The sequence below is a fragment of the Eleutherodactylus coqui genome, chromosome 13, assembly GCF_035609145.1.
Source record: "Eleutherodactylus coqui strain aEleCoq1 chromosome 13, aEleCoq1.hap1, whole genome shotgun sequence".
Lineage (NCBI taxonomy): Eukaryota > Metazoa > Chordata > Amphibia > Anura > Eleutherodactylidae > Eleutherodactylus > Eleutherodactylus coqui.
This window is the reverse complement of record NC_089849.1, coordinates 13,017,274-13,161,452: the sequence shown is the minus strand read 5'-3', so window position 1 is coordinate 13,161,452 and position 144,179 is coordinate 13,017,274. Positions and strand designations below refer to the sequence as shown.

At 46.5% G+C, this 144,179-nt stretch overlaps 2 protein-coding genes across 5 annotated transcripts; both read left to right on the top strand.

Annotated features, from left to right (window-relative positions):
- The first annotated feature begins 44,453 nt into the window (after positions 1 to 44,453).
- On the top strand, positions 44,454 to 69,978 carry LKAAEAR1 (LKAAEAR motif containing 1). Its single transcript, XM_066586862.1, has 4 exons — positions 44,454 to 44,517; positions 47,411 to 47,758; positions 64,212 to 64,334; positions 68,100 to 69,978. The coding sequence occupies exons 2-4, from the start codon at positions 47,456 to 47,458 to the stop codon at positions 68,160 to 68,162; spliced, it is 489 nt and encodes a 162-aa protein (XP_066442959.1). The 5' UTR covers positions 44,454 to 44,517; positions 47,411 to 47,455; the 3' UTR covers positions 68,163 to 69,978.
- A 5,279-nt stretch (positions 69,979 to 75,257) lies between these two features.
- On the top strand, positions 75,258 to 130,762 carry RGS19 (regulator of G protein signaling 19). Of its 4 annotated transcripts, none has more exons than XM_066586463.1 (5): positions 75,258 to 75,388; positions 126,093 to 126,211; positions 126,331 to 126,405; positions 126,819 to 127,053; positions 129,599 to 130,762. In XM_066586463.1, the coding sequence occupies exons 2-5, from the start codon at positions 126,123 to 126,125 to the stop codon at positions 129,785 to 129,787; spliced, it is 588 nt and encodes a 195-aa protein (XP_066442560.1). In that variant the 5' UTR covers positions 75,258 to 75,388; positions 126,093 to 126,122; the 3' UTR covers positions 129,788 to 130,762. The 4 variants fall into 4 exon arrangements, with proteins under 4 accessions (XP_066442560.1, XP_066442557.1, XP_066442559.1 ...); XM_066586460.1 differs by lacking the exon at positions 75,258 to 75,388 and adding an exon at positions 106,530 to 106,683; XM_066586462.1 differs by lacking the exon at positions 75,258 to 75,388 and adding an exon at positions 120,145 to 120,240.
- Positions 130,763 to 144,179: the final 13,417 nt, after the last annotated feature.

Sequence of the window (144,179 nt, the reverse complement as noted above, 5' to 3'; positions counted from 1 at the left end):
GTCCCCTCCATAAAGGTCATACATGTTTTGTCCTATGTAGATGCACTGTGCAAAGCTTGTCTAGTCACATCCAGTGTGAGAGTTGCACAGCTGTGGAGCTCGAGAGGTTAAAGGGGTTGTCCCGCGAAAGCAAGTGGGTCTATACACTTCTGTATGGCCATATTAATGCACTTTGTAATATACATCGTGCATTAAATATGAGCCATACAGAAGTTATTCACTTACCTGCTCCGTTGCTGGCGTCCCCGTCTCCATGGTGCCGTCTAATCTTTAGCGTCTAATGGCCCGATTAGACGCGCTTGCGCAGTCCGGTCTTCTCCCTTCTGAATGGGGCCGCTCGTGCCGGAGAGCTGGTCCTCGTAGCTCCGCCCCATCACGTGTGCCGATTCCAGCCAATCAGGAGGCTGGAATCGGCAATGGAACGCACAGAGCCCACGATGCACCATGGGAGAAGACCTGCGGTCCACCGTGGGTGAAGATCCCGGCGGCCATCTTCGCAAGGTAAGTAAGAAGTCACCGGAGCGCGGGGATTCGGATAAGTACTATGCGGGTTTTTTTTTAAACCCCTGCATCGGGTTTGTCTCGCGCCGAACGGGGGCGGCTATTGAAAAAAAAAAAAAACGTTTCGGCGCGGGACAACCCCTTTAACAGTCATAAAATCCCTGCTTGCATGTAAATGTATCGGTTTGTCTGGTCATGTGGTACAAGTGAGGTTATAAATGTGAGAGTTTGAGAGCGGGAAGAGGTCTTCCATCTTGCCTGCTACAGAGTGCTAACACAGAGCCACTTGGAAGCACCTTCAGCTTTGATGTAGGTGAAGATGGACGAAGAGGAGCGACATCCCGTAGCGCACAGGTGTCAAACACAAGGCCCGCCGCCTCATTTTCTGTGGCCCGCCGTGCTGCTGTCAGTAGGCGATCTTCTATCGGCTTGTTCTGTCTAGTGCAGACAGTAATAGAGGAGTGCCGATAGCAGACTGACAACGGCTGCGGAGGAGGGAAGAAGAGTGCAGAGAACATGATCTCTACAGCGAGGAGAGCGATGCTGAGGAGGAGCAGCTGCAGAGTGAGAGCCTGGTCAGCGCTGAACTCCTCTCACCGGCCCTCCCTCTGCATGGCTGCAGGCCTGGGGAGACATCAGGGGCCCAAGTATGCAGGAGGGCCCGAAGAAGAGAGCAGCTGGTATACCTGCCAGTGGGACCACATTGGATGCAGGCAAGTATAAATATGTGTATAAAAATGCGGAAGTGTCCTTGTGTGCGTATGTATGCATGTATGTGTGTGTATATATGTGTGTCTGTACGTATATATGTCTAAGAGTGTACGTATATTTTTAGAATGCTGTGCGTCTGTATGCTCAGAATGGTGTGCGTCTGTGCGTGTGTATGCGCAGAATGGTGTGAGTCTGCGCGCGCACAATGGTGTGCGTCACTGCTCCCTATGGGGGACCTTATTTAATCGGGCCACTATGGGGTTCACTTTTACTTTACTGTCTTACAATTAGAATCGGCCCTTTGAAGGCACCCATATGGCTGATGTGGCCCTCGGTGAAAATGAGTTTGACACCCCTGCCGTAGCATTTGGAGGATGGATGTGAGTGAAGTGAATCCTGTAATTAGAGAGAGAGCCCTACCAAATTCTAGACAGGTACCAGTTCACACTACAGGCTTTTCCTCTGCGGCCATCCACAGTTAGGATCACCACACAGAGGTACTTTATTGTGACACCCATGCGTCTTCCTTGTGGGGTGTTTATGGGCTAAGCCTTCTTTAGTAATGGTCTGCCAGAGGGTCTGCAGAATGACCCCTACCCCCTTCCTTCTCTGGAGTGCTCCTAATCCAGGATCGGTGACATACACAATGTGGACGGTAGCACCGGCTTCATCCTGTGTATCCTCCCTACCTCTGAGCTGTAGCCTGTTAACGTTCTAAAGTGAATTGTACCTGAATTACCAGTTGTAAGAAGTTTATTGTCAAGTAAAAGTTATACCGGGCCCTAACCATTCCTGGGGACCCGAGGTATGATACACAAGTCTCTGTGGTCATTTTTCCACCGCGTAGCATACTGTTGTGTGGGAACAGTGGCGTCACGAGTGATAAGTATTACTACTCCCCCCATCCTGTTTATTGGCATTCCTATCATAGGGGTGACGAAGCTGGCCAACGATACTACTATGGCCTTGGCTGTGTGGCATCCCTCGGGACCAGAGCCTGGTAAGTGCCACCATGACAAATCAGCACTTATCCCTCCCAGCTCTTCACGTTAGCCAGGTGCCCAGGGTCACCCCTCTGGGGTGTTGCACACTCATTGTCAGTAACCTCCCTCCCCTAGAAGTTGTCGGATGGATGAAACTTTCTCTGTGGGATTAGAACATTGACATAAGTCATTACAATATCAGAGCACAAAAACACGGGCAGGAAAAACAGTCCTTGTGAGTGGACCGTCACTCTTCATTCGCACTGTAGAGAAGAGTAGCACCCGCCCTGCTTGGTTCTAGATTGCTGCCCAGGCAGAGGCGGTCACGTATCATACCCAATGACTCGCTGGGAGATCTGGTTTCAGCTCTGGTCGTATCTGAAGATTTCTGCCTTCTATATCTGTTACAGATGGATTAATCCCCTCCTGTCGTCCACGGATACCTCCGACTTCTCCGTACGCGGCGTTCCTATAGAGATGTGACGCCCTGTTTAGTCCCCGCAGCGCGCTCACAGCCGTACAAAAATCCATTCTGTGCGCTCGCTGTGAATATCAGTCACCGTCACACTGCGGCTCGCGTCCTCCGAGACGTGGATTGTTAGTTAAGAATCTACAGCAAGATGCCGTCACTAATCAGCTCTGAACACCTCTAGATGGCGCCGTTCTGGTCTTAACTCCAAGATGCAGAACACGGTATTGTGATACTATGGAACAAGTGCTCAGTTTTGTTATAGCAGGAGCAGAAATGCGGATCCTTGTGTGGGATGCTGAGCAGCGACTGGACTGGAGAAAGACCAAGAAAGATGTTAATCATTGCAGAATAAAGGCAGGAAGTCCAAGGGGTACTACAAGTACCAGGAAGGAGTGGAGTATCAGAGCTGACTTGGCTTAGCAAAATGTGGAATAGCAGCGCTGATGTGCTTTAGTAACACATGGAGTAGCAGAGCTGGCTTGGCTTGGCAAGAAGTGGAGCATGAAAATTGACTTGGCAACATGTCGAGTAGCAGAAATGGCTTGGTTTGGCAAGACGTGAAGTAGCAGAGCTAATGGTCTTTGGTAAAACATGGAGTAGCAGAGCTGACTTGGCTTTGCAAGACAGGGAGTAGCAGAGCTGATTTGCTTTGGCGAGATGTAGTAGCAGAGCGGGCTTGGCTTGGTAAGATGTGGAGCAGATGATGACTTGGACAAGAAGGCGCGAGCCAGACTACATTGCTCCTGGGCAATATACTGATGAACAAGCGATGACTGAGGGAATAGTAAGGAGTTAGGATGCGAGTACAGTCTTCGTCAAAAGCCATCCGGCCCCCAGAAGAAGTTGTCGCTTTGCTGCAAAACCCAGCATGCAGAGATATACAAATGCTAAAAGTTGTGGTGATTAGATGGATGGTCTTGTCACCGGGGGCCTAAAAGTGATGCCCCCCCCCCCCTCCCTTGGCCTATAAGAGGCTCTCGGAGCCTCCTTGTGTGCAGTGACCTCTTCTTCCACTTGTAGAGCTTGTTGGCCACTAGACGCCTCTACGACGTAGAGAAGAGATTTCACCCCGTTACCAGAGGGGGGCGCATTATTGGGATGTGAGAAGCTGGATGGTCGTATCGATGAATTGTCCCCCACCGGGCCGTTCTGATCAGAATGTTAGGAGGTGTTGGGACCAGTGGATGGGGGCACACAAGGTGACCGGGCTCAGGACGCCCCCTGCAGACCACCAGTAGAGAGGAGCGTCTGACCAGACTGTTAGGAGGTGTTGGGACCAGTGGATGTGTGAGGGCACACAAGGTGACCGGGCTCAGGACGCCCCCTGCAGACCACCACTAGAGAGGAGCATCTGAACAGACTGTTAGGAGGTGTTGGGATCAGTGGAGGGGTGAGGGTGTAGCATTCCGTAGGGTGACCCCGGACACATGGCATGCATTGAGGAGCTGGGAAGGCAAGATGCTGGCTTGTCACAGCAGCACTTACCACGCTCCCTCCCAGAGGGACGCACCTAGCCAAGGCCAGTTCAGCACTGGGCCTTTTCTGGATATCCCCGGCATGGGGATGCCCAATAAACATTAGGACAGGTGAAAGGGTTGTTACGGGTGACACTACCATTCCAGCACCCACCGGTATGAACTTTGGTGAGGAAATAAACGGGCCACAGGAGGTTGTGTAGTACCTCAGGTCCCCGGTAACGGTCAGGTCCTGGAATAACTTACCTGAAATTTCAATAGTACAAGGCACACAGGACAAGTTTGGAACGTGCAGGAATGAGATGAAACCAAGCACCTCCACACGGCAGACCTAGACTTTAGGCCGCCTGTGTGTGATTAAATAAAGACGTGTTCCTCCACTCAGCAGAACTCCGACTTTTGGATGCTTGAGTGTGAATAATGCAACTGAAGTACCCCCACCTGGCGATCCCAGACTGTAGGATGCGTATTGATTAGATTCGAGTACCTCTGCACTAGGCCTTGCCACAAGAACACGCACGTTTAACTCATGCGCTCTCTCCCTTTTGAATAAAGCTCACTCCTCTAGTAGCATTGCTGGTGGTGTGCGGGGAATCTCTCTTCCTCCTCCAATCTTCACTACATGAGGGCTGAAGGTGCCACCATGTAGCTGGAACTCTTTGACAGGAACCCAGAAGACATGGACCTTTTCTCGCTCTCATGCACTTCCATTTATACCTTCTCTCACCCCACGCGACAGGACAGAATTGTTACATTTACCAGACAGTCTTGATGCTTGCAGACACTTAACCCATTACACGCTGCAGCTGTGCAATACACAAAACAGAATGACAAGGCAATTTTGCATAGAGCATCAACACAAGACAGACATGTATGACATTTATGGAGGGGGCCAGGAAAGCATGTACTGGGACACTGCAAGGGCACATAAGGTGACCGGGCTCAGAACACCCCCTATAGACCACCAGCAGACTATTAAGAGGTGTTGGGAGCAGTGGATGGGGGCACACAATGCGACCGGGCTCAAGACAACCCCAATAGAGGACCGTCTGACCGGACTGTTAGGAGGTGTTGGGACCAGTGGATGTGTGAGGGCACACAAGGTGACCGGGCTCAGGACCCCCCGAGAGACCACCAGTAGAGAGTAGCGTCTGAGCGTCCGACAAGCACCAGCAACTCCAACGGTTTCATTGTTCACCATCCAGAGACAGGTGGTGCCATCCTTACACCCCTGTGTCTCTCAGAACCATTTCCAGGCGCTTGACTGAGGGACATTTGGTCTCAAGGCCCCCATTACATCTACGGTCTCTGACACCCACCATCACCTCCATTTGTAGTGATGTTGTGAATGATGACACTGTACGCTACAGAGTAACCGGGTTGTCTACAGCGACGAATCAAGTTTAGTTTGGGCGCTGATGATGGCAGTGTTCGTCTCTGGAGACCTCTGGGTGAGCAGCTCAATCTTGCCTTTGCTGTGGAGCGGCACACTGCCCCCTGCTGGTGTAATGGTCTGGGGGCCATCCCATATGACAGTCGATCAGCCCTAGTAGTTGGACGAGGAACAATTACAGCTCAGTGATATGTTCAGGACGTCCTGCAGCCACAGGTGTTCCTCTCATGGCGGCTTCCAGCATTATAATACGCGGCCGCACACCCAAGGTGGGGAGGCCACAGGAAGCCCCCACAAAATTATCACACTCCTGTGACTGCCCAGGCGCCATATTTATTATTAATAGAACATGTATGGGACTATCTGGGATGCCAACCTCCACAGTCTACAAGTCTGCATGATCTACAGGTTCACTTACAGCAAATGTGGAGGATACCATACAGAACCTGTATGCCTCCATGCCCGCCTGTATCTCATCTTGTATCAAGTAGTACAACAGGGTACTAGAGCCTTCATGCTATATCACATCTTGTATCCAAGCTAGAGCTGGTACAACAGGGCACTAGAGCTTCCATGCCCATCCATATCACAACTTGTATCCAAGCTAGAGCTGGTACAACAGGGCACTAGAGCTTCCATGCCCATCCATATCACAACTTGTATCCAAGCTAGAGGCAGTGCAACAGGGTACTAGAGCCTCCATGCCTACCCATATCACATCTTGTATCCAAGCTAGAGGCGGTACAACAGGGTACTAGAGTCTCCGTGCCCCACCACCACCACCACCCCCGCCCTCATATCTTCACAAAACCATTGAGTCTAACACACAAGACACAGGAGCATAAGAAATAGAATTTTATTGGAACTCAAGATTGCTAAAAAAAAGTAAAAAAAAGCATAGTATGCTGTGTTCATATGAGCAGGTTCACACAATCAGTATTATTGTATCTTGACGCCGCCGGAAGCTCGGGGTGTGTCAGGACATGGATGCAGGAACGCCCCTGTCAGACCCCTAGCTTCCGATTGGGTCAATGTAGTACGGTCCTAGCAGCATAGTGTGGATGGATTATTGCCTGTCCTGGAGGGTTAAAACACGAACCCTACAGGTCAGGCAAAAATCAGTACACACAATGCAGCTGTCCCTGCGATCTGTCATGGCTCCGTGCGGCCAGTTTTAGCAGCTGCTCTGGCGGCTGTGAGCTGTGTCCCGGCCGCCAATTCTCCCAGTAACTCACTGTTTGGCTGCGGTGTCCCTGTGCCTCAGCTGCGTCTCACTGTGAGCCGCTGCTGGCACACTTCCTGCGGTCCTCCTCCCATGTCAGGACAGCACTTGGAGGATAGAATTTTCCAGCACTCCCTGCCTCGCCAATGTCCTCCACACTGGGTTCTGTGGGCCGTCTCCTCTGGCGCCTCAGCCTGGGGCTCTACCTGGGTCGGCGCTCACTGTCCTCGGCGTTGTCTTGAGTGGCCCGTGTCCTCCGGCTGTTTCGACGCCTCTGCCTGGGCTCTGTCGGCACCGCTCCCTGAGCTCTCCACTGTAGTCCTGCACTTTTTAGTGCCCCGTGTCCTCCGGCTCCTCTGCCTGGGACTGGGGCTCTGGCTGCGCCAACGCTCCCCACGGTCGCCGCTGTCCTCCGGCGCCTCTGCCTGGGGCTGGGCTCCCTGCACACGCCGCTGTGCTTCTGCAGTGTGTGCACTTTGTAACGCCCCCCCCAGCCAATCAGAAGCTGGCGTGTTAAAACATTTTTTGACAGCTGGTACCTTGTCACCACCCATTACTTTCGGTGGCGTCAAGGTACAAGAATACCCACAGAATTTGGTAATATTACCTTTAAACAAGCCAATACATTGGCATAAAACATATAGAAGTAGCTAGTCCTTATATATATATATAATTCATATGCATAAATAAAATCAGGAGGACTACAAATATAGCAGTAGTGCATTCCTGCACCCCGACATGTGTTTCACCACCTGCCTTCTCAAGGAACCCTTTGATAAAGCAGGTATAGGGGAGAAGGGACAGCCCTGCCTAGAAGCGGGGCTGGTGTCCTGGTAAGAACGACCCCACTGTCTTCCTCATAGGACAAAACAATGCAAAAACCAAAAGACAGACAGAGGACAGAAAAAGAGCAGAAACAAGGGATGGGGACAAGTGACTTAGAACCAGACAGAGAAACAAGCGAAGAGTTACCTGATAGGTAGAGTGCAGAGGCAAGAGCGCAATAAACACTGGACAAAGCAGGATACACGCAGAAGCAGGATCCGAGCTTCATGTCAGAGAGAACAACAACACTGAGGCAAAAGGAAGGTTTCCCAGCTCAGCTAAATAGGGCAATGATTAGCCATGCCCCACAGATGAGCTGGAATACCTGAGAAGGTAACCATTGACGTGCTGGAAGAAAGTATGTAGAAGCTCAGGTTGCAGGAAAAGCAGGGCGGTGCCTGATCTGCCAGAACAGAGAGAAGAGCAAGTCTAAACAGCGGACCTAACAGGACCATGACAGCAAGGGTCATAAATGTTCATATAAAAGCGCAAAGTGCTGGTCTGTACCTGTACTTGGAGGTTCAGCCCGGCAATTGTCAGGAATACGCGAATGCTAGTTTCTGCACAAGCGCACATCTAATATTTGGCACCATTTTCTTTCACCTTGCTGCGTAGCCTAGTTTTACGCTGTGTTCACAGTGCCTTCAGAAGTAGTACAGGCAGATATATCGGGAAGACCATCGCTTCATCAACATGACAAAAACTATGATGAATCCCACCACTGATGGAATCTGTCATGCAATGGGTCTGGAGAAAAGCGGATGTCAGGAATCATTCTGACCAGTAGGCACTGCATAGTCACCCGAATACAATGCTGGGGCTCCAACTTATGTGTCCGAACGCACAACTCGCCGTTCTTCAGCACAGATGGGCTATAACAGCAGACGGCCAGAAAGGTGAGATTAAACAGAAAGGTGAGATTAAAATGATGTTGGTTTGCTATTTCTGCGAGCTCTGAACCTCTCGGAGCAGCGGACAAAGCTGCATTAAATGTATAACCGGCTCAGTGGGTATAATTGGATCTTGGTTGAGCTGAGATAATGATTTCAATAGAGCAGACAGATGATGATCCTACGGGAGGGGAGGCAGCCGGACGCCCGCGCCACCCAACACAGCCAGGATCACAAGTAATCTCCACCTAATAAAACTTTTAATGCTCCAATGGGATAACCGACAATAGACTTACCCCAAATCTCCCCGGCACTTAAGTGGTTGAGAACTAACGGAACAAGTGAAACGCAAAGAGATACATTATTCATCATAGAAAGTGCGCTAAAGAACTGGGCTAAGGAAATAGAGCTTTATAGTAGAAGCCTAAATAATGGACATCAGCATTGAGCGCGGCGAAACTTAATTTGAAGAAGAAAAAAAATTAATTTAAAGAATATAAACTTTTTTTTTCTGACAAAACCCCATTTTAAATGGATAAAATACAAATATTGTTTTTTTAAAAAAGCAATGGCTGATGGGTGTTACCGCGTTTGTAACGACGCAGACAGTGATAGCATTTTGTTATTTGTCTCTCATGGTGAACGCCATTAAAATGATTTTAACCTTTTCCAATCCACTGTCTGATGTCTAAAGACATTCTAATTGAAGGCTGTACAGCTCTGATGTCGAAAGACATCTGGCAGGGTATTCTTACTGTATATTACTGGCCGCTCTGTTGTCGGGGGCCTCTCCAGCATGTCCCATACCGCAGTACTGGCTCTAGCCAGCAGATGGTGCCATTGTATAATGACAGAAAGAGAAAGCCCCCTAGGAAACCCTGAATCCAAAATTGGATTGCAAAGGGTTAAAATGTAACGCCAGTGTAGTGACTGTGCCGGCGCTGGTGGACCGTTAGCCCTTCACGTAAATTTGGAGCCTTAGCTCTCCTGATTGTGAGGGGGGCACTGCTGAAGGGGCCTCCTGACATAAACAGCCTCCTGATAATGGATGGTGTATGGCAAGGGGGTTTTGGTGGTACAAAGTGGTTAACCCAGGGGCGTAACTATAGAGGATGCAGGGGATGCGGTTGCACTCGGGCCCAGGAGCCTTGGGGGGCCCATAAGGCCTCTCTTCTCCATATAGGAAGCCCAGTCCTATGAATAAAGCATAATAGTTGGGGCCCCATTCCAGGTTTTGCATTGGGGCCCAGGAGCTTCAAGTTACGCCTCTGGTTTAACCCCTGTTTGCCCTGCTGAAATTAAATGCCAACAAATAATGGCAAAGATGCTTTTGTAGGACCCATTTATGGGCCACTTCAGATGGAGTGGGCTCAGCTTCCTAGCCCGCACCATCCATATGATGGAGCGGGCTAGGAAGCATAAAGCTTTTCCCACCCAGGACTTATATATATATATATTTCTCCCGTACACCAAGTGTATAATAATCCTACTTCTACAACTCCATGAGAACCTTCTACCAAACCTACTGTCTCCTTCTCTTGTAGACTGTAACTCTCGCGGCCGCGCTCTCTCTCTCTGTACCAGTCCGTCACTCACTTAATTCATGTTTAGTGTACTTGCTTCTTCTATTACCTACTTAAAGCCCCTCTTTCATATACACAGTGTCCTGGAATTAATGGCTCCTTAAGAGGATGACATGTTCTGCAGCATTGCAGCCCATTTGTGGTAATGGATCCACGGACTTAAGATACACACAGCACTTATGTCTGACTCACCAAACTCTGAACCATGCAATAAATGGTTCTTTTCGTTCGTTCTTTATGCTACCGTTAATAGCTAGGATCCGGTCTCTACAGCAACTGGTCCCAGGATGCAGTGAGTGGGTTGAAGGCCATATGTAGAACAAGTAGAAAGGTTTTTAATATCATAGTATGGTAACCACAAGAGGTACGGCTGCAGAAAGACTGAAATACTAATTATAAGGGGAAATGGCATGAAAGGCAGTGAAATGGAAGAGGCTGATATCCTGCATGGCCGGTCCGTGATCGTGTAGGAACCAAAAACATGTGCGCCATAGAGGCAGAGCCTGGAGACACGAGCCTGCATCGGGCTCAGCCATTGCAACAATCCATGTGACTCTTAAAAATAAGCTGCAGAGCCAAAATCTATAGAACTACAAGCCTCCGCTTGTTTAGTGATTTTTTTTTTTTTAGATTCGACCCCTACAATTGCCTGACCCCTCCGGAATTCTACTTTCTTTGCTCATGTCTAGAAGAAAGCAGGTTTCATCACCAACACAGAAGGGGGTTCTTCACTGTAAGAGCAGTGAGACTGTGGAACTCTCTGCCTGAGGATGTGGTGATGGCAAAATCCATGGAGGAGTTTAAGAGGGGACTAGATGTCTTTCTAGAGTGCTACGATATTACAGGATATAGACATTAGGTGACCAGCGAGATTGATGATCTCAAACGTTGATCCAGGGATTACTCTAGCTGCCATTATGGAGTCAGGAAGGAATTTTTTCCTCCAAATGAGCTAAATTGGCTTGCTGGGGGGGGGGGGGGGGGGGGGAGTGCCTTCCTCTGGATGAACAAGGGGGGCGTTGAAACGGGTTGAACTAGATGGACATTGTCTGCCTTCAGCCTAACATACTATGTTACTGTGTAAGAACCATAACATTTGAGGCCTTGTCTTGGATGGGTTGTATCTATTGCTGCCACTTTGAAGTTTATATAATGTTTTGTTTAACTTTTATAAATTTGTTTTTAACAGAGGATGGGGAAAAAAGAAATTCCTCCATTGTTTTTTAGATTTTTTTTTTATGGGGTTCATCATAACTTTATTCTTTTGGTCAATACAATTATGTAGATAGCAAACATATATATATTTTTTTTATTTTATTAAAAATTGATTGCAGCATGTAAGGGGTTAAATGATCGGGAACAGAGGTTCTTCCACATCCCTGCACAGGATTCCCTTAGTGACCACATTTTTTCACAGAAAAGCCTGTCGGTTTCTTAGTGTGGGGGGGCGGTGGGGGGGGGGGGGACAGCTCCACCGTTCCCTTCTCCCTGCTTCTCTGGGTTATACTAGTGACATTTAGTAGAGCGCTGACTGCATTTACTTTCATTTTCTCGATTGAATACACTAAAGGAAAAACTATTTACCAGCTTTTCTTTCTCCTCATCGCCCTCTACAATTGTTCCCTCATTACTTTTTAAAGGGCCAACACTTTCTGTTTAATCTTTTTGCTCTTTGTATAGTTGAAGAACAGTTTAGAGTTAGTTTTACTCTCTTTGGCAATACGTCTCTCTGTTTCCATCTTTGCTGCTTTTATCTGATTTTTACATAATTTATTATTTGCCTTATAGGTTTTTAGCGCTGCTTCGCTGCCCTCTTGTTTTAGTACGTTAAATGCTTTATTTTCCCCGTTTATTCACCCCTTTACATCTTTATGGAGCCACGTTGGTTTTCTCCTATTCCTAACACTTTTATTCCTGTAAGTTATAAACCGCTCACAGCAAGGATTTAAAGGGGTTGTCTCGTGCCGAAACTTTTTTTTTTTTTCCATAGGCCCCCCGTTCGGCGCAGGACAACCCCAAAGGATGTGTTAAAAAAAAAAAATGTATTACTTACCCGAATCCCCGCTCTGCGACGTCTTCCTTCTTCCTTCTTCTTCCTTCACCAAGATGGCCGCTGGGATCTTCACCCACGATGCACCGCGGGTCTTCTCCCATGGTGCACCGTGGGCTCTGTGCGGTCCATTGCCGATTCCAGCCTCCTGATTGGCTGGAATCGGCAACGTGATGGGGCGGAGCTACGTGATGCCGCGTAGAAGGGGGCGGAGCCAGAACGCCGCTCGTGCCTGGACCTAGGAGAAGGGGAGAAGACCGCACAGCGCAAGCGTGTCTAAAAAGGCAAGAAGACATCAGAATTAGACGGATCCATGGCGACGGGGACGCTAGCAACGGAGCAGGTAAGTGAATAACTTCTGTATGGCTCATATTTAATGCACGATGTATATTACAAAGTGCATTAATATGGCCATACAGAAGTGTATAACCCCACTTGCTGCCGCGAGACAACCCCTTTAAGATGTTTTTCGAGGACATTGTCCCAGGCAGTAAGGTTTAGGGCATCTCTGAGCTGATCATACTTGGCCTTCCTAAAGTTTAGTATTTTTGTAGCTCCTCGATAAAAATCCCTTTCGAAAGCCAAGTGGAAATGCATTATATTATAGTCACTATTTCCCTGCACCCCCATTATTCTGTCAGGTCTGTTTGTTAATATTAAGTACAAAATGGCCCCATAGTTGGGTCCTGTACAAGTTGGGTGGGGTAATTATCTTTAGTCATTTTCAGAAACTTGCTACCTTTATGAGATCCGCAGGTTTCGGATTCCCAGTTTATATCCGGATCGTTAAAGTCCCCTATAAGAATTACCGCATTGTGAACCGCTGCTTCATCTGTTTGCCTCAGTAATAGCTCTTCAGTCATTTTTGTTATATTTGGTGGTTTATGAAAATGACAGTAAATAGATATAGTCGCCCAACCTTAAAATCACCCGATTTTAGGTCTCACACTCATAAAACAAGCACACTTGCAATCAGGCACACACCGCCCCGTTCCCACAGTCACTCTATTTGCTGTAAGTAGCTCTCAGCAGCAGTCACTCCTGCAATTAATGCTCTGTTTGTAAAGGACCCAGAAAGTTCAGCAGGTGCAATTAATCAAACCTTAATTAGGTAACCTGCTCTTAATTAATCACCTGTGCCAGGGCACTGGAGATTGAACACACTACCAAACTCTATGTACAAATATAGCTACAATGTATCAGCTATTAGAACGCTGTGACTTTATATAAACACAAATAAATACATGCAAACAAAAACAAGCAGAGATTCCACGTGATCTTAAGCCACGCACACTTAAAACAACCACAACTGAAATCGACGGAGTCAATGAAAACAAAAGGAGACCCACACAAAGTATCCTAGATCAAAAGTTGTGCCAAGAAGGACAGCAGGTGGGCTGCTTGTTTCAAAAGCAATGTCATAAATTTGACAAGGAGAAATTCTACCTGCTGAACACAACACTCAAGCACGGGCCTGCTCCAAGGAACAGCTGCAGAGCTACCAAACATCGTGCTACACAAGATGACAGGTGTGCTGCTTGTTTAAAAAAGCAATGTCATAAAATTGCAAAGGACACATTCAGTATTATTGTATCTTTAAACACCAGGAAGTCCTGGTAGAGACAAGAGTGACAGTTCAGTGATGCTCCCTGTACTTGATTGACTGCAGAGAAGACTCCCCTGCAGGTCCTGGCAGGCCACTATCATTCTCATGTCCTGGCTCGAAGCTCTTCGCTGCTGGCGTCAGTCTTCCAGGCTACCCAGCCATTCAGTTTGGTTGCTGATGCTGCAGTTTGTTGGCCGGGCGTTTGTTGCAGCTGCTCGTGATCCCCGCTGGCAGCCGAGTATGGATCTGCAGTCCCGGCTCCCCGTCCCTCTCCTGGGCTCTCCGGCCTTCCCTCATTCTTACCCAGCGGCTGTACCGTCCCACCTCTGCTCCTTGTAACTGCCCCGCTGTCGGCAGTACGGCTTATCATGCAAGGCAGCACAGACAGAGAGCGGTCGGCACATGTCTGTGCTCCTAGCATCCATGTGGCTCCTGAAGCAATATGGGAGAAGGCAGCCGAGAGACCAGCCGATCCCCACATCTGACTGCCGGTGGGGGGTGTACACTGCTCAGACCTGCAGCATGGGTAAGGACGGTATTGTGAGCAGAGGCGGGATGTATGGCTGGCTATTATTGTATCTTGACACGCAGCTTTCAGGACCTTGTGGAAACGACCCAACCCGGAGCTAGTGGTGTGACAGGGGCGTTCCTAAATCGAAGCTCTGTCAAACCCCTAGCTTCCGGTGGCGTCAAGATACAATAATACCGACACATTCTACCAGGTGAACCGAACAGCCGAGCATGAGCCTTCTCCAAGGAAAAGCTGTTTCTTGTGCTTTAGAAAATGTTCACTTTGGGAGAAAGAGTAAGAAGAGAAAACATGGTGGAAGCAGGAGAAGGAGAGCAGCACCACCACCACCAGCACCTTGAAGCCAGAGTGCACTCCTCGTGAAAGCATGAGAGCTCAGCTCTGTATTTCCATGTTGACATATTTTTCATTTGGGGGAAGTAGGAGGTGGAAACATGGTGGAGAGCAGCAGCACCACCACCAACAGCAGCAGCAGCACCACCACCACCAACAGCAGCAGCACCACCACAACCAACAGCAGCACCACCACCAACAGCAGCACCAGCACCAACAGCATCACCTTGAGGGCACAGTTTGCTCTTTAATAAAAATCTATGTTCATTTATATATGAGTAAAAATTGCCAGCATACTAACTAATCAGTGAAATCTGCCATGAAGGTGCAGAAGTTGGGTGAAATACAACCATGCCTGGTTCATTTTTATAAATGTCAGGCGATCCACATTTTCTGTAGACAGGCAGATGCGTCTGTCAATTATCACACCACCATTTGTGCTGATCACCCTTTCTGATAGCACACTGGCAGGGGAGCAGACAGCACCTCTAAAGCATGTTGTGCAAGGTCCGACCATTGTCCTGCTTAGACACCCAAAAGTCAAAGGGGCCTTTTGTCTGAGTACATCCATGCAGGGAAGTAGGAGGTGGAAACATGGTGGAGAGCAGCAGCACCACCACCAACAGCAGCAGCAGCACCACCACCACCAACAGCAGCAGCACCACCACAACCAACAGCAGCACCACCACCAACAGCAGCACCAGCACCAACAGCATCACCTTGAGGGCACAGTTTGCTCTTTAATAAAAATCTATGTTCATTTATATATGAGTAAAAATTGCCAGCATACTAACTAATCAGTGAAATCTGCCATGGAGGTGCAGAAGTTGGGTGAAATACAACCATGCCTGGTTCATTTTTATAAATGTCAGGCGATCCACATTTTCTGTAGACAGGCAGATGCGTCTGTCAATTATCACACCACCAGTTGTGCTGATCACCCTTTCTGATAGCACACTGGCAGGGGAGCAGACAGCACCTCTAAAGCATGTTGTGCAAGGTCCGACCATTGTCCTGCTTAGACACCCAAAAGTCAAAGGGGCCTTTTGTCTGAGTACATCCATGCAGTAGCTGACATACTCTTGAACCATCATAGTTAAGTGTTGTCTATGGCTGTCAGTGCTAGCCTGTACTGTTGCTGCAGGCTGCGACAGGCTGAGAAAACTATGCTACACCATTGTTAGATGTCCCCTGCCACTGATAGTGGCGCTGCTGCGGCAGCTCACTGCATATCTGCTATCAGCTACAGAGCTGCACTCCATTATGGATGCATCCCCGTGGTCATCGGGAAATGCTCTGCTCAAGCTGGGAAATGATCTGCTCAAACTGATTAACAGTCTGTCTTGATACTGCTGCATTTTGAGCTCCTTCTCCACTGCTAGAATTAGATTTGTCATTTTGGCCTTGTAGCGGGGATCAAGGAGGGTGACAACCCAGTAATAATCTGGTGTTTTGATGTGGGCTATGTGATGGTCCTTCTGCAAATACTGCAGCATAGCCCCTTCCCATTGCCTCTGGTCGTATATCATCTTCCTACTCTTTTTCCTTTTCTTCTTCTATTCTCCTCCTCTCTCATGAGTGGAGAACTATATTGGAGAAGAAACCCTCCCTATGGTGTTGAATAATGGCGGACTGGCGAGACCATTGGGAGATTGGTATCCCTTCCTCCTCCTGTGATGACAATACGTTATTGTCCCTGAGGTTCTGTGGCATCTGTTTCAGCAGGCAGACAACAGGGAGGGTCATTCTGATCAGTGCTTCATCCCAACTGACCATTATGGTCACTTCCTCAAAGCAGGCCAAAACTGTGAACACGTCTTTGATCTGCAGCCACTCTACAAGCTTTAAGTGGCCGACCTCCACATAGCGCCTGCTAATGGCATACAGCATCCGGTACTCCATGATCGCTCTCTGCTTCTGGCTTAGCCTTTTCAATATATGCAACGTGGAATTCCACTGAGTAAGCACGTCACCGATGAGATGGTGGATGGTAGCCCGAACTGTCTCTGCACTTCCACCAGACAAGAGGCGGCTGGGTTTGAATGGCCAAAGTGTGAGAAGTTTCCTGGTCATTTCCAGCAATGGATGTAAACCTGGGAAATTGTTGAGAATATTAAAAAGTTGGTCAACTGTGAAGAGACAAACATAAGTCACAGAGACATATTAAAGATGTACGATTAGACACCATACCCAAACCAGTGTCTTAAAATTACAAATCATGGTCTATGATTGCTATGATAGGGAATTGAAGGACTTCTTTACTGCAATACCTTATCGCTCATAATGGTGCTCATAAGCAATGGCAAGCCAGGAAGTCAGTATTTGGTGTCCTGTTGCCATGGCAACCCATCTTCCGTCCGCAATTACATCACAAGAGTCAGATAGCGTCATAGTTGGAGGGTGCTCCCTCTGTAAACCGATTACACGGCACAATCTACGTAGATCGCGACACGTAGGGGGTTAACCCGGGGATTTCTATTCTTATCAGTAGGTCGGCTATCAGTAACAGCCAGCTTCCGCAGCGGGATGGCCCGGGCTCAGCTTCTAGACCCGCATCATCCATATGTCGTGAGTTTACGTCCTGTTGCGTTAAGGGGTTAAGGAATTAGGTGAATTGGCTGAAAAAAAGAATGCCTTTTAACAACATTTTCTTGAATGCATTGGAAAGCTTATGTGCTTTTGAGTATGAGTACAATCTCGTTATCAAGCCATCTGATAAAGGCGGTAACGTGGGGATACTCAAAAGAGACGCTAATGTGGAAAAGTGTAGACGTAGCTTGGATGATGCAGGTAGTTCTCAACACCTAGACTCTGACCCTGCTGACTTGTCTGAAACCGCTCTTGTGAATATTCTATCTCAGGCAAAAGATGATAGACTCTTCTCATCTACTGAGTATTCTTTCATCATCCCATCTAAACCCTAAATCTCCACCTTCTATCGTCTACCTAAAATACAGAAGGGATTGGATCCTCTAAGGGGCCGTTGAATAGTCTCAGGCATTACCAATCGCAAGTATCTGTGTGGATAGGATTGTACATCACTTTGTGGAGGTCCTTCCCTCCTATGTAAGCGATACAATAGATGTCCTCAGACATTTGGAGGGCATCCATATGAGTAGTGATATCAAATTAGCTACCTTGCAAGAGGATATGGATACGTTGGGAGCAGAAAGGTGGCAAATGACTGTAAGGGCTCTTTCCCACAAGCGCATAAACAGCAACGGCGTTTTCACGGCTGCTCTGTATAAGCGCCTGAATGAGCGTTTTTCCACGATCACAGCCAGCGTTTTCTCGTCCATTCACACGACCACGAACCTTGTTTTTAGCGAATAAATAAGCCGCACCCCAGATAACCCTCGCTTTGCAAAAATCCTAGGGATGCCTTCCAGTGCCGATATAGAGCCACCTGTAAGCTTTTCGCTTACCCACCAGCGTATATTGGCCTAAACATAGTTCCAGAACTATGTTTTGGCTGAGCATATATATGCCAGCCGCGTATATGTACTATTTTTCGTTCTGCCAGGGTATTTACTCGCCGTATATTCACCCGCATGAACAGCTGCATTGGAAACCAATGCTTTACATGGGTACCATATATGAGCCCGGGCATGGAAACGTGGCGTTTATGCGCTTGTGGGAATAAAGCCTAACACTGATAAATGTAAGGTTCTGCATGTTGGCAGGGAAATACATGTTACCATTACACACTAAATGTGAAACATTGGAGAACACGGACATGGAAAAGGACTTGGGGATTTTAGTTAACTGTGAGCTTAATTGAAGCAACCAGTGTCAGGCAGCTGCTGCCAAGGCAAATAGGATTATGGGGTGCATCAAAAGAGGCCTAGGGGCACATGACAAACACATTGTTCTTCCTCTTTACAAGTCACTGCTCAGACCACACATTGAATATAGCGGACACTTTTAGGCACTGTAAGGGATAAAGGGACATAAATTTTGAGTCCCCTGGACTGGACAAGGGCATGGCACCCTGCTAGTATAAGCAGCAGCTAAATAGTTAACATGTGTAATATTATATGCTTGTATTTGCAAGGTTCTTTTGTTCCCCAACACTTTATTCTCTTTGGAAAACTTTATTTTTGCCTCCTTGTTGATAAGAAGGCAACCTGTAACACGCCCCACTTCTTTGCAATTTTGTTATGTTAGAAATCATTGCATAAAGTTCATCTCCATTTCTTATAAATCACATGTAATAATAGCAACATGTCAGTAAGCAACACCTCAAGGAGTAAACATATGTTAATTATTAAACATTACAACCTGTCCTAAATACTTCATTTTAAGGGTATGTGTCTGTGCTGTTATGTCATTTTGTGTATATGAGTAACCTGATAATATAAACATTAGAGATGAGCGAGCGTACTCGTCCGAGCTTGATACTCGTTCGAGTATTAGGGTACTCGAGATGCTCGTTACTCGAGACGAGCACCACGAGGTGTTCGAGTCACTTTCATTTTCTTCCCAGAAAATTTTGCGCCATTTTCTGGCCAATAGTAACACAGGGAAGGCATTACAACTTCCTCCTGTGAAGTTCCAGCCCTATCCCACCCCCCTGCAGTGAGTGGCTGGGGAGATCAGGTGCCACCCGAGTATATAAACTGGGCACGCCTGCGGCTCGCCACAGATGCACGCTGAGAGACATTAGGGAAAGTGCCGTCTTGCTGTAGCTGCTATAGGGAGAGTGTTAGGCTGTTATTCTTCGTCTTCAAGAACCCCAACGGTCCTTCTTGGGGCCACATCTGACCGTGTGCAGTACTGTTGAGGCTGCTTTTAGCAGTTTTGCAAAAATATTTTTTTTTGGTATATCGGGCGTGCAGACCATAGCGTCCTCAGTCTTCAGTCATTTTACTCAGTATAGGGGCAGTACTGGTGAGGCAGGGACAGTGGTACAGGGAAAGAGGTATACTGGCTATATAGGCAGTGGGCTTTTTCAAAAAAATTGGGAAAAAATACTATATTTGGGCTGCCTGTGACCGTCTTCAGTTTACTGCGTGTCTGCTGGGGGTAGTAGTCGCTAATTAATACCCAGCTAAGCAGTACAGCAGGCTTGCGCATAATTGTTTCCTGGCTCTGCTGTGTCTGTTACATGATCGCCGTCATCCCGCCAGAGGGAAACAGTATACAATATATACGCTGCATACGGTGTCTGTCTGGTTTTTCACCTCACCATTTTAAAAAATTGAAGCAAAATACTTAAGGCGTACCACTGGCCTTTGGCCACTTGACTGGTTCTGCGCTGTGAATTCCAGTAGCTCAGTCATAGGCACCTAGGTCTCACTACAGGCTTGCGCATAATTGTTTCCTGGCTCTGCTGTGCGCTCCGTAAGCGAAGTCAGCCTCCAACCACAGGCCAATAAGCGGCACATTTAATTACAGCGTTCTGTTTCTGCTCTACTCGTAATACACCATGCTGAGGGGTAGGGGTAGGCCTAGAGGACGTGGACGCGGGCGAGGACGCGGAGGCCCAAGTCAGGGTGTGGGCACAGGCCGAGCTCCTGGTCCAGGTGTATCGCAGCCGACTGCTGCGGGATTAGGAGAGAGGCAAGTTTCTGGGGTCCCCAGATTCATCTCACAATTAATGGGTCCACGCGGTAGACCTTTATTAGAAACTGAGCAGTGTGAGCAGGTCCTGTCGTGGATGGCAGAAAGTGCATCCAGCAATCTATCGACCACCCAGTCTTCTACTCCGTCCACAGCTGCAACTCTGAATCCTCTGGCTGCTGCTCCTCCTTCCTCCCAGCCTCCTCACTCCATGAAAATGACACATTCTGAGGAGCAGGCAGACTCCCAGGAACTGTTCTCGGGCTCCTGCCCAGATTGAGCAGCAATCGTTCCTCTCCCTCTGGAGGAGTTTGTCGTGACCGATGCCCAACCTTTGGAAAGTTCCCGGGGTCCGGTGGATGAGGCTGGGGACTTCTGGCAACTGTCTCAAGAGCTTTCAGTGGGTGAGGAGGATGATGACGATGAGACACAGTTGTCTATCAGTGAGGTAGTAGTAAGGGCAGTAAGTCCGAGGGAGGAGCGCACAGAGGATTCAGAGGAAGAGCAGCTGGACGATGAGGTGACTAACCCCACCTGGTTTGCTAAGCCTACTGAGGACAGGTCTTCAGAGGGGGAGGCAAGTGCAGCAGCAGGGCAGGTTGGAAGAGGCAGTGCGGTGGCCAGGGGTAGAGGCAGGGCCAGACCGAATAATCCACCAACTGTTTCCCAAAGCGCCCCCTCGCGCCATGCCAACTTGCAGAGGCCGAGGTGCTCAAAGGTCTGGCAGTTTTTCACTGAGAGTGCAGACGACCGACGAACTGTGGTGTGCAAGGTTCATCGCGCCAAGATCAGCCGGGGAGCCACCACCACCAGCATGTGCAGGCATATGATGGCCAAGCACCCCACAAGGTGGGACGAAGGCCGTTAACCGCCTCCGGTTTGCACCACTGCCTCTCCCCCTGTGCCCCAACCTGCCACTGAGATCCAACCCCCCCTCTCAGGACACAGGTACGACAGTCTCCCGGCCTGCACCCACACCCTCACCTCCGCTGTCCTCGGCCCCATCCACCAATGTCTCTCAGCGTCCAGCTGTCGCTAGCACAACTGTTTGAGCGCAAGCGCAAGTACACCGCCACGCACCCGCACAGTCAAGCGTTAAACGTGCACATAGCCAAATTGATCAGCCTGGAGATGCTGCCGTATAGGCTTTTGGAAACGGAGGCTTTCAAAAACATGATGGCGGCGGCAGCCCCGCGCTACTCGGTTCCCAGTCGCCACTACTTTTCCCGATGTGCCCTCCCAGCCCTGCACGACCACGTCTCCCGCAACATTGTACGCGCCCTCACCAACGCGGTTACTGGCAAGGTCCACTTAACAACGGACACGTGGACAAGCACAGGCGGGCAGGGCCACTATATCTCCCTGACGGCACATTGGGTGAATTTAGTGGAGGCTGGGACCGAGTCAGAGCCAGGGACCGCTCACGTCCTACCCACCCCCAGAATTGCGGGCCCCAGCTCGGTGCTGGTATCTGCGGCGGTGTATGCTTCCTCTACTAAACCACCCTCCTCCTCCTCCTCCTACGCAACCTCTGTCTCGCAATCAAGACGTGTCAGCAGCAGCACGTCGCCAGCAGTCACTGTCGCGCGGCGTGGCAGCACAGCGGTGGGCAAGCGTCAGCAGGCCGTGCTGAAACTACTCAGCTTAGGAGAGAAGAGGCACACGGCCCACGAACTGCTGCAGGGTCTGACAGAGCAGACCGACTGCTGGCTTTCGCCGCTGAGCCTCCAACCGGGCATGGTCGTGTGTGACAACGGCCGTAACCTGGTAGCGGCTCTGCAGCTCAGCAGCCTCACGCACGTGCCATGCCTGGCCCACGTCTTTAATTTGGTGGTTCAGCGCTTTCTGAAAAGCTACCCACGCTTGTCAGACCTGCTCGGAAAGGTGCGCCGGGTGAGCGCACATTTCCGCAAGTCCAACACGGACGCTGCCACCCTGCGGACCCTGCAACATCGGTTTAATCTGCCAGTGCACTGACTGCTGTGTGACGTGCCCACACGGTGGAACTCTACGCTCCACATGTTGGCCAGTCTCTATGAGCAGCATAGAGCTATAGTGGAATACCAACTCCAACATGGGCGGCGCAGTGGGAGTCAGCCTCCTCAATTCTTTACAGAAGAGTGGGCCTGGTTGGCAGACATCTGCCAGGTCCTTGGAAACTTTGAGGAGTCTACCCAGATGGTGAGCGGCGATGCTGCAATCATTAGCGTCACCATTCCTCTGCTATGCCTCTTGAGAAGTTCCCTGCAAAGCATAAAGGCAGACGCTTTGCGCTCGGAAACGGAGGCGGGGGAAGACAGTATGTTGCTGGATAGTCAGAGCACCCTCATGTCTATATCTCAGCGCGTTTTGGAGGAAGAGGAGGAGGGGGAGGAGCATGAGGAGGAGGGGGAAGAGACAGCCGGGCCCACTGCTGAGGGTACCCATGCTGCTTGCCTGTCATCCTTTCAGCGTGTATGGCCTCAGGAGGAGGAGGATCCTGAAAGTGATCTTCCTAGTGAGGACAGCCATGTGTTGCGTACAGGTACCCTGGCACACATGGCTGACTTCATGTTAGGATGCCTTTCTCGTGACCCTCACGTTACACGCATTCTGGCCACTACGGATTACTGGGTGTACACACTGCTCGACCCACGGTATAAGGCGAACCTTTCCACTCTCATACCTGAAGAGGAAAGGGGTTCAAGAGTAATGCTATACCACAGGACCCTGGCGGACAAACTGATGGTAAAATTCCCATCCGACAGCGCTAGTGGTAGAAGGCGCAGTTCCGAGGGCCAGGTAGCAGGGGAGGCGCAGAGATCAGGCAGCATGTACAGCGCAGGCAGGGGAACACTCTCCAAGGCCTTTGCCAGCTTTATGGCTCCACAGCAAGACTGTGTCACCGCTCCCCAGTCAAGGCTGAGTCGGCGGGAGCACTGTAAAAGGATGGTGAGGGAGTACAAAGCCGATCGCACGACCGTCCTCCATGACTACTCTGCTCCGTACAACTAATGGGTGTCAAAGCTGGACACGTGGCCCGAACTCGCGCTGTATGCCCTGGAGGTGCTTGCTTGCCCTGCGGCTAGCGTCTTGTCAGAGAGGGTGTTTAGTGCGGCTGGGGGAATCATCACGGATAAGCGTAGCCGCCTGTCAACTGACAGTGGCGACAGGCTTACACTCATAAAGATGAACAAAGCCTGGATTTCCCCAGACTTCTCTTCTCCACCAGCGGACAGCAGCGGTACCTAAACAATACGTAGGCTGCACCCGCGGATGGAAGCATCGTTCTCTATCACCATAAAAAACGGGGACCTTTTAGCTTCATCAATCTGTGTATTCTATTCATCCTCCTCCTCCTGCTCCTCCTCCTGAAACCTCACGTAATCACGCCGAACGGGCAATTTTTCTTAGGCCCACAAGGCTCAGTCATATGACTTTTGTAAACAATGTTTATACGTTTCAATTCTCATTAAAGCGTTGAAACTTGCACCTGAACCAATTTTTATTTTAACTGGGCTGCCTCCAGGCCTAGTTACAAATTAAGCCACAGTAACCAAAGCGATTAATGGGTTTCACCTGCCCTCTTGGTTGGGCATGGGCAATTTTTCTGAGGTACATTAGTACTGTTGGTACACCAATTTTTTGGGGCCCTCGCCTACAGTGTAATCCTAGTAATTTTTATGGGCTTCGCCTGCACTCATGGTACAGCAAGGTGTGTGGGGTTGGCCTACACTTTTGCTACATAAATGTAACTGGGGCCTTGTCTATACTGCAACTACTGAAATGTGGAAGAGACTGTTATCTCCCTAAACTGCTGCAACGGGAATGTTACTGTGGCCTGTCTTGACTGCTACTACTACTGAAATGGAACTAAGACTGTGCTCCCCCTATACTGCTGCTTCTAAATTGTTACTGGGGCCTGTCTTGACTGCTACTACTACTGAAATGGAACTAATACTGTGCTCCCCCTATACTGCTGCTAGTGATATGTTACTGGGGCCTGTCTTGACTGCGACTATTACTGAAATGGAACTAATACTGTGCTCCCCCTATACTGCTGCTAGTGATATGTTACTGAGGCCTGTCCCTAATGCTACCGCTGTAATGTTACTAATTCTGGGCTCTGCCTATACCGCTGCTAATGCTATGTCACTGGGGTGTGGAAACGGAGGCTTCCCAAAGACATGATGGTGGCGAGGCCATTTCCTACCAACGTGGTTACTGTTAAGGTGCATATAACCACGGACACGTGGAGAGGACACGTAGTGCCTCAAAAACATCCCCCTCCTCCTCCAACAATGAAAACAGTCTAAGAATTTCACCTTTAACGACACAACAAGAGAGCCCCCCCACCATCCCTCCGCCACGGCCCACTTAATCCTGGCCACATTCTGAAAACTAAATAAATAAAACAGCGCTACTAGGTCCGCAGTCGCCACCACATTCCCACCAACACGGTTACTGTTAAGGTACATATTACCAGTCTGACTGGGGCATGCACTGTGGGCCGAAGCCCACCTGTATTGTATCTGACATTAGCTCTGCTGAGCAGGGCACTGCAATGGGATACATTTATGTACCGCCGATGGGTTCCAGGGAGCCACCCATGCTGTGGGTCCACAGGGACTTCACATTACGGATTTGTACCTGCCAGTGTCTATGTATTAAAAACCCTGGTCAGACTGGGGCATGCAGTGTGGGCCGAAGCCCACCTGTATTTAATCTGACATTAGCTCTGCTGTCCAGGGCACTCCAATGGGATTTGTTTATGTACCGCCGGTAGGTTCCAGGGAGCCACCCATGGTTTGGGTCCACAGGGACTTCACATTAGGGATTTGTACCTGCCTGTGTCTATGTATTAAAAACCCCGGTCAGACTGGCGCATGCAGTGTGGGCTGAAGCCCACCTGCATTTAATCTGACGTTACCTCAGCTGTGCTGGGCAATGCAATGGGATTTATTTATGTAATGCCGGTGGCTTCTTCTGTACAGCATTGTGGGCTATTGCCCCGCCCTTTTAAAGAGGGTCGCTGCCTGGCCCTGCCAACCCTCTGCAGTGTGTGCCTCTGGTTCCTCCTCATGGCAGACGCACTTATAAATAGACATGAGGGTGGTGTGGCTATGAGGCCAGCATGTGGCATGAGGGCAGCTGAAGGCTACGCAGGGACACTTTGGTGTGCGCTGTGGACACTGGGTCGTGCGGGGGGGTTGGGCAGCATGTAACCCAGGAGAAGTGGCAGCGGAGTGTCATGCAGGCAGTGATTGTGCTTTGTTGGAGGTAGTGTGGTGCTTAGCTAAGGTATGCCTTGCTAATGAGGGTTTTTCAGAAGTAAAAATTGTTGGGGGGGGGCCACTTTGCCGCTATTGTGGCTTAATAGTGGGACCTGGGAACTTGAGATGCAGCCCTGCATGTTGCCCCTCGCCTGCCCTGTCCATTGCTGTGTCGTTCCCATCACTTTCTTGAATTTCCCAGATTTTCACAAATGAAAACCTTAGCGAGCATCGGCGATATACAAAAATGCTCGAGTCACCCATTGACTTCAATGGGGTTCGTTACTCGAAACGAACCCTCGAGCATCACGGGAAGTTTGACTCGAGTAACGAGCAACTGAGCATTTTGGTGCTCGCTCATCTCTAATAAACATATTAGAGAATCATGTGATACCACAAAGCGCTGCTGTTTTCTCTTCGAGCTCATTAAAAACCTATTATACTACCAATTTGGAATCGGACACGAGAGAGATACGGACTTATTAGTCCAGCGACGACAGCAGCGGTACTCAAGTAGGACATATCAGAGCTTGAGTACAAAAGTGGGCAACTAAAGTAATACACAGAATGGGCGGACTACAATACCCAGAGAGGTTATCAAAATTGGGATTATTTAGTTTAGAAAAAAAAAGGCTGAGGGGCGACCTAATAACTATGTATATCACCTATCACCTATTTATTCCCAGGACTGTAACAAGGGGTGCTATAATAGCTATGTATAAATATATGAATGGTCAATATGGAGATCTTTCCCATCATCTTTTTGTACCCAGGACTGTGACTGTAACAAGGGGTCGCCCTCTCTGTCTAGAGGAAAGAAGGTTTCTACATAACATAGAGGGGGATTCTTTACTGTTAGAGCAGTGAGACTATGGAACTCTCTGCCTGAGGACATGGTGTTGGTGAACTCGATAAAAAATGTTTAAGAGGGACCTGGACGCCTTTCTTGAGTGTAATAATATTACATGTTATATCACTGATTACTTCAGAAGGGTCGGTGATCCGGAGATTTTTCCAATTGCCAGATTGGAGTCAGAAAATAATTTTTTCCCTTAAATAGGGAAAATTGGCTTCTACCTCATTGTTTGTTTTTTGCCTTCCTCTGAATCAACCTTGGGGGGTAATAGGCTGAACTGTATGGACATATATCTGTTTTCAGCCTTACATACTATGTTAGCCTGAACGTAGAGGCCCTATATAGTTCCATCCCCTATGTGGGTGGATACAAAGCAGTGAGCCATTTTTCAGAACAGAGGGGTATGCAATTTAGAGCTTATGATTCAGTAAGTTACTTTCATCTTAGAGCATGACTTTCTTCTATATCAGTGGTGACGAACCTATGACACGCGTGCCAGAGGCGGCACGCAGAGCCTTCCCTGCTGGCACGCGCCACATCGGCCGCTCACCACTTGTGAATACCAGCAGGGGCCGCGGCTCCCCTGCCGGCATTCACAAACGGCACTGCTAGCCGCGCTGATCCAGGCACACACTGACTTCAGTCTGCAGCTGGAATCCCCCTCCCCCCTACCCCGACGTCTCCTACTACTTGGTTCCGCCGGGAGGGGGCGGTGTCCAGCAGCGTGTGTGTCAGAATGTGTGCCGGGAGCATATTAACACTTTCTTCCCCACTTCTGCAGCAATCAGCAATTCCCAGCAACCTGATTGGTTGCTTGGTTTGGCTGATTCACCAAACAACCAATCAGGTTTCTGGGAATTACCTATTGAGGCAGAAGTGGGGAAGAAAAAGTTAATATGCATGCCGGGACCATCGCTGACCAGAAGAGGAGCTGAGCTTACAGGAGGGGGGGGTAAGTATGTGGGTCTCGGGAGGCGCACTATGGGGTGTCACTAATGCACGGGGGGCCGCTGGGAGAGTGTCACTAATGCACGGGGGGCCGCTGGGAGGGTGTCACTAATGCACTGGGGGGGCCGCTGGGGGGTGTCCCTAATTCACTGGGGGGCCGCTAGGGGGTGTCCCTAATGTACTGGGGGGCCGCTGGGGGGGGTATCACTACTGCACTGGGGGGCGTCTCTAATGCACTTGGGGGGCCGCTGGGGGGTGTCCCTACTACACTGGGGGCCACTGGGGGGTGTCCCTAATGCACTGGGGGCCGCTGGGGGGGGTCACTATTATCGCTGTGGGGTGGGGGACACGATTACCGCTAGGGCCGCTGTGGGGTGGGGGTCACTATCACCGCTGGAGCCGCTGTGGAGTGGGGGTCACTATCACCGCTGGAGCCGCTGTGGGGTGGGGGTTACTATTATTCCTGGGTGGGGGTCACTATTATCGCTGGGGGTGCTGGGGGGTGTCACTATTACCGCTGGGGGTGGGGGTCACTATTACCGCTAAGGCTGCTGTGTGGTGGGGGGTCACTATTATCACTCTGGGGGGGCACTATTACCGCTAAGGGCCGCTGTGCGGTGGGGGTCACTATTACCGCTGGGGCTGCTAGGGGGGTGTCACTATTACCGCTGGGGCTGCTGTGTGGTGGGGAATGTTTACATGTGGCGGACATGGGCAGGGCCGCTTCAAAATAGACAGCGTGCAGATTTTGACTACTTTTTGGATGCGGAAATGCTGCAGAATTTTCCACAGAAATTTCCACTGAGTACATTCTGCAGTATTTCCGCATCCAAAAGTCAGTCAAAATCTGCACACTGTCTATTTTGAAGCGGCCCTGTCCTTTTTAGAACGACGGGGGTAAAATCATATGTTGTGATAAGCCCCGCCCCCTGACGTATTGGCACTTTGCGATAAATAAGTGGGTTTTAGGTTGCAGTTTGGGCACTCGGTCTCTAAAAGGTTCGCCATCACTGTTCTATATGATGGCAGACTCCCCCACCAGCTCAGGGGTACAGCAATGGGGAGCCCATGCGGCCTGACTTACACTAACCTGTACCTGGGCTGGTGGTAAGAGAAATTTGTCTTCACTGAAGTATGTGATAGATGGACTGGTGACTTTCTTCTTTGAGTTTGTTACATCGATGATGTGTTCATCCTTTGGACTAGGTCTACTGCATCTTTCCATGAATTTGTTGAGTACTTTAATAATAATCAGCTGGGTCTCCATTTCACGTCTGATATTCTGGATTAAACTTTGTCCTTTTTACATTTGTCCATTAGTAAGTAATTAGTCAAAATAATTACCACACTCTATCTGAAGCCAACAGCCACCAATAATTTATTGAGTTGGCATAGTTTTCCTCCCGTGCTCCTCAATCGTTGTATCCTGAAGGGACAATTTCTTCGGCTAAGAAGGAACTGCATGGAAGATGGTGATCTTGAGTCAAAGGCCCTGATTCTGAAGCGTGGCTATCCTGCAAAAGTGTTAGATGACTCTTGCAATTGTGCACGTAATCAGCTGTTAGGTTGGCTACCCGTGTCTGCTACCCTCTTGCTTTTCCAGGCAGATGCGGGCATCGCTCTGTTCCTCCTATACGAGTGGGCTCATAGCTCTGTACTTTTCATCAGCACTGTAGGAGTTAATCCTCCACAGTGCTCTCAGCCCAGCTGCAGGATAATATGCTATTGCCCTTCTGTTTAGCCGAGCTGGGATCCTCCTCCTTACCTGAGTATTGGTGTGAGTTTGTATCAGCTATCTAGCAAAGGTCTTCTGCTTCTGACTCCTGTGTCTGCCCTGATTCTGGCACTTATTACCTGGATTACGTTTGTACTCTGCCTGCCCCGACATTGGACCGGAGTTTGGTTGTAGTTCAGACTCTTTCGCGGTGGTTTGCACCAGTGCCTCTGACTCCCATGAATCAGCTGCTAACTACACCTCGACTACCCCAGGAGATAGCAGCCTGCTGGGTTTCCCGCAGCGGAGACCAGATCCCTGTACAGGGGTTAAAGGGTATCTTAGCATGTACTCTATCAATAACTCTAGAACTTTGGTTTTCTATCTCTATCTACTTATTTATCGCTTCTGATGAACTTAGATTGATGGAAACGCATTGAGATTTTAACTGCTATCTTTTATGGGCTTTTTGCTCTGATTGATCATACCTGGGCCTGTTACCTTTATGTCTCATGTGTATAGTCTGGAGACAGCTTGTTTGAGTGGATATGTGCTATTTTCAACGTTCCTCGATTTGCTCGCTCATGGCTGCGGTAATGTGTCTCCCATGTCAGTAACAAGAGCCTGTTGCGATTATCTTTTTCATAGCAGTCTATTGCTATTATCCATTATATCAGTGCTTTAGAGAGGGCTCCGTTTGAGTGGAAGTGAACTATTATCAATCCCCCTCTTTGGTTTTCTTCTGACTGCTGGTTTGTGCCACTTTCATCATTAAACACTTTTGTGAGTTTGAGCTGACCTTTCCAGCAGTACTTTGTACAATATAATCTGGAGCCGGACCCTTTTGGGTTCCCGTGAGCGATTACATGTTTTTTTATATCAGCAACAAATTAGGGTGCTTTGTACAGCATTTTGGTCTTGCTCACTTATGTCCATGTTTTTCCAGACTCCTAGGGGTGACTCAAATATTCATATCTTGTTCTTGCTCCTCTCACTCATCCTTCCGGTCTGTGTGTGGATCAAACTCTGATTTGATGTATTTTTATGCTTTAAACTGGTTCGGGTATGGCGAACCGCTTTTACTCATAACACGTTAAATATGCCTCTGTGACGTATGTTTGTGTCTTTTCACAGTTGCCTAACTTTTTAGACTGTGTGCCCCGGCATTGACCCCCGCGTACCTGTCACTTTCTCTTGTCTCTACTCTGTGAATGTGACGGCTGGCGCGCTGCCGCACATGCAGAGAATGACGAGCCGTCATGCAGGCGATGATGCGGATATGCAGCAACTCGTCGTGGGACAGACGGCTTCCATTGACTGCAGTTGATTTCCACTCGTGGGCATGAAAAGTCATTTTCCATAGCATGTCCTATGGGCAGTATACACTCGCTCCAGATTCCACAGTGCAAATATGGCCGTGGGATTCAGATTGTGCGAGATCAGCCACATGTGCAACTCGTTGCTGATCGGCCTCCCCTGCACCAGACTCTACCCTCTACAATCCATCCTGAATGCGGCAGCCAGGCTCATCTTCCTGTCCAGTCGCTACTCGGACGCCTCTGCCCTGTGCCGGTCACTGCACCGGCTGCCCGTTAAATACAGAATTCAATTTAAACTCGCTACCTTCATCCACAAAGCCCTCCACAGTGCAGCGCCCCCTATATCGCCTTCCTCATCTCAATCCACCACCCAGCCCGGGCTCTCCGCTCTGCTAATGAAACCAGATTGAGCGCCCCTTTAATTCGAACTTCTCATTCCCGCCTCCAAGACTTCTCCAGAGCAGCACCGGTCCTCTGGAACGCACTACCAAAGGCTACCCGAGCAATCCAGGACTCGCAGAACTTCAGGCGTGCTCTAAAAACGCCCCTCTTCAGGGAGGCATACCAAATTCCCTAAACAAACCCCTCTGTACTCCGCCTGATAACATGCTCCCTGACCTACTGACTGCAATCCCTGCTAGCCATCATAAACCGCTCCTGCAGTCATACTGTTTCTGCCGTCACACGGCTAAATGTCTGACCATTGTCTATGTGTATATCACCCCTCACTCTCCACCTCGCCATACCGTGCCCATCTCCAGCCCTTTACCTTCTGTATCACCCCATTACTTGTAGTATGTAAGCTCGTTGGAGCAGGACCCTCACCCCTATTGTTTCCATCAACTGATTACTATGTAACCGTGGCTCTGTAATGTTTGTATTGTCTTTCTGTATCCCCTGTCTATGTAAGCGCTGCGGAATAGGTTGGCGCTATACAAATAAAGATTATTATTATTATTACATGTCAGCCCAGGTTGGCTCTTCAAGGCAGCAGTCGGTGGGAGTCCATGTGACTGTTCATTCACGTTGTGTTGAGGTTTTTTACCTTCTTGCCACGTCTTAAACGCTTACTATAAATCTTACCGTTGACTGCTCTTCTGGCACCACATGTGGTTTCAAACAATGCCCAGGCTGCACAGGTTTTGTGAGGGTGGTGGCACTACCCTCTTGTTTTTCTGCAATACCCTTCTTGCTGCCTTGGCAGGGTACTGCCCCACAATGCCCGCCTCTTCCTCCTCCTCCTGCAAGCTGCTGTCATGACTCTTCTTGTCTGTCCTTGTTGGGTCAAGCACCTTATCTTTCACCTCATCTTCCCCTTCATCATCCTTCTTCTCCTTGGTGGACTCTATCACCATGAGCAGCAGGAGCTGGCACCCCTGTCTCCACATCCCTCTTCGCATCAGGGATGGGTGACCGTGTGCGCTGACCCACACTCAGGGAAACAATGGTTGGGCATCAGGGCATTTAATGTCCCTCTACAACCTGTTCTGTGTACAGCGCATGTAACGCCCGGACAAAACCACTTGTAAGGAATGGCATTGGGCTTGCCTCGCCTCCTGCAGAACGTGGAGCTGTTGCTTCAGTGGGACCCTTTTGTGCCACCTTGGCCCGTCCTCTCTCACCTCCACCCCAACATGTCCCCTACCCCTTGATTTTTCATGTTTTATTTATTTATTTTTTTGTTAGCCTTTTAGTCTAGTTTTATGTAACTTATCAGCTAACTTTGTATTTTGCAGAAACCCACTGCTAGCTGCGGTATAATATGTTGGCTTTATTCATTGGGTCAATGCGATTATGGCGACACCAAATTTATGTTTTTACATATTTTTTTAATCGGCCACTTGTAATTTGCTATTCTAATAATGCCCTGCATGTTCACAGAGAAACTCTTTCTTGTTTTTCTTTCCCACATGCTTCCCGGGTTTCCATCCAGATAGGTGGATTCCCCTTTTTTTTTCTGTACCCACCCCAAAATGTATGAATAAAGAATTTATACAAAAAAAAACCTTTTTAAAAAAGAAAAAAATAATTGTATTTGCATCATCGCATTCCACAGCCGATAAAACTAATATTTTCCCACCCACACTGTGTTAGGTCTTGCTCATTGTGGGGCGAGTCATAGTTTTTATTGGTACCATTTTACGCTACATGCAACTTTTTGATCACTTTTTATTGCTTTTTTTAGTGGGAGGCGGATGAATTCTGGCATTTTTCTGTTACACTATTCGCAGTGCGATTACAGCAGACATAACATTTGTATAGTGCGGGTCATGGCGACACCTAATATGTGTCGTTTTTTCAGAAAAAAGAAAGTTATTTAGGGAAGAATTTTTTTTTTTCAATTGTAACTTTATTTATCTTTTTTTCTTGTCCCTCAAGTGGGCTTCAAGATGTGATCATCGCTAGTTTACTGCACTGCACTACTTATGCATGTCTCCTAACCATCCCACATTTGGTGACTATTACTACGAGGGGCCAACAGGCCGAAACGTCGCTATTTTGTATGTGATGGGAGAATAAAGTATTCTTTGGATTTGCACCCCTGCATGCTGCTGAAGTCTTTCTTCATACTTATTACTGTGAGGGATTCACTGAAGGGCACTATTACAGGATACAGAGGGCGTGGCTTAGCAAAAAAAGGGGCATGGCCTATTTCAAAACTTTGACGTAGTGCGTTAAGCGCACCGCTATAATTGTCACTCTGTCACAATCCCATGTAGGACTGGAGTCACCTGTTGTAGCCACTACTGAAGGAAGCGTGGTCACGGAGTAGCTGAGGTCTGGTACAAGAGTTGGCGGTGCACTACAGAGGGTTTCAGGCAGGAGAGTTGTCAGGAGATAGCCAAGGTTTGGTACAGGAGTTGGCGGTGCAGTACAGAGGGTTTCAGGCAGGAGAGTTGTCAGGAGATAGCAAAGGTCTGCTACACGAGATAGCAAGCTGTAAGGAGCAGGTATAGGACAGAGCAGGTTTACTGGCTGAGGGCTCAGAGCACAAGAAACATGACTGAGTGAGTGGCAGGGCCAGGCTTTTATAGTGAGCCTAATCAAGAACTGGGCGGAGCTAGAACATGGCTTGGTTAGCAAGATCTGGGAACAAGGCAACAGGTATGCAGGGGAACTAAAGGGCAGATGTCTCAATAAGAGGGACTACTGATTGGACTGCAGGAGGTTCCTGGCTCGAGTCCTGACACACTCTTTTCATTGCTCTAAAGTTTGGAATGATGCTAAAAGGGCCACTAAGGGGCACTGTTACTGAAAGGGGGTCAGTTGGGGGCACTATTACTTTGATGGGGTCAATAAAGGGCACTAGTTTTGTGATGGGGTCACTGAGGGACACTATTACTGTGATTGGGTCACTATTAGAGATGAGTGAGTATACTCGCTAAGGCACATTACTCGAGCGAGTAGTGCCTTAGCCGAGTATCTCCTCGCTCCTCTCTAAAGATTCGGGGACAGCGGGAGGCGGGAGCAGCGGGGGAGAGCAGGGAGGAACGGAGGGGAGATCTCTTTCTCCCTCTCTCCCCCCCCCGCAACTCACCTGTCACCCACGCCGGCCCCCGAATCTTTAGAGACAAGCGGGGAGATACTTGTGCCTTAGCGAGTATACTCACTCATCTCTAGTCACTATTATTGTGATGGGGGTCACTGAGGGGCACTATTATTGTGATGGGGTCACTGAGGGGCACTATTATTGTGATGGGGTCACTGAGGGGCACTATTATTGTGATGGGGTCACTGACGGGCACTATTATTGTGAGCGGGGCACAAAGAGTGCGGCTTAAGGTTAAAAAAAACAGCCTTGTGTACTTCACAGACCACAGGAGTTTTTTCTCTTTTTTTTGTTCAAAACGTGAGCAGTATGGAGTTCTTAATATTAAGGCATGGGAACGTTTATTCGCTGCTCAGTTACCAATCAGATAGCAGCTCTCATGTGTTGGAGGGTTCTTTAATTGTAGGAGCTTCCTGTTTGGTGCTACAACTACTTCCATCTTCCCTTACATTCTCCACGGAGTTGTAGAGAGCTGGTGTTACCATTGTGCGCTCTCCTTCAATATATTCCCGCTGTAAAGGATATTCAGAATGATTCACTGCTGATATCCCGCTAAGCCTCTTCACTGCCCCCCCCCTCCACGTATTTGTCAGCGACTGATTATGAAGGATGAAACACTATCTTGCAGGATGACTTAACAGAAGAGCCGGCGCCATCAAAGCCACACGGAGCGTCCTCTCGTTCATTAATAGATGATATCTCACCTCGGCAAAGCCGCGTTATTAGTTTCCAAGAGAGGTCTAAACCGCAGCGTCCGCCGCCGCGCCGAACAGCTCTATCCTGGCGTCTGTCATACGAACAATATCCTGGTATCAGGGATATTGTCCCGCATCTCCCGCTGTACAGCTGCATGTAATGGAAGAGCCAAGGCGATAATTGGATGGCAGGCGATTGGCATCCGCTCCTACGGAATATGAATAGATGCTAATTCCCATTTATTAAATTATGTATCAGCAGAAGTGTAATTAATTTAATGGAACAAAAGCGAAGCAAATACGGACGGAGTATCAGGGATCTTTTCATTAAACTTAGAGACCGATATTATTGTGTTTTCTTCTCTTTTTAGGATTGACTCTGCAGACGGGTTTTATCAGCGATGCGCTCAGCCGTCGCCGAGTTATTGAAATTCTGGTATTTTTAACCATTTCTTCGTTTCGGACAAAATGACATTTGGTGGCGAAAAAAACTCCCTGAAAGGGACATGTGACTATTTTACACTGAACGGCCACTTTATTAAAGACCCCCATCTAGTAGCGTTGGACTCCTTTGACCTTCAGAACGGCAGCAATTTGTCGTGGCGTAGATTCCACTTGGTGATTAAATCGTCCAGCAGGAATATCGGCCCCTGCGGACAGGAAGCTTCTTGTAGTTGCCGCAATTAGATGGCGGTGCTGACATGTTCTGACCAGCTGACAGGAAGGGGTCAGCGATTCATGCTGCTTGTGCCAAATTCGGACCTCCCATCAGCAACAGAAATCTGGATCCATCTGTCCAGGAGATGTTTTTCCGCTGCTCAGTGATACAATTTTTGTGCTCTTTTGCCCGCTGGAGTCTCACCTTTCTGTTTCTCTTAGATGGAACTGATTGCCTGCTGTTATAGCCCATCTGTACTAAGGAACGACAAGTTGTGCATTCAGGCATGTTAGTTGGAGCTCCAGTGTTGTACTTGACTGCAAGTTTCCCGATTGTGCAGCAGCTGTTGGTCAGAAAGATTCCCCACATCCTCCTCTGACCCCTTTTGGTGACCAGTTGTTTCCATCCACAGGTTTTCCTTCTGCTGGATGTTTTTTTGTGGCAGGGTGACAGACTGCCCTGTTAATATTGACTGAAAAGCCTATTAAGGTTAATGGGCAGACTACAATATTAACCCTTTAACGACGCAGGACGTAAGGTTACGTCCTGCATGTTCAGGGTGTGTATGGCAGGAGATTCCCCATACAACGCGGGCGCCAGCTGTTTCTTACAGCTGACATCCGTCAGCAACAGCTTCAATAAGCCGCACGGCTCATTGGAGCTGTTAACCCGTTAAATGCCACCGTCAATTCTGACAGTGGCATTTAAATCCTCCGACCAATGTTCTGAGTCCTGTACAGGTGTCATAGATCCCGGGTGCCTTCTGAAAGGTCCCAGGTCTGTCTTAGCTGAATGCCTATCAAGCCATGCCTGTGGGGTGGCTTGATAGAATGCCTGTCTGATCGCAGTATGAGGTAATGCTATGGCATCACCTCATACTGCAGGAGCGATTAAAGCATCGCATGTTCTTATCCCCTCTGGGGACTAAAAAAAAGTAAAAATTAAGTTTAAAGAAGTTTTACTAATTATTATAATTTTAAAAAAAGGTAAGAAAATAGTTTTTTTTTTAACTTTTGCCATATTTATAATAAAAGAATCGAAAGGTAACGCATTATTTACCCCGCACAGTGAACGTCGTCAAAAGAAAAAAAAATAGAACACCAGAATTGCGCTTTTTTTGGTCTCCAAGAAAAAATGTAATAAAAAGCGATCAAAAATGTCGTATGTAGCTGTCAGAAGATGCAGCAGAAAATAATTTTTCAAAAATTAAATATCTTTGAAAAAGAATAAAAGTAGTACAGCAACAAAAACTATATAAATTTGGTATCGTAGTTGTCATGTTCGTGTGGGCTAGTGAGCACCGGGCCCACAGGAACGTTGCCAAGGATAGGGAACACCTGGTGAACCAACCACTGATTAACACCTTACCCTATTTTCTACAAAGAAAGATGACCAATGACCTACCTGAGCAGGGCCATCGCCCCAATAGGGGGCGGCCCAGCAGTCTTCGGATCTGCCCCTAAGAACCCACACACCCAGGCTAGGACGCATACACATGGCACCACTGACAGGGACAACTGGACAGGATAAGAAGACACACAGAGCCATAATCACACCATACAGCAGCCAATACAAAAACACTAGTAGCAGATATTAACACTATAAATGCCAGGTATTTGTTGATATTTTGGCCAAAATATGGAAGCTAGCAGGCCATATCACAACTCCTGGCAATACCGCTAGTCCCTGCACTAACCAGGAGTCTAGCTACATAACCAAACAAAACCTAAAACACAAACCTTTCCTGCAGCCGCCACACACAGAACCTGCTCACACCACACAGAGAGAGAATGAGAACAGAGAAAGCTGAACACACCCACACCTGGGAGGACAGCTTTTATGTGTACTGACCTGGAGTGATTGGCTGACTGGAGACACACACCCAGCCAGCCAGCACAATCCCCCACACCTAAGCAGGAGAACTCCAGAGCACCTGTAGAACTGCAGGTCTTAGGAGACGTGACAGTAATATTTGTACTGATCCATAGAATAAAGTTATCAGGTCATTTTTGTTGCAGTGTGTACGCCATAGAAACAAGACGCACCCAAAGATGGCGGAATTAAGTTTTTTTTCCATTTCAATCCACTAAGAATTTTGTAGATGTGTTTCAGTACATTATATAGTACTATTGAAAAATGCAACTCATCTCGCAAAAACCAGACAGCTATGTCGACGAATAAATAAAAGAGTTATGATTTTTAAAAGGGGGAGGGAAAAACGAAAATGGGGGGGGAAAAAGTGGGGACTGGTCCTTAAAGGGTTAAACTTAGCCACTAGAGGGAACTCCAATATGGATAGTAATTACAATAGAAATCAACTAAGCCATTATATTCTATGGACTTTATTGAGCACGCTCAAAAAAAATGTGCTGGAAACTTCTAGAAAGAGGCTTTGTCTAACTTTATGAGGAGGCTGAGCAGAGTATTGGTGATTGGTGGTGATGAAGAGTTCAGGGGCCGCAGTTCTGCTGCGCTGACTGAGTTGTTGTTGAGAACTGATGGAGTTGAGAACTGCTGCTGCCAAGAACCTCTAGTCCAACAAACTTCTGGATTATCCAACTTCAGGAGCCACCTGTCCATCACAGACAGGGACTCCCAGTGACTATGCAGGAGACTGATAGCCAAGTCAAAACTTACACTGCTACAAAGCTCTCTAAGAGGACTCACTTAAGCTATACATCAAGTGAGACACAGCTGCCAAACATGCTAGAGACCGGTCTTTGACTTGATAGTGTGTTAGGTTGTGCGTCTGGGACCTGTGGTTCTACAGGTTTCCATGAGCACAGCTTCACAGGTAAGGGTTGAGCTGGCTGGGTGTGGTATTCTCCACCCGCTAATCTACCCTGGTCTGCTTGCCTGAGGTGTCTCTCTTTGCTTCCCTGAGGACGGTCTGGACACCTGTTATTCCTCCCCACCTTGCGTTCTGGGATGCACACATCGAATAGTGTGTGGTACGGTGACCGCGCAGGTGCATACACCCACAGGTTTCTCTCTATCCCTTTACAGATGTGGCCTCCAGACGTCTTATGTCTTATGTGTGTGTCAGATGGGTGATGCCTGTCACTGTTTCCTGTATCTCAGCATGGTGGCTGACTCTCTTTCCCTTTAGTATGAGAACACTTGGACTAGCTATAGTTTACTAACTGTATGCATGTGAGTTCTGGGTGGGGTTCCTGTTCTACATGGTATGCATAACCCTGTGTGTTGATGTGAACAGCGACTTGTTTTGTAGGTGGCAGATGGCTAGACATGAGGTGTGAAGAGTCCTGTTCTGTGTTCAGTGTGTGTGAACGGTGCTGTGTCCTGTGTTTTGTACTTATCTCCGGGTTCCTAATCAGAGATAGCTAGGTCTCAGATGAAGACAGGTGGGGCCGACCTTATCAGAGCAATCACCCTGCTTTTAGGCGGGGTTTCCCCACTTTCCCTGATTAGTAAGGGACAGGGTTCCTTCAGTCTTTACCTGGAGTGGGGCAATTGGTCTGTGTAACATGATGAGAGTTACTGCAGTTTTATTAGAACAACATCTTGCGTCCGTGCTTAGGCGTGGCGCTTCAGTGCGCCGCATGGACGTAATCACTAATAGGGACAAATGCTCTATTAACTGTAGGTCTACAAGGGCCTGAGTTCACTGGACTGAGACAAGTGAAGGAAGAATCTGCTCAAAAAGACTGGTTAACATACCATTTGGACAACATCATTCGTGGCCACTAAGTTGTGGACTTTCGCGGCGGTTTACATGTAATTATTGTAATATCTTTGACATCTATGACAACCTGTTGATGAGTAACGTTTGTTTGCCAATGCAGTGGTACCAGGGTGCCAGCTTTGTCATAAAAAATATCAGCCAAAGTAAAAAAAGGAGGGGTTTGAGGGTGGGGCTTATCATGACATAAGTTTTTAATTCAGTTATACTAGTGGCTTCAACTAGCCATTGTGCCCCCCCTTAGTGGCCCCAATAGTAATAGTGATCCTGCTGGTGGTCCCAGTAGTAATAGTGACCCAGTTAATAACCGCAATAGTAATAGTGGCCCTAGTATTAATAGTGTTCCCCTTAGCAGCCCTAGTGGTAAGAGTTCACTCCGTTAGCAGCCCTAGAAGTAATGGTGCTCCCATTAGTGGCCCCAGGTGTAATAGTGTCCCCATTAGCATCCCCAGTAGTAATACTGCCCTTGTTAGCGGCCCCAGTAGCAATAGTGAAGTGACCCCACTAGTATTAGCACCCCGTTATTGTCACATGATTATATGCCGCACTCCGGGGTCACAGGGATAATTTGCATACACTGAAGTGCCAATCATACAAGGGTTCTAGTAAAGGGGCCACTTAGTGTTTATAAACATATAATGTGTTCAGGGCAAACAAATCAGGGTCATAAGGGACAGAGCTGTAGGTGCTGAGTAAGGCCGGTTTCACACGGCCGAGATGCAATCCTCTGTGACAGCCACAGTAGGGGGAATCCCTTTCATGCCCGGCAGGGAAATCACTTCAGCCCCAGCAGCGGAATCGTTCAGCCACGGCAAGGGGAATTCCCTTCAGCCATGGAAGGGGGAAGCCCTTCATGCCTGGCAAAGGAATCCTTTCATCCCCACTGGGATGAAGGGATTCCCCGTATTGATGCGAGGCTGTTTTCACATGAAAACGCCTCGCATCCACGGAGCTTTCACATAATGGAAAGTGTAATATCGGGCAGTGATGGGGCAGCATTATGGGTAGCAGCAGGATAAGCAAAGCGTGTGAAGAGGAGTGTGACTGGAAGAGGGCTTCATGGTGGTCTGGGCCAGCTAGAGAGCAGGGCCTGTTTGGAGCAATGGGGTGTGTGGGAAAGCAGAAAGCGAGTCCTGTGACGAACAGAGCTGCATCCAGAGAGAGGAAGCATCAGTGATGGTCACACCAGGTAAGCGCCACAACATGCATGGTCAAGTGAGTATATGTTTTTATTAATTTTGTAGGTGCAAAAAAAAATACAGGGCACTTAAGATATATTTGCCCTGGACCCAACAAGGTGATGAAACAGCCCTGGGTGTGAGTGAGGAGTCATTATTACCAGGCATACAAAAGCAGTTCGTTAGATAAAACATATCTCTAGATTTCGTAAGAGCGATGGAAGAACAGATGTGGAAAAAAGGAGAAAATGAAGCCGGATATGCTAAAGCCTTGTTCCCATCTGCATTGGAGGTTCCATTGCACATTTTGTTAACCCCTTAGTTGTAGCAGCCCAGTACATGCTTTTCTGGACCCTCCATAATATCATACTTGTATGTCTTATGTAGATGCTCTGTGCAAAACTGTATTGTTATTCTGTTATGTGTATTGCATAGCTGCAGCAAATGAGAGGTTAATGTCGGCAAAGTGTGAGCTGACTGTCTGTAAATGTATCAAATTATGTCCTGTCACGTGGTATGAGTGAGGCTATAAATGTGAGTGCTTGAGAGTGGGAAAGGAGTTGAGTTCAGAGTTCCATCTGAGTTCCGTCATGGAGGGTAAAGCACAGAGACATATGAGGGCACCTTCAGCCCTCATATGTTGAAGATAGAAGAGGAGGGGAGATTTCCTGAATGCAAAGATCAGCATGATCCGTAAGTGAGCCCCCAGAGAGAGAGAGCGTAAGCCAGTCCTATGGTTTCCCTACACAAGACCCAATGCAGAGGTACTCTTCTTCTCTAAATTTTTCACACCCAAGCGTTCTGAAGTCAGGGACCGCTAGGTGGAGGTACGCATCTTCAATTGTCACACACACAGGTGTCCTGAAGTCGGGGATCGCTGTGTGGAGGTACTCATCTTCAAGTCTGTCTGTATATATTTTGCCTTGTATTGTTGGAGCGTTTATTCAAGTACATTTATTCTATGCCCTGACCGTTCCCGGGGACCTGAGGTACTATCACTGTCTGTGGCTCATTTATTTCCTCGCTGATGTTCATGCCAGTGGGTATCGGAACAGTTGGCGTCACCCGCGACAACCTCAGCACCTGTTCTCCCGTTTACAGGGTATCCCCATGCCGGGGTATCCGGAAGAGGCCCAGCGCTGCCCTGGCCTTGGCCACGTGTGTCCCTCCGGGAGGGAGCGTGGTAAGTGCCGCCGTGACAAGCCAGCATCTTGCCCTCCCAGCTCCTCAACGTATGCTATGTGTCCGGGGTCACCCTACGGGGTGCTGCATAGTGACCAGACTACTTTTTTGTCTTTAGTAACAAGTGATATTCATAGTTGCATTGCAACAGCCATAACTTGTCGACATCATAGTAATTATATATCTTTACCGGCACCCTGGGGGACAGATAACGTGTTGTAGAACTTTATTACATTTTTAAGGGGGGGGGGGATGGAAAAAAACGTCCAGAAATTCTGCAATTGTTTGTATTTACTGCATTTAGTAATAACTTGATAACGTTCTTATCTGATCGGCAAGATTCCTGCGAGACCGAGTTTATAGAGGTGTTTTTAATTTTACTATTTTTGAAAAAAACCTCAGTTTTTTAAAGAAAAACCTCTGACTCTGCATCGCCGTATTCCAAAATAAGGAACATTTTTATTTTTCCGTCCTAGGGACTTTTTTCTTGCGGGAAGAGTTCTAGTTTTTATTGGTGCCAGTTTGAGGTACATGAGACTTTTTATTGCATTTTTTGGGTGGCAAACAAGAGAGAAATAGCAATTGTGACGCAAGTTTTTGAAATTATTTTCACAGCATTTACCGTGCAAGATAAAAGAAACGAAATATTGTAATTGCCTGGGTCGTTATGAACGCAGTGGTACCTGTGATGTGCTGCTTTAAAAAAAAAATGTATACATTTAAAATAGGTTTCTGGGGGTTTTAAACTGGATTTTAAAAAAAAATTAACTTTATTGACCTTTTTTGACACCATATTTCAGTCCCTGAAGGGGACTTGAAGATGGAATTGTTCGATCTCTGGGATAGTACACTGCATTACTTACGTAGTGCATTCTACTTAGCCGATGACATCAGCCTATTAGATTCTGCTGGAGGCGGGGCCTAATAGGCTGAGTTACATGACAGACATTGTCAAGTTTCTGGCTGCTATAGGAACCCATCGGTAACTTGCCATTGCACTGTGGGGTGCTGATAGGTTACAGAAGGAGCATCTTCTCTCTGTCATCTGCTTACACGCTGTAGTAGTTGCAATTGATTCTGGCATGTAAGGGGTTAAACTGCCGGCATTTGAGATTTCTCTGCTACTGGCTGTTAGAGCAGGAGCCTGGCTGTCAGTAGTCAGCTGAGCCACCGCCTTAAAAATATGTATGTGCAGATTTAAAGCCCAGTAGTGATCACCGTAAAAAGGTGTCTTGGCGGTCACTCAGGGGTTAAATTACCAGCAGCTTACAGAGTTTTTTTTTTTTTTCTTCTTGGACACCGACGGACCACAATATAGTCAAAGGGTTGTGTGGCCCGGTGCTGTCTGGCATATGCCGAATTCGTTGTTTTCCTTGTTTCACCTCTATAATGAAGCAGAGCAACGGAAAGTTATAATGGCGACAGTGGCGATGGGAATGAGGCCTAAGGTGTATTACCACGTGACTCCACTAGATGTCATCGCAGCATTTCTCATAAAAGCTGTATATGGCGCCTGTTGATAATAACAGGACAATGGGCGGGGGGGGAGATGGCAAAACTTCAATCCACGGGGTGGAAAGTGCGCAATTTAAACATCCAGAATGTCTGTTCTCTGCAGCCTTTGCAATCAGTCCTGCATGTACATTGGTATGGGATCTACCAGAAGAACTGTCATAGGGATCTTCAAATGCCTGGATCTGCATTTGAAATGGTCTCTGGATATTTTCTCGATGTCCATTACACGACAGCAGAGGATCGGAGTAGTTCGAACGCTCAACTCCTTCGCATGGAACGGCTATAACCAGTTCCAGCGCCATTGTTTCTGAGAAACAGGAAGACGAGACTCCAGCGGGAAAAAGAGCGCAAAACTTGTATCACTGAGCAGCGGGAAAACATCTCCGGGTCAGATGGATCCAGATCTCTGTTGCTGATGAGAGGTCTGAATTTGGTGCAAGCAGCATGAACCGCATCAGGTAACTGGGAAGATGTACTGCGTATTCTTGTAGGTGTATATGTAATAAAGTGCTGGTTTCTGACCCGATCCTGGTTGTCCGGGGGGCCACGGATGTGCTCGTGGGTCTGTGGTAGATGATAATGATCCGCTTTATAGGGCAGTGGGGGGTACTCACACACGGGCGTTACAGAAGTTGTGCCTAAACTTCTTTGGCGCAACTCGGATCTGCAGCACACGCACGCCCCAGGGACCGCACAATGACATGCGCTGTGCGCGTCCGAAAGTTAGACACGAACAGGGCCGTGCTGCGATATTCTTGGTGTGAGTAGACAGGAGCCCGCTGCGTACACCAACGAATTTTCAGAGCGATTTTTTGGGGGGGGGGGGGGGGTTCAAAAATTGGATGGAAGAAAGGCTGCAGGAAAGTCGCCTTATTAACATTTTTTGGCTTAAAGGCCGGTTTAACACGAACATATTTGCGTGCGCAATGTGTAGAGAATAGAACCCATTGATGTCAATGGGATTCGCTCACTCACGCATATTATGGCGCACGCCTTTCGGTTGCACAAAAAGATAGAGCGTGATCTCTCTATTTGCGTATTTGCGCGCTAGAGGTCCCCAAAGAAATCAATGGAGGAGATGCGTGAAACACCGCGCCATTCCGCTGGAAAAAGAACACATCTGGAGCTCGTTAGATGGTGTGTGTGTCCTGTGCGCAAAAAAAAAAGTAAAATACGCCGAGGCGTGCGCAAAAAAGACCTTGTACATAAGCGCAAAAAAGGCGTGAAGCCGGCCTCAGGCACTTTCGGCTGCCGATGGCGCGTGGGTTCTCCTGATGATTTCAGGGCAGCCTGACACGTAGCGTCACTGCGCGAGCGCTAACAGCCCGTGTGTAATGGCGCTCTTAGGATCACGGCGGATTACCCATTGTTTTCAATGGGAGACCTCGCATCGCACCGCGTGCACCTCAAACGCCGTGCGGGAAAAATAGCTTGTGCGTATGATCCAATTCAGAAGTATGGGGTTCGTATTCGTGCGAGATTCTCACATCGCACAAGATTTCCGGCCGTGTGAAAGCGGTCTCAGAGACCATTGGAACGGGACGGAATTATTCGGCGCGGACATTTCTGCGTCACGATTATCACGTCTTTACTTCACAAGTGAAGGCTTCGCTTCCGCTGTTTTTTATTTCCTTCTGAGATCATGGAGAACAGTGACGTCACGGCCGGGAGGTGACGTCTGACAAGACACGTTTCTATTGGCTGTTGGACTCATGTGATCAAGTGGGCGGTGAAAGGCAGCTCCTAGGTAACGTCTGTCAACAATCCGTTGTCACGGTGACTGCTGGGAGGGAGCAGGCCGGCTGGGAGACGGTGAGAGATGGCGTCCTGCTGCAGGGAAACACAAGATACGGGGATGAGGGACGGGACGCACGTAAATCCAGCGCCAAAATCAGCAGGACACCTGCGAATTCTGATGCCAAATTGAAAGTGACTTAAAACCTGCCTGCAATACCGCATCAAAATCCGCACTGAGACCGCATTCACACGGGCAAGAATGGCGCGCAAGTTTTGTGCGTTGCACGAATATGAACTTTTGAAAGGGCTTATTCACATGAGTGACGCCGCGAGGATAAAAATCGCTGCACGTTCTACCTGTGGGCGTTCCTCACCCATTGCCTTCAGTGGGACCCATAAAGACGTCGCGCAGCGTTCACGTACCGTGCGATGCGATGTTTCCCACTGAAATCAATGGGAAACACTTGCGATCCGCTGACGCTTGTAAGTGATATCGCGCTCGCCGTGCGAATGTCACCTAAGTCCTGCAGATTTTGCTGTGGAATTCCACGGCTGCGGATTCGGCAGCGCAATTCCGTCCCGCTTGAACGGTCCCTAGAGGACCAGGAAGAATCCAGTGCTGGGGTAGAGCACATGAGGAGATTGTATCTTCAGGGTGCGGCCGCTGTCACACGAGCGTACGGGAGTTCACACGCGTATTCGCAAAATGTTTGTTATATTTTGGCGTAATTTATTGTACTTTATGGGCATGCAAAAAATAATAAATGCGACCATGCAATGGAAATGTGCAGGAAAATAAGGCGCGCTGCGTTGGTTTTTTTTTACGGTGACACAGTTGTGCGTGCAATATATGCGCTTGTGAACGAACCCATTGAAATCAAAGGCTTCTATTTCCTGCGTATTGCGCACGAAAATCGCACATATTGAACTAATTACACTAATTGTCCATTTCAATAAATGGGAGCAGGGTTCCTTTTTTTTGCGCATGATTTGCCGCGCACAAAACGGACAGTAAAACACACACATGCGCACAAATATGCAGCTGCAATGCATGCGTAAATGCGCTTACGCCTGTACAACATCGGCCTCGGGCCGTATCTACTTGGACAGCTGCAATATCACTCGGAGAAGCACAGACCAACGTTGGGCTCCTCCTTCCCGCGGTCGCTTCGCCTTTATCATGCATATTCACTGCAGATTCTTACGGCTCCCATAGACTTGCATGTAATACGGACTAAAGTAGGACAGGCTGCGACTTTTCCATCTCGCAGCATCATACCAAGAAAAAAAAAAAAATCGCACGTGCAAAAAAGACCCATTTAAATGAATGAGTTTCGTTGTCTTGTAAGTTTTGTGCGTCTCACAAAACACAGAATTCGCACGAGAAAATCGCCCATGTAAATACGGCCCACGAAGACTTGAAAATCGGACAGAAATCGACAGCACATGGACAGGCGCAACTTATTAATCGCCCTTTTGCAACTTATTAATTGCAACTTATGCGTGCGCCCTAAGGCCAGATTCACACGGACAAATTGGTGCGCGCAAAATATATGCCCAAAGAACACGCAGAGGATACAACCCATTGATTCGTTCATATTTCCATATTTGCAAACACGTTTTGGTTGCGGAAAAAAAAAATCAGCATGCTCTATTTTCTGCATATTTGCACCATAGATGAAGAGTCCGGCACAAATACGCAGGAAAACATCGTATTCGCTGCATATTTCTGCGCCATTTCAATGAGCGCGTCTTCATTCTTTTTTGCGTGCACAAATTCGCGGTGATTTTCAATCATGCAGCGTATTTACGTAACCGAAATGTGCTTTCGCCTGTGTAAACGAACACTAATAGTGCCCCCCATAGTGGCCCCAATAGTAATAGTGCCCCCCATAGTGGCCACAACAGTAATAGTGCCCCCCATAGTGGCCACAACAGTAACAGGGTCCCCCATAGTGGCCCCAATAGTAATAGTGCCCCTCATAGTGGCCCCAATAGTAATAGTGCCCCCCATAGTGGCCCCAATAGTAATAGTGCCCCCCATAGTGGCCACAACAGTAACAGGGTCCCCCATAGTGTCCCCAATAGTAATAGTGCCCCCCATAGTGGCCCCAATAGTAATAGTGCCCCCCATAGTGGCCCCAATAGTAATAGTGCCCCCCATAGTGGCCACAACAGTAACAGGGTCCCCCATAGTGGCCCCAATAGTAATAGTGCCCCCCATAGTGGCCCCAATAGTAATAGTGCCCCTCATAGTGGCCACAACGGTAACAGGGTCCCCCATAGTGGTCCCAGTACTAATAAGTGTCCCCTATAGTAGTCCCAGTAGTAATAGCGACCTCCCTATTGACCTCAGGCCGCTCAGCATTCCTACAGGTATCCCACTCACCCAGCCTACAGCTCCGACGGCAGCAGTGCAGTCTCTGAACGCTGACCTCTCTCTTCGGTGTCCGTACTGTGTACAGGACGTCACACAAAGACACCGGAGGGGTGGGGGGAGAAGTCCGCGGTCGACCACACTGCCGCTGCTGGACCGGAGCTGCAGGTTGGTGAGTGGAATGCTACATGGCTGGCGGGCCACATAAAATGGGGCAGCGGGTCTTGTGTTTGACACGTGTGATTAGATTGTGTTCACAACACTGCACCGCCTGCCGTTAAAGAGCTACTATAGACAACGGGTAGATGAGTCGGTTAGCCGACCAGTAGAGTCAAGCCGGCCGTGAGATGCTTAATATAGTCAGACAGCACATAAACTGCCGCACCGTAAGTTACTGTTCAGACTCAGAGAGTACTAAATCCACCAGAGATTGTACGATCAGGGGACCCTTCAGATGAATGTATGGGTGTCTTTGTTGCATCATCCCTCGCAGTCGGCCATCATTAGACTCTTCGCGAACTCTACGTACTCAAGCGTTTATAGCAGAGTTTATCATACCTCATCCTGACCTCACATTGTGATCATTTTCAGGCATTTTTAACCACTGCTAGTAAAGCAGCCCTATATTACGTCACGATGGCAGCCACAAGTAACAAGCCGGGCCTTAAGAAGGTGATTGGTCAAGGAGATCTCAAGAAGATGGATCCCATGCAAAGAGCGAGACACATGGCTTATGAACAGCCCAGCAAGTCCATAGCCGCGTCCTTGCTCATGACTCAGAACCGACTGAAGGAGCATGCGCTGAGATCCATCCCAGATCTCCAAAAGCAGGTCCTAGACCATGAAGAAGAGAGACAGAAGAAGGTAGTGGGGCAACTAAAAGCCGCAGAAGCTCGCAACCGTATACGCCTGATGAGAATTCGCTATCAGTGGATGAAGGTAAGTCACTTACTAAATGTCCCATCAGGTCTTCAGTGGTTTCTTATGTTTATCCACTTCCCTACTGTATAAACATGGGCTGAAAGGGGTTGTGCCAAGATGGCATACCCTGTTTGGACGCCCTGTTAGGGCACATGATTATCATAGAATCATGGTTCTGAGGAGCAGCTCCTGTTATGGTGGATCTCCTGTCCTCTTATTACAAGACCACCATTCCTGTCCTGGTCAGGCTGGCCACAGTTTTGTGCGCAAGTTCAGCTCTTTGTTGGGGATGTCAAGAGTGGGACTCGAGGTGATCGGGTAATTACCCCAAGCCCGACATTCTCAAAGGGATTGTGCATCTCCACACAACCTTTCTAAGGCCCTTTCACATGAATTAATAATGGGGCAGGCACAATCATATGAACGGTTGCTTACCTGAACATTGGCATATGACTGTGTATCAGCCGACCAATGAGGGAATGCTTGTTCATTGGCTGCTTGCATCGTTTATAAAGATGCTCACTGTCAGCTGCACAACACCCCATATAAACGAGGCTATGCTGCCAACAAGTGTTACACTGCATTTGGAGAGTCTTCAGACCCTTCCAATTTTTTTTACATTTTGTTATGTTGTGGCCTTGTGTTCCCCATCCTTCTGCACTCAGTACCCCATAATGACAAAGTGACAATAGGCTGGTATAAGGAGGGGTGTTGTGTCTCCTTAAGGAGAGCACCCAAAAAGTGTGTGGAGACACCTAGGGGGTGAGTGGGTCGGGAGATGGTATAGTCTGTCTCCAAGGAGAGCACCCGAAAGGCATGTGGGGACACACAAAAGGTGAGTAAGGAGACTTTAAGGACATGCAGCTTCTCTGGGTAATTTATGCAAATAAGGAAGATGGTGGCGCTCCAGAGGTATTTTTTCATCTTCCTGATTTGAACAGAATGATAGAAATTTTTGTCAACTTTTAAAGAATGAAAAACGGACATTTTTGCATTTACATAAGTATTTACACCCTTTGATATGACACTTGGCATTTAGTTCCGGGCCTCTGATTTCTCTAGTTCATATTTGAGATGTTTCTCTTGGTTGGAATCACCTGTGGGAAATTCAGCTAATTGGACATCATTTTAAAAGATCCCCTTGTCAATATAGGGTTTCACTGCTCACAATGCATATCAGAGCCAAAACCAAGCCATGCGGAGGACAGACCTGCCCTGAAAGTTCCCAAGAGCCCAGCGGCCCCCATAATACTTACATGGAAGAACCACCAGGACTCTTCCTAGAGTCGCCGTCCCACCAAACTAAGTGATCGGGGGAGAAGTAATCAAGAACCCAATGATCACTCTGGCTGAGCTCCAAAGATCCTGTGTGCAGATGGAAGAAACTTCCAGAAAGTCGACCATCACTGCAGTCTCCACCATTATGGCAGAGCAGCCAGAGAGAAGCCTCCTCGGTAAGAGACATGAAAGCCGCCTATAGTTTACAAAAAGAGTTGGAGTTGGTCGAGCGATGGAGATGGAGGAGAGATGGGCTGCTGCTCCTGCTAGAGCTCAACCATGGCAGAGGCCCTCTTTATAGAAGTTTGCCCTTTTGGGGTTTTGGAACCCAGGACATGCTGAGAACACGTGGGTGTGAGAGCGCAAGAACCGCATGTTCCTATTCAGAAACCGCAAGTCATGAGAGAGCAGTGAGTGACCGCCTGATGTTAACCACAAGTGTGAAAAAGTTCTAGAGTCCGTCCATTTGAGAGACTTTCATCCAAGAGAGAGATCCAACAGATAACTGAGACTGTGGATGTACATACCTTGGGAAACCCGAACTGCACGAGTGAAGGGAAAACAGGCGAGGAATGTAAGCCTATTACTAATAATAATTTAATACCGCACCAGTTGCTTCATACAAGTTGTTCTTCTGTCGATTGAAAAAGACGTTGAAGTAAAAGAACAAGACCGAATTTTCCCAGTTCAAGTTGGGTAATCCGCCGCTGATTCAGGAACGTTGGCGCCACGGTGACAAAACAGGAACTTAAGGTAACCCAGGTTACTAAACATGATCTCCCCTGGTTAGTAAAGAGGTCTGGTTCTTAGCCAGCCCTTGGGAGGAGACAGTAGAGCCCCGTGACAGGTTGCTACATTGTTTACCCCGCTGTCTCCTCGGCTGAGGGCCTGCTCCTTGGATACTGCACAAGATGGAACTTTTTGGCCTCATTTCTAAGCATTATGTCTGGGGAAAACTAGGCACCGCTCATCACCTGCCCAATACCATCCCTACAGTGCAGCCTGGTGGTGGAGCATCATGCTGGGGGAGGGGAGACTGGTCAGGGTGCATGAAAACCAGGTGCCGCTCGTCACCTGCCCAATACCATCCCTACAGTGAAGCCTGGTGGTGAGCATCATGCTGGGGTACAGGGAGAAACTGTCAGAGCTGATGGAAAGCTGAATGAAGCAAAGTACAGAGATAATGAACACCTGATCCAGAACCCAAGGGACCTCAGACTGGGCAGAAGGGTCACCTTCCAACAAGACAATGACCCTAAGCACACGGCCAAGACAGCACAGGAGGGGCTGAGGGACAACTCTATGGATGTCCTTGAGTGACCCAACCAGAGCCCTGAACCCAATGCAACTTCTCTGGAAAGACCTGACATCGCTGTCCACAGACGGCCCCCATCCAACCTGACAGAGGGCAGAAAATTCCCAAATCTATGGGTGCAAAGCTTGTGGCATCAAACCCAAGAAAACTGAAAGATGTAATACTGATCATTCATCCCCATACAACGGCTGCATGTGAATGGCTTGAGTGCTGATTGACATGCTATTTAGTAATTAGTGCCCATTATAAAGGGGAAGGTATCGACACATGTGCAGGAGCCCTTACTTAAAGGGAAAATTTTCCTGGTAGAGGGAGTCCGGTAGGTTCACACCAGCCATGGCGAAGGGTGATAGAGGGTAATCTGGGCTGGTGGTCCTTCACTGTATGGGGTCCATAGTGATTACAGACATGTGACTTGTCTATAGCCCAGGGATTAGACATCGCTCCGACAGATGCAGGCAGCGCCGGTCACGTAAGGCCTCTCCCCTATATACATAAACACACGGTAACGCGCGTCCGCAGAGAATGTCGGAGTTCTTCTTCTCTTTCCGCAGCTTATATCACATTCTGCACTTGTGATTTCCCGAGAGCTCTCAGGGCTTTTAGTTATACGCTCAGCAATTACATCTCAGCCGATCTATAAATGCAGTTCTCAGGCGCAGTCAGTGGAAGTGGCGTTCTCACCTCCAAGCAAAAGTCTGGATTTACCAAATTATGTCTTATTATCGAAGGAGCAGAGCTCAGGCCTCTTCATTGTGTACTGGGCACAGCGCCATAATCATGCCTCCTAACTGCTGGGCACTGAAAAGGGGGATGACTCTTCTGATGTGCTGTGGAATATTTGGGACACGCCTCTTTTTACAATGAGCCACACCCTTTGTGTCATCTCACAGTAATAGTGCTCCTCAGTGACCCCCCACCACATAATAATATGGTCTATTAGTGACCCCCTCAATTATAATGCCCTCGTATGTCTCTCTCAGTAATAATGCCCCATCTGCTCCCACTCAGTAATAGTGCCACCCCATGCCACCCCCAGGAGTAATGTCTCTGCATGCCCCTTCAGTCATAATACCCCCATGTGTCCTTCCAAGTAATAATGTCCCCATATGCCTCACTCAGTAATAGTGCCCCTGCATGCCCCCCTCAGGTATAAAGCCCCTACATGCCACCATAAATAATTAAGCTCCCACATGCCGCCATCAGTACTATTACCCCCACATATATCTCCACAGTAATAATGCACCTGCATACCCCATTAGTAATAGTACCCCATGTGTTCTTCTACAGTAATAATGCCCCCATATGCCCCACTCAGTAATAGTGCCCCTACATGCCCCCCTCAGTAATAATACTCCCATACATAGGCGTAGCGTCAGGGGTCGCAGCGGCGACCCGGCCCCTGCGCTCAGGGGGCCCTGAGGCAGCACTCCGCCATACCCATATGCACATTTAGTGCATTAATGGCTGGCCGTTCTGTCTGCAGCAAGATTCCCCTCACGCGGCGGGCAGAACGGTCAGACTGAGAGGAAGAAGGGAAGAGCAGGGGGGAGGAGAAGGGAGGAAGCCACAGGGGCCAGCAGGGCACCGTGATCATGTGATCATGTGCTGTCCCCTGTTTCCTGCAGAACGGAAACTGCTAAGTCTGCCTCTCCTGCTGCTGTCACATGGAGGAGAAGTGGTCTGGGCCCCGGCCTAAGTGTATATATGTGTGTGTGTCTATCTGTCTGTCTGTCTGTCTCCTCTAGCTCTCAACTATCTATCTATCTATGCATGTATCTATCTATTTATCTATGTATCTCATATCTATCTATCCCATATCTATCTTCTACCTATCCCATATCTATCTACCTTCTGTCTATCCCATATCTCTGTCTATCTATCAATCTATCTATCTAATATCTCTCTATCTATCCCATATCTATCTATATATCTATCTATCTCATATCTGTCCATCTATCTATTTCCTATCTATCTATCCATCCATCTATCGCATATCTATATCATATCTATCTCATATCTATCTATGTATCTATCTCCTATCTATCTATCTATCTCCTATCTATCTATCTATCTCATATCTATCTCATATCTATCCATCTATCTATCTATCCCATATCTATCTGTGGCTTATCTATCTCATATCTATCTATCTATCCCATATCTATCTATCTATCCCATATCTATCTATCTATCTATCTATCTATCTATCTCTCTCTCTCTCTCTGGTATAAGTTATACATCTCCCTGGATTTACTGTATATAATTTCACACTTTACACACAATTTAAAAAACGCATCTAAACCACATGCAGTTTTTAATAGTGTCTGCAGCTCCTTAATAACGTATGCAGTCTTTAAATACTGCCTGCAGGTTTTTTATGTGTTTTTCTTAATTGTGGTTCTAAAGTACAACGAAAACATGACCCCCCCTAAGGCCGCTCTCACACGTGTTCAGAAAACGCAGCTTGAAATTGTCGCATTTTTACTGGAATTTCGAGCAGCGTTTTTGAACACAGGTTACAGCGTTTGACAGCGCTTTTTAATGCACCCCATCATTGTGATGGGTGAGAAGTTGTGTTAAAAACCACGAAAACGCAAAAATAGAACAGACAGCTCTCGAAAATCACAGCTTTAGAAACACCGTGTTCGAGCACAGATTAGAGTAAGCTCATTAAAATCTATGGGAGTGTTGTACCGCGGTTAGTACGGCAGTTGGTACACCGCGCTAATAGCGGTAAAAAGCAGTGTGTGTGAGAGTGGCCTGCGGGGCTACAAACGAATTTTCATGTTTGGAAAGATTACGCCAAGGGGCAGATCATATATGCAGCACGATATAGGTATGGGTGCGGGGGAGTGTGGGGTGGAGGCCCAAGGGGAGGCCACCGAGCTGAACTTTTGGCCCCGGGCCCCTGAGCCCTTAGGTACGCCCCCGCTCCCACATGTTTCTCCTCAGTAATAATGTCCCCATATGCCCCCCTCAGTTATAATGCCCCTACATGCCCCCCTCAGTAATAACGCTCCTGCATGCCCTTACCCGTACTATTACCCCCACATGTCCCTCCTCAGTAATAAAGCCTCCACATGTCCCTCCACATGTCAGCCCCACCAGTAATGTCCCCTTTTATGCAGTAAAATTAAAAGCAGTCTATTTACACCCCTTTCACCCACCCTCCACCGCTTCGGTCCCCGGATCACTTCTGGGTAGCGTGATTACTGTATCCGGCCTCAGCAGTGGTACAGGGGAGGCCAGTGATTGGCTGCAGAAATCACATGCTAGATGCCACATGATCACACTTGAGTAAGGTATTGATCACAAGTGAATAAGGTATAGGAGCAGCAGGGGGTGAGCGAAAGGGGTGAACATAGAACTGCTTTTTAGTTTACTCTATTCCAGGCTGCACAGGCGTATGTCTGCCCCTGCACGACATCAGATGGGAAAGCCCCAAAGAACCAGAACGGTCCCACCATGATGGTTAGGAAACATGCTGTACGTTGTATAGTGGCAGTGCCAGGTATTGCAGCTTAGTGCTCTCCACTTAAATGCAACTCAGCTACAGAAAGATCATGTGACCAATAAACGTGACATCACATCATGAAGAAGAGGCGCAGCGCCAATGTAATATGGAGCATTAATAGGATGATTATGATCTTCCTGGTTCTCCTTAGCGTCATGTCTGGAGAGCAACCAATGCTATTGCGACGGGCTGTAGGCATGTTGTCAGCGCCCTTCTTACATGGTCATATCATTATTTTTTTTACTTCTTTAGGACCAAACAAATTTTTTAACACCTTCACGTCCTGAGCGTACAGGGTTTGCATGGAGTGGGATCGGTGGCTGATCCCACTTCATGCACGGCTGGTGCTGTCTTTCTTTGACAGCTGACACCCACCCACAACAGCTGTGATCAGCGTGAATGCTGATCGCAGCTTTTAACCCTTTAAGTGTCTTGATCGGTTTTTGGGGGTCCCGAACAGCGCCCCTTCCCCTCATGCAATGAGATCACAAGGTGCTGAAGGCCCCCAGGACTGCTGTGACTGATTGCGTATTAAGCCGTGCCTGTGGTATGGCTTCATAAACAGCCTGTTAGAGTGCAGTATAATGTAATACTATGGTATTACACTACATGATACTCTATGAGCAATAAAATGATCACAAGTTTTAGTCCCCTGTGAAGACTGCAAGAAAAAAGTAAGAATAGGTAAAAAAAAAAGTTTTATAAATTTTCAAAAAGAATCAAAGTAAAACAAACATTTTTCGCATATTTCGAATTAAAAAAAAATCAAAATAAGACAAAAACATATTCGTTATAAGTCCGATCTATCAGAGCAACGCATTATTTGTCCCGCACGGTGAGTGTTGTCTGAAAAAAACGACACAACGCCAGAATTGGGCTCTTTTGGTCTCCTCGTCTACAAGAAAAGATTTATTAAAAACGGTCCAAAATGGTCTCAATAGAAACTACAGGACGTCCAGCAAAAAACAAGTCCTGGTGCAACGATGTTGACGTAAAAATAAAAGTTATGCTGGCAGAAAATTATCTGATTTTCTTCAAAAGATATTTTTTAGAAGTAGTGCAGCAAAACAAAAACGGGAAAAAAATTGGTATCTGACCCCAAAATACGGATATCATGTCATTTTTGCTGCAGTATGTACGCCATAGAAATAGCCACCACCACCACCAAAAAAAGTCGGAATTGCTTTTTTCCCATTTCACTCGCGTCCTTTAGGGGTTCAACAGGCAAATTACTACTTTGGGGATCTAGATAGTCAGGTTAAGTCCCCAAACAAAGATGTTCTGCAGCAGCAGCCGTAGCATTCCTACAACAATACTCTGTATGAAGAAGAGCACGTCCAGAATCAACTTTCTTCTTAAAAAACTTTACACCTTCGAATCATGAAAGTTGACTGTCTTCTAACGATTAGCGCCGGCGGCGTCCTCCAGCACAGAGCGGCATTGTCTGAACCGTATCTCCTGAAACATCTGGAATGTCTTCTACATTTCCTCACAAAATCCCTGTTTGGTTATTTTTAGATCCCTAAATTGAGAAGGCCGCCCCCCTCCCCCCCTCCCCAGCTTTTATCCTCATCCATCCCATGTCACATGCGCCAAAAATACCTCCCTGAGCCGGGTCAGGAATGTGTCAGGGGCGGCGTGTAACCCAGCGTCAGGCCTGGCAGGATGCCCACAGGGCCCAAGGCATGGGGGTTGGGGAATCCTGACAGAAAGGTATGATCTGCCTTCAGGGGGGCAGTAATAAAGTGCAAATACACTCATTGTCAGACCAACCCCTCCCCTAGAAGTTGTGGGATGGATGACACTTCCTCTGTGAGATTGTAATGTTGTTATAAGTGATTACAATATCAGAGCAAAAGCATCATTTATTATGGAGAACCGACCCCTTGTAGGGAGGCTCTAGTACCCTGTTGTACTGCCTCTAGCTTGGATACAAGATGTGATACGGGAGGCATGGAGGCTCTAGTACCCTGTTGTACCTCCTCTAGCTTGGATAAAGGATGTGATACGGGGAGCATGGAGGCTCCAGTACCCTGTTGTATTGCCTCTAGCTTGGATACAAGATGTGATACGGGAGGCATGGAGGCTCTAGTACCCTGTTGTACCGCCTCTAGCTTGGATACAATATGTGATGCGGGTGGGCATGGAGGCTCTAGTACCCTGTTGTACCGCCTCCAGCTAGATACAAGATGTGATACAGGTGGGCATGGAGGCTCTAGTACCCTGTTGTACCACCTCTAGCTTGGATACAAGATGTGATACAGGCAGGCATGGAGGCTCTAGTGCCCTGTTGTACTGCCTCTAGCTTGGATACAAGATGTGATATGGGGGGCAAGAAGGCTCTAGTACCCTGTTGTACTGCCTCTAACTTGGATACAAGATGTGATACAAGCAGGCATGGAGGCTCTAGTGCCCTGTTGTACCGCCTCTAGCTTGGATACAAGATGTGATATGGGTGGGCATGGAGGCTCTAATACCCTGTTGTACTGCCTCTAACTTGGATACAAGATGTGATACAAGCAGGCATGGAGGCTCTAGTGCCCTGTTGTACCGCCTCTAGCTTGGATACAAGATGTGATACGGGGAGCATGAAGGCTCTAGTACCCTGTTGTACCACCTCTAGCTTGGATACAATATGTACAATATGTGATAGAGGCGAGCAGGGAGACCTTAGTACCCTATTGTACCACCTCTAGCTTGGATACAAGATGTGATACGGGTGGGCATGGAGGCTCTAATACCCTGTTGTACCGCCTCTAGCTTGGATACAAGATGTGATATGGGGGGCAAGGAGGCTCTAGTACCCTGTTGTACCGCCTCTAGTTTGGATACAAAATGTGATACAGGTGAGCATGGAGACTCTAGTACCCTGTAGTACCACCTCTAGCTTGGATACAAGATGTTATACAGGTGAGCATGGAGGCTCTAGTACCCTGTTGTACCGCCTCTAGCTTGGATACAAGATGTGATACGGGGAGCATGGAGGCTCTAGTACCCTGTTGTACCACCTATAGCTTGGATACAATATGTGATGCGGGTGGGCATGGAGGCTCTAGTACCCTGTTGTACTGCCTCTAGCTTGGATACAAGATGTGATATGGGGGGCAAGAAGGCTCTAGTACCCTGTTGTACTGCCTCTAACTTGGATACAAGATGTGATACAAGCAGGCATGGAGGCTCTAGTGCCCTGTTGTACTGCCTCTAGCTTGGATACAAGATGTGATATGGGGGGCAAGAAGGCTCTAGTACCCTGTTGTACTGCCTCTAACTTGGATACAAGATGTGATACAAGCAGGCATGGAGGCTCTAGTGCCCTGTTGTACTGCCTCTAGCTTGGATACAAGATGTGATATGGGGGGCAAGAAGGCTCTAGTACCCTGTTGTACTGCCTCTAACTTGGATACAAGATGTGATACAAGCAGGCATGGAGGCTCTAGTGCCCTGTTGTACCGCCTCTAGCTTGGATACAAGATGTGATATGGGTGAGCATGGAGGCTCTAGTACCCTGTAGTACCGCCTCTAGCTTGGATACAAGATGTGATACGGGGAGCATGAAGGCTCTAGTACCCAGTTGTACCACCTCTAGCTTGGATACAATATGTACAATATGTGATAGAGGCGAGCAGGGAGACCTCAGTACCCTATTGTACCACCTCTAGCTTGGATACAAGATGTGATACGGGTGGGCATGGAGGCTCTAATACCCTGTTGTACCGCCTCTAGCTTGGATACAAGATGTGATATGGGGGGCAAGGAGGCTCTAGTACCCTGTTGTACCACCTCTAGTTTGGATACAAAATGTGATACGGGGGGCATGGAGGCTCTAGTACCCTGTAGTCCCGCCTCTAGCTTGGATACAAGATGTTATACAGGTGAGCATGGAGGCTCTAGTACCCTGTAGTACCGCCTCTAGCTAAGATACAAGATGTGATACGGGGAGCATGGAGGCTCTAGTACCCTGTTGTACCACCTCTACCTTGGATACAAGATGTGATACAGGTGAACATGGGGGCTCTAGTACCCTGTTGTACCTCCTCTAGCTTGGATAAAAGATGTGATACGGGGAGCATGGAGGCTCTAGTACCCTGTTGTACCGCCTCTAGCTTGGATACAAGATGTGATACGGGGAGCATGGAGGCTCTAGTACCCTGTTGTACCACCTCTAGCTTGGATACAATATGTACAATATGTGATAGAGGCGAGCAGGGAGACCTTAGTACCCTATTGTACCACCTCTAGCTTGGATACAATATGTGATGCGGGTGGGCATGGAGGCTCTAGTACCCTGTTGTACTGCCTCTAGCTTGGATACAAGATGTGATATGGGGGGCAAGAAGGCTCTAGTACCCTGTTGTACTGCCTCTAACTTGGATACAAGATGTGATACAAGCAGGCATGGAGGCTCTAGTGCCCTGTTGTACCGCCTCTAGCTTGGATACAAGATGTGATATGGGGGGCAAGAAGGCTCTAGTACCCTGTTGTACTGCCTCTAACTTGGATACAAGATGTGATACAAGCAGGCATGGAGGCTCTAGTGCCCTGTTGTACTGCCTCTAGCTTGGATACAAGATGTGATATGGGGGGCAAGAAGGCTCTAGTACCCTGTTGTACTGCCTCTAACTTGGATACAAGATGTGATACAAGCAGGCATGGAGGCTCTAGTGCCCTGTTGTACCGCCTCTAGCTTGGATACAAGATGTGATACAAGCAGGCATGGAGGCTCTAGTGCCCTGTTGTACCGCCTCTAGCTTGGATACAAGATGTGATATGGGTGAGCATGGAGGCTCTAGTACCCTGTAGTACCGCCTCTAGCTTGGATACAAGATGTGATACGGGGAGCATGAAGGCTCTAGTACCCTGTTGTACCACCTCTAGCTTGGATACAATATGTACAATATGTGATAGAGGCGAGCAGGGAGACCTTAGTACCCTATTGTACCACCTCTAGCTTGGATACAAGATGTGATACGGGTGGGCATGGAGGCTCTAGTACCCTGTTGTACCGCATCTTGGATACAAGATGTGATACGGGTGGGCATGGAGGCTCTAGTACCCTGTTGTACTGCCTCTAACTTGGATACAAAGCAGTATAAAGAAAAAGACCCCCACGCTCCGAGACCAGGAACTCCGTGACATAAATTAAATGACTTTTATTGCGACGCGTTTCAACGGTACACAGCCGTCTTTCTCAAGCATTACATACATAATAAAATACACACCTTTATATACATAAATGAATCAATCCTTACTCACTACACCCGGCTCGGATAGACGCCGCGTCCCGGCGCCATCTTGAAACCACGTGGAGTGATCCAGCATACAATCCACGTGATGATGAACACGTCATCTATTTCATTCATAAAACAAACCTTTTCACCACTGTTATAATCTCTATTAAAACCAAATCACATGGTCAAAAATTGATCTTGCTCCATAAAGTTGTATATCAAACAACATATCATAATTATCAATAGATCATTATCTCTATTATATTCAAAAATTCCTTTTCATTATATACTATCAAAATATGGTTGTAAACATTTGTAGACTCAAACCCTAAATCTATTAAATAATGAATATATACAAAAACAATAATAAATAATGTATTTTCAAATAGACCCTCTATATGGATAAATAAAAATAAATAAATAAATAAATAAATCTAATTATATAAATATAGGTAGCATATTGTATCTAAGCAATCATATTCTAATTATACCCTATAAAAATTAATGAATATATTGTCATCATATAAAATACTCTATAAAATTAATATAATAAATATATTATCTCCCAAATATTCTATCAATAATAAATCCAATGTTTTCCCTTATTATATATTTATTTCAGGAGAGAGAAGAGAGAGAGAAAGAGAAAAAAAAAAAAAAAAGAAAAAAAAAAAGAAATTAAAAAAAAAAATTTAAAATAAAATATAAAAAAATTAAAAAAAAGAAAAATTATTAACTTGGATACAAGATTTGATACAAGCAGGCATGGAGGCTCTAGTACCCTGTAGTACCGCCTCTAGCTTGGATACAAGATGTGATATGGGGAGCATGAAGGCTCTAGTACCCTGTTGTACCACCTCTAGCTTGGATACAATATGTACAATATGTGATAGAGGCGAGCAGGGAGACCTTAGTACCCTATTGTACCACCTCTAGCTTGGATACAAGATGTGATACGGGTGGGCATGGAGGCTCTAATACCCTGTTGTACCGCCTCTAGCTTGGATACAAGATGTGATATGGGGGGCAAGGAGGCTCTAGTACCCTGTTGTACTGCCTCTAACTTGGATACAAGATGTGATACAAGCAGGCATGGAGGCTCTAGTGCCCTGTTGTATCGCCTATAGCTTGGATACAAGATGTGATACGGGTGGGCATGGAGGCTCTAGTACCCTGTTGTACCACCTCTAGCTTGGATACAAGATGTGATACAGGTGAACATGGGGGCTCTAGTACCCTGTTGTACCGCCTCTAGCTTGGATACAAGATGTGATACGGGTGGGCATGGAGGCTCTAGTACCCTGTTGTACTGCCTCTAGCTTGGATACAAGATGTGATACAGGTGAGCATGGGGGCTCTAGTACCCTGTTGTACCACCTCTAGCTTGGATACAAGATGTGATACGGGTGGGCATGGAGGCTCTAGTACCCTGTTGTACTGCCTCTAACTTGGATACAAGATGTGATACAAGCGGGCATGGAGGATCTAGTACCCTGTTGTACCTCCTCTAGCTTGGAAACAAGATGTGATACAGGTGAGCATGGAGGCTCTAGTACCCTGTTCTACCGCCTCTAGCTTGGATACAAGATGTGATACAGGTGAGCATGGGGGCTCTAGTACCCTGTTGTACCGCCTCTAGCTTAGATACAAGATGTGATACGGGTGGGCATGGAGGCTCTAGTACCCTGTTGTACTGCCTCTAACTTGGATACAATATGTGATACAGGTGAGCATGGAGGCTCTAGTACCCTGTTGTACCGCCTCTAGTTTGGATACAAAATGTGATACAGGTGAGCATGGCGGCTCTAGTACCCTGTTGTATCGCCTCTAGCTTGGATACAAGATGTGATACGGGTGGGCATGGAGGCTCTAGTACCCTGTTGTACTGCCTCTAACTTGGATACAAGATGTGATACGGGTGGGCATGGAGGCTCTAGTACCCTGTTGTACCACCTCTAGCTTGGATACAAGATGTGATACAGGTGAACATGGGGGCTCTAGTACCCTGTTGTACCGCCTCTAGCTTGGATACAAGATGTGATACGGGTGGGCATGGAGGCTCTAGTACCCTGTTGTACTGCCTCTAGCTTGGATACAAGATGTGATACAGGTGAGCATGGGGGCTCTAGTACCCTGTTGTACCACCTCTAGCTTGGATACAAGATGTGATACGGGTGGGCATGGAGGCTCTAGTACCCTGTTGTACTGCCTCTAACTTGGATACAAGATGTGATACAAGCGGGCATGGAGGATCTAGTACCCTGTTGTACCTCCTCTAGCTTGGAAACAAGATGTGATACAAGCGGGCATGGAGGATCTAGTACCCTGTTCTACCGCCTCTAGCTTGGATACAAGATGTGATACAGGTGAGCATGGGGGCTCTAGTACCCTGTTGTACCGCCTCTAGCTTAGATACAAGATGTGATACGGGTGGGCATGGAGGCTCTAGTACCCTGTTGTACTGCCTCTAACTTGGATACAATATGTGATACAGGTGAGCATGGAGGCTCTAGTACCCTGTTGTACCGCCTCTAGTTTGGATACAAAATGTGATACAGGTGAGCATGGCGGCTCTAGTACCCTGTTGTACCGCCTCTAGCTTGGATACAAGATGTGATATGGGGGGCAAGGAGGCTCTAGTACCCTATATTGGCTAAAGTATTGGCTCCCCTACCAATCCTGGTGATGTGTGAGCATTAGGTATAAAGGAGAGGATCACACAGGAGATCCCAGTACAGAAACCATCAGATGCCCCCAGGTGTAGAGCTGACAACGGGGTCTGGTGGGGGGATGTCACCAGGTGTAGAGCTGACAATGGGGTCTGGTGGGGGAATGTCACCAGGTGTAGAGCTGACAACGGGGTCTTGTGGGGGGATGTCACCAGGTGTAGAGCTGACAATGGGGTCTGGTGGGGGAATGTCACCAGGTGTAGAGCTGACAATGGGGTCTGGTGGGGGAATGTCACCAGGTGTAGAGCTGACAAAGGGGTCTGGTGGTTGAATGTCACCAGGTGTAGAGCTGACAAAGGGGTCTGGTGGTTGAATGTCACCAGGTGTAGAGCTGACAATGGGGTCTGGTGGGGGAATTTCACCAGGTGTAGAGCTGACAACGGGGTCTGGTGGGGGAATGTCACCAGGTGTAGAGCCGACAACGGGATCTGGCAGTGAAATGTCGCTAACCAATCCGTACAGGACATCACAGCGCTTTTTGGACCTTGCAGAGTCCACTGTTGGCCATGTTATTGGGAGATGGAGACCATCCGGTGTTTGCGGTGCCGCCACGTTCAAGAAGACTTCTTAAACTGACAGAAAGTGGAGAACGAAACCCTGTACAAGCTGTGAAGACATCACACACATTGTCTGCTCTCGCTCAGGAGGTCTGACAGGCCATTGGAACATCCATTAGTACGAGAACCATCCGTAGGGAACGGCATGTGAAGGGTTACCATGGACGAGCAGCTGCACACAACATCACAGGAGTGATGGAACAGCGGCGCCTGTGACCAGGCTTGAAGCGACGGACTGTAAGTGAGCGACGGCACGCAGTGTTAAGAAGCAGAACGTCTGCAAACTTCACTGGCCGGCCCAAAGTCTTGTTCTCATTCCCATCGAGCATATTTGGGATGAATTAGAACGTCATATCCGTGAATGCCCATCATTCCCCACATCATTATCTGAACCTTTCCTTGAGGAATGGAGGGTTACTGTAGTTAGCGAGGCCAAAGGCGGCCCAAGACCGTATCGAAAAATGTGAATAAAATCAAATTTCGTCACCTTCTATGTGCTCTCCCAGTACCATACCTGCCAACCATCCCAGATTCTGTGGGACAGTCGCAAATTTGAGACGCTGTCTCGCAGTCCTGGGCAGCAAGTGGCATTTCCCGCCCACCATAACCCTCCCTGACATGTACAAAAAAAATTATGCTCATTGTGCTTCTTTGCTGTGCACACTCCGTGCCTTCCGATCCCACTGATCTTCCTGCAGCCATTCACGTGCTGCTACAATTCCTGAGCTCAGAGGCAGCGGAGAAGGAGAGGTGCCTAGAGTATCTAATGGGGGTCACTATTACTACTTTAAGGACAATGGGGGTCACTATTCCTGCTAGGGCTGCTAACAAGGGCACTTTTACTACAGAGGCCGCTAACAGAGGCACTATTATTAATGCCGCAGCTAACAGAGGACACCATTACTACTGTGGCCACTGAAAGGAGCACTATTACTAATGGGGCTAACAGGGGCCACTAACGGGGGCTCTATTACTATTGGGGCTGCTAATGGGGGCATTATTATTACTGGGGCCGCTATGAGGATCACTATTACTATTGTGGCTGCTAACAGGGACACTATTACTACTTGGGCCACTATGGGGGTCACCATTACTGGTGGGACTGCTAACGGCCACTATTACTACTACGGCTACCATGGGGGTCACTGTTACTGCTGGGGCTGCTAACAAGGCCACTATTACTATGGGGGTTACCATTACTATTGGGACTGCTAACGGGGACACTATTACTACTGGGGCTTCTATGGGGCTGGTAACGGGGACACTATCACTACTGGGGCCTCTATGGGTGGTCACTATTTCTACTGGTGCCACTAATTGGGGTGGTATTCCTACTGGGGCTACTAACAGGGCACTATTAATATTGGGTCTGCTAACAGGGCCACTGTTACTATTGGGGCCACTATGGGATTTACTATTACTATTGAGGCTACTAACAAGGCACTATTACTATTGGGGCTGCTAACGGGGACACTACTACCGCTGAGGTCACTAACGGGGGCACTAGTTCTACTAGAGCTGCTAAGGCTGTATTTACCTGTCCGATAGCGAGATCCTTGGGTGCAACTCACATTGCACAGCACACAGACACCCCATCCAAGTCCTATGTGAGGGGGTCACTGAAGGGCAATATTATGAGATGCAGAGGGGTGTGGTTTAGCATCAAAGGGGGGGGGGGTGGCCGGTCATATAAAGTTGCATGCTGCTATATTTGTCCCTTTTTCACTGCTCAAAGGTTGTGAGGTATGCCAATACTTGTGCCAACATAGTGTGTGTGGGCACCATGCAGCATCCCTCATGTAACGTGTCACTGTACAGTTAGTAACAATGTAACACTTTGTGTACAGGCTCAGGAAGTAAAGTACCTCGTCTCCAGCCAGCCAACCGCCCGGGACGCCATCAGACTGGAGGTACTCCTGCCACCCGGGCCACCTGTAGACAAGTCCCGTGACCCCTTACATTGGCTACAGGTGAGCTTGTAGACCATCCACTTAAGGTGGCATGATCTGTTAGTGTGCAGAGTCATACAAAGTCGGGTGCAAATCATTGTCACCCAGAGACATGTTAGCCTTTTACTATCAAGCTTGGCCCTAACAACCAATCAGGTTGAATCAGACAACCCAAACAACCAATCAGGTTGCTGGAATTGTGAATCAGAACCAATGAGGTTGCTGGAATTGGTCCATAGTACTGAGCTTGAGAGTAAAAGGCTAATATGCCACCCAGAGACATCAAGGTGCGAGGAACGAGATGCTCCGTCCTCTATTCCTGGCTGGTCTGTGCAAGGTGGTCTGGATACACTGAATGGCCCCTTATATTAGAGACCTGTTCTGACCAGCTGACAGGAGGGGTCATCGATAAAGGGCTGGGTACTCTACTAAATGGGCCAGGAGCTTTAATAAATGAGCCTGGGGCTGTGATAAAGGGCCCGGGATTCTAATAAGTGGATTGTGGGCTCTAATAAAGGGTCAGAAGCTCTGATAAATGGGCCAGGAGCTCTAATAAAGGGTCAAGGGCTTTACAAAATGGGCTAAGAGCTCAAATTAATCTAAGAAATGGGATAAGAGCTCAAGTATATGGCCCAGAGGTCTAATAAAGGGCTCATATATATATGAGAGAGGGGAGAGATCAGCATTACATGCCATGAGCGCCTCCATCAGTGATTCTCCACCTGTGGCCGAGCTCTGTATATTAAGAGGAGGAGCTTTATATATTAGAGGGAGGATGAGAGCTCTATATATTAGAGGGAAGCTCTGTCTATTAGGAAGAAGAGGAGCTCGGTATATTAGGAGGAGAAGTAACTCTGTATATTAGGGGGAGGGGGAGAGCTCTGTGTATTACCCTGTTTCCCAGAAAATAAGACCTACCCTGATTTGTTTTGGATTTTTGGAGAGGCTTGAAATATACGCCCTACCCTAAAAATAAGCCTTAGCTGCATTACATTAAACAAAAGGAATACTTACCTAGCAGGCTCGGTCCGGGTCCTCCTGCTGCTGTCCAGAGCTCCATCATACGTCCTGCAGTCCTCGTTCAAACCAAGAAGATCACTTCCTGGTTATGGGATTCATAAATCCCACCTCCAGGAAGCGATGGCTCTGATTGGCTGAGTGGCACTGGAAAAGCTATCAATGCAGCACTCAATGAACCAATGTGATTTGGTTCATTGAGCATTGCATTGATTGGCTGAGCATCGGTCAAAGAACCAGTCACAGCCATCACATTATGGAGGCGGGATTTATGAATTGGCCAATCAATGCCGCAGCTCAGCACATCGGCGCTCCAGAGAGCAGAAGCAGGGACCTGGACTGAGCCTGCTAGGTAAGTTTAAGACATCCCCTGAAAATAAGACCTAGTGCCCTGATGGGGCAAAAAATAATATAAGACAGGGGGGAACACGGTAGGCGGCAGGGGAGCTCTGTATATTAGGGTGGGAGAGCTCTGTCTGTTAGGAGAAGGGGGATCTCTGTGAATTAGGAGGAGGGAGAGCTTTGTATATTAGGAGGAGGGGGAGAGCTCTGTTTATTAGGAGGAGGGGGCACTCTGTCTATTAGGAGGAGGGCGAGTTCTGTCTAGTAGGGGGAGCTCTGTGTATTAGGAGGGGGGAGATCTGTATATTAGGAGGAGGGGGAGCTGTGTATACTAGGAGGAGAGGGGAGCTCTGTGTATTAGGTGGAGGATGTGCTCTGTATATTAGGAGGAGGGAGAGCTCTGTATATTAGGGGAAGGGGAACTCTGCCTATTATGAGGAGGGGAGCTCTCTGAATTAGGAGGAGAGGGGAGCTCTGTCTATTAAGAGGAGGGTGAGCACTGTATATTAGTAGCAGGAAGATCTCTGTATATTAGGGGGAGCTCTGTCTATTAGGAGGAGTGGGAGCACAGTGTATTAGAAGGGGGAGCTCTCTATATTAGGGAGAGCTCTGTGAATTAGGAGGAGAAGGGAGATCTCTGTGAATTAGGAGGAGGGAGAGCTCTGTCTATTAGGGGGATGGAAAGTTCTGTCTATTAGGGGGATGGAGAGCTCTGTCTATTAGGAGGAGGAAGAGCGCTGTCTATTAGGAGGAGACAGAGCACTGTCTATTAGGGGGAGGGAGAGCTTTGTCTATTAGGAGGAGAGAGAGCTCTGTCTATTAGGAGGAGGGGAGAGCTCTGTCTAATAGGAGGGGTGAGAGCTCCGTCTATTAGGAGAATGGTGAGCTCTGTATATTAGTAGGATGAGGTGCTCTGTCTATTAGGAGGGGGAGCTGTATCTTGTTAGGAGGGGAAACTCTGTATATTAGGAGGAGGGGGAGCTCTGTGTATTAAGAGGGGAGGGAGCTCTGTGTATTAGGAGGAGGGGCAACTCTGTATATTAGTAGGAGGGGGTTATCTGTCCAATAAGAGGAGAGTGAGCTCTGTATATTAGTAGGATGAGGTGCTCTGTCTATTAGGAGGGGGAGCTTTATCTGTTAGGAGGGGAAACTCTGTATATTAGGAGGAGGGGTAGCTCTGTATATAACGAGGAGAGGGAACTCTGTATATTAGTAGGGTGGGGTGCTCTGTCTATTAGGAGGGGGAACTCTGTATATTAAAATGATTTTGAACTCTGTCTATTAGGAAAAGGGGGAGCTCTGTATATTAGGAGGAGGGGTGCTTTGTATATTAGGAGGAGTGGAGCTCTATATATTAGGGGGAGGTGACTCTGTATATTAGGAGAGGGAAGAGCATTGCATATTAGGAGGAGGGAGAGCTCTGTATATTAGGAGGAGGTGGAGTCTGTATATTTAGAGGAGTGGAGAGCTCTGTATATTAGGAGGGAGGGGGGCTTTGTATATTAGGAGGGGGAGAGCTCTGTATATTAGGAGGAGGGAAGTCTGTATATTTAGAGGAGTGGAGAGCTCTGTATATTAGGAGAAGGGGAGTCTGTATATTTAGAGGAGTGGAGAGCTCTGTATAATAGGAGGAGGGGGAGCTCTATATATTAGAGAGCTCTGTCTATTAGGGGAAAATATGTTTATTAAGGTAAGGGGAAGCTCTGTATATTAGGAATAGGGGGATCTCAGTTTATTAGGTGGAGCTCTATATTTTATGAGGAGGGGAGAGAGCTCTGTATATTGGCAGGGGGAGAGATCCGTATTTTTGGAGGTGGGAGACCTCTATATTAGTAGCGGGGGAGCTCTGTATATTAGTAGCAGGGGGAGCTCTGTATATTAGTGGGAGGGGGAGCTCTGTATATTAGTGGGAGGGGAGCTCTGTATATTAGTGGGAGGGGAAGCTCTGTATGTTAGTGGGAGGGGGAGCTCTGTATATTAGTGGGAGGGGAGCTCTATGTATTAGTGGGAGGGGAGCTCTGTATATTAGTGGGAGGGGAGCTCTGTATATTAGTGGGAGGGGAGCTCTGTATATTAGTGGGAGGGGAAGCTCTGTATATTAGTGGGAGGGGGAGCTCTGTATATTAGTGGGAGGGGAAGCTCTGTATATTAGTGGGAGGGGAGCTCTGTATATTAGGAGGCAGACAGCTCTGTATATTAGCATGAGGCGGAGATTTGTATATTAGTGGGAGGGGAAGCTCTGTATATTAGTGGGAGGGGGAGCTCTGTATATTAGTGGGAGGGGAAGCTCTGTATATTAGTGGGAGGGGAGCTCTATGTATTAGGAGGCAGACAGCTCTGTATATTAGCATGAGGCGGAGATTTGTATATTAGGAGGAGGTAGATGAGAACTCCCTATGCTGACTATTGTGCTGTGTTCTTTTACAGAGGGACCGAGTAGAGCGGCTCCTGGAGGATGATGAAGGACTGATGACTCTCCGCATTCCCTGAGTCCGCTCGTCCTGCAGCACCGCAGTGTCATCCAGTCTGCAGCCATCTTGTTTTGTCCTGTACCACCCGTCGCCGGTCATTATACAAAGCGGCAGCTAATGAACCCCATTTATTGTATAACAAGGCGTCATATATACAGATAACAAGCCACCCCAGTATAATGCCAGATGAATCATTATAGATTAACCCCCTCAGTGCCACCCGTTTTCTGTACGATTTCACGGGAAAACAAACTGAAACCTTTTAGGGCTCCTGCACACTTGCGTTTTTCTTGCGCATTTCTTTCACATGATATCACTGCGTTGTTTTCACGCGATTGTCAATGGGACTTTATAATGTACAAACGCATCGCTAGTTGGTGGTTTACAATTTTGGTGCGATGCGTTTTTAACATTAGAAAGTCCCACTGACAATCACGTGAAAAAACCGTGCAAGAAAAAAGCAAGAGTGCCGGAGCCCTGAGGGGAGAAAAATAACAAAACTAAAGTAATGTGTTTGTATAAGTGTGCACACCCTCTTATATCAGGGGTGCGGTTGTGTTCAGGATCAGCCAATCACGTCACCTCCTGATAACTAGTAGTCTGCACTCCGCTGCCGTTACTTACAGGGATTCCGGGCCCCCATATAAAGTTCGGCTCTTCTAGGATTTTCCTGACATTTTCTTAGTTGGTCGGTAAAGATCTTCCAGAACATCACAGGGGTCTGATTGTTGGAAGGAGTCAGTCAGGAGGAGGGGGCCAAAACATCTCCAAGACATTACATGTACCATGGAGGACAGGGGAGACCGTCAGCAAGAAGGGGATTAATGACCCAATAGTGACATCACCAAGAACTGGACGGCCCTCAGAAATGGATGAAGACCAGAAGAACATTGGTCCAGGAGGCCCAGAGGCCAATAGGAACATTAAAGGAGCTGCAGGAGTTTCTGGCAGTCCTTGTTGTGTAGTGCATGTGACAACCGTCTCCCGTATTCTTCATATGTCCGGGCTGTCGGGGGGGGAAACGGAAGACTTTAACAAAGAACATCCAAGCCCGGCCATATTTCACCAAAACCTCCATCCCGTCTGCCAGAAGTCTGTGGGGAGCGTGTTCTATCTGATGAGACCAAGGGGGAGCTTGTTGACCGTTACCATCACCAGAAGACCCCCAGACTCACTGTGACGATGGTGGGAGCAGCATTATGTGGGGGGCTCACAATCTAATAGATTTGGAACACTTTTGCAAGAAAGAGTGCGCAAAGATTGCCAAGTCAAGATGTGCCGTGCTGATAGAGACTATGAGTCAAATAGAAAAAAGTTTGTTTGTCTCAGCTTCTCACATGGGGCCTCCAGCTGCCTGATGCAGACCCTCCGCTGAGCTCAGACTTAGGCCTTATGCACACGGCCGTGACGGGATCTGCAAGCGGAATACAACAGCGGAGTCCGTCACGGCGCCCCCCAAAGGCCCCATACTTACTTCCGGATCCACTGCGTGAAGTCCTGCATGGAGCTCCGGCGGCGTCACATGATGCGGCCGGCGGGGCGCGTATTCACGCTATACTTCCTCTGTGCTACAGCGGAACTATAGCGTGATGGGCGGCTTCCATTGACTACAATGGAAGCCGTCCGCACGTACTCCCACGGCAAAGGACGTGCGGCGGGTAATTCCACAGCATGTACATTGAGCTATTAGGTTCAATAGAATCTAATGGCTGCAGTGGGAATTAGGCCTTAGGGCTCCAGCTTCAGCAGGGCAAGCAATGTGCAACTAAAGTTTCAGTAAAAGTCCTGTCTCTGTTTTAAAAGTAACGTTAATAAAGATCATCACCCCACGTGAAGCCGACTTGTACTGAAGCGTTTGTCGCACATGCTGATGGACGCTGACCGAGAAGGCCTGAATGTTGTCACAGTCAGAGGGCGCATCAACAACCATCGATGACTGCAGCGTGCTTTCCAATCAATCTGAAAGGATTCACCTTTGTTGGATTTTTAACATGACAAAACCCTGGGGTGTGGATAGTTATAAGGGTAACTCTGGGCATCAGCGCCACCTACTGCTTCACTCTGTAATGACAGCTTGGTCTTCCTGTACTTGTGATGTATAGAGAAAGACGTTCTCCAGTAAGAGATCTGCAGTGCTTGAAACCAGCTAACCAGTGTCAGCAATATGGGAGATATGGTACATGATCTATAGTTGTATCGTATCACTGCCTGCAGATATGAGGCATATCCGCAAGATCCACTACATATCTAATATACACTGAACGGCCCTTTAATTAGCCCTCCCCATCCAGCAGCATGCTGAACCGCAGCAATTTATTGTTGTGTAGATTCCACTAGGTGATTAAATCGTTCTGCAGGAATATCGGCCCCTGCGGACAGGAAGCTTCTTGTAGTTGCTGCTGATTAGATGGAGGTGCTGACATGTTCTGACCACCTGACAGGAAGGGGTCAGCGATTCATGCTGCTTGCCCCAAATTCTGACCTCCTATCAGCACGGGGCAACAGAAATCTGGATCCATCTGACCAGGAGATGTTTTTCCGCAGCTCAGTGATATAAATTTTTAGCTCTTTTTGCCCCTGGAGTCTCGTCTTTCTGCTCCCCTAAGGCTGGGTCCACACAGGGCGCTGATATGCAGAGGAATGTCCGCAGTGGACATTCTGCTGCAAATCAGCAGTGGAAAGCCTGCCTCCATACCTGCAGCATTGTCCATGCCAACGTCTGCTTCTTCAGAGCCTGTTGGTCAGAACGATTCCTGACATCCTCCTCCGACCCCTTTTGGTTGTTTCCATTCCTTTCGCTGGAGGTTTTCTTCACTTGCATCATCCTCGGTATGCTCTCCACACCGTTACATGTAAAAACCCCACATGGTTGGCAGTGAGACCCCTGGCTAGTCCAGCACCGATGACCCGGCCTCGTTGGAAGTCGCTCCGATCGCCGGATTTTACCATCTAATATGGATTCACACTGAAACTGATGCACGGAAAACTAAATATTTGCTGTACACGACCCACGAAAGTTGCATGTTAAAAAAAAAAAAAAAAGCACAGCATCTCCTATTTTAGTCCGTGTTCATGGACCAAAATCACCAATGGAAGTCTATGGGAGCATAGAGAAAGCCCAGCGAACACGGATGTTACATGCGTGTGTGCTGCGTTCTTTACGCATGTTGCCGTGAGACAGTAAAGACAAAGTGATGTCATTTGCACCTTGTTGTGCATGTAAAAGGCTGATGACGCACGGACGGCACACGGACGTAAGAAAGCAAAACTGGACACAACACGCACATAAACACGCCGTGAATTCTGCTCATCTGTCACAGACCTGAAGTGCGTGCGCCCGTGTGAATGAGCCCTCATATTGACTGCAGCTCCTTAGGACATAGCGGTATTATTTTCCCATGGAGGACAGGATGCAGAATTAACCCCAGAACTATTTGTAGGCGGCTTCTGTGTTATCCAATTATCACCCCATGACTGAGGATAAGAGCATCGCCCCCCCCCCCCCCCCCCCATCATCAGGCGGACGCGCTCAGGAACTCTCCGTGTCTTTCATCTAACCCTTTATAATCAGCCTGATAATTATCTGCCGCTGTTGTCGGCGGTTTAATGAGCGAAGGACTTTACAATGACAGGCGGAGAATATTTCACCAGGGTAAACAGGAGTCACACTTGGGCCGGTGGTGGGAGCAGCAAGATGAAAAATTACGGGGGAGATTTATGAAACTGCCTAAAAAAGAAATCCGGTCTTTCTTGCTCCTAGCAGCCAATTACGGTTGTCACCTTTGTCACACAAAAAAAACCTGCCCAGGTAAAAGGGGGTGTGGTTAGAGGCGTGGCTTATCATGACATAGGGTTATTCTAGGGCAGTTATTCTAATGCACCCAGTAGTATTAATGCCCCCAGTTATAGCCCCAATCGTAATAAACCCCCTACTAGTGGCCCCAAAAGTAGTAGAACCTCCAATTATGGCCCCAATTGTAATAGAGCCCCCAGTTATAGCCCCAATAATAATAAAGTCCCCTACTGGTGGCCCCAAAAGTAATTGTACCCCCAGTTGTAGCTCCAATAGTAATAGAGCCACCAATATTAACAATGCCATCAGTTGTATCCCCAATAGTAACTGTGCCCTCAAAAGTGGCCACAATTGTACTAGTGCCCCCAGGTATAACAGTGCCACCAGCTGTAGACCCAATAGTAATAGAGCCTCTAGTTATAGTCCCAATAGTAATAGAGCACCCAGTAGTGGCTCCAATAGGAAGAGTGCTTCCAGTAGTTGCCCCATAGTGCTCCTAGTTGTAGCCCCAATAGAAATAGAGCCCCCAGTTATAGCCCCAATACTAATAAGGCCCCTAGTAGTGGCCTCAAAAGTAATTGTACCCCCAGTTGTAGCTCCAATAGTAATAGAGCCCCCAGTACTGTCCCCAATAGTAATAGAGCTCCCGATAGTAGCCTCAATAGTAACAGTGACCCCAATAGTAATAATTGCCCTCAGTTGTAGCCCCAATAGTAAATGTGCCCCAAGAAGTGGCCACAGTAGTAACAGTGCCCCCAGTTGTGTCCCCAATAGCAATAATACCCCCCAGTAGTGGCTCCAAAAGTAATAGTGCCCCTAGTAGTGGCTCCAATATTAATAGTGCTCCAAGTTCTAGCTCCAACAGTAATAGAGCCCCCCAATCACTCATTCGCTCTCCCTCTTTAAAAACCTGTCCGGCTGCCATAATCAGAGCTGTGACCCCTGACCTTTTCTCTCCTGCACATCCTATATGCATTACAGACAGCAGGAGGAAAGGTCAGGGGTCACAGGTGGTTGGAATGCAGCTAACGAGACAGGGAGAGGGCGAATAAAATACTAGATGCTGCGGTGTTGCTTTCTGGCTCTCAGCTGACAACTTTTTACCGGCCATTAATATAGCCAGTAAAAAATACCAGCATCGGCCTTTGGACTAAATACCGGCCAGGCCGCAGCGTAACTGGCTGGGTGGCAACCCTTCGACCAATGACAGCGCAGCTTTCACTTTGTATTCTCCTCTGGTAAAATGCAAACTGTGTTGTGATTGGCTGAGAGGGGCGACTAAGAGGATTTCTTGTAGACAGCTTCCTAAAGCTTCTGAGTTTGCAAGTGCCCTATAAATAGAATTCAAGCTGCGTCACAGCTTAGTAGATGCAGCAGACAAGAGAAGCAGCAGCAGCGGTTTGTGCTGCTCAGGAGCAGATGTATCGTGCAGCAGAGAGGCCACAGAGACGTGGTAGTAGTCATATGAGAGCAGTCACCGGAGCTCTGTCCACACGCTGAAGAAGCAGCGCAGGACAGGTGACCGGAAAGGGCCCTGATGACTCGGGGCTTAATACTGAGGACGGCGAAAGGGCCTCATTGTGTGAGGAAGGGCAGGGCGATCTGCGCTAATGTGAGTGTGCATGAGATAGAAGTATACTGGGGATGTATTTTGCACCTACGGGGTGCATTGAGTCCACAGAGCTTCTAAATTGGTGATGTACCCTGGTGCATTGAGGCTGCAATGGTGTCATGTCGTGGACATTCAAGAACATATTACGAGGATAAGTATGGAGTACGACAAGGGCAGCGGTCAGTCATAAGGGGCAGCGGTCAGTCTGCTTCACCTAGACCTTGCAGCTGCCCGAACTATTACGCCTCTCTGGCCTTTGATAGCCCCTATGTTGTCCACATGACTGTCCCAATCTCCGGCATCCTATGACAGGCACATGCGCAGTAGCTTTTGCTGTCTTCTTCCCCAGTTTCTACTTTACATGTGCTGCTCCGCATCCTGGACATCGCTTATTAAATTGGTGCCACTGCAGCAAAATTCCCTGCGCATGCGCCGGTCCCAAACAGAAGCAGGTCTGACTATCTGAGCGAGTAGAGCAATAAGGGAGTTAAAGGAGTTTCCAGGATTAGAAAGACATGGCTGCACTCCTCCAAAAATGGCGTCACATCTGTCCAAGGGTTATGTGTGGTACTGAAGCTCAGCTCCAGGACTAAGCTGCAATAACACACGCAACCCATGGACAGGGGTGGCGCTGTTTTTGGAAGAGAGCAGCCATGTTGTTCTAATCCTTGTGAGTTCCTTTAAAAACTTTGCAATTCCTTAGCGGATTTTTGTGAAATTCCATATAAATGGGGGTCATTTGCGCCTGCGCAGTGTTCCGTGCTGAGTTACATTGAAGGTTTTTTTGCTGCTGGAGAAATAAACATTTACAGATTTTGCAAAAAGCAAAACTTATAAAACTTTATAAAACCCCCATACCGTGGACCGCCCGCCCCATGCAGCTGCCTAGACTATTCTTCGAAATTTCTTTGATTGTCCCCTACATTATTGGCCCAATCTTGCGCATGCGCCGCACATCCTAGGACAGGCATCCGCACAATTGCTTTTGCCCTCGTTCTGGCTGACTGCACAGACTTCCTGGACATCTCTTTCTCGATCGGCAGCACCGCCGCAGAATCCCCTGCGCATGCACAGGTCCCAAAAAGAAATAGATCTGGCTTTCTGAGCAAGTACAGCAGTAAAGGGGTTAAAAACTGTGCAGCATTTGCCTTTCTTAGGGTATTCTAGTGAAATTCCATAGAAATGGGCGCAGTCTGTAGGATGGCACTTGCGCAGTGTTTGGCGAGGAGTAAACTTTAAGCTTTTTTTTTTTGCTGTTGTTGGAGAAATAAGCATTTACGGGTTTTGCAATAAGTGCAGGAACCGAAAAAAAAAGCTGATGGGGCACGAGGCTGGGTGACTGGCGGAGGTGGCGGATCTGCGAAACCATATAGAGAAACATGTAGCCAGAAGGAGGAAGTGGAAAAGAATTGGGTACCCTGCCCCCCTTGTGCTGCAATCATTAACCCCTGCAGCAGCCTATGGGTCCTTGGACAATCCTTGGTTAACTCCTTAAGTGCCAGCCCGAAAAACATAAGCCTCCACCATTGCCCATGCCCTGCAGGCTGTTCAGGCAGGTGCTTCTGTATCTGAACTCACATTATAAACTACGCAGAGCGAAAAAATAAAAAAAAAGCAGAAATGTGCCCATTTCTGGGTGGCTCTAGGGTGTGGCTTGAGCTCATCAGATCTTATAGGCGGACGTTTGGGGACACATATGCATTTTAAAAGGATGTCTGAAATATGAAGATGGTTAAACGTCTACAGACTGGCACCAAGCATTCAGAATTAGAGGGTCGCCCAACATTGTGAGGGTCAAGAGAAATCCAACCAGCTAAAGTGCTGAGAAGCAGCAACGAAGGTACGAAGTCAAGTGTGACTGCGGGTGAACGTTAACAGATCGCCTCGTGTGGTTGGTGGTCCTACTAAGAATAGGATTCAGGATTGCTGCCTGCTGCGCCCAGATCTGGGACCTGCAACCTGTGTCTCCACAGCTGTTGTGGAACTACAACTACCAGCATGCCCTGGTTACATCAGGGGCATAGCTGGTATGCAGAGGTGGCAGTCGCGACTGATGCTTGATGGGCACTAGAGATGAGCGAACGTGTTCGGCTCCGCCCCTTTTCACCCGAGCACCGAACTTTGCGAGCAATTCCGTGCTCGGGCGAAAAAAGTTCGGGGGTCGCCGTGGCAGCGCGGGGGGGTGCGGCGGGGAGTGGGGGGGAGAGGGAGAGAGAGAGGGCTCCCCCCTGTTCCCCGCTGCTGCCGCCCGCGCCGCCGCACCTCCCCCCGCCGCCCGGCGCCGGCCGAATACTTACGCGCGGACACTGAAGTCCTCGGATAAGCCGGTGTCTGGGTGCGTAAGTGTTCGTTAAGAACACGTTCGCTCATCTCTAATGGGCACCAGAACCTCTAAAGCACATAAAAGACCCCAGTATTAGGCATCCTTCACACACTTCATATAGAGAAGCACATGGAAAACCGCCAAACCTATAGCCTACGGCATGCATCGACTGCCGCATCAGACAGCACTCCGTAGGACCTCAGAGGCGTAGCGAGTCGCTACCTGGCCAGTATTTACTTTTTACTGGCTTGTAAAGCTTGTGTAAAGCTACCACTTGTGAGCCAGCCGGGCAGCAACCTGACAAGTGTTTAGCTGTAGTTCCGGTATTGGCGGCAGTGCGGCTCGCCGCTGCTGTAATCAGAGTATGACCCGCGTAGTAAGAGAGCCCCGGTTGGTTGCCCAGTAATGATAGTGCCTCCATTAGTGATCTCAGTAGTGATTAGTAGCAGCTACATCAATGGCGGCAGCTGCTACTGGACCAGGACTTCATACCAAGTGAGTTAAATGCTTATTGCCACCTGCAGGACAGCGTTCTAGTCCCGGGACTGTTCTGCATGACCTCCCTAACCCTATACCTGTAGGTAGTAATATCCTGATCCCTCTAACCTTCTACCTATAGGTAGTAATATCCTAATCCTCCTTACCTTATACCTGTAGGTAGTAATATCCTGATCCTCCTAAGCTTATACCTGTAGGTAGTAATATCCTGATCCTCCTTGCCTTATACCTGTAGGTAGTAATATCCTGATCCTCCTGACCTTATACCTGTAGGTAGTAATATCCTGATCCTCCTTACCTTATACCTGTAGGTAGTAATATCCTGATCCTCCTTACCTTATACCTGTAGGTAGTAATATCCTGATCCTCCTGACCTTATACCTGTAGGTAGTAATATCCTGATCCTCCTAACCTTATACCTGTAGGTAGTAATATCCTGATCCTCCTTACCTTATACCTGTAGGTAGTAATATCCTGATCCTCCTGACCTTATACCTGTAGGTAGTAATATCCTGACCTTCTACCTGTAGGTAGTAATATCCTGATCCTCCTAAGCTTATACCTGTAGGTAGTAATATCCTGATCCTCCTGACCTTATACCTTTAGGTAGTAATATCCTGATCCTCCTAAGCTTCTACCTCTAGGTAGTAATATCCTGATACTCCTTACCTTATACCTGTAGGTAGTAATATCCTGATCCCCCTAACATTCTACCTGTAGGTAGTAATATCCTGATCCTCCTTACCTTATACCTGTAGGTAGTAATATCCTGATCCTCCTGACCTTATACCTGTAGGTAGTAATATTCTGATCCTCCTAACCTTATACCTGTAGGTAGTAATATCCTGATCCTCCTGACCTTATACCTGTAGGTAGTAATATCCTGATCCTCCTGACCTTATACCTGTAGGTAGTAATATCCTGATCCTCCTAAGCTTATACCTGTAGGTAGTAATATCCTGATCCTCCTAACCTTATACATGTAGTTAGTAATATCCTGATCCTCCTTACCTTATACCTGTAAGTAGTAATATCCTGATCCTCCTGACCTTATACCTGTAGGTAGTAATATCCTGACCTTCTACCTGTAGGTAGTAATATCCTGACCTTCTACCTGTAGGTAGTAATATCCTGATCCTCCTAAGCTTATACCTGTAGGTAGTAATATCTTGATCCTCCTGACCTTATACCTTTAGGTAGTAATATCCTGATCCTCCTAACCTTATACCTGTAGGTAGTAATATCCTGATCCCTCTTACCTTCTACCTGTAGGTAGTAATATCCTGATCCTCCTGACCTTATACCTGTAGGTAGTAATATCCTGATCCTCCTAACCTTATACCTGTAGGTAGTAATATCCTGATCCTCCCAAGCTTATACCTGTAGGTAGTAATATCCTAATCCTCCTAACCTTATACCTGTAGGTAGTAATATCCTGATCCTCGTAAGCTTCTACCTGTAGGTAGTAATATCCTGATCCTCCTTACCTTATACCTGTAGGTAGTAATATCCTGATCCTCCTGACCTTATACCTGTAGGTAGTAATATCCTGATCCTCCTAACCTTATACCTGTAGGTAGTAATATCCTGATCCTCCTGACCTTATACCTGTAGGTAGTAATATCCTGATCCTCCTAACCTTATACCTGTAGGTAGTAATATCCTGATCCTCCTGACCTTATACCTGTAGGTAGTAATATCCTGATCCTCCTAACCTTCTACCTCTAGGTAGTAATATCTTGATCTCTCTTACCTTCTACCTCTAGGTAGTAATATCCTGTTCCATCTAACCTTATACCTGTAGGTAGTAATATCCTAATCCTCCTTACCTTATACCTGTAGGTAGTAATATCCTGATCCTCCTGACATTCTACCTGTAGGTAGTAATATCCTGATCCTCCTGACATTCTACCTGTAGGTAGTAATATCCTGTTCCTCCTAATCTTATACCTGTAGGTAGTAATATCCTGATCCTCCTCAGCTTATACCTGTAGGTAGTAATATCCTGATCCTCCTGACCTTATACCTGTAGGTAGTAATATCCTGATCCTCCTGACCTTCTACCTGTAGGTAGTAATATATCAATCTTCCTAACCTTCTACCTGTAGGTAGTAATATCCTAATCCTCCTTACCTTATACCTGTAGGTAGTAATATCCTGATCCTCCTTACCTTATACCTGTAGGTAGTAATATCCTGATCCTCCTAACCTTATACCTGTAGGTAGTAATATCCTGATCCTCCTGACCTTATACCTGTAGGTAGTAATATCCTGATCCTCCTAAGCTTATACCTGTAGGTAGTAATATCCTGATCCTCCTGACCTTATACCTGTAGGTAGTAATATTCTGATCCTCCTAACTTTATACCTGTAGGTAGTAATATCCTGATCCTCCTAAGCTTATACCTGTAGGTAGTAATATCCTGATCCTCCTAACTTTATACCTGTAGGTAGTAATATCCTGATCCCACTAGCCTTCTACCTGTAGGTAGTAATATCCTGATCCTCTTAACTTTCTACCTGTAGGTAGTAATATCCTGATCCTCCTGACCTTATACCTGTAGGTAGTAATATCCTGATCCTCCCTACCTTATACCTGTAGGTAGTAATATCCTGATCCCTCTAACCTTCTACCTGTAGGTAGTAATATCCTGATCCTCCTAAGCTTATACCTGTAGGTAGTAATATCCTGATCCTGCTAAGCTTATACCTGTAGGTAGTAATAGCCTGATCCTCCTAACTTTATACCTGTAGGTAGTAATATCTTGACCCCCCTAACCTTCTACCTGTAGGTAGTACAAACCTGATCCTCCCTACCTTATACCTGTAGGTAGTAATATCCTAATCCTCCTAACCTTATACCTGTAGGTAGTAATATCCTGATCCTCCTAAGCTTATACCTGTAGGTAGTAATATCCTGATCCTGCTAAGCTTATACCTGTAGGTAGTAATAGCCTGATCCTCCTAACTTTATACCTGTAGGTAGTAATATCTTGACCCCCCTAACCTTCTACCTGTAGGTAGTACAAACCTGATCCTTCTTACCTTATACCTGTAGGTAGTAATATCCTGATCCTTCTTACCTTATACCTGTAGGTAGTAATATCCTGATCCTTCTTACCTTATACCTGTAGGTAGTAATATCCTGATCCTCCTAACCTTCTACCTGTGTGTAGTAATATCCCGATCCTCCTAACCATATACCTGTAGGTAGTAATATTTTGATCCTCCTAACTGTATACCTGTAGGTACTAATATCCTGATCCTCCTTACCTTATACCTGTAGTTAGTAATATCCTGATCCTCCTAACCCTATACCTGGGGGCTTGCCGTTGCTGTAATCAGAGTGTGACCCGCGTAGTAAGAGAGCCCCGGTTGGTTGCCCAGTAATGATAGTGCCTCCATTAGTGATCTCAGTAGTGATTAGTAGCAGCTACATCAATGGCGGCAGCTGCTACTGGACCAGGACTTCATACCAAGTGAGTTAAATGCTTATTGCCACCTGCAGGACAGCGTTCTAGTCCCGGAACTGTTCTGCATGACCAAAGTTAGTGTGCCTCCCTAACCTTATACCTGTAGGGAGTAATATCCTGATCCTCCTAAGCTTATACCTGTAGGTAGTAATATCCTGATCCTCCTAAGCTTATACCTGTAGGTAGTAATATCCTGATCCCTCTTACCTTCTACCTGTAGGTAGTAATATCCTGATCCCCCTAATCTTATACCTGTAGGTAGTAATATCCTGATCCTCCTTACCTTATACCTGTAGGTAGTAATATCCTGATCCTCCTTACCTTATACCTGTAGGTAGTAATATCCTGATCCTCCTAACCTTATACCTGTAGGTAGTAATATCCTGATCCTCCTAACCTTATACCTGTAGGTAGTAATATCCTGATCCCTCTTACCTTCTACCTGTAGGTAGTAATATCCTAATCCTCCTTACCTTATACCTGTAGGTAGTAATATCCTGATCCTCCCTAACCTTATACCTGTAGGTAGTAATATCCTGATCCCTCTTACCTTCTACCTGTAGGTAGTAATATCCTAATCCTCCTTACCTTATACCTGTAGGTAGTAATATCCTGATCCTCCTAACCTTATACCTGTAGGTAGTAATATCCTGATCCCTCTTACCTTCTACCTGTAGGTAGTAATATCCTGATCCCCCTAATCTTATACCTGTAGGTAGTAATATCCTGATCCTCCTTACCTTATACCTGTAGGTAGTAATATCCTGATCCTCCTTACCTTATACCTGTAGGTAGTAATATCCTGATCCTCCTAACCTTATACCTGTAGGTAGTAATATCCTGATCCTCCTAACCTTATACCTGTAGGTAGTAATATCCTGATCCTCCTTACCTTATACCTGTAGGTAGTAATATCCTGATCCTCCTTACCTTATACCTGTAGGTAGTAATATCCTGATCCCCCTAACATTCTACCTGTAGGTAGTAATATCCTGATCCTCCTAACCTTATACCTGTAGGTAGTAATATCCTGATCCTCCTTACCTTATACCTGTAGGTAGTAATATCCTGATCCTCCTAACCTTATACCTGTAGGTAGTAATATCCTGATCCTCCTGACCTTATACCTGTAGGTAGAAATATCCTGATCCTCCTGACCTTATACCTGTAGGTAGTAATATCCTGATCCTCCTAACCTTCTACCTGTAGTTAGTAATATCCTGATCCTCCTTACCTTATACCTGTAGGTAGTAATATCCTGATCCTCCTGACCTTATACCTGTAGGTAGTAATATCCTGATCCTCCTGACCTTATACCTGTAGGTAGTAATATCCTGATCCTCCTGACCTTATACCTGTAGGTAGTAATATCCTAATCCTCCTTACCTTATACCTGTAGGTAGTAATATCCTGATCCCCCTAACATTCTACCTGTAGGTAGTAATATCCTGATCCCTCTAACCTCATACCTGTAGGTAGTAATATCCTGATCCTCCTAACCTTATACCTGTAGGTAGTAATATCCTGATCCTCCTAACCTTATACCAGTATGTAGTAATATCCTGATCCTCCTAACCTTATACCTGTAGGTAGTAATATCCTGATCCTCCTTACCTTATACCTGTAGGTAGTAATATCCTGTCCCTCCGAACCTTATACCTGTAGGTAGTAATATCCTGATCCTCCTTAGCTTATACCTGTAGGTAGTAATATCCTGATCCTCCTTAGCCTATACCTGTAGGTAGTAATATCCTGATCCTCCTAACCTTATACCTGTAGGTAGTAATATCCTGATCCTCCTTACCTTATACCTGTAGGTAGTAATATCCTGATCCCCCTAACATTCTACCTGTAGGTAGTAATATCCTGACCCCTCTAACCTTATACCTGTAGGTAGTAATATCCTGATCCTCCTAACCTTATACCTGTAGGTAGTAATATCCTGATCCTCCTTACCTTATACCTGTAGGTAGTAATATCCTGATCCTCCTTACCTTATACCTGTAGGTAGTAATATCCTGATCCTCCTAACCTTATACCTGTAGGTAGTAATATCCTGATCCTCCTAACCTTATACCTGTAGGTAGTAATATCCTGATCCTCCTAACCTTATACCTGTAGGTAGTAATATCCTGATCCTCCTAACCTTATACCTGTAGGTAGTAATATCCTGATCCTCCTTACCTTATACCTGTAGGTAGTAATATCCTGTCCCTCCGAACCTTATACCTGTAGGTAGTAATATCCTGATCCTCCTTAGCCTATACCTGTAGGTAGTAATATCCTGATCCTCCTTACCTTATACCTGTAGGTAGTAATATCCTGATCCTCCTCACCTTATACCTGTAGGTAGTAATATCTCAATTTCCACCTTCAATGTCAATCCAATAATCCAGAAAGTCTGATAATACCCCTCTGCTTGAGCCCCCAAGCGGTAGTTTAGCCGGATTTTATCAGTAGTGTACAAAATTGATGAGCGACTGTACAGAACTCACAGCAGAACACATTTGCTTGATCAAATTCCGAAAATTTGCATAATGACTAATGAGGGTTCTTGTGCAAGCCATCAGTGCGACATTTACATAAGGGACAACAATACAGTTATGGTTTATACTGGTCACCCGAAAACCACAACAGTATCCACAGTGTTCACAAGAAGATTGCAACATTGTATCTGATTTCCAGAATCAAGTGTCCATTCTGTTATCATGGAAATCCCTGACTTAACCACTTCAGGACCACCAAACACATATAAACGTCCCGTGGTTGGGAAGTGTATATAGAGCAGACTGAAGGCCCTTTTACGTGGTCCGACAGTTTTTTGAACGAATGGACGAGTGCTGACGTCTCCGCTAAGGTCTTCCGCGCTCGAGGGGAATATTCAAACAGAAAGACATGCGCCGGCTCGCGGGCTTTTCGTCCGTTTCTCGCTTAGCGCTTCACCTCCTATGGGAAGCGCTGAGCAGGTAGCATTTAAGACCCTTCTACATACGGACCTCGTCAAGGGCCACATAAAATGATGTAGCGGGCTGTATTTTGTGCGTGGGCCTTGAGTTTGATGCATGTGCAGTAGAGGGTCCTAACTTAAGATCGAATAATGGCCACTTAATTAAGACCTCCCAACAGCACGGGGCAACAGAAATCTGGACCCATCTGACCAGGAGATGTTTTTCCGCTGCTCAGTAATACAAGTTTTGCGCTCTTTTGCCCGCTGGAGTCTCACCTTTCTGTTTCTCTTAGACACAACGGCGCTGGCATTGGTTGCTTGCTGTTATACCCCCTCCGTGCTAAGGAATGGCGAGTTGTGTGCTAAAACACGTTAGTTGGAGCTCCAGCGTTGTATTCGGCTGCTCCTGACTGTGCAGTCCCTGTTCGTTACGATGACTCTTGACATCCTCCTCTGACCCATTTCAGTGCCGAGTTGTTTCAGTCCACAGCATCCATTTTCATTGCATGTTTTTCCTCAATCACGCTATTCTCGGTATACTCTTCATACCGTTACACGAGTAAACCCGACATGGTTGGCAGTGAAGTCTTGGCCCTTTGTACATATGGACATGTTAGTTGGAGCACCAGTGTTGTATTCGGCTGCTCTTGACTGTGCAGCGCCTGTTCGTCAGAGATGATTCCTGACATCCTCTTCTGACCCCTTTCGGTGACTAGTTGTGTCCATCCACAGGATCCCTTTTCCTTGTTTTTCCTCGATCACGCCATTCTTGGTATATTTTCCATATTGTCATATGAGAAAATCCCACACGGTTGGCTGTGTAATCCTGGCCCCGACTGGTGTAGCATCGGTGACCAGGTCTCATTGGAAGTCACTCAGCTTACTGAATTTTTACTGGATTGTTACGCTGCACTCGGGGGTCATGGGAATAATGTCCATAGAGAAAAGTGTAAATCATAAAAGGGCTGATGTCCTGAATAAAGTGTTACTTCAGTGTAACTAAAGGTGGTTTTTCCTTTAATTAAGGTGCTCCGTAATAACTGTAGACAGCATTCCTGCCATTTACAGCACTTGCATTCTGTCAATGGAAAGGGGTCAGGGACTGCAGTGCTGGTCATCATGAACCTTCGCCGCACCGCATCACAGTAACCAGTAAGATGTTTACTTTTGTCTTGCACCAGTCCGATAAAGGGTCATTGTTGACTGGTTTCTATGGCGTTAACAAAATATGCACCTCCCAGCCAGAATAGTATATAAGTGAACCCCCTGAATCCTGCATATATCTATTAGAATATTGACAATACCAATGAACATGTGTCTGTTACTTAACACAAGACATCCAGGAAGGAAAAAGAGGAAATGCAGAGATGTAATCTGACCCTGGTCAGCGCCGAGATAAAGATCTGCTCGTGTGTTTTAATAACTTGTTACAGTTTGTAGAACAGAGAAACAGCCTGGGAAGTTCTTAACAAAGATCAGAATCAGTATATTACTGATGTGAACTACTAAAAACACTTACAAACAACTTACAGGGCACTACAGAAATAATAATAACTGACCCCACAAACATTACTAGGGTAAACATTTCACTAGACACCTTATTTTTAATTTTCAGCATCCCTCCACATCAGGATGGATCACTAATGTCATATTCTCTTAATCCTGGGAGGGAAGCCTGTCGCTTCTGGTCATTGTTCCCTCCCACTGAATGCAAAAGAGGAAAGAGTAGTGACGACATAGAGGGCAGTATGATAGCAGTTATATTCTTGTACATAGGGGGCAGTATTATAGTAGCTATATTCTTGTATATAGGAGCAGTATTATAGTAGTTATATTCTTGTACATAGGGGCAGTATTATAGTAGTTATATTCTTGTACACAGGGGGCAGTATTATAGCAGTTATATTCTTGTACATAGGGGGCAGTGTTATAGTAGTTATATTCTTGTACATAGGAGGCAGTATTATAATAGGTATATTCTTGTACATAGGGGGCAGTATTATAGTAGTTATATTCTTGTACATAGAGGGCAGTATTATAATAGTTATATTCTTGTACATAGGGGACAGTATTATAGTAGTTATATTCTTGTACATCAGAGCAGTATTATAGCAGTTATATTCTTGTACATAGGGGGCAGTATTATAGTAGTTATATTCTTGTACATAGGGGGAAGTATTATAGTAGTTATATTCTTGTACATAGGGGGCAGTATTATAGTAGTTATATTCTTGTACATAGGGGGCAGTATTATAGTAGTTATATTCTTGTACATAGGGGGCAGTATTATAATAGTTATATTCTTGTACATAGGGGGCAGTATTATAATAGTTATATTCTTGTACATAGGGGGCAGTATTACAGTAGTTATATTGTTGTACAAACGGCGCAGTATTATAGTAGTTATATTCTTGTACATAGAGGCAGGATTATAGTAGTTATATTCTTGTACATAGGAGGCAGTATTATAGTAGTTATATTCTTGTACATAGGGGGCAGTATTATAGTAGTTATATTCTTGTACATAGGGGGCAGGATTATAGTAGTTATATTCTTGTACATAGGGGGCAGTGTTATAGTAGTTATATTCTTGTACATAGGAGGCAGTATTATAATAGGTATATTCTTGTACATAGGGGACAGTATTATAGTAGTTATATTCTTGCACATAGGGGGCAGTATTATAGTAGTTATATTCTTGTACATAGGGGGCAGTATTATAGTAGTTATATTCTTGTACATAGGGGCAGTATTATAGTAGTTATATTCTTGTACACAGGGGGCAGTATTATAGCAGTTATATTCTTGTACATAGGGGGCAGTGTTATAGTAGTTATATTCTTGTACATAGGAGGCAGTATTATAATAGGTATATTCTTGTACATAGGGGGCAGTATTATAGTAGTTATATTCTTGTACATAGAGGGCAGTATTATAATAGTTATATTCTTGTACATAGGGGACAGTATTATAGTAGTTATATTCTTGTACATCAGAGCAGTAATATAGCAGTTATATTCTTGTACATAGGGGGCAGTATTATAGTAGTTATATTCTTGTACATAGGGGGAAGTATTATAGTAGTTATATTCTTGTACATAGGGGGCAGTATTATAGTAGTTATATTCTTGTACATAGGGGGCAGTATTATAGTAGTTATATTCTTGTACATAGGGGGCAGTATTATAATAGTTATATTCTTCTACATAGGGGGCAGTATTATAATAGTTATATTCTTGTACATAGGGGGCAGTATTATAGTAGTTATATTGTTGTACAAACGGCGCAGTATTATAGTAGTTATATTCTTGTACATAGAGGCAGGATTATAGTAGTTATATTCTTGTACATAGAGGCAGGATTATAGTAGTTATATTCTTGTACATAGGAGGCAGTATTATAGTAGTTATATTCTTGTACATAGGGGGCAGTATTATAGTAGTTATATTCTTGTACATAGGGGGCAGGATTATAGTAGTTATATTCTTGTACATAGGAGGCAGTATTATAGTAGTTATATTCTTGTACATAGGGGGAAGTATTATAGTAGTTATATTCTTGTACATAGGGGGCAGTATTATAGTAGTTATATTCTTGTACATAGGGGGCAGTATTATAGTAGTTATATTCTTGTACATAGGGGGCAGTATTATAATAGTTATATTCTTGTACATAGGGGGCAGTATTATAATAGTTATATTCTTGTACATAGGGGGCAGTATTATAGTAGTTATATTGTTGTACAAACGGCGCAGTATTATAGTAGTTATATTCTTGTACATAGGAGGCAGTATTATAGTAGTTATATTCTTGTACATAGGAGGCAGTATTATAGTAGTTATATTCTTGTACATAGGAGGCAGTATTATAGTAGTTATATTCTTGTACATAGGGGGCAGTATTATAGTAGTTATATTCTTGTACATAGGGGGCAGTATTATAGTAGTTATATTCTTGTACATAGGGGGAAGTATTATAGTAGTTATATTCTTGTACATAGGGGGCAGTATTATAGTAGTTATATTCTTGTACATAGGGGGCAGTATTATAATAGTTATATTCTTGTACATAGGGGACAGTATTATAGTAGTTATATTCTTGTACATCAGAGCAGTATTATAGCAGTTATATTCTTGTACATAGAGGCAGGATTATAGTAGTTATATTCTTGTACATAGGAGGCAGTATTATAGTAGTTATATTCTTGTACATAGGGGGAAGTATTATAGTAGTTATATTCTTGTACATAGGGGGCAGTATTATAGTAGTTATATTGTTGTACAAACGGCGCAGTATTATAGTAGTTATATTCTTGTACATCAGAGCAGTATTATAGTAGTTATATTCTTGTACATAGAGGCAGGATTATAGTAGTTATATTCTTGTACATAGGGGGAAGTATTATAGTAGTTATATTCTTGTACATAGGGGGCAGTATTATAGTAGTTATATTGTTGTACAAACGGCGCAGTATTATAGTAGTTATATTCTTGTACATCAGAGCAGTATTATAGTAGTTATATTCTTGTACATAGAGGCAGGATTATAGTAGTTATATTCTTGTACATAGGAGGCAGTATTATAGTAGTTATATTCTTGTACATAGGGGGCAGTATTATAGTAGTTATATTCTTGTACATAGGGGGCAGTATTATAGTAGTTATATTGTTGTACAAAGGGGGCAGTATTATAGTGATTATATTCTTGTACATAGGGGGGCAGTAATATAGTAGTTATATTCTTGTACATAGGGGGCAGTATTATAGTGATTATATTCTTGTACATAGGGGGGCAGTAATATAGTAGTTATATTCTTGTACATAGGGGGCAGTATTATAGTACTTATATTCTTGTACATAGAGGGTAGTATTATAGTAGTTATATTATTGTACATAGGGGGCAGTATTATAGTAGTTTTATTCTTGTACATAGGGGCAGTACTTTTGTAGTTATATTCTTGTACATAGGAGCAGTATTATAGTAGTTATATTCTTGTACATAGGGGCAGTATTATAGTAGTTATATTCTTGTACATAGGGGGCAGTATTATAGTAGTTATATTCTTGTACATAGGGGGCAGTATTATAGTAATTATATTCTTGAACATAGGAGGCAGTATTATAGTAGTTATATTCTTGTACATAGGGGCAGTGTTACAGTAGTTATATTCCTGTACATAGGGGGCAGTATTATAGCAGTTATATTCTTGTACATAGGGGTAGTATTATAGTAGTTATATTCTTGTACATAGGAGCAGTATTATAGTAGTTATATTCTTGTACATAGGAAGCAGTATTATAGTAGTTATATTCTTGTACATAGAGGGTAGTATTATAGTAGTTATATTCTTGTACATAGGGGGCAGTATTATAGTGATTATATTCTTGTACATAGGGGGGCAGTAATATAGTAGTTATATTCTTGTACATAGGGGGCAGTATTATAGTACTTATATTCTTGTACATAGAGGGTAGTATTATAGTAGTTATATTATTGTACATAGGGGGCAGTATTATAGTAGTTTTATTCTTGTACATAGGGGCAGTACTTTTGTAGTTATATTCTTGTACATAGGAGCAGTATTATAGTAGTTATATTCTTGTACATAGGGGCAGTATTATAGTACTTATATTCTTGTACATAGGGGGCAGTATTATAGTAATTATATTCTTGAACATAGGAGGCAGTATTATAGTAGTTATATTCTTGTACATAGGGGCAGTGTTACAGTAGTTATATTCCTGTACATAGGGGGCAGTATTATAGCAGTTATATTCTTGTACATAGGGGTAGTATTATAGTAGTTATATTCTTGTACATAGGAGCAGTATTATAGTAGTTATATTCTTGTACATAGGAAGCAGTATTATAGTAGTTATATTCTTGTACATAGAGGGTAGTATTATAGTAGTTATATTCTTGTACATAGGGGGCAGTATTATAGTAGTTATATTCTTGTACATAGGGGGCAGTATTATAGTAGTTATATTCTTGTACATAGGGGGCAGTATTATAGTAGTTATATTCTTGTACATAGGGGGCAGTATTATAATAGTTATATTCTTGTACATAGGGGGCAGTATTATAGTAGTTATATTGTTGTACAAAGGGGGCAGTATTATAGTGATTATATTCTTGTACATAGGGGGGCAGTAATATAGTAGTTATATTCTTGTACAAAGGGGGCAGTATTATAGTGATTATATTCTTGTACATAGGGGGGCAGTATTATAGTAGTTATATTATTGTACATAGGGGGCAGTATTATAGTAGTTATATTCTTGTACATAGGAGCAGTATTATAGTAGTTATATTCTTGTACATACAGAGCAGTATTATAGTAGTTATATTCTTTTACATAGGAGCAGTATTATAGTAGTTATATTCTTGTACATAGGGGGCAGTATTATAGTAGTTATATTCTTGTACATCAGAGCAGTATTATAGTAGTTATATTCTTGTACATAGGAGGCAGTATTATAGTAGTTATATTCTTGTACATAGGGGGCAGTATTATAGTAGTTATATTCTTGTACATAGGGGACAGTATTATAGTAGTTATATTCTTGTACATCAGAGCAGTATTATAGTAGTTATATTCTTGTACATAGAGGCAGGATTATAGTAGTTATATTCTTGTACATAGGAGGCAGTATTATAGTAGTTATATTCTTGTACATAGGGGGCAGTATTATAGTAGTTATATTCTTGTACATAGGGGGCAGTATTATAGTAGTTATATTGTTGTACAAAGGGGGCAGTATTATAGTAGTTATATTCTTGTACATAGGAGGCAGTATTATAGTAGTTATATTCTTGTACATAGGGGGCAGTATTATAGTAGTTATATTCTTGTACATAGGGGGCAGTATTATAGTAGTTATATTGTTGTACAAAGGGGGCAGTATTATAGTAGTTATATTCCTGTACATAGGGGGCAGTATTATAGTGATTATATTCTTGTACATAGGGGGGCAGTAATATAGTAGTTATATTCTTGTACACAGGGGGCAGTATTATAGTAGTTATATTCTTGTACATAGGGGGCAGTATTATAGTAGTTATATTCTTGTACATAGGGGGCAGTATTATAGTAGTTATATTGTTGTACAAAGGGGGCAGTATTATAGTAGTTATATTCTTGTACATAGAGGGCAGTATTATAGTAGTTATATTCTTGTACATAGGGGGCAGTATTATAGTAGTTATATTCTTGTACACAGGGGGCAGTATTATAGTAGCTATATTCTTGTACATAGGGGGCAGTATTATAGTAGTTATATTCTTGTACATAGGGGGCAGTATTATAGTAGTTATATTCTTGTACATAGGAGGCAGTATTATAGTAGTTATATTCTTGTACATAGGGGGCAGTATTATAGTAGTTATATTCTTGTACATAGGGTGCAGTATTATAGTAGTTATATTCTTGTACATAGGGTGCAGTATTATAGTAGTTATATTCTTGTACATAGGGAGCAGTATTATAGTGATTATATTCTTGTACATAGGGGGGCAGTAATATAGTAGTTATATTCTTGTACATAGGGGGCAGTATTATAGTGATTATATTCTTGTACATAGGGGGGCAGTAATATAGTAGTTATAGTCTTGTACATAGGGGGCAGTATTATAGTAGTTATATTCTTGTACATAGAGGGTAGTATTATAGTAGTTATATCATTGTACATAGGGGGCAGTATTATAGTAGTTTTATTCTTGTACATAGGGGCAGTACTTTAGTAGTTATATTCTTGTACATAGGAGCAGTATTATAGTAGTTATATTCTTGTACATAGGGGCAGTATTATAGTACTTCTATTCTTGTACATAGGGGGCAGTATTATAGTAGTTATATTCTTGAACATAGGGGCAGTAGTATAGTAGTTATATTCCTGTACATAGGGGGCAGTATTATAGTAGTTATATTCTTGTACATAGGAGCAGTATTATAGTAGTTATATTCTTGTACATAGGGGGCAGTATTATAGTAGTTATATTCTTGTACATAGGACCAGTATTATAGTAGTTATATTCTTGTACATAGGGGGCAGTATTATAGTAGTTATATTGTTGTACAAAGGGGGCAGTATTATAGTAGTTATATTCTTGTACATAGAGGGCAGTATTATAGTAGTTATATTCTTGTACATAGGGGGCAGTATTATAGTAGTTATATTCTTGTACACAGGGGGCAGTATTATAGTAGCTATATTCTTGTACATAGGGGGCAGTATTATAGTAGTTATATTCTTGTACATAGGGGGCAGTATTATAGTAGTTATATTCTTGTACATAGGAGGCAGTATTATAGTAGTTATATTCTTGTACATAGGGGGCAGTATTATAGTAGTTATATTCTTGTACATAGGGTGCAGTATTATAGTAGTTATATTCTTGTACATAGGGTGCAGTATTATAGTAGTTATATTCTTGTACATAGGGAGCAGTATTATAGTGATTATATTCTTGTACATAGGGGGGCAGTAATATAGTAGTTATATTCTTGTACATAGGGGGCAGTATTATAGTGATTATATTCTTGTACATAGGGGGGCAGTAATATAGTAGTTATAGTCTTGTACATAGGGGGCAGTATTATAGTAGTTATATTCTTGTACATAGAGGGTAGTATTATAGTAGTTATATCATTGTACATAGGGGGCAGTATTATAGTAGTTTTATTCTTGTACATAGGGGCAGTACTTTAGTAGTTATATTCTTGTACATAGGAGCAGTATTATAGTAGTTATATTCTTGTACATAGGGGCAGTATTATAGTACTTCTATTCTTGTACATAGGGGGCAGTATTATAGTAGTTATATTCTTGAACATAGGGGCAGTAGTATAGTAGTTATATTCCTGTACATAGGGGGCAGTATTATAGTAGTTATATTCTTGTACATAGGAGCAGTATTATAGTAGTTATATTCTTGTACATAGGGGGCAGTATTATAGTAGTTATATTCTTGTACATAGGACCAGTATTATAGTAGTTATATTCTTGTACATAGGAGGCAGTATTATAGTAGTTATATTATTGTACATAGGGGGCAGTATTATAGAAGTTATATTCTTGTACATAGGAGCAGTATTATAGTAGTTATATTCTTGTACATAGGAGGCAGTATTATAGTAGTTATATTATTGTACATAGGGGGTAGTATTATAGTAGTTATATTCTTGTACATAGGAGCAGTATTATAGTAGTTATATTCTTGTACATAGGAGGCAGTATTATAGTAGTTATATTCTTGTACATAGGAGGCAGTATTATAGTAGTTATATTCTTGTACATAGGAGGCAGTATTATAGTAGTTATATTATTGTACATAGGGGGCAGTATTATAGTAGTTATATTCTTGTACATAGGAGCAGTATTATAGTTGTTATATTCTTGTACATAGGGTGCAGTATTATAGTAGTTATATTCTTGTACATAGGGGGCAGTATTATAGTAGTTATATTCTTGTACATAGGAGGCAGTACTTTAGTAGTTATATTCTTGTACATAGGAGGCAGTATTATAGTAGTTATATTCTTGTACATAGGAGGCAGTATTATAGTAGATATATTCTTGTACATAGGGGGCAGTATTATAGTAGTTATATTCTTGTACATAGGGGCAGTATTATAGTAGTTATATTCTTGTACATAGGGGACAGTATTATAGTAGTTATATTCTTGTACATAGGAGCAGTATTAGAGTAGTTATATTGTTGTACATAGGGGGCAGTATTATAGTTGTTATATTCTTGTACATAGGGGGCAGTGTTACAGTAGTTATATTCTTGTACATAGGGAGCAGTATTATAGTACTTATATTCTTGTACATAGGGGGCAGTATTATAGTAGTTATATTCTTGTACATAGGGGGCAGTATTATAGTAGCTATATTCTTGTACATAAGGAGCAGTATTATTTTCCTGTCTAAAAAACAGATACCTAATAGAATGGAAACAAAGTGAAGCCTTTCAATTTGCTTGCCGTTTTTTTTATATCCCATTGAAATCAATGAGGAAAATAAAACGGATCAGTTTTTTTCCCGTTTAATATCAGTTTCTCTCCTCCAAATATTGAGCAGAACTTGAACTGAACCCTAATGCAGTTGTGAAAGCAGCCATAGGGTGCCTACTAGAGATGAGCGAACGTACTCGTTAAGGGCGATTTCGCAATCGAGCATCGCTATTTTCGAGTACCTGGCTACTCGGGTGAAAAGATTCGGGGGGCGCCGGGGGGCAGCGTGGTGGAGCGGAGGGTAGCAGTGGGGAGAAGGGGGGAGCTCTCTCTCCTCCCCACTCCCCTCTGCAACCCCCCTCTCACCCTCGGTGCCCCCGAATCTTTTCAACCGAGTAGTCAGTTACTCGAAAATAGCGATGCTCGATTGCGAAATCGCCCTAAACGAGTATGTTCGCTCATCTCTAGTGCCTACCCACTAGCGATATTTTTTCTAGTGATGCTAGATAAAGTGCCTCTCAGCGCAGAGAAAACGCTGCAATATCGCTCCTTGCTTTCAGTGGGGCCGGAGGCAGCAGCGCCAGTTCACTCAAAAACTTACGGAGTACATCGCGGACTTCTGCCATAGCTGTGACAGCTATGGCAGAGGATTCCTTCATTAATTTTTTTTTTCTACTTTTCTTTACAGCTATGGCGGATTTTCAGAGAAGGGCTTATATTTCAAGCCCTTCCCCGAAAATAATCACTACAGGGGTTGCCTGCAACCCACTGCTTTCAGTGGTGCCGCAGCAGTGCCTGCCCCATTGAAAGCAGTGGGATAGTATCACAGATTTCTGCCACAGCTGTGCCAGAGGATTCCTTCATCCCTGCGGTCCCCCTGTCACAACTGCTGCCGCCTGCCCCATTGAAAACACTGAGCAATATTGCAGATTTTTTCTCTGCGCTGCAAGACTTAAGAATAAAAATTGCAAATGAGTATGAAACCATTGAAAATCATTGGTTTCATAATCATCGCTCTCACATCGCAAGAAAAAGTATCGCTAGTGGGTAGAAGCCCTTAGTCTCATTATTACTGTAATACACTCACATTTAAAATGTCATTGCTTTACCTCTGTAAATCACAGTCTGCCACTAGGGGTCTCCCATATAGCTTCTCTGCAATCCCCTCTCTGTCATTAGGTACAGAGATTCTGTAGTAATAATGACACAAACAACAGGGGAAGGGGCCATCTTCACAGGCAGCTCCTGTGCACTTACAGGCTGCAGGCTGACAGATCTGTAGACTCTGTGATAAGGATCTCCACAGTCTCTGCCTCTCTTGCTGTTACAGTGTGCGTATGCATGTGTACACATTACACACACATAATAGTGGGTTTACTAGCAAATAGGCCAGAATCTAAATGAATGTTCGTCCTGGGAAAACAGAGGGATGGGCATTAATATACTGTTTCCCTGTTGATTGGACCAGAGACTTAGCAATTTAGCATGAAAAGTAAGGACAAGGAAGTCAGGACAGTAAACTCCTGGCAGAATGCTAGACTCGCTACATAACCCCTCCCTGAAAGTGTAATGCAAACAGCAGAGCAACAGAAAAATGGGGAAGAACACCTGAAAATTAGAATTTACAGGCATGAAATGGTGCAAACAATGGCAAATATTGGGGAGGAGAACCTGGTGTATTTTAGAAAACGTGTTAAAATTCGGATACACTTTAAGGGCTTAGTCAGACGGGCGTTTTTAGCCGCGATTTGCGCATGCGCATGCGTCCGGCGATTTTATAAAACCATTGCTTTGCAATGGTATCGGACACATGAACGCTTTTTATGCGCTCGTCCGATAAATTATAGAACAGAAATCGCAGATCGCACCTATCTGCGATCTGCGATTCCTGTTCTCTTCACTATATGCGCTCAATGGGGCCGGCGGCAGCAGCGCTGACCCCATTGAGAACATATAGAAGACAAATCATTCTTTTCTGCCACAGCTGTAACAGCTGTGGCAGAGAAGAACGATGTTTGCCCATTGAATTCAATGGAACCGGCAATACAGCAGGTTCCACTGAAAGCAATGGGCTGCCGGCGTGCGCGGGGTGAATTGTCGGGAAGGGCTTAAATATATAAGCCCTTCCCTGCAATTAATCCAGAAAAGTGTTAAAATAAAAAATATATACATACTCACCTGCTCCCGGCAGCCGGAGTTTCGCGCGGCCGGCCTGCAGTGGGTGTGAAGGGGGTGTGAGTCAGACCTGCCCCCTGATTGGCAGGTCTGAAATGCAGTCGCATTCCCCCCCTATGACAGCATAAAAAAAAAAAATTGCATCACACTCGCATGAAATGCGATTGTATTGTGAGTGCGACTTTTGTATTTGTCCTATTGAAACAACATGCGATTTTCACACATAAAACACGTTCCTCTAAATCACATGTTGCAGCGACGCGTAAAACACGAAGCACTCGCAGCAAATATTGCAGGTCTGCAAGTGCGATATCGGTCTGAGCTACTCAGACCGATATCGCACTTACCCCTGTGAACTTACCCTTAGCTGGAGCCGTAGACTAAGGCTGGGTTCACACTTGACCGAAATCCTGCCGAAATCTCGCGGAATGACTGCATGGAAATACCGCTAGATTTCCGCGGGAGAAATGCAGCTTCAAACCCCACGGCCTTTCGCTGCGGATTTTGGAGCGGCTTCGTCGCCTGCATTCCACTGCGGCCATCTCTCCCCACAGAAACGGGGAAAGAATTGACATGCTGCGGCTTTGAATTCCGTGAGGCGTGTTAATTTCAGCACGGCTTGGCCGCAGTGTGCGGACGCCATTTTTGCAAATCTCGTCCACTTTGCTGGCTAATCTTGGAACTAAAGCCGCAGGTGGAATGTCCATGCAGAAAGTCCGCGGCAATTATGCTCTGTGTGAACCCAGCCTAAACTGCCACCGACGAGAACGCGTTATTCTGCATCTGGTGGCGGCAGATAGTGCGAACAGCACAGCGCCGGGTTACATAGGGTGGTTCTGCTGTGAAATACATGTTGTATGGCATTAAGACGCTGACTGCACCGCTCTTAGAGGGATTGTGCAACTTTTTTTTTTTCGATGTTTGGAGCTCTTCCTACTTAGACTTCTAAGACCCCGAAAACCGCCCTCGCCCTCATAGCAACTGTCCCATCCCAAAAAACCACAAGACATTCTCTGTATGGGTGAGGGCCAACCACAGCTCTATCTTATTGTAACCATTTATTTAACATTTTAACCTTCTCTCGAAAAACTCCAACTTCATAACTTTCCCACCTGGGCCAAAGTCGTACGCTCAGTAGGCAACTCCACCAATGAACCCTTAAGTGACTGTTTCCAACTTTTCCCCATGGATGAGCAGTTATTTACCGCACTGAGCTTTAACCCCCACCCATCGGGACAGCCTGCTCAGCGCCATCCTGCCATCTCGATAGGAATATTTCGAGTCCTATATCTGTGAGGTGAACCCCATCTTGCCTCATGAGCTGACTATTATCTCACCACCACCCCCAACCAGGAACAAACAAAATGTGTCAGATGAGAACTTACAGTGTATGGGGTGCTTTCCACTGCACTCATGCCCTGCGCCCCTGCCATACCACCCTGACCAAACAACAGTGAGTTCAGAAAAAAATCCAGACCTTGTCATAGTTCAAAAAGTTTTTTGGATGTGCCAGAGGTCCTGTATGTGGCCGGGAGGAAAGAAGTGCTAAGCATGGAAAACCTGCTCCCACTTCCTGCTTCGGCACTTCTTTCCTCCCTGTCTCCCTGCCACATACAGGACCTCTGGCACATCCAAAAACCGTTGGAATTGTGTCATTCCCAGACATTCTGTCGTGTTCAATCCATTAAGGGGTTTGTTCCCAAAACGCGTTTTCACTTGCTGTTTTTTTATGTTGAGTGCCTTCCCCATCACATAATGGACCACAATCTTCTATTAGCTTAGAGGGTTGCCCCTTCACACCAGTATTTTCCCCACTCTTTTCGCTATACTCACACCCATCTGGTGGAGCGTCTTCTGGTTGGCAGCACCTCCATCATTTGAAACACTTTGTACTCCAGGACTATCTCACCGCTCTCACTGGGTCTCGCTCCACCCTCTTTCTTCATCTCTTTTACTAACATATATAAAACACAGAGTCTGACCGACAGAGGAACAGCACAGTTAGGGCTCTGGGAAGGGAGGGCAAAAATAACACTGAGAATACAACTAAACCGCTATTATGCCAGACACAACTTTGACAGCAGTCCTGACAGAACACACTGACCTACCGCCACCACAGAGATCCGGTGGGCTGAACGACCTGTCGGGATGTAACTGCTGTGGGGGGAGCCAAGCTGTGTTTGTGATGTGTGGGGGTCATAATGCATGTACCTTGTAGCAGAGCTGTGCGTGTAATGTGGGTGGTGTAGTACAGCTGTGTGTGTACATGTACCATGTAACAGAGCTGTGTGGCGCATTGCGCCACCAGAAACACTGGTACTATCATTTCCTACAATTCAGCAGTCCTGACAGAACACAATGACCCACCACAGGGATCCGGTGGGTTGAAGGACCTGTGGTGATATCACTGCTGTTGGAGGAGCCAAGTTGTGTTTGTCTTTTGTGGTAATCAAGCTACTGTGAGTGTGATGTGGCACCAGAAACACTGCTACTATAATGTCCTAATAATTACTAGTATGTACTATACATACTACAGGTCTCAGTGTATGATGTCCCCTATATGTACTATATATACACTACAGGGTTAAGTATATAATATGCCCCCCCCATATGTACTATACATACTACAGGTCTCAGTGTATAGTGTCCCCTATATTTACTATATATACCGTGTTTCCTCGAAAATAAGGCACCCCTGAAAATAAGGCACCCCCTGAAAATTGCAGAAGTCCCATATATGAGGCACCCCCCCCCCCCCGATAGTAAGGCATAGTAAAGTGTGCAGGCAAGTCAAGAGGCCTGTCCCCTGCTGCCATCCCCATTGTCTCCTACCTCCAGATGTATAGGTAGATCTGCAGACAGTCTGCTGTTATCCTGTCCCTGCTGTGCTGTACGAGTGTGCTGTTGTGAGCTCCCCTTGCTGGCTGGAAAAGTCCATACTGTACGTTCTGCTCCTGCTGTACATGTCTGCTGTGATGAGCTCCCCCTGGTGGCCGGAAGCTGCAATACCATCCCTGCTTACAAGTGGTACAGGAACTTCTGTCTGCAGACAGGTACGTTACTTTACAGCCCTTATTTTTTTATGGGTCTGTGTGTGAGTCAGGCACCCTGTGTGATTCTTAAGGCTGGGTTCTCACAGAGCGTATTTCCAGCAGAAATCTCGCAGTTTGGCCACAGCGATAAACAGCGAGATTTCCGCCGGGAAAGCGCTGCTTCAAAACCCATGGCACTCAGCCGCTTGTTTTGAAGCGACCTGGCTGCACGCTTTTCCATTTCTGTGGCCTGTGAATCCGTACCACAACACCGGCTTCTCCCAGCTTTGCCGTGACAGATTTGCTGTCCCATGTGGACGAGATTTCTGTGAAATTTCGTCCACAAAGCTGGCCAATTGAGGGATTAGCGGCCACAGACGGATTTGCTGCGGCGAAATAAGACACCCCCTGAAAATAAGATGTAGCGCATATTTGGGAGCAAAAATTAATATAAGACGCGTCTTATTTTCGGGGAAACAGGGTACTACAGGGTTAAGTATATAATATGCCCCCCGTGTGTACTATACATACTACAGGTCTCAGTGTGTAATGTCCCCTATATGTACTATATATACTACAGGGTTACGTATATAATACCCCCCCATATGTACTATACATACTACAAAGTTCAGTGTATTATATGTCCCACATATGTACTATACATACTACAGGGCTCAGTGTATAATATGCCCTCTTTATGAACTATACATTGTCCCCTATAAATACTATACACCGTACAGGGCTCAGCATATAATTACTCCTATATGTACTATACATAGTACAGGGCTCAGTGTATAATTGCCCTTATATATACTTTACATACTATAGGGCTCAATGCATAATGCTCCCCCCCTATATGTACTATACATACTACTGGGCTCAGGGTATAATGTGCCCCCTATATGTACTATACATACTACAGGGTTTAGTGTATAATATGCTCCCTTTATGTACTATACATACTACAGGGTTTAGTGTATAATATGCTCCCTATATGTACTATACATACTACAGGGTTCAGTGTATAATATGCTCCCTTTATGTACTATACATACTAAAGGGCTCTGAGTACAATGTCCCCTATAAATACTATAGACAGTACAGGGCTCGGTGTATAATTACTCCAATATGTACTATACATAGTACAGGGCTCAGTGTATAATTCCCTTATATATACTATACATACAAAGCTCAGTGTATAATGACCCCCTATATGTACTATACATACTACAAGGCTCCGTGTATAATTACTCCTATATGTACTATACATACTACAGGGCTCATTATATAATTCGCTCTATATATACTAAACGTAGGGCTCAGTGTATAATATGCCCCCCATATGTACTATACATACTACAGGGTTCAGTGTATAATATGCCCTCTTTATGAACTATACAATGTCCCCTATAAATACTATACACCGTACAGGATTCAGTGTATAATTACTCCTATATGTACTATACATACTACAGGGCTTAATGCATAATTCCCCCTATAAACATTTACTTTACATACGATAGGGCTCAGTGTATAATGCCCCCTATATGTACTATACATACTATAGGGCTCAGTGTATAATGCCCCCTATATGTACTATACATACTACTGGGCTCAGTGTATAATGTGTCCCACTATATATACTATACATACTACAAGGCTCAGAGTACAATGTCACCCTATATGTACTATACATACTACAGCGCTCAGTGTATGATTCCACCTGTATATACTTTACATATATAATTCCCCTTATATATACTATACATACATACAAGGCTCAGTGTATAATTTCACCTATATATTATACATACTACGGGGCACAGTTTATAATTCCCCCTACATGTACTATACATACTACAGGGCTCCGTGTATAATGTGTCCCCTAATACATATAACATACATACTACAAGGCTCAGTGTACAATGTCACCCTATATGTACTATACATACTACAGGGCTCCGTGTGTAATGTGTCCCCTAATACATATAACATACATACTACAAAGCTCAGTGTATAATGCCCCTCCTATTGTACTATACATACTACACAGCTCAGAGTATAATGCCGTATATGTACTATACATACTACAGGGTTCAGTGTATAATATGCTCCCTTTATGTACTATACATACTAAAGGGCTCAGAGTACAATGTCCCCTATAAATACAATACACAGTACAGGGCTTAGTGTATAATTACTCCTATATGTACTATACATACTATAGGGCTCAGTGCATAATGTGTCCCATGATATTTACTATACATACTACAAGGCTCAGAGTAAAATGTCACCCTATATGTACTATACATACTACAGCGCTCAGTGTATAATTCAACCTATATATACTATACATACTAGAGGGCACAGTTCATAATTCCCCCTACATGTACTATACACACTACAGGGCTCAGTGTATAAAGTGTCCCCTAATATATATACTATACATACTACAAAGATCAGTGTATAATGTCCTTCCTATATGTACTATACTTACTACAGGGCTCAGAGTATAATGTCCCTCTATATGTACCACACATACTACAGGGCTAAGTGTACATACTACAAGGTGCAGTGTATAATGTGTCCCTGTATATATACACTATACATACTACAAGGCTCAGACTATAATGTCCCCCTATACGTACTATACAAACTACAGGGCTCAGTGTATAATCCCACCTATATGTACTATACATACTACAGGGCTCAGTATATAATTCCCCTATATATATATATATATATATATATATATATATATATTATACATACTACATGGTTTAGTGTATGATGTGCGTCACTATATGTACTATGCATATTACAGGGCTCAGTGTATAATATCCCCCTACATATATACACACTACAGGGCTCAGTGTATAATATCCCACTCTACATACTACAGAGCTCAGTATATAATATTCCCCTGTATGCTATACATACTACAGGGCTCAGTGTAAAATGTGCCCCCTATATGCACTATGCATATTACATGGATTAGTGTTTAATATCCCCCTATATATAGTATAGATAATACAGGGCTCAGTGTATAGTTTCCCCTGTATGTACTAAAAATGCTACAGCGCTCAGTGTATAATTCCACCTATATGTACTATGCATATTACAGGGCTCAGTGTATAATATCACCCTTCATACACTATATATACTACAGGGCTCAGTGTATAACATCCCACTATATGTACTAAACATACTACAGAGCTCAGTATATAATATCCCCCTATATATACTATACATACTACATGGTTCAGTGTAAAATGTGCCCCCCTATATGCACCATGCATATTACAGGGCTCAGTGTTTAATATCACCCTCAGGGCTCAGTGTTTAATGTGTCCCCCTATATATACTATACATACTACAGGGCTTAGTATAGCAGGGCTCAGTGTATAATATCCCACTATATATGCTATACTACAGAGCTCAGTGTATGATGTTCCCCTATATGTGCTATACATACTACAGGGCTCAGTATATAATGCCCCCTATATATACTATACATACTACAGGGTTCAGTGTATAATGCCCCTCTATATATACTACAGGGTTTAGTCTATGATGGCCCCTATATATACTACAAGACTCAGTATATCATGCCCCTATATATACTACAGGGCTCAGTCTGTGATGCCCCCCTATATATACTATACACACTACAGGGCTCAGTGTATAGTGACCCTCTATATATACTATGCTTCAGGGCTCCGTGTATAATACCCCCTATATATACTACAGGGCACAGTGTATAATGTCCCCCTATATATACTACAGGGCTTAGTGTATAATGCCCCCTCTATATACTACAGGGCTTAGTGTATAATGCCCCTATATCTACTACATATCTCAGCGCTCAGTGTATAATGCCCCCTCTATATACTACAGGGCTAGGTGTATAATGCCCCCTATATATATTACAGGGCTTAGTATATAATGCCCCTTATATATACTTCAGAGCTCAGTGTATAATGTCCCACTATATATACCACCAGGCTCAGTGTATAATGCCCCCTATATATACTACAGGACTTAGTATAAATTGCCCCCTGTATATACTACAGGGCTCAGTGTATAATGCCCCACTATATATACCACAGGGCTCAGTGTATAATGCCCCATATATATACTACAGGACGTAGTGTATAATGCGCCCTGTATATACTATACATACTACAGGGCTCAGTGTATAATGTCTCCCTATGTATTCTACAGGGCTCAGTGTATAATGCCCCCTATATATACTACACATCCTACATGGCTCATTGTATAATGTCCCCTTACACATACTAATTGGCTCAGTGTATAATGCCCCCTATATATACTACAGGTGTCAGTGTATCATGCCCCCTATATATACTACAGAGCTCAGTGTATGATGCCCCCTCTATATACTACAGGGATTCGTGTATAATGCCCCTATATATACTACATATCTCAGGGCTCAGTGTATAATGTCCCCTTATATATACTCCAGGTGCCCCCTATGTATAATATATATACTATAGGGCTCAGTGTATAATGCCCCTTATACATACTACAGGGATCAGTGTATAATGTCCCCTATATATATATATATATACTACAGAGCTCAGTGTATGATGCCCCCTCTATATACTACAGGGATTCGTGTATAATGCCCCTATATATACTACATATCTCAGAGCTCAGTGTATAATGTCCCCTTATATATACTCCAGGTGCCCCCTATGTATAATATATATACTATAGGGCTCAGTGTATAATGCCCCTTATACATACTACAGGGATCAGTGTATAATGTCCCCTATACATACTGCAGGGCTCAGTGTATATGCCTCTATATATACTATATGTACTAAAGGGCTCAGTGTATAATGTACCCCTATATATACTATACACGCTACATGGCTCAGTGTATAATGCCCTTTATATATACTACAGGGCTCAGTTTATAATGTCCCCTATTTATACTACAAGGCTCAGTATATCATTCCCCCTATACATACTACAGGGCTCAGTGTATAATGCCCCTCTATATATATTACAGGGCTCAGTGTATAATGCCCCCTATATATATTACAGGGCTCATTGTATAATTCCACCTATATGTACTATGCATACTACAGGGCTCAGTGAATAATGTGCATCCCTATATGTACTATGCATATTACAGGGCTCAGTGTATAATATTACCCTTCATACACTATACATACTACAGGGCTCAGTATATAATATCCCACTGTATGTACTGAACATACTACAGAGCTCAGTATATAATATTCCCCTATATATACTATACATACTACATGGCTCAGTGTAAAATGTGCCCCCCCCCATATATGCACCATGCATATTACAGTGTTTAATATCACCCTATATATACTATATATAATACAAAGCTCAGTGTATAATTTACTCCTATATGTACTATACATACTACAAGGCTCAGTGTACAATGTTCGCTATATGTACTATACATAATACAGGGCTCGGAGTACAATGTCCCCCTATATGTTCTAACCATACTACAGGGCTACGTGTATAATCCCCCCCCCCCCCCATATGTCCTATACATACTACAAGGCTCAGTGTATAATGTGCCTCACTATGTGTACTATGCATACTTGAGGGCTCGGTATATAATATTCCACTATATGTACTATACATAGTACAGCACTCAGTATATAATGCCCATCTATATATACTTCAGGCCTGTGTATAATGCCCCCTATATATACTGCAGGGTTCATTGTATGATGTTGCCTATATATACTACAAAGCTCAGTATATCATGCCCCATTATACACTACAGGGCTCAGTGTATAATGCCCCCCTATATATATACTACAGGGCTCAGTATATAATGCACCCTATACATACTACAGGGCTCAGTGTATAATGCCCCCTATATATACACTACAGGGCTCCGTGTATAATGCCCCCTATATATACTACAGGGCTCAGTGTATAATGTCTCCTATATATACTACAAGGCTCAGCATATCATGCCCCTATATATATACTACAGGGCTCAGTGTATAATGCCCCTATATATACTACAGGGCTCAGTGTATAATGCCCCTATATATACTACAGGGCTCCGTCTATAGTGTCCCCTATATATACTACAAGGCTCAGTATATCACGCTCCTATATATACTACAGGGCTTAGTGTATAATGCCCCCTCCATATACTACAGGGCGTAGTGTATAATGCCCCTATATATACTATATATCTCAGGGCTCAGTGTATGATGCCCCCTCTATATACTACAGGGCTTGGTGTATATTGCCCTCTATATATACTTCAGGGCTGAGTATATAATGCCCCTTTATATACTACAGGGCTGTGTCTGATGCCCCCCTGTATGCATATACTACAGGGCGCAGTGTATAATGCCCCCCTATATATGCCCCCCTATGTATATACTACAGGGCTCAGTGTCCGATTCCCCCCTATGTATATACTACAGGGCTCAGTGTATAATGCCTCCCTATATGTATACTACAGGGCTCAGTGTATAATGCCCCCTATATATATACTACATCGCTCAGTGTCTGATGCCCCCCTATATATACTACAGGGCTGAGTGTATAATGCCCCTATATATACTACAGGGCTCAGTCTATAGTGTCCCCTATATATACTACAAGGTTCAGTATATCACGCTCCTATATATACTACAGGGCTTAGTGTATAATGCCCCCCTATATATATACTACAGGGCTCAGTGTCTGATGCCCCCCTATATATACTACATCGCTCAGTGTATAATGCCCCCCTATATATATACTACAGGGCTCAGTGTTTGATGCCCCCCTATATATATACTACAGGGCTCAGTGTCTGATGCCCCCCTATATATACTACAGGGCTCAGTGTATAATTCCCCCCTATATATATACTACAGGGCTCAGTGTCTGATGCCCCCCTATATATATACTACAGGGCTCAGTGTATAATGCCCCCTATATATATATATACTACAGGGCTCAGTGTCTGATGCCCCCCTATATATACTACAGGGCTCAGTGTATAATGCCCCCCTATATATATACTACAGGGCTCAGTGTATAATGCCCCCCTATATATACTACAGGGCTCAGTGTATAATGCCCCCCTATATATATATACTACAGGGCTCAGTGTTTGATGCCCCCATATATATACTACAGGGCTCAGTGTATAATGCCCCCCTATATATATACTACAGGGCTCAGTGTTTGATGCCCCCCTATATATATACTACAGGGCTCAGTGTCTGATGCCCCCCTATATATATACTACAGGGCTCAGTGTCTGATGCCCCCCTATATATACTACAGGGCTCAATGTATAGTGCCCCCCTATATATATACTACAGGGCTCAGTGTCTGATGCCCCCCTATATATATACTACAGGGCTGTGTCTGATGCCCCCCTATATATATACTACAGGGCTCAGTGTTTCATGCCCCTCTATATATATACTACAGGGCTCAGTGTATAATGCCCCCCTATATATACTACAGGGCTCCGTGTCTGATGCCCCCCCCCCTATATATATATATATATATATATATATATATATATATACTACAGGGCTCAGTGTATAATGCCCATATATATATATATATATACTACATGGCTCGGTGTATAATGCCCCCCCCCTATATATATACTACAGGGCTCAGTGTATAATGCCCCCTATATATATATACATACATACACACTACAGGGCTCAGTGTATAATGCCCCCCTATATATATATACTACAGGGCTCAGTGTATAATGCCCCCCTATATATATATATATATATATACACTACATGGCTCGGTGTATAATGCCCCCCATATATATATACTACAGGGCTCAGTGTATAATGCCCCCCTATATATATATACTACGGGGCTCAGTGTATAATGCCCCCCTATATATATATATACTACATGGCTCGGTGTATAATGCCCCCCCCCCCCCCCATATATATATATATATATACTACAGGGCTCGGTGTATAATGCCCCCCCCCCATATATATACTACAGGGCTCGGTGTATAATGCCCCCCCTATATATATATATATATACTACATGGCTCGGTGTATAATGCCCCCCCCATTATATATATATATATACTACAGGGCTCAGTGTATAATGTCCCCCTATATATATACACTACAGGGCTCCGTGTCTGATGCCCCCCCCCCCTATATATACTACAGGGCTCAGTGTATAATGCCCCCCTATATATATACTACAGGGCTCAGTGTCTGATGCCCCCCTATATATACACTACAGGGCTCAGTGTATAATGCCCCCTATATATATATATACACTACAGGGCTCAGTGGAAGGTGTCACGTTGCCCTCCTTCCCTCCGTGTGGGGGCAGCACAGGTCGGCTCTCCCTCCGGAACCCCCAGCTTTAGTGGACAGAGCCGTCCGGACCGCCGAGTAGACCCCTGCACTGGCGGCAGCTGGACAGGAGGGCGGACCGCCATTAGTAGTCCCCGAGGACCGACCCTCCTCGCCGCCAAGCGCTCCCCAAAAGCAGCCAGAATTCCCATCACTACGCAGCGCGGAGTTCGGAAGTGACTGGGGGCGGGGCGCATGCGCAGTGCGGCTCCGGCTGTGTCTCCGTCCCCAGTCCCTCCCGTGTGTGTCCCGGTCCCTCCTTCCCTCCCGGTACCGGCTCCATCCCCCCCAGCCAGACGGATGTGCTTCAGGAAGCGACCGGGCTCCGGTGCTGCCCAAATTGTAAGTAGCAGCTGCCCAGCGGAGGGGAGATCAGTGCACGGGGCACCGGGAGGGGGTCCCCCAAGCCGTCCCTGCAGCCCGCGCCGGCACACGGGGCACCGAGTGCAGGGAATCCCCTGCCCAGCCACTCATGTACTGCATCCCAAAGTACCCCCACAGTGGGCACCACTACTACTCTCCATGCAGCCTGTGTGCCCACCAGAGACCCCAGTGCAATGCCAGCCGCTTCTACTCACACACAGTGCCCCAAAGTACCCCCACAGTGGGCATCAGAGACCATGCCGCCCTGCATGCTACTTCTACACACTCTGTGCCCCAAAGTACCCCCACAGTGGGCATGAGAGACCCCGCTGCCCTGTATGCTGCCTTTACACACACTGTGCCCCAAACTAGCCCCACAGTGGGAATGAGAGAACCCACTGCCATGCATGCCACTACACATGGTGCCCCAAAGTACCCCCACAGTGGGCATGAGAGACCCTGCTGCCCTGCATGCTACTTCTACACACTCTGTGACCCAAAGTACCCCCACAGTGGGCATGAGAGACCCTGCTGCCCTGCATGCTACTTCTACACACACTGTGCCCCAACGTACCCCCACAGTGGGCACAAGAGACCCCACTGCAATACCTGCTGCTTCTACTCACACACAGTGCCCCAAAGTACCCTCACAGTGGGCACCAGAGACCCCACTGCAATGCCTTCCGCTTCTACTTACACAATGTGCCTCAAAGTATCCACACAGTAGGCATGAGAGACCCGCTGCCCTGCATGCTACTTCTACACAGACTGTGCCCCAAAGTACCCCCACAGTGGGCACCAAAAACCCCACTGCAATGCCTGCCGCTGCTACTCACACACAGTGCCACAAAGTACCCCCACAGTGGGCATGAGAGCCCATTGCCCTGCATGCTACTCCTAAACACACAGTGCCCTCTGTGCCCCAAAATACCCCCACAGTGGGCACCAAAGAGACATTACTACTACTTTCCATACATACTGTGTGTCCCCTCCTGTGCCCACCAGAGAACCACTTGTCCTGCATGCTACTTCTACGCACACACAGTGCCCCTCTAACCACAAACTACTCCCACGCTGGGCACAGGAGAAGTATTATTACTACTCTCCTTACATTGTGCCCCCCTACTCAGCCCACACTGAGCACCAGAGAGACCTCACTGCCCAGCCTGTCACTTATACACACACCATGCCCCAAACTACCCTCACAGCGGGCACACAAGCAGCATTACTACTCTCTATACATAGTCCCCTCTCTTGTGCCCACACAGAGCCCACCAGAGGTCTCACTGCCCTGACTGACACTTATACACACACCCTGCCCCTTGTGCACCAAACTACCCCCCACAGTAGACACCAGAGGGACATTACTGCTATTCTCCATACTTTCAGTGTGCCACCTCTTGTGCCCACTAGAGACTTCACTATCCTGCCTGCCACTTATACTGACACACAGTGTCCCAAACTACCTCTACGCTGGGCACGAGAGGCATTACTATTACTCTCCATACATACAGTGTGCCCCCTCCTGTGCCCACCAGAGACCCCACTGCAATGCCTGCCACTTTTACTCATACACAGTGCCCCAACTATCCCACACTGATCACCCAAGACCCCACTGCCCTGCATGCCACTTCCTATACTGACACCCAGTGCCCCATGTACCCCAAACTACCTCTACGTGGGGCACAAGAGGCATTACTACTACTCTCCATACATACAATGTGCCCTCCTACTGTTCCCACACTGAGCACCAGAGAGATCCCACTGCCCTCCCTGCCACTTATACACACAGCATGCCCCAAATTACCATCACAGTGGGCACTAGAGCAACATTACCAATATTCTCTATACATACAGTGTGCCCCCTTCTGTGCCCAATAGAGGCCCCACCACCCTGCATGCTACCTATACTCACCCTGCACTCATCATGCCCCAAACTACCCTCACAGTAGGCACCAATGAAGCATTACTACTACTCTCCAAACATAGTGTGCTCCTCTTGTGCCCACCTGAGCGCAACACAGACCTCACTACTATGCCTGCATCCCAAAATACCGCCATATTGTGCTCAACAGAGACATTTGTACCCTGCATGCCACTTATACAGTACACCCTGTTCTCCAGACTAACTCTGCATTGTGCCCAGTAGAGGCTTTACTACCCTGCATGAGACTGTGCCCAAAGTGGGGGTAGTTTGGTGTACAAGTGAGACCTCACTACACTGCATGTCACTTATACATGCGCTGTGCCCCCTGTACCCCACACTATCCCTACATTGAGCACAAGTGGGACCTGACTACCCTGCAGACCAGTTATACACACAAAGTGCCCCCGCACTGTTCTAGGTGGAGATATTACTGCTTTCCATGCCCCCCACTTCATACAGTAATCTAATACATGCACAGTGCCCCCCAAAGATGCAGCACCACTACCCCAGCATCATGGGGTATTCCTACTTCTCCCTCCCCCCCCACCCCCTACTCTCTCAGTGGCCATCACTACCTTCTACCCATCTCCTGAGTACTCCCCCACAGGGCAGCGGAGTCCCCTCACAACTACTTGTATTCCTGGCCCTGTTGCCCACCAGGACTTTCCCCTACTGGGTCCAGTTCTCCACTTGTTTGTACAATAGCCCCTTTCTCCAGAGACTATAAAGACATCATTAGTTCTACCAGTACTGCTCCCTGCATTCCCACCCCCTGAACTACTTCCAATAATGTACTCCAAAGCTACTTCCTCCAATGATGTACTCCAAAACGTCTTCTACCAATGATGTACTCCAAAACTACTTCCACCAATGATGTACTCCAAAACTACTTCCACCAATGATGTACTCCAAAACTACTTCCACCAATGATGTACTCCAAAACTACTTCCACCAATGATGTACTCCAAAACTACTTCCACCAATGATGTACTCCAAAACTACTTCCACCAATGATGTACTCCAAAACTACTTCCACCAATGATGTACCCCCAAACTACTTCCACCAATGATGTACCCCCAAACTACTTCCACCAATGATGTACTCCAAAACTACTTCCACCAATGATGTACTCCAAAACTACTTCCACCAATGATGTACTCCAAAACTACTTCCACCAATGATGTACTCCAAAACTACTTCCACCAATGATGTACTCCAAAACTACTTCCACCAATGATGTACTCCAAAACTACTTCCACCAATGATGTACCCCCAAACTACTTCCACCAATGATGTACTCCAAAACTACTTCCACCAATGATGTACTCCAAAACTACTTCCACCAATGATGTACTCCAAAACTACTTCCACCAATGATGTACTCCAAAACTACTTCCACCAATGATGTACTCCAAAACTACTTCCACCAATGATGTACTCCAAAACTACTTCCTGCAATGATGTACTCCAAAACTACTTCCACCAATGATGTACTCCAAAACTACTTCCACCAATGATGTACTCCATAACTACTTCCACCAATGATGTACTCCAAAACTACTTCTACCAATGATGTACTCCAAAACTACTTCTACCAATGATGTACTCCAAAACTACTTCTACCAATGATGTACTCCAGAACTACTTCTACCAATGATGTACTCCAAAACTACTTCCACCAATGATGTACGCCAAAACTACTTCTACCAATGATGTACTCCAAAACTACTTCTACCAATGATGTACTCCAAAACTACTTCTACCAATGATGTACTCCAAAACTACTTCTACCAATGATGTACTCCAAAACTACTTCCTGCAATGATGTACTCCAAAACTACTTCCTGCAATGATGAACTCCAAAACTACTTCCTGCAATGATGTACTCCAAAACTACTTCCTGCAATGATGTACTCCAAAACTACTTCCTCCAATGATGTACCCCCAAACTACTTCCTCCAATGATGTACCCCCAAACTACTTCCACCAATGATGTACCCCCAAACTACTTCCACCAGACACCACTTTAACGTCCGGGCCTTTATCTAAGTCATGCTGAATCCCTTAGCAGGTACTTTGAGCAATGTTGCCCCTTGAATATGGGTGTGATGAATTGGAAACCCTGTCATTGCCACATATAACAGCCACTCTTAAAGTTACAAGACCCCAGAGCCCCCCTCCCTATTAGCTCTCCCTCTGTACAGAGGCATTTCCTCATCTGCATGTGTGTGATACATTGTATATCACATACCACAATGATATATTGTATCACACTGGGGAAGCTCCGTGTGCTTCTACATTTTATATGGTACTATCACCCCCACCCCATTTGGTTTTGCCCACTTTGTTCTCCATTGTGCGGGGTCCTAAAGCCCCCCTCTTTTTTTTTTATATTCCTGGTATGAAAACAAGGGGTTAATACAGAAGCCTTAAAACTTAGTCAGAGTGGAGGAGTTGTGTGAAGGCCAACGGATGACGTGTGTCATGTTATACAATGTAAATGTGTTGCACATGGCACGGGCAGCGCTGGGTTCTTCCTGCACGTCCATGTGCAGATTTAGGGGAAGTGACTGTGCGCAGGAGGGGGGGTTGTAGTGCCGGCCAGCGCTGTACGTGAGTAATGTTAGGGGAAGTAGTTAATCGGCCCCGTGCATTGTTGTGTATACAGTGCCATGTTGGACCTTGCAGTGTTATGGCGTGTTACGGAAATGTCTGGCTGACGCCAGAAGGGTTTTGGCTCTAATCCGAATGCCTCAACTGTTTGGTTCAGAGAATTGGGGAAATGCCAGATGATGATGATGATGATGATGATGATGATGATGATAAGTGGAACTCCCCTTTAAGGACTAACGTTTGCCCTGGTTATCTATGGTGCAGATACCACTTCTGACCAATGGAAAGCTGCTCTACCATATAAAAGTTTGATTGCTGGGGATCCAGTAATGGGTGGGCTTCCACTCTTGGTATATGAGGATCCAGGCCCATAGACGCAGGTGGGCTTGCAAGTAAGGCACATAAACCTAAATGGGCTTTTAGGGCAGGCCCAAAATGGGTGCAAAGCCCGTGTAACCTTTTGGGCGTAGGACCAAAGACACTAGGTGTCCCTTCTTGGCTTGGGGGCTATGGGGCCCCTGGCTGGCCCAAAGCCCGTGTAGTCTTTGCAGTCAAGGACTGAGACCCTCAGCTCTCCATTTTGGTCATGGGACGCTCAAGGTGCCCCAGCTGGCCTGAAACTTATGGGCTTTAGGTGCTCAAGGCCCATTGGCTATCTTGAGATGTGTGGTCTTTTGGGTCAGGATTCAAGGCTCGCCAGCTGGCCTTACTGGCCTGGGGCGAACAAGGCCTCCTGACTGTCTTGAGGCTCATGTGGTCTTTGTGGTCAAGGTCTGAGACCCTCAGCTGTCGTTTCTGGGTCTGGGGTGCACAAGGCTCCCCAGCTGGCCCTACTGGGCATTGGGCACACAAGGCCTCCTGTCTGTCATGAGGCCCATGTGGTCTTTTGGGTCTGAGTTGTAGGCTTCTAGTTTGACCTTGACTGGCCTGAGGCCTGTGTAGTCTTTTGGTTCTGGGTCCAAGGCCGCCCAGCTTTCCCTTTTGAGGTCTAGGTCTGAGATCCCCAGCTGTACCTCCTGGGTCAGGGATGCTCGAGGTGCCCCAGCTGGCCTGAAACCTGCTGGCTGTGTCTTCTGGGCCTTGGGTGCTCAATGCCCCTTGGCTATCTTGAGACCTATGAGGTTTTTGGGTCTAAGTTTGATGCTCCCCAGATGTTCCTTCTAGACCTGGGGTGTACAAGGACCGCCTGGCTGTCCCAAGGCTTGTGTAGTATTTTGGGTGTGGCTTAGAGGCTGACATCTGTCCTTTCTGGGCCCCCAGCTGGCCTTCTGGCATCTATGGGGCATATTTTCTACCTAATTAGCTTGACCAGCAGGTGGCACTGGGCACAGGAGTCCTAGGTGGTGGCTCTTTAACCACATGACAGACGATGGGTAAGGGAGTTACACTTTTTGCGGTCTGTTCTTTCTCTGAGTTTCCTGTTTCTTGAGTCTACGTTTGGCGCACTGTCGAGTAGAGCGTTAACTCTTTCAGAACACCATCTGTCTAGATCGGCAGCGGTCAGCTTCCTAGGTGCCAAACCCTCACATGTGGCCGCCGCCGCCATCACCCCGGGGACATTATAAATGCTAAATTCCTATATAACCGCAATATATTCATTAAACGCAACTTGTGAAACCAGAGCGACCCATGAAGGGCGGGGACAGTCACCGTTACTGTCTACAGGGTCCTCATTTGCATATACAGCACCCAAAAGTGCGTCATTGGGGACGGGTCCATATAAAATGACCCTGGGACCAAGCCGGTCCGAAACCAGCAGTACATAGGATCCAAAATGACAGCATTAAGGTGTTCTGTTCTCCCCGCCCTCCAAAAATAAAAAAAAATATACAATATGCTATATGGACCCAAAAATGGTACCACGCAAAAAGCGAGCCCTCGTCTGGCCGCGGCGACGGAAAAATGAACAGTTCTGGCTTTTGAAAAGTCAAAAAAATGATGCATCTTTAGGTGAAAAATAGGCTGGGTCACTAAGGGGTTAAAGCTATTTCAGAAACTGCGGCACGCCTTCAGCGAGGGGTTACAGATTTCTTCAGCCTGATCTCCCTGATTCATGAAAAGAATTCCAAAATGCAGTAAAGACTGACACCCAGGGCCGCAGTAGTCGTCAGTGAACACTTTTTTTTAGTGTTTAATAGGGATTGGTCAGAGGAAATATTCCTTGGATCGTCTGTGCCCGCGGACGCTGCGCCCGTCACGAGGGCACAACATGCGACGGATTCCCTATAAAGGGCCATTGAGTGCGGCCGACTGTTCCTCCTATAAACATCCGCGCAGTAAATAGGTTTTAATTTCATCCTTTGAAATAGACGCCGCGTCTCCCGAGGCGACTTCCTGTCTGGTGATATACATTGTGGAGGGGGAGGATGGCGGGCATGCTGGGTGTTATAGTCCATCTTAGGGGGGCTTCCCTAAGTGCAGTCACTATATAATGTAAACTTTCTATACTTTTTGTATCAAATCCTCATCATTTTCAAGATCTCTGCTTGCTGTCAGTAAACAGCGCTTCCCTCCGGTTGCTTCTTATCTCCATACTTCTCACAGCTGAGGGTCTGTTACATTGTATCCAGTCCAGACAATCCTCTGTGAGATAAACGCCTCAGCAGCACAAATCTCTTCCGTCCTGGTAGTCTGGGGTCTGCGATTGTCTAGAACGGATACAATTGTAACGACACTTCGGCTGCGAGAATATATAGGATTTTCCATTCACTGACAGCTAGCAGAGATCTTGAGAATGAGGAAATTGACTTAAAAGGCAAGGAAGGGTTTATAATTACTTTGAGCTAAAATTGACGCAGACGTGAGAACCGTGTAGCAGATTAGAGGATTCTGCGCCAAAATCCGCTCCGCCATTGGAGGCGGTTGCAATGTGGAAATTCCACTACCCGTAGGGCGCGTTCACAGCGGATTCTGACCCTGTATTTGACACGGTATCTGCATTATCTAAGTGCCCCGGTGGTTTAAATGGGAATCTGCGCCATTGTTTATACTGCACAGATGTGAAATCGAGTGCGGCAAACAAATAAGTCGCTTCTTCACGCGGAAAATCCGCACGCTCATAGAAAAGGTGTGCAACCTCGTGCTGATCTGCAGATAACTGAAGCGCAAATTTAGGGCTCCGCCACGGGTTCCTGCGACGGTTTTGTGGTGGAAACCGTATTTTTTAAAATCCGCTTGGACTCCATTGCGTGCGCGTAGCGTCAGGCCTCCACACCGGCGGATACAGGTTTCGATCCATGAATACATTGCATATTCATAAACTGAATATCTGCCCGTTTGGCGCATTTTGACCCTTCATGCGCTTTTTTTTTTTTTCACGCACGTAAATGCTGCTTATTTACTCGCGCAAAAAATCACAAGCAGGGCTCATGGACTTTATACGCAAATCCGCAGGGAATACGAATGTTATGCGTATTTGCGCATTCCCGTTTACTTCAATAAACCAAAATAGGTCGAGCCGGGACTGAAAATTGCGTAAAAAATCTGCACGTACGAGTAAACTCATTTACATCATTTCCATTCCCTCCATATTACGTGCGTGAGACGGTGCACAGATGCGCCCGTGTGACCGAGCCCTTAAGGCACTTCACGCCGCAGAATCCGCCACTGAATTTTTCCACGTGAATTATGCATTTAAAGACTGCGACAAAATCCGCGTCTTTCTGCTGAGGTTTTCGCTGCAGAGCCGCACGGGGATTTAACCCTGTCAGGGGCCAACATCCACCACATACGGAATTCTGACGTTTCGCCGTCAAGCAGCAACACGCCATGGAAATGAGCGAAAATGGATTGGAATTCCGTACACGGACTTTGCCCATTGACAGAGGTAAATCCGCATGCGTGTCTACACCAAAAATGGCGTCAGAAATAAGCGTTAACGCTACATGTGTTCGTGGCCTCATGTTACGCACTTATATAATAATAATCTTTATTTGTATAGCGCCAACATATTCCGCAGCGCTTACATAGACGGGGATACAGAAAGACAAAATACAAACATTACAGAACCGCGGTTACATAGTAATCAGCTGATGGAAACAATAGGGGTGCGGGTCCTGCTCCAAACAGTAGGGGTGAGGGTCCTGCTCCAACGAGCTTACATACTACTAGTAATGGGGTGATACAGAAGGTAAAGGGGCTGGAGATGTGCACTGTATGGCGGGGTGGAGAGTGAGGGATGCTATACACATAGACAATGGTCAGACATTTAGCCGTGTGACGGCAGAAACAGTGTGACTGCAGGAGCTGTTTATGATGGCCAGCAGGGATTGCAGTCAGTAGGTCAGGGAGCATGTTATCAGGCGGAGTACAGAGGGGTTCGTTTAGGGTATGTGGTATGCCTCCCTGAAGAGGTGCGTTTTTAGAGCACGCCTGAAGTTCTGCGAGTCCTGGATTGCTCGGGTAGCCTTTGGTAGTGCGTTCCAGAGGACCGGTGCTGCTCTGGAGAAGTCTTGGAGGCGGGAATGAGAAGTTCGAATTAAAGGGGCGCTCAATCTGGTTTCGTTAGCAGAGCGGAGAGCCCGGGCTGGTTGATGGATTGAGATGAGGGAGGCGATATAGGGGGGCGCTACACTGTGGAGGGCTTTGTGGATGAAGGTGGCGAGTTTAAAATGAATTCTGTATTTAACAGGCAGCCAGTGCAGTGACCGGCACAGGGCAGAGGCGTCCGAGTAGCGGCTGGACAGGAAGATGAGCCTGGCTGCCGCATTCAGGATGGATTGGAGAGGGCACTTATATTACACTTTCGGTTAAGCCAGCTTTGAACTCTCGTTCAGGCAGCTGAGATCCGCGGAGCTGTTTGTCCTCGGTCCGTGGAGCCACTCGTCACACAGAAGCGGAGAGAATGAAGAAGTCCGGCGCCTCCACGCTGCGTTTTTTTTCAGTATCCGCTGGCACATTTCGTATTTCTACGCCTAATGGAGGCCCGAAGAGTTTACGGACCTCCATCAGGGTGGTCTATTTTTTTTATGCTGTTTGGAATGGCGCGGTATACGTTTTTTAGGGTGTGTTTACATGGGCGAATACAATATCAGTCCATTTTTACTTATACACGTTTTTTCGCACACATGAAAAAATCGCACGTGCTTACAATAGCTTCAGGGGTAAAAATCGTATCGCGTGCGCATGCAAATCTCATAGGAAATTAAGGGGCGAAAGTAGGGCGTGCCGCAGTTTTTTTGCTTTTCCAAGCTCGCAGCGTCTGCGAGAGAAGGATTGCTGAAGTGAGCAAACACGTTGAGATCAGTGGGTTATTTTCACGTGCGAACGGAACTGGAACAAGAAAGTCGCCCGCGTGAGCGCGGCCTTAGGGGTCTTTTGTGCGCTTTACAATGGGAGTCTGTGAACGACTAATGAAAACATGCGCCTAAACAGCGGTGGCCATCGGAAGTAAACGTCGGAAAATCCTCCTGAGGGCTCCTTCACACCGGCGTCTGTGCCTCCGCGAAAAACGTGTTCTTTATCCAAAAAAATGGATGAAACCTGCGCATTTTTTTTAGTCCCACAGGAAAAAAATCTATAGCGATATATATATTTGTTTTTAATATTGCAGTCAATGGAAAACCTATGGAAACGCCCGGCGGTGCGTCGCAATACACTCAACTTTATTAGAAAAAAAACAGTGTACAGTGAACAATGTATACAAAAAAACGGATCAAATGGTAGACCGCTTGTGCTGTTCAAAAATGTAAACAAACGCTTAAAGCGTGCGAGTTTTTACGTGTTTTTTTTTATGTCCGTTTAATGGTGACCGCCATGTCACTGATGGCCGTGCCAAACGGCTCCGCGGATCACCGCGTCTTTATTAAGACCCTGTTTAAACGAGCGAAAATGAAACGGTTCGGCGCCAGCGCATGTGACAGACTGAACGGTTCGCATTTGAACGCGCCAACGATATATCTGTCTAAGCAGGCTGCACGAGAGCGAACGGTCTAACAACGACGTGATTCATGCATCTAAAAGGGGCTCATTCGCATGGGTGTGTACACGCAATGTATTATACTTGTATTTTTTGCGCATTTGGCGTATGCAGACCTGCGGTTTTTCCATGTGTGGGAAAAAAAGCAGCCTGGTCTCTATTATGAATCAAAATAGTCCCTTGAAGTTAATGGATGGCGTTTGGATACGTGAATATTTACGCAGGAAGGAGGGAGGGATCTGTTGGACCTTTTTGCGTTTTTTTGGGGGAGATTTTCACGTGCCAAAAAAAAAGCAAGACGGTCAAAATACGCATTGAAAACACTTCATATTCACGGACCGAAACGGACTACGCCGGTGTGAATGAGCCCTTAGTTGGTACGCGGGGGCGTTCCTGCTGTCACACCTGACCTTTTAGGTTTTCGGTAGTCATACCTTCAGGGCGCCTCACACCGGACAGCGCGATATCGGTCCATGAAACTCGGATTGATATCGCGTTTGCAAAGTTGCGGGGAAATTCCGTAGAATCGCTGAATGTGCGATTTTTCACAGGTGTGTTTTCAGTATGTACCAATTTTTTTTTTTTTTTATTTCTCCATTGGAAACAATTAGCTAGATTTCTGCAAATTTGCGGAAAAACAGAGCGCGCAGCGATTCAGCCCCCTGTCCACGGCTGTTGCGGAATATCGCCAGCGATACTCTGCCACAGGGGAGGAGGGGGGGGCCGCCGTCAGTTCTCTGCGGTGCGCCTTTCTGACAGGCTCAACGTGGAGAATCGCGGCATGCCGCGATTTAGATCTCGTGAGCGGAGAATTGCTACGATTCTCCGCTCGTGGACACCGTAAATGGGCTTTCCATAGCAACGGAAAGCGTTCATTGCGTTACCCGTGAAAAACGCGCCGGCGTGAATGCTTCCTGAGGAAATGTTTGAAGAATAACAGCGGCCCGGGCCTCATGATCACACCAGGTTGCTGGTGCGGGCGTCCCTGTTGCCCCGGGCAACCAGTCAGAGCACTGCTTTCACTTTACCTCAGCAGTTTCAGAAGGGATCGGTTGCTACTGGCAACAGGCCCAGTTTTCATTGAGGCAGTTTTTGCTAGGTGTAGAGCCGAGGCGGCGGAGCGTCTCCACCCGTCTGCGAGGCATTTGGGGGGGGATTTAAAATTGGGGGAAAAACCACTCCAGATTCACGGCCCGATGTCGCACTTGCTGCCATGTGAAAGCAGCCTCGTATCACTGCGGGGATTCCCTTAATCCCCGTTGCGGCAGATGATCACGGAGATCCCCCTTCCTACGGGGCTGGCGCTGCTGTCGTCGGCCTTGTGGAATACAACGGGCGATCTCGCGGCTAGATGGGACATCGTGGTGCCATGCAGGAAAACATCGCTAACGTGAATGAACTCCTTCAAAAGAATGGCGTTCGTATTTGTTCGAGGTTTGTGCATCTCGCAACGCACAAATCTTGCGCAATTTTCTCACTGGTGTGAAGGCGTCCTGAAGGAAGCCTTTGTCTGATCACTGCCGCTCCTCAGGGGGGCGCTCATACGGCGAATTCACTGTGGAATTTTCCACTTGAATTCGTGTCAAAATTCGCAGCTTTCTGTCAGTTTTTGGCGCGGATCGCATGCGGAATTTACCGTCCATGGACGAAATCTGCGTGGAAAATTTCGACTCCCAACAATCGCCCTAATGCTAATCGTTCCTGTGCTTTCGTTCAATCACTGAATGGTGACAGGGCGCACCAGGGATCTCTTCCGGCCACCCACCTCCATTCACAGGCCGGTCATCGTTTGACTTTTATACCGGCCAAAACTGGACGACATGCAATAAGCGAACAGATTATCGTTCAGTCATCGGCCGTGTTTACACTGAACTGTTAGCGGTCTGTGTCGCGCGATCCAGCACTTAACTGAGCGATAGTCGGACTAAAAGACACTTTTTAGCAAAAAAACAATCTTATGGCCCGATGCAGGAGGGTCCGGTAGTGCCAGACCACACTGACCACTTCTCTAATGATCAGGCACAGCACTGTACCTGATCATTAAGACCACCAAGAAGTACTCCTCCCACCATAACTCCGCCCCCGCCGTGGCTGATTATCACAAGCTTCCTCCCGGCATCTGTGATTCATACATGACTGCAGTAACCCAGACGCTGGGAGGAGAAAGCAGGTGTCAAAACCTGTGGCAGCCGGGCCGGAGCTATGGAGAGAGGTGGGCATTACTACTGGGGGGCCCTATTACTATTGGGGCCACTGAGGGCCACTAGTCTTCCTTTTAGCCCATTTTGTGTTGTCTAAACCGGGGTACTTTTTATTATCTGAAAATATAGCAAATACCTCAAACCTAGTAATTACACATCGGCGTATTTGCTCGCGCCTGAGCGCTGCATATTTGCGTACACATCGGCGTATGTTACTGTACTTTTTGTGTCTGCAAGGCTTGTACATTTGCGTGCGGCAAACAAAGACGCACCGATTGAAATGGCCAATTAGTCCAATGAGTTCCAGATGTGCTCTTTTTTTCCTGTGCAATGATCCGTGTTTCACGCGTCTCCTTGCGAATTGTATACGCATTTGTACATCCCCGTTGACTTCTATGGGGGCTTTGGGTACATAAATGTCCAGGAAAATAGAGCACAATGCTTTTTTTTTGGCGCAGGAAAAATACGCGCATGTGAACGAACCCATTGGGTTCTACTTTCTGCGTATTGCATGCGCAAATTTATGCATTCGCAAATAGGCCCGTGTGAAGGGGACCTAAGGAGGACTCGGCGCTCTATGTCAGGGTCCTCCTACAGCACTGCGGGGGGGTTACACACATACATGTCCGTACGGGTGAGTTCTATATATACACACATGTGTGAAGGAGGAAGACGAGGACAATAACGGACTCAACAAAGCCGAGAAGTCTCGCCAGAACAGGAAACGGTCACTTTGTGTTGCGCAGGGAGGAGGCGGAGGAACTTGCTCAAGAGCTCGCAGTCCATCAGCAGCTCCTTCACGGTCTGCGTGTGAAAAGGAGGAAACTGCATTGTGTGAATGTGCGAGGGAGGAAGCGGTCACGTGTGTATTGTTCAGGTACGACCGGGGCTGCTGGGTAATTCCGGGTTCAGCTTTCCTACCCCCCTGGAGGGCAGATCCATCTCCTGCCCCTGTGCTGCACATATTTTGCCCCCGGGGTGCAGGAAAGCCGTCTGACAACCGGTATGACTTCTGCTCCAGTTTTCGTCACACTCCAGTTGTCACCTAAAAATACCAGCCTCCCCTTGGTGCACTCTGGTGGTCAGCGGCAGGTACTGCGCCCTGATCATGGGACTGCCCATGTGTTTTGGACATGTTCGCTGTACCCTGGCGCTGGTTTCGCTCTGCAGCGGAAGTTAAGTTGTCAGGAAGTTGCATTCTCACCACAGGATGTCATAATCACTTCTCTCCCACACCCAGAGGGCTCCTGTTCTCTCTAAGAGCCGTGGCCGCTGCTCTACTCAATGGGCATCGGAGAACAGGGGCAACAGATGCACCCACTGGGGGAGCCGTCCATGGGATGCAAGGTGGGTGAACATGCGTTAGGGTTGCAGAAGACCAAGATTCTGGTGGGGGTATGCAGGTGCTTGTTGATGTAGCAGAGCCGCGTTTGTCAGTTCTTGTTGCCACATTATATTACATAGTAGACTGCAGATAACACATTGACGCTATGACAAACACAGTCCTGCTGCACCTGGCAAACCCGGCACTGCTGCATCTCATCTAGCACGCTCTAGCTTGCATAGGGCTATATGTTTGGGCGTTGTAATAACGCTATAAAGTAAGTACAGTCGGGGCGCATCTACACGGGCGAGTCCAAGAAACGCGGACCGATATCACAATTTTTTATGCACCGCGTTTTGCACCGCTGCAGTTGGGATTTTCATACACGGGAAAATTGCTTGTTTTAATAGTAAAAATAGAAATTGCGTTATATGCCAATGAAACTCGCATTACATGCGAGCGCAATGCAGTTTTTTTTTTTGTGGCGCCGTCGGCCATGGGCAAGATCAGCCCAAAAAATAGAACGCGCTGCGATTTTTCTGTGTCGCTGCGACCCCTCGCTCGTGTAAATCCGCACATTGTAAATAATGGTTTCTATTGTCGTGCACATTTTGTTTGCCTGGCAAAGCATAATATGCGCATGATGTAAATGCCCGTATGGAAGCGCCCTAAATGCCCCCTCAGTCCGTGTAAAATCATATGATATATCATAAAATAGCGCAGTGTACCAAATGACCACTTCAACTCTGCTGCACCTAAATGTACTGAGATCCCACAAACCAAGCGCTACTAATATGTAATGAAGAAGTGATGAAACCCTGCGAAGTAGCTAGCTCTGCTACACCTGACAAACTCAGCTCTGCTATGTCTGACCAAACTCCACTTGTTTCAGTTGTAGGGGCCGTGATGGAACTTAAAAAAAAAAAAGCACAAAACTCCTCATTCTAATCCGGTGCTTATTGTATATTGGATGGATTGCAGCGTCTGCGGTTCGGCTCTGCGCAGCGTCTGGTCTTACGGGGGATATTTTAATTCTAGGCCACCTTGCGGTGCAGCCAGAGGTGGAAGTTGTGGGCGTTGTGTTTTTCGGGGCTTCCTCTAATCCGCGTGAGCTGTCGCACTTTTGTGTATGTTAAGATGTATGGTGTGCTTGTATCTGTACGGATGTAGCAGAGCTGAACGTGCTATTTCGCTCTGTTGGGCTGCAATATGTATCCATCGTGATGGCGAAGTCTTGAGGTTAGACAATAGGGCTTGATTTACATACAAGGCCTGCGGAAAATGGTTATGGCAGAAGATACAAATAAGTTGTGCTAAATGACAAACTCTGCTCTACTACATCTCACGAGTTTGATTCTGCTGCAGGCGCTACAGTCTTTTCTGCTGCGCCTGGTAAACTTGACTCTACATGACAGACTCGGCCCTGCTGTGAACTATAGTACATGTGATATCAGTTCGGTTGCATGTGATAAGTTTTACTACATGTGGCAAACTGCTCTGCTGTATCTGATCAGGGAGATATCGCCGCTTGTCATTCTTCGCCTCGCTGTTTAGTCACCTCATCCAAGGCCTCTTGAGTTTTATGTCTTAGTACTGGGCCCTTCTGTAAGGTCTGACACAGCTGTAGCTAACTGTTTATGTTGGCTTCATTTGCATACGTCTCCCAGAAGGCATTGCACAAGGGTCTCCATAACTGTGACCATCACTCCCAAAGTATAGGTGTCAGATTCCTTTTTGTGGCTATGCAAATGACAATCAGCTCAAAGGACACATTAATTTTTCTTCTTTGGTTCTCCGCTCAGGACTCTTATGTTAAATCTTGATGTGTACCTTTTATAGAAGCGCCTATTTAAAGTGCGCCTGTCTCTTTAAATGTAAATTGATGCAAAATTGAGAGGAACATAAATGTGTTCTGCATATCATTTGTTATATAGAAGAGGAAGCTGTGAAGTTCCTCTTGCCATCGGTCGTTTGGGTTTGCAAGTTTCCTGTTAAGGGCTGACAACGGGCAGCAGGCCAGATCTAAAGGGGTGAAGACCAACCAAATATGGCGCCTGCGTCGTCCTGTCTGCTTTAGGAGAAGGCACCGTCCTTCTTCTGCTTTATCTCTTCCTAAATGTGAGGTAGTATAGCAAAATGGCCGCTCATGGACCTGCAAAATATATTTGCGGTGGACTGAAGATGTACGTGCCACCCAGAAAAGTAACGCGTAAATGCTAGTTTCCTCAGTTTAGGCCAAATCCAAAAAATGGCTGCCTCCGCGATGGCGTATACCCTCTTGTGACTAATTCGAGGCCGTTTTTCAAAAACATGTATGAAATATTTTGAATTTTGGCCGTAGACTTAAAGGGAGCATGGGACTCAATCCCTTTAAATCTTCCTTTAAGCTTTGAAAATGGAGAAAGAAAGCTCCCCCCTCTGACTTGCTGTTTAAGAGTCAGGGCTACAGGGAAGCCGGTCTAGTGACCCCTCTCAGCACTGAGAAGGTTCATGGGGTGGGGCTTATCTGCTGCCTGCTGTAGGGATCTGATAAGCCCCACTCTACAGGGCCCCCTGGGGCATCATGTTTCTTTTTAAGAATTTTTTTTTCGTCATTTTGTATAGATGACATAAAGCTTCAGGATAAACGTTCACCCCATTGGCCGAGGATCATCCCTATAACTATCCTTCCAAGACTGATAATGGAAGCTCCGCCCCTCTGACTCCTTAGGACTCTTTGTTTCTTGGGAGTCAGGGCTACAGGGAAGCACATCATTTGACCCCTCAGTTTTGAAACGGTTCATCAACAGAACGGCTTATCTACTGCCACTTAAAGGGATCTGTCTTGTTTGGGGCCACATTTTCTTTTTTTCCATTTTTATAGCCGTTATAAAAGGCTTCAAAATAACGTTTTGACTTTTGGCCGTAGACTTAAAGGGAGCGTGGGACTCGGTCCCTTTAAATACCCTCTGAGTCCTTGGGACTCTCTCTGTTTCTTAGGAGTCAGGGTGACAAGGAGGTGTGTCATGTGACCCCACTCAGCTCAGGTTCATGAAGGGGAGGGGCTTGTCTGCTGTCACTTTCCCTGTGTGCTGTCATGTTTCCTTTTAAGAACTTTTTTTTGTCAAATGTCATAAAAGGCTTCTGGTTAAAGGTTTGACTTGGGGAATCATCTGTGACGCAGGGGACACAATTAACTGTGTTCTTTTGTTAGTTAAGTTTTGGTGATTTGCATAGATAAGTCCGAAATTTTCATAAGGGGATGATAAAAAGCCAAAGTTTGTGAGAAGAGACGGAAGTTTCCGTCTAGAAGAGGACAAGTGAACGCCGTGGATCTACGGTAAGGCAGCTGCCATGGTCAGCCAAAATAGGGACAGCTGAGGGGTTCGGAGATTAGCGGCGCCCTATAATGATAGTATACAGAAGCAGCTTCTCATCCCAGGTCAGGAGGATGGGGGGGTGTCAGGAGGATGGGGGAGAGGGTCAGGGTTCCCCCTAGAGTTTTATGGGGAAATGAAACGAGTCCCGCCAGTTATGAGCCCCGTTCCTCTTTGTGCCGGGTCCATCGCTCCCCTACTTGATTTAGGCCGTTTCCATTTTTTCCCCATACCACATCACTATGGTGGTTTGCTAATAACGTCTGCCCCTCCCCACCTCCCCCATCCCTCTCCACAATGGTATGGTCCATCATTGGCTCCTCAGCTTTTCTTTGATGCTGGTTCCCCTCCCTGATGTCTGGATGACGTCAACCTGAAAACATAATGTTTTGTTGGACATCTGGGTGGAAAGTCGCCGCACGATTTGGCATCAGATTCTGGAGTGAAGTAGAGGTGACTTCACATTTTCCGTGCGTGTAGAACGCGTGTGGACAAAGGTGTATTGTGAGGGGCTATCTGGAGGCTCGGGAGAACTTCTGAGAAATCATGTTCTGGACTCGGCATCGTTATGTTATTAATTGTTTGTCGCGTTCGCTTTCGCCTTGTACCCGGACGTTTCTAATTAGGCCCAGAATCCCCCAGATGCAGCGCCGGGGTACGTGTGTCTAGTATGTGGTTATTGAGCACTGGTCCGTGGCATTCAGGGCATGCTGAGAGGTGTAGTTCCACAGCAGCTGTAGGGTCACATAGAGAGAATGATGTCTGTTAACACGTTGCTTACAATTTGGGCGACGGTAGTGGAAGACGCTGAGGTCTCGCGTGGTTGGGAGATGCAGGGACTTATAGCACCAACATTTGGGGGGGGTATGGGAGATGCCGAGGCTTTGGGGGGAGTGAGACACTTTGGGTAGAGAGCGAGATGCCAAGGCTTGCTGAGGCTTGGTTGGGACAGTGTGAGCCATGAACATTTGGAGAGAGGGAGATGCCAAGGCTTGTGAGGACGAGACAGAGAAATGCCAAAGGTTGTGGGGACGGTGTGACACCAACATTTTGAGGAACGGGAGAGGGAGACCATGGGGCTTGGGTAGGACAGTGTGACATCTACATTTGGAAGGACGGGAGGGGAAGACACTGAGGTTTGGGGAGACTGGGGGGAAGGGGGTGACGAATTGAATGAAATGCTGAGGCTTGGGTGGAACAGCGTGCCACCGACTTTTCGGGAGATAGAAGAGAGATGCCAAGGCTTCGGAGGGTGAGATGGGACAGAGAAAAGCCAAAGCTTGTGGGGACAGTACATTGCTAAAAGTTGGGGGGACGGGAAAGGGAGACACCAAGGCTTGGGTCAGACAATGTGACACCAACATTTGCTTGGACGGGAGAAGAAGATACTGAGGCTTAGGGAACCGGAGAATGGGAACCAAGTCTTGAGGGTGAGATGCCGAAGCTTGGTGGGGGACACGGAGTGAGATGTCAAGGCTTGGGGAGGAGATGTCAAGCCTCGGGTGGGCCAGTGTGTGCCACCAACATTTGAGAAGATGGGAGAGGGAGATGCCAAGGCTTAGGAGGGGGAACGGGGCAGGAAAATGCCAAAGCTTGTGGAGGAGACAGTGTGACACCAACATTTGAGGGGACAGAAGAGGGAAACGCCGAGGCTTGAAGTGGACAGGGAGAAGCTGAAACTTGTGTTGACAGTATGACTCAAACACTTTGGGGAACGGGAGAGGAAGACACCAAGGCTTGGGAGGACCAGAGCTTGAGAACCAAGTCTTGAGGGTGAGATGCCAAGACCTGGCAAGGGACGTCAAAGTGAGAAACTACGGTTTAGGGAGAGATTGCAAAGCTTGGGGGAATCGAGAGATGAATGCAAAGGCCTGTTGGGGGGTGCTATAGATTATGGGGTACAGGAGACTGAGACAGCTAGGGCTCGGAAGGGAATTGGGAGAGGGAGATGCCAAGGCTTTGGGTTTTGGGGTGGCGGGAGAGACACACCGAGGCTTGTGGTCAAATGCAATGTTGGGGTTCGCAGCTAATGAAGGTGTCTCTCCTCAGTACACAGGGCCCGACCCCAGCGAGTCTCCCATGTCACGCTATGACAGGAAGCAGCCCACCCGGAACCACCGGTCCAATCCCTGCTGCCTCTGCTGGTGTTGCTGCTGCAGCTGTTCCTGGTAAGTGTCGTCTGCTCTTCCTCCTGCATTTCATTAACCCCAGCACTATTAACCCCTTAGTCACCAGGGCCCTTCTACCCTACCTGAGTGGAAACTTATTTCTCTTATCTCCTTTGTAGGAATGAAGATCGTAACAGACGCCGGAGATTGTCACGAGACACCAAGTTGGAGACTGTGCCTCACTGCGAGGTCTGGTAAGTGGGAGAGGTCCGCAGCGGCGCAGAGGATTTTAGCTTGCACCTGTAGCGTTAGGCTGGGTTCACGCGGAGCGGAATTTCCTTGCGGAATATCCACCCGGCAATTCTGCCCGCAGCTCCTAATCCCGGGATTAGCCACCAAAGTGGACGAGATTTTGCAAAAATCTCGTCCACATGCTGCGGCCAAACCACACGGAAAACTAAGATGCAGCATGTAAATTTTTTTTTCATTTCCGCAGCATCCTCTGTCCTCTCTATGGACTAAACGCCGCGGGTTTTGAAGCTGCTCTTTTCCAGCGGAATTCTCGCAATTTTTCGGTGCGGGCATTCCGTGAGAATTCTGCTGGAATTTCGTCCCGTGTGACCCCAGGCTTAAGGTGGATACTGATCACTTACTTTCACCCATTTAGCTCCAAACCGTCCTCGGAAGAGATATACAGCTGGTCGCATTCATTCGAGAAGCTGATGAAGAACCCAGCCGGTCGCAACGTGTTTCGGGAGTTTCTGCGCACTGAGTACAGCGAGGAGAACATGCTCTTCTGGCTGGCATGTGAGGAGCTGAAGAAAGACAACAGCAAGAACAGCACCGAAGAGAAGGCGCGCATGATCTACGAGGATTATATCTCCATCCTGTCGCCAAAAGAGGTAACCAGGCTTATTACTCATTATGTTTTGATCTGACACTCCAGTCACCACCAAAGCTGCTGCACTCTGAATAATTTTTGAAGGAAGTATAATGCATTACGCATCTCGTAATTTACATGTCGTAAAACATCAGAGTGATATGGAGCATTAGTATTTAAATAATTTCCATGTTATCAGAATTTGGATTTTTGCATTAAATTTTCCGCTCCGTTGTGTCAGGAGCAGATGTGTAACGGTACGTTATTTGGGGGCACATCTGTACGGTATTTTATTTTTTATGCTCGCATTGAACTGTTTGTTGTTCGGGTTTGTGAATCATTACAAAAACCTAGAAAACATCGACCTGTGCGAGGAACGGCCCGTCCTGGAGAGCGCCGTAGTCAGATCGATCAGTGAAACTCAATAGGCAGTCTATACTGCCCTCTTGTGGCCATTTAATGAACTGCTGATAATTCCCTGGATGGACTGACTGCAACAGGTGGATTTGTGCTCTTCTACTTGGGATTTGTAATTCAACCTCGGCAAAGGGGAAAATAATTATTTAATTAAAGGCGTTGTCCGGTTAGTAGATAAGGGGGAGCCGGTTGTCAGAGTCTCCCACCTGTCAGTTGTTTACGTCCTATTAGATTAATGCACCAAGCTGATTTCTGCAAGAAGCAGACAGCTCTGTTACCACTGCAGTGGGAAAATAGTAGTACAGTTAGTGAATGAATGTATAGCTGTTCTACTGCTACTCCATATGTACAAGAATATAACTACTATAATACTGCCCCCTATGTACAAGAATATAACTACTATAATACTGCTCCCTATGTACAAGAATATAACTACTATAATACTGCCCCCTATGTACAAGAATATAACTACTATAATACTGCCCCCTATGTACAAGAATATAACTACTATAATACTGCCTCCTATGTACAAGAATATAACTACTATAATGCTGCCCCCTATGTACAAGAATATAACTACAATAATACTGCTCCCTATGTACTAGAATATAACTACTATAATACTGCCCCCTATGTACAAGAATATAACTACTATAATACTGCCTGCTATATACAGGAATATAACTACTATAATACTGTCCCTATGTACAAGAATATAACTACTATAATACAGCCCCCTATGTACAAGAATATAACTACTATAATACTGCTCCCTATGTACAAGAATATAACTACTATAATACTGCTGCTATGTACAAGAATATAACTACTATAATACTGCTCCTTATGTACAAGAATATAACTACTATAATACTGCCCCCTATGTACAAGAATATAACTAATATATTAATACTGCCTCCTATGTACAAATATATAACTACTATAATACTGTCCCCTATGTACATGAATATAACTACTATAATACTACCTCCTATGTACAAGAATATAACTACTATAATACTGCTCCCTATGTACAAGCATATAACTACTATAATATTGCCCCCTATGTACAAGAATATAACTACTATAATACTGCCTCCTATGTACAAGCATATAACTACTATAATACTGCCCCCTATATACAAGAATATAATTACTATAATACTGCCCCTATGTACAAGAATATAACTACTATAATACTGCCCCCTATGTACAAGAATATAACTACTATAATACTGCCCCTATGTACACGAATATAACTACTATAAAACTGCCCCCTATGTACAAGAATATAACTACTATAATACTGCCCCCTATGTACAAGAATATAACTACTATAATACTGCTTCCTATGTACAAGAATATAACTACTATAATACTGCCTCCTATGTACAAGTATATACTATAATACTGCCTCCTATGTACAAGAATATAACTACTATAATACTGCCTTCTATGTACAAGAATATAACTACTATAATACTGCCTTCTATGTACAAGAATATAACTACTATAATACTGCCCCCTATGTACAAGAATATAACTACTATAATACTGCCCCCTATGTACAAGAATATAACTACTATAATACTGCCCCCTATGTACAAGAATATAACTACTATAATACTGCCCCGTATGTACAAGAATATAACTACTATAATACTGCCTACTATGTACAGGAATATAACTACTATAATACTGCCTCCTATGTACAAGAATATAACTACTATAATACTGCCCCCTATGTACAAGAATATAACTACTATAATACTGCCCTCTATGTACAAGAATATAACTACTATAATACTGCCCCCAATGTACAAGAATATAACTACTATAATACTGCCCCCTATGTACAGGAATATAACTACTATAATACTGCTCCCTATGTACAAGAATATAACTACTATAATACTGCCCCCTATGTACAAGAATATAACTACTATAATACTCCCTCCTATGTACAAGAATATAACTACTATAATACTGCCTCCTATGTACAAGAATATAACTACTATAATACTGCTCCTATGTACAAGAATATAACTACTATAATACTGCTCCTATGTACAAGAATATAACTACTATAATACTGCCCCCTATGTACAAGATTATAACTGCTATAATTTGCTCTGTTTCGTCCTCTCCAGGTCAGTCTGGATTCTCGAGTCAGAGAGGTAATCAACCGGAAGATGCAGGAGCCCTCCACCCACACGTTTGACGACGCTCAGTTACAGATTTACACCCTCATGCACAGAGACTCCTACCCACGATTCCTCAACTCGGGCATTTATAAATCCCTCCTGCAGAACATTTCACGCTCCAGCTCGGAGTTGTAGGTCCCGCTCGCTCCAGAGACAGATCGAAATGCACATTTTATAGAAAGCTGTTGGGAGCAGGAATGGGGGACATTAAAGGGGCCGTCGGCCCTCCGGTCACTTTACAAGATCCATCCTGCCTCAGATCACAGAGTGGCACGGAGCCTCTGCCCCCACAGCTTGGAGAGAGATGACCACCGCCTTCACCTCACGCCTCTCCTGACCTCCCTTCCCCCCTCTGTAGACTCTGTGCAGGAAGACAAAGGGGTATTATTAGGTACTGTATGGGGGGCACTTACCTCAGGACGTAAATACTACTGAACTCCCCAGGGGGGTCCTGAGAGGGGAGGGGGTCCCAATATTTTATATACTAATGCCTTTCTTGTTGGAAAGGGCTATGTAAGGGAGCCTGTAGAGAGGGGATGTGTGCTTTATGAGCTCCAGGCTCCTGCACCCCCTCCTTGTTCAGTGTCTGCAACGACAGATTTAAAGGGGCAGGTACGATTTTAATTAACGTTTAGGATTCTTAAGAGGTTTGATTTTTATGTTTCTGAGCGTTGGGGGCGACTGGGGTGTTATGATCACTCCTGAGGGGGGAGGGGGGGCGAAATTCTCCTGCTTTAGATACATATATGTTATATTACACAATTTGCCAATGACATTCGAGGGGGGCGTCTGTTTACAGTGTGGAGATTCTACAGCCCCCGTTACAAACGGAGACTTTACCCGTTTGAGGGGTCGTTGGGGGATCGATACCATAATCTGCCTCCCTGTGGAACATTCATTCGCCAATGGGGTCTGTATCAGGTTTGGGGGAAGGGTATTGTCTCCCCCTACTGGCCAAAACTTCCTGAAGCTACCAAATACTCCAGCACTCCTCGAGCAGATGTGATGTCACCGTCTAACAGTGTTACTTTTTCTTTCGACACCTCCATGAAAATTTTAACAAACTTTTTATAAAAATATAAATATGTGCAAATATATATATTATATCTATATGAGGTCATGTGACTGATGTGTTCTAGAACGGAGCGCTGTAGAATGTGTTCTAGAGTGTAGCGCTAATGTATAGAAATGTATCTTTATACACCGACATGCCAAAAAGTCATGGGGCAGGAACTACTATCGGGTAGGACCCCCTCTAGTGCAGCAGCTCAAGTGGACAGAAGACCTCTGGAAGGATGTTGAGTCGTCTGGATGCCCCCATGGCTCTGTGGTGGTATTTGTAGGTGCAGGATCTCAGGCTGAAGGGACGTTCCCACCACATCCCATAGATGCCTGATTGGGCTCATGTCAGATAAACATGCCGACCGCACCATTCATAGGAACTCTACCGAATGCTCCTCCAACCAATTCTGGACAGCCCGGGCCCGGTGGTATGGTACATTATCCTGCTGGAATATCCCATCATTGTGGGGGGGACATGAAGTCCATGAAGGACTGAAAATGGTCACCAAGAAGTGACACGTAGTGGGCATCGGTCAATGATGTGCTTCATTGGACCAGTAGACCCAACCCATGCCATGACAGCCCCCCACACCAGTATGGGACCCACCAGCAGCCCGCACAGGGCCTTGTTGACAACTGAGGTCTGTGGCTTCATGGGGTCTGCACCAAACACGACCTAACCATCAGCCCAGGAGGACTGGACCCTCAGGAGCCCAGGGGAGGCGCTGTGTCCGGTGATAACAGAGGCATCTGGTGGGTCTTCTGCTCTCATGTCCCATGGAAGTTACATTGACTTGCGGGATGGGATATACATACGGGCCTCCGGCACTGAATGTGGATATAATTTCTGACCGAGTCGCTTGTGTGTTTGCACGGACAATCCAGTCGCCATCATTAAGCATCCGTGGGCGGCCACAGTAGGTGGTAATGCCTTCTATGATGTATTCCCGGTACAAGTGACACTGTGGGCTGAGGAATATTAAATATCCGCACAACCCCAGTAATGGAACGTCTCATCCGTCTGGCGCCCACTATCATGCCTCGTTCCAATAATTCACGTCGCCTTGTCCGTCATTGTATATAGGACGGTGCTGCCTGTTCTGCGAGCTCCCTCTGCTGGTGAGCAGCGGTACAGCAATGTGCTGGAGGAAATGGATGTCATAAGTGTCACAGTGCCCTCTGCTGCTCACCAATTGCTGTAACAATAAAACTACCGATAGGTGAGGTGAATCACACTAATTATCTGGCAACAATGGCGTCTGTCATTGGGGGGAGGGATACATTAGGCAGCAGGTGAACAATTAATTCTTGAAGTTGAAGCAGGAGCAATGTGCAAGCGAGTTGAGTATATGATGCGGTCAGAGCAGTTAAAGAACGGGTGCTCATGCAGGGTGTTCCTGGTTTGCGGTGATTGGTACCTACCGAAAGTGCTCCAAGCAAGAAGAACCGATGCTGGGGTCATCAGCACCCAAGACTCATCGATGCCGAGATTAGTCCATCCGATCCCACAGAGCAGCGACTGTAGGACAAATTACTGATAACGTTCCTGCTGGTGATGATGGAAAGGTGTCTGATCACACCGGGTATTGGGGCAGCGGGTGAGTGTGCCCATATGACCCATGTCCACTGCAAAAAGCATCTACAATGGGCACTTGTGCATCAGACCTGGAGCAATGGAAGAAGGCGCCTGGTGTAATGAATCACGGTTTACATCCTGTGGATGGCAGGATGCATCCCTGACCATCTATGGGAAGGAGACAAACTGGCAGAGGTCTTCTGCTGGGTACTTGTGTCCTGGCACCATGGGACATGTACCACCTGCGTTGTACAAATAAGAACCTCCTTCATGGCAGCGGGATTCCCTAATGGCAGCGCCCTCTAGCAGCAGAATAATGCGAGATCAAGGTGACAACTACGGAGGCCGCACCGAGCAACTTACAGGATCTCCTGCTAACACCGTGTGCAGATGCCACAGGACCCTTCAGAGAGGGCGATCGACACAGCATTAGGCAGGTGGTTTAATGTTAGGGCTCATTGTCATATATTCCCTCTCTTGTAGCGCCCTCTTCTGGTCAGCAGTATGTGTTCCATGAAATAAGGGTGAGTAGTGTGGCTTTCACACCTGCATTAGGGTCAGCTTAGGGTTTCTATCCCTACTCCGTTTATGGAGGAGAGTAAGGGCTCACACCCACTGGCGATACGACTTCCCTGCGATGCGAGAGTGAGTGAAAACGCATGATGATGAAACCAATGATTTTCAATGGTTTCATTTTCATTAGCTTTTTATTTCCTGTAACCTCGCATCACAAAGAAGAATCTGCAATATAGCCGGCGCTGCTGCAGCCCCATTGCAAGCAATAAAATGAAGGCTACCACCGTGGCAATGATTTTCGGGGAAGGGCTTGAACTAGAAGACCTTTCCTGAAAATCATGACTAGCTGTAAAAAAAAAAAGAATAACTCACCTAGAAGAGCCGTCCGTCAATCAGAGGCAGCACTCAGCTGTCATCCAATGACAGCTTGGTGCTGCCTCTGATTGGCCACAGTGCTCAGCCAATCAGAGGCAGCGCTTTCTGGAGGCGGGGATTTTTCAATCCCCGGCCTCCAGAACACGCAAGACAACTTCTGGGTCGCGGGAGAAGAGCAGGGTGGCTCTTTTAGGTGAGGTTTTTTTTTTCCTTTCTTTTTTTTACAGCTAGCCATTATTTTCAGGAAAGGGCTAAAGAGCTTATAGTTCAAGCCCTTCCCCGAAAATCATTACTGCGGTGGTAGCCTTCATTTCATTGTTTCAATGGGGCTGCAGCAGCGCTGGCCCCATTGAAAGCAATGGGATAGCATCGTGGACCTCTGCCACAGCTGTGATAGGGCATGCCTTCATTCCCACGGTTCCCGCGCAGATGAAGGAATCCCCTGCCATAGCTGTGTCAGGGGAGCGCAATGTTTTCAATGGGGCCGGCGCTGCTGCCGCCGGCCCCATTGAGAACAATGGGCAATATCGCAGATTCTTCTTTGCGAGGTTACAGTGAAAACGTCGATAATGAGAAGGAAGCCATTGAAAATCAACGACTCCCCTCCGATGCGAGAGTATCGCCAGTGGGTGTGAGCGCTTACTGAAATAAAACCGAAAAAAATGGATGTTTTTTTTTCCCCCCATTGATTTCAATGGGGTTTAAAAAAAGCAAAAGAGCAGGTTTCTGGGGGGGGGGGGGGGGGGTTTGAAGGAAAAATAACACTGCATACTGCGCTATTTTCCCACCCAAACACCAGTATCCTAACGTCACGGACGCCTTTCCATTTGCTTCTCTTTTTTTAAACCCTGTTTAAATCCAATGAAGAACAAAACGGAGCAGAGAGATGAAGACCCCGAACTGACCCTAACGCCGCTGTGAGAGCAGCCCCAATGGCCCTTTTAGACAAAACTGGAGCCTCACGAGTCTCGTTTGCCCGAGCGAACGAGCTGGCACTGATGTTTTTATGGCGGCTGAAACTGATCGAGAACCTTAATGTGATCGTCGGCTCCTGTTTAAACTGAACGATTATTGTTGAGTTTCGCTCGTTTGAACTATTTTCTGACCAATAATCGTTCCATCTAAACGCAGCATTGATAGCGGCCTGCGGGGGCAGTACAACTCCCATGCTCCTTATCATGTGCTTCACACTATATCCAACTTCCATTATTATTCTATAGTGCGCTATACGTGACCCATAATGTCACTTTGCCCTATGGCGGTAAGGAGCAACTCCCATCATGCCTCCCTGTCGGAATCAACTACAACTTCCATCATGCTCCATTACTGGACCCTAGTCGGCCTCTATACTTGAACTAACGTCACATTGCCCTCTGGCAGTGGACTACAACTCCCATCATGCTTCCTTGTCTGGATAAAGCGTAAATAATAGGTTATCGGTGAGGGAAGGTCGCAACCACCCGGAACTCATCGCGGAAAAGCGACTGGTGCCCATATAAGCCGTGCTGCTGTTGGTGATGACTGCATCCTCCCTTTCTTTCTCTTCTTACACTTCCAGATAGGAAGGACATCTCTCCGAGGAATAGTCGGCAGGATGAGAGAAAACACACCTGGTGTGACTAACTTCACATCTCCAATCCCGCAAGGCCTTAATAAATACTGATCTAGTACTGCATCCACAGGAGGGCCCTAGAGGAAATCCAAGATCCAAATGGTACCGGTAGCAAAGAGCAGCTGATAACTACAGAAAACAATTGCAGCCCAGCGCTCGGGCTCGTGTCACAGCCCCCTAATAATGGATGCATTCCTCCCAACTTTTAAGCAATGGCAAATGTATCATCATGCTTAGTGCATCACAGCAAACTTTTAGGGCAAGCCATGTCCCTTTTATGCTCAGGCATACTCCCTCTGTATCCCGTAATACTGCCCCTCAGTACCTACAATGGGCACTTGAGCATTAGACCTGAAGCAATGGAAGAAGGCGCCTGGTGTGATGAATCACGTTTTACATCACGTGGACGGCGGGATGCGCCAGTGACCTGGAGATGTCTATCTGCTGTGCGATATGAGTTGCACCTGAGGATCTCGCTATTGGCCATGTAAATATGGCAGTAGTGGCCCCAATAATAAAAGTGCCCCTGTTAACAGCCACAGTAGTATTGGAGCCCCTGTTAGAGGCTCCAGTAGTAACCATGCCCCCAGTAGTAATAGTGCCGTTGTTAGCGGCCTCAATAGTGCAAACAGTAGTAATAGTGCCTCCGTTAGTGGCTCCAGTAGTAATTAGCCCCCACTAATAATACAGCCCCCCTTAGTGGCCCTAATAGTAATAGAACTCTTGTTAGAGGCTCCAGTAGTAATAGTGTTCCTAATAGTAATAGTGACCTCTGTTAGTGGCCCCAGTAGTAATAGTGTCTCAACTAGTAATAGTGTCCCCTGTTAAATGCTCCAGTAATAAGTGCCCCTAGTAGTAATAGTGACCCTGTTAAAGGCTCCAGTTATACCGGTAATAGTGTCCCCAGTATTAATTGTGACACCCCAACGTTAAATGCTCCAGTAATGATAGTGCCCCCAGTTGTAATGGTGACCTCCATTAGGGCTCCCACTAATAAGAATGACCCCTATTAAAGGCTCCAGTTATAATAGTGACCCTTGTTAAAAGCTCCAATAATAAGTGTCCAGTAGTAATAGTGACCCCTCCTGTAATAATAAAGCCCCCAGTATTAATAGTGCCCACTGTTATAGTCTCCAGTAATAAGTGTCCCCAGTATTAATATTGACCCCTGTTAAAGGCTCCATTTAAAATAATGACCCCTGTTAAAGGCTCCAGTAATAAGTATCCCCAGTATTAATAGTGACTTCCATTAGCAGTAACAATAGTAATAATGACCACCATTAGATGCTCCAGTCCCCTCCCCTTCTCTTGTGCCTCCCTGCTCCCTATCCCATTGGATCCCGCTGATTCTCCCTGGCATCCCAACAGTTGGTCAGGTGCTTGATAGGACATGACCGCTGCAGCCAAGCACTAATCTCAGTCATGCTAATGCTGAGGCCAGGCATCCGTGGGATCGGAAGCGATGGCAAGCGGAGAAGATGAGTATAATGTTTTTCTTACATGTTGAACCTGTGGGTGGGCCATGCCTCCTGCCACCTGGGCTGCGTTATAACAGCGGGGTCACTACCACACAGAATCCAGGGTGGTTGGGAGACCAATCATAAAGAGTGTGAAGCAAGTACCCTGCAGAATCCCGGGTGGTTGGGAGACCAACCATAAAGAGTGTGAAGCCAGTAACCCGCAGAATCCAGGGTGGTTGGGAGACCAACCATAAAGAGTGTGAAGCCAGTACCCTGCAGAATCCAGGGTGGTTAGGAGACCAACCATAAAGAGCGTGAAGCCAGTACCCCGCAGAATCCAGGGTGGTTGGGAGACCAACCATAAAGAGCGTGAAGCCAGTACCCCGCAGAAGCCAGGGTGGTTGGGAGACCAACCATAAAGAGTGTGAAGCCAGTACCCTGCAGAATCCAGGGTGGTTAGGAGAACAACCATAAAGAGCGTGAAGCCAGTAACCCGCAGAATCCAGGGTGGTTGGGAGACCAACCATAAAGAGTGTGAAGCCAGTAACCTGCAGAATCCAGGGTGGTTGGGAGACCAACCATAAAGAGTGGGAAGCCAGTACCCCGCAGAATCCAGGGTGGTTGGGAGACCAACCATAAAGAGTGGGAAGCCAGTACCCTGCAGAATCCAGGGTGGTTGGGAGACCAACCATAAAGAGTGGGAAGCCAGTACCCTGCAGAATCCAGGGTGGTTGGGAGACCAACCATAAAGAGTGGGAAGCCAGTACCCTGCAGAATCCAGGGTGGTTGGGAGACCAATCATAAAGAGTGTGAAGCCAGTAACCCGCAGAATCCAGGGTGGTTGGGAGACCAACCATAAAGAGTGTGAAGCCAGTACCCTGCAGAATCCAGGGTGGTTGGGAGACCAACCATAAAGAGTGGGAAGCCAGTACCCTGCAGAATCCAGGGTGGTTGGGAAACCAACCATAAAGAGTGGGAAGCCAGTACCCTGCAGAATCCAGGGTGGTTGGAAGACCAACCATAAAGAGCGTGAAGCCAGTACCCCGCAGAATCCAGGGTGGTTGGGAGACCAACCATAAAGAGTGGGAAGCCAGTACCCTGCAGAATCCAGGGTGGTTGGGAGACCAACCATAAAGAGTGGGAAGCCAGTACCCTGCAGAATCCAGGGTGGTTGGGAGACCAACCATAAAGAGTGTGAAGCCAGTACCCTGCAGAATCCAGGGTGGTTGGGAGACCAACCATAAAGAGTGTGAAGCCAGTAACCCGCAGAATCCAGGGTGGTTGGGAGACCAACCATAAAGAGTGTGAAGCCAGTACCCTGCAGAATCCAGGGTGGTTGGGAGACCAACCATAAAGAGTGGGAAGCCAGTACCCTGCAGAATCCAGGGTGGTTGGGAGACCAACCATAAAGAGTGTGAAGCCAGTACCCCGCAGAATCCAGGGTGGTTGGGAGACCAACCATAAAAAGTGTGAAGCCAGTACCCCGCAGAATCCAGGGTGGTTGGGAGACCAACCATAAAGAGTGTGAAGCCAGTACCCTGTAGAATCCAGGGTGGTTGGAAGACCAACCATAAAGAGCGTGAAGCCAGTACCCCGCAGAATCCAGGGTGGTTGGGAGACCAACCATAAAGAGTGGGAAGCCAGTACCCTGCAGAATCCAGGGTGGTTGGGAGACCAACCATAAAGAGTGGGAAGCCAGTACCCTGCAGAATCCAGGGTGGTTGGGAGACCAACCATAAAGAGTGGGAAGCCAGTACCCTGCAGAATCCAGGGTGGTTGGGAGACCAATCATAAAGAGTGTGAAGCCAGTACCCTGCAGAATCCAGGGTGGTTGGGAGACCAACCATAAAGAGTGTGAAGCCAGTAACCCGCAGAATCCAGGGTGGTTGGGAGACCAACCATAAAGAGTGTGAAGCCAGTACCCTGCAGAATCCAGGGTGGTTGGGAGACCAACCATAAAGAGTGGGAAGCCAGTACCCTGCAGAATCCAGGGTGGTTGGGAGACCAACCATAAAGAGTGTGAAGCCAGTACCCCGCAGAATCCAGGGTGGTTGGGAGACCAACCATAAAAAGTGTGAAGCCAGTACCCCGCAGAATCCAGGGTGGTTGGGAGACCAACCATAAAGAGTGTGAAGCCAGTACCCTGTAGAATCCAGGGTGGTTGGAAGACCAACCATAAAGAGCGTGAAGCCAGTACCCTGTAGAATCCAGGGTGGTTGGAAGACCAACCATAAAGAGCGTGAAGCCAGTACCCCGCAGAATCCAGGGTGGTTGGGAGACCAACCATAAAGAGCGTGAAGCCAGTACCCCGCAGAATCCAGGGTGGTTGGGAGACCAACCATAAAGAGTGTGAAGCCAGTACCCTGCAGAATCCAGGGTGGTTGGGAGACCAACCATAAAGAGTGGGAAGCCAGTACCCTGCAGAATCCAGGGAGGTTGGGAGACCAACCATAAAGAGTGGGAAGCCAGTAACCCGCAGAATCAAGGGTGGTTGGGAGACCAACCATAAAGAGTGTGAAGCTAGTACCCTGCAGAATCCAGGGTGGTTGGGAGACCAACCATAAAGAGTGGGAAGCCAGTACCCTGCAGAATCCAGGGTGGTTGGGAGACCAACCATAAAGAGTGGGAAGCCAGTACCCTGCAGAATCCAGGGTGGTTGGGAGACCAACCATAAAGAGTGGGAAGCCAGTACCCTGCAGAATCCAGGGTGGTTGGGAGACCAACCATAAAGAGTGGGAAGCCAGTACCCTGCAGAATCCAGGGTGGTTGGGAGACCAACCATAAAGAGTGGGAAGCCAGTACCCTGCAGAATCCAGGGTGGTTGGGAGACCAACCATAAAGAGTGTGAAGCCAGTACCCCGCAGAATCCAGGGTGGTTGGGAGACCAACCATAAAGAGTGTGAAGCCAGTACCCTGTAGAATCCAGGGTGGTTGGAAGACCAACCATAAAGAGCGTGAAGCCAGTACCCCGCAGAATCCAGGGTGGTTGGGAGACCAACCATAAAGAGTGGGAAGCCAGTACCCTGCAGAATCCAGGGTGGTTGGGAGACCAACCATAAAGAGTGGGAAGCCAGTACCCTGCAGAATCCAGGGTGGTTGGGAGACCAATCATAAAGAGTGTGAAGCCAGTAACCCGCAGAATCCAGGGTGGTTGGGAGACCAACCATAAAGAGTGTGAAGCCAGTACCCTGCAGAATCCAGGGTGGTTGGGAGACCAACCATAAAGAGTGGGAAGCCAGTACCCTGCAGAATCCAGGGTGGTTGGGAGACCAACCATAAAGAGTGGGAAGCCAGTACCCTGCAGAATCCAGGGTGGTTGGGAGACCAACCATAAAGAGTGTGAAGCCAGTACCCCGCAGAATCCAGGGTGGTTGGGAGACCAACCATAAAAAGTGTGAAGCCAGTACCCCGCAGAATCCAGGGTGGTTGGGAGACCAACCATAAAGAGTGTGAAGCCAGTACCCTGTAGAATCCAGGGTGGTTGGAAGACCAACCATAAAGAGCGTGAAGCCAGTACCCCGCAGAATCCAGGGTGGTTGGGAGACCAACCATAAAGAGTGTGAAGCCAGTACCCTGTAGAATCCAGGGTGGTTGGAAGACCAACCATAAAGAGCGTGAAGCCAGTACCCCGCAGAATCCAGGGTGGTTGGGAGACCAACCATAAAGAGCGTGAAGCCAGTACCCCGCAGAATCCAGGGTGGTTGGGAGACCAACCATAAAGAGCGTGAAGCCAGTACCTCGCAGAACCCAGGATTGCTGTACAATAAAACCAGCGACCTTCGGAGGAACTATATGAGGGATTGAAAAGCGTAACTTGCTATTTTTTTTCTGCCCCACAAAAGATATTTGTAAATGTATACGTTTGTTTTTTTTAATATTACAGCCAATGGAAACCGCGTGGACACATATGGTCGCAGGTTCCGTACGCACATGGGCATATGCTAAAAGCATGTCCTATATCAGTGTGAATTACGCACCAATATAGCCATGAGCGTGGAATGTGCGGCTGAGCCCCAACGTATACCTTCTTGTGATCTAGGGGGGGAAAAGTGTTGAACTACAAAACTTGAATTAGAAAAAAAGATTACAGTGAAAAATGTCTCCGTGTTTCATCTAAAAGATGGATCCAAACGTATAAAAAATGGAAGCGTGGGCATTTTTTTCATATATGTTTTTCGCATACCTGAAATGTACGTGAAAGTGCCAGTAGGGACGGGGCCTTGGACTAATGAATAGGCATAACACTCTAAATCGGGTGCGTGTTGGGGATCTGAGATGATGCAATGCAAACGTATGTCTAAACGCATGTGAAACACGTTGCGGGGTCACACCCCTTCATCAGATCGGTTGGTTAAATACTTGTAGTACCACAGTGTGTCCTCCAGAGGGCGCTCCGTGCATGTTCACCATCAAAGTTATCATTTAAAGGGCTTGTCCAGGACCTTACAAGTGATGACTTGTCCTTGGTAAGATGCTTTCAGAGGAGAATGTGTCCACAAGACTCTGCTTAACCCTTTCATGGCCAGGGGTCATTGCTGCGACTGCAACCAGGTCACATTAGGTTCTGTAGTTCTGGTATTTCCACTTTCAAAAAATCATAACTTTTATATTTTTCAGGTGACGCATCTGCTTGAGGGCTTGCCTTTTACAGGACAAATTCTATGTACCATATAATGTATCGGAAAACCTTTAAAAAGTGTGGGAAAATGGGGGGAAAAGTGAAATTGCGCCATGTGGGGGGAGGGATATTTTTATGGCGCTCATGGTGCAGTAAAAATGACCTGTTATCTGTACTCTATGGGTCAGTACAAGTAATAATAATCTCTATTTGTATAGCGCCAACATATTCCGCAGCGCTTAGACAAGGGGGAAAAAGTACGAATGCAGCGATACTAAATTGACAGGTTTTTTTATAGTAATACTTAAGAAAATAAAAGAAAAAACATAGCTTCCTGCTGCCATATTTTGACCCCCATAATCGTTTCATTCTTCTGCCCAAGGTGCGTGTGAAGCTCATTTTCCATACGGTGACCTGTAGTTTGTATCAGTACCAATTTAGGGAACATGCGACTTTTGGATCACTTTTTTTTCCACGTTTTTCTTGGAGACTGAGTGACCAAAAAAGTGTAATTCTGCCATAGTTGGAATTAATCATGCAGGATTAATAATGTAATATTTTAATAAATTGGAGCTTCACAAATGCAGCAATAACAATTTTTAGATTTTTTATTCTTTGTAGAGATGAGCGAGCACCCAAATGCTCGGGTCCGCGTTATTCGAGTCAAGCTTTTCGTAAAATTCAAGAGCTCTACTCGAGTAACCCCATTGACTACAATGGGAGACTCGAGCATTTTTGTATGTGGAACGCAGGGTCCCGAGCTTTTTTTTTTTTCTTGGTTCGTCTCTTCATCTCTCCCTCCTCTCCCTCTCCCTCCTCTCCCTCTCCCTCCTCTCCCTCCCTCCCCCTCCTCTCCCTCTCCCTCCTCTCCCTCCCTCTCCCTCTCCCTCCCTCTCCCTCCCTCTCCCTCCCTCTCCCTCCCTCTCCCTCTCCCCCTCCCCTCCTCTCCCTCTCCCTCCCCCTCCCCCTCCCCCTCCTCTCCCCCTCCTCTCCCCCTCCTCTCCCTCTCCCTCCCCCTCCTCTCCCTCTCCCTCCCCCTCCTCTCCCTCTCCCTCTCCCCCCTCTCCTCCCTCCCCCTCCTCTCCCTCTCCCCCCTCTCCTCCCTCTCCCTCCTCTCCCTCTCCCTCTCCCCCCTCTCCTCCCTCTCCCTCCTCTCCCTCTCCCTCTCCCCCCTCTCCCTCCCCTTCCCCCTCCTCTCCCCCCTCTCCCTCCCTCTCCCACCAAAAATTTTCAAATGACGCGTGCTGCATCGCGACAGGGAGGGGCCAAAACAGGCACATCACAGCGGGGAGGAGCCAAAAGCTGGGGCGGGGTCGAATGCAATTTGATACTCGTTCGAGTAACGAGCACCGAGTATGTTAATACTCGAACAAGCATCTAGCTCGCCAGAGTATGTTCGCTCAACTCTAATTCTTTGTAACAATAAAAAAAATCATATTGTACTTCTTTTCCTCATGGGGGACTTGAACTTGCGATTGTTTGAGCGCTTCTACCACAGAATGCAATACTGTAGCCCTATACTGTAAATCCACACCTAAATGCTGCATGTTCGGCTGTGTCTTTAATTGCAGAAATGCTGCGGATTTTAACACTTGCATTTCAAAGGTTCGAATCTGCAGCATAAACAGGCATGCCATGGGTTAGTTGTGGGCAGCAGATTCCTGCCGCCTCCTCCCCGCACCGTGGCGCACGTTCACACCGCCAAATGTTATACATGAATTCTGCCTCTAAAAACTGTATTACCATCGGCATGCCGTCAACGGGCAAAGTCTGTGCGCAAGTCCGATGCAGAAGCAAGCGTTTCCACCTCAAGAAGTGACTGCTCACGTCTTGATGCAGAAGCGCCATTTCCCCTATGTCGGAATTACGTATGCGGATTTTGCACATTGATAGGGTTAAATCCGCGTGTAGATGTACGACAAAAACTCAGAAAGAGGTGGAATTCATACAGAAATTTCCGCGGTGAATTCCGCCATGTGAACGCGCCATAAATCTTGCAGAATATCCGCAGCAAAGTGGAGGCGGCCCTACCGACCGATCCTGGTCATCAGCAGTAAATGGGACCTTTCACACGAGCAGAATATTCTGCATTTCGCACCACACATCACGGTAAAATCTGCGCCAAAATCCGCACGGCTCTGCCTGCAATTATGCATCAAAATTGGCAGTTAGTCTTGCAGGTTTTGGTGCGGAATTCTGCAGCGTCCCTGCGGAATTATTCCACCTGCACAAAAGCGTTTCCTTAGGATGCCTTCACGCGGGATGGAATATTCCGCACCAATATCTTCACTTCTAACGTGCGGATGGTGAGGTGGAGTTGATAATGGCAAATTCTGCTGGCAATTCCGCATACAAATCCACATTTAGGCGTGGGGAAATCCGGAATGGAATGTTCTGGAACGTCGCCGTAGAATCTGCCTGTGTGACGGCCCCGTTAGCACGCTCGCTCGTGTAGACATGGCCAATCAGTCCGAGAGACTCAGACCAATATCACACCTGTAAACCTACGATTTTCCCTGCAGTTGCGATGTGCTTTGCGAGAAATACAGAACATGTGATAATGGCATGTTGCTTCACTAGGAACTATTTTAATAATGCATCGCACACGCATGTAAATCGCACCTACATACGAGGGTCATGGGATTTTTTTTTTTCCTTCTATAGAACATAACAGATGATATCGCCTACAGGCCGGTGCGAGCGAAAAATCGCCCATACAAAGAAATTGCGCGGTAAAATCGCCTATGTAATCGCTTCCTACACGCGGCTAAGTGCGATATTGGGCCGTAAAACTCAGCCTGATAGCGCGCTTGTGAACATACCACGTACCTGCGAACGCAAGTGGGTTTTTGGTTAAAAATGCCATCCATCACTTCTATGGAGTAGCGATCCTCCGGCGCGGCTTTCAGCAAGGATCAGCAAGTGTTTCCCATTGATTTCCATGGGTTATCTCACATTGGACTCGCATGCACATGGCAGACTGTGCTTTCCTGTCCCATTGACAACAATAGGCGAGGCGTTCCGAGATACTGGCCAAAGATAAGACACGCCACGATTTTTTCTCGCACCACTATGCAGTGCAGGTAAACGTCGCTCATGTACATGACTCCATTCAAAAGAATGGGGTTCATATTCTGACAACCTGTTCCACTCATTGATCCCCCTCACTGTCTAATATCTAATCTGTGTCTCCTCCCTTTTGGTTTCATCCCATTGCTTCTAGTCTTTCCTTGTACAAATGAGAATAGGGCTGATCCCTCTGCACTGTGGCAGCCCTTCAGATATTTGTAGACAGCTATTAAGTCTCC

Coding starts and splice junctions, on each gene's coding strand:
- LKAAEAR1 (XM_066586862.1), top strand. CDS start 47,456: ATGGCAGCCACAAGTAACAAGCCGGGCCTTAAGAAGGTGATTGGTCAA. Junction 47,759..64,211: donor TTCGCTATCAGTGGATGAAG/GTAAGTCACTTA, acceptor CTTTGTGTACAG/GCTCAGGAAGTAAAGTACCT. Junction 64,335..68,099: donor ACCCCTTACATTGGCTACAG/GTGAGCTTGTAG, acceptor GTTCTTTTACAG/AGGGACCGAGTAGAGCGGCT.
- RGS19 (XM_066586460.1), top strand. CDS start 106,537: ATGCGCAGTGCGGCTCCGGCTGTGTCTCCGTCCCCAGTCCCTCCCGTG. Junction 126,212..126,330: donor TGCTGCTGCAGCTGTTCCTG/GTAAGTGTCGTC, acceptor TCTCCTTTGTAG/GAATGAAGATCGTAACAGAC. Junction 127,054..129,598: donor CCATCCTGTCGCCAAAAGAG/GTAACCAGGCTT, acceptor CGTCCTCTCCAG/GTCAGTCTGGATTCTCGAGT.